Genomic DNA, 144,179 nt, shown 5'->3' with positions numbered 1-144,179 from the left:
ATGAAGAAACGACGCAGAAAAAAAGAGAATCATTTCAAAGTCATTTCATTTATATATAATTTTTTTATTAGAATTATTTGAGATTTTATTTATTTATTTGCGAACTCTTATCTTCATCTTCACAGTTGTTGTTTCATTACGTTTCGGCCAACTCGCCCTCTGGCCTCCTTCAGGTGATTAGCGCGCGACGGGATAGTAATGCTTAGTCTTGTAATTGTATCTCCAGTAATTACCACCTTCCATAGTTGTTGTTGTCTCACCACGTTTTGGCCAACTAATCCTCTGGCTTGCTTTGGGTAGGATTGAAACCGCTACTTTCAGACAATGCTCACCTGGAACCGTAGAGATTCAACACTTCTATCCACTGCACCATCAGCTCGTATTTAAATTTTAGCTGTTCATCAGTGATTCTTGTAGCTATTTTTCACGTTCTCAGTGAAATTTGTTTCCCTATTTCTTTTTCGCGTTTGAAGATTTATTAATGACCGATTTTTGCCCGAGATTTCTACCTGCAGACATTGCCTTATATCTTTAATAATTTCACTTTTAGCAATTTTAATATTTTTAAAATTTTATTTCTTTACTTTGCAGCGTGTATTTTTTGTGTTCCATCTGACCAAAAACACTTTTTTATTTCATATGGATAATCTTTTACAAATGCTAAATGTTTTTTACGTCTTATTTATAAAAACTTAGAGCCTCAACTTAAATTACCTACCTTGAAATTAACGAGTATAGTAGTTTAAGAAAGAACTTTGAGTATTTATCCCTTTTTCAATAAATCACTATTGTGTATATATGGTAAATAGAACAATAAAATTACAAATGAATAACACTAAATGCTAATTTACCATAACTGTAAAAATAGTTATACACATTTTTGGGGTCGTTACTCTCTGCTATATATACAGCATTTCAAAAATATGTTGCATGTTTAGATGACAGTAAAGCTTTTCGATGTATGATGACAAAATAATGAAAAGAATATTTTCTTGTCATAGCCCTAATGAGGATTAATGAAAATAAATTTTACAATTATGTTGTTGTGAAGATAATTAAAAGAATGCTTATAATTTGTAGCAAATGTTCAACATATTTGCCCCTTTGTTCTAGATAATATCCGGATTTCATTTAATTGGAAGGACATTGGAAAACTCGGCAATATTCACTTTATAAGTTGGCAAGATGGCGTCCACAAATGGATAGAAAAGGTGGAAGGGAACGCAAATTTTAGCGAAACGAAATTAGCGAGTCAACTGTGCAGTCTAGCAAAAATAACCAACAACAACAACAACAACAACAACAACAACAACAACTCGACTGCTGATAACAAAATACCATTTTGATAACCAAAAAAATACCGTAAAAATTTTATTTGATCATCCATTCTCCGCATAACAAAACTTAAAAAATTAAATGAAAAAAGCAAAACAAATGTAAAGACTAAGAAATTTCGTTTTTCTTCTTTTTTTTTTCAAAATCGGAATGTAGTTTCACATAATAATCTCATAAACAAAAGATACAGTGAAATTCTTATGCTAAACTATAGTCCTATTTTGAAAAAAAAAGAAGAAAAACGAAATTTCTTAGTCTTTACATTTGTTTTGCTTCGGTAATTATGTCGAGAAAGGAAGATGAAATTCAATTTTTACGGTATCCTTTGTTTATTAAAATATTATGTGAAACTACAGTCTTGTTGAAACAAAAAAAGTAATTCTTACTTGTTAGTTGTTGTTATTAGCAGTCGAGTGTTTTTTATTGCTAGGCTGTACAATCGACTCGCTGATTTCGTTTCGTTAAAATTCGACTTTTTACATCCGTACGCGGACGCCATCTTGCCGACTAATAAAATTCAAAATTGCCGAAAAGTCAATTACGCAAGCCTAACGTACCTTTTTATATATTTTATAAAAAAAAGGTCAGCACAGACTTTTTTGTTAAAAAGAGATGAGTATAAAACGAAGCCGTGTTTTTTATGCTTAACGTGAAGATTAAATATAAAGTTTTCATTTTATAACTTCTTGCTTCATGTGTACTTCGCTAAAACACTGTTGCCATTAACTGTGACAAATACAGATGTGATCAGTCAGGACCGGCCGGGTAAGTAAGATAGGGATATATTTTTATTGTGCTATCAACAGCTACGTTCATCAATCACAAGGGTCTAAGTGTTTTGGCTGCTGAGCGAGCCGGTGCGACGATGGCGTCGACGCCGTCCGTGAGGGTGATCAGGCATAACCCGTCACGACTCTTCCCTCGCGTCGCAGAAAAGAAAGAAAGATACATGCGGAGAACGGGGGTCTCGTGTTACCGGCAAAAATCAGCATTGGTCAGAAAGGCTCCAAATGGAGAAAAAGAAGGCGAAAGAATGGGGGTCGGTAATGTTTGACGTGTTGCAGGGCGGAGGGGTCACGGAGTAATGCGTCCAGGGTGAGCGGTTTGCCGCGCCGAGTGGTGAGGGACGGCGAAAGGTATGTTACAGCGCTGATGAAACACGCAGGACGACACGACAACACACACACACACACACACACACACACACACACACACACACACACACACATATATATATATATGTGTGTATGTGATTTGACACGTAAGTTTTCAAAACAACATATAGGAAATACTTAGCGCGTTTTTCTTACTTGGGTGACGCCATGTCTTCGCGCTCTCTTGAACTGTGATCACGATCGACCGGGCTCCAGTTACAAGTGCACGAAACAGGAGAAACACCAATAGTCGCAGTTCAATGAAACCATGCGAGCTATATATGGGCCAAAGGGTACGGTACTCAAGTTAAACAAACAAGAGAAGAGTGAAAATACACGTTCCTAGTACTGAAAATTACGGTGCTTATGTAGAACTAAACCTATTTAAAAAATAATAAATTGTATGAAAATCTTTATCTTGCACATACCCGTCACGAAACGAAGATGGCGTATTCCGAAAATCACGTAACTTGATCACGTAGATATTTTTTAATATAGAAAATCATATTTTTTTTTGCAATTTTTAGCAGTTTTAATAGTAGGAAATTGTAGTCATTGCAAGGTTGATTTGGATCTTCATTGTTCGAATTGAGTTTTCTTTGTTTTATTTATAAAACATGGCGGATCAAAACATAACGTATCGTCTTCTCATAAAATTTGGTTTTCGTAGTTAAAAAACCCCACTTGATCAATTTATATGGTTTTTGGAATATGGCATCTCCTTTCCATCGCGGGTATGTACATCATAAAGTTTTAAAACATTTGTATGTATTTTTGTTTTGAAAATTCGTTTCGTTCTAAATAAGTACGAACATTGCAATAATCAGTATGTTTGTTCCGAATTTAGGAAAACTCGACCCGGGAAAACTCGTCTCGGGAAAACTCGTCCCCGGAAAACTCGACCCTAGAAAACTCGTCTCCTTTCGCTAGGTAGGAAAACTGGCCCCTTATTGAATAAATATCGATTGAACACACATTTTATGATCGTTCTTGAAGGAGATATTGTTTTTTAAAATAGACTATCCCCCCCCCCCCCATAATATTTTTAAAAAATATTTTTACTTGTTTAATTTTTTTTTTTTTTTTTTTTTTTTTTTTTTTTTTAAATAAAATCGACTTTCTAAGTGTCCGTTTTCTACCTAACTGGCTAAGTTCTTAGTGGTGACCATTTGGGAAGACGAGGCGCTACCCCATCTAGTGATGGCCTCACGATAAAAAAATACGCGTGATCGCTCTGGCGAAGCATCAAGTATTCAGCTACCGACAAGTTTTGAATTGCACTACAAACTCGTGTTGCGAGTTCAATCACGGCTGTGGTCGCGCTGGATGGATGGGATTACAAGCATACGCATATACGACATGCAAACTGGCCAAGATCAAAGTGTAGTATCTGTTCTTTAGATGCTGCACTTCAATTTTTGTTCTCTCTCAGTAGAGGAGAACTTCTTCACAACTGAGATAATTTTAGTTTTTGTTCCTTTTTCTCAACGTTAAAAAATGACCCTGGTGTCTAACTCTGTCCCGTGGGTAGGCATTTTAAATAAGACCTCTGAGATACAACTCTTTTGTCGCAGTAAATATTTGGGATGCGATGGTCTTGTTTCACTTCATTTCTTTTTAGATAATCTTAGATACATAAATAAGGGAGGTTAAATCCGGCGTGTGTGAAGCTCATTCAGTATCACACTTCTCGCTGTTGAGACAATCATGAAAATGTCCCCGCATATAACCGAATGGCAATAAAACTTACGCTACTCGAAATTTATCACTGTTATTTGATGAAAAAGTCAGGCATGGTTGAATTGCTAAAAAAAAAAAAAAAATGTGGAAAGAATTTCAAGAATGCCATGTTGGGGGGGGTATTATGGATTTTTGTCACTTTTATATACATTACAAGAATATAAAAGTAAATACGCAATGTATGTGTTAATACCGGTTCTCGTTATATGACCAAATTTAAGCGAAGTAGCGCCAGTACTCTACCAAAGTGGTTGCCGTATATGTTAAAAAAAGTGAAATTATTTGCAAAAATAAAGCCGTGAATATGACTTTCTCAAACTCTTTTGCATATATTAATAACCTATAAATCTCGTATTATTTGGATTCTTAAAAACCACTGTTCTCATCTTGAGTGTGATTTTCACGACGTTTCGGTCGATGTAATCTCCGACCTTCTTCAGGTGTATCTTGTCGAACTCGGGAATGTTTCTATCGAACTCGGAAATTTGGACGGAATTTCGAGCGGGACCCTTTATTTACTTCACGGGTGTAGCATGTTCTCGTTCTGTCAGACATGACTGGATAGAGGTCGTAAGTATTTCTCAATTGTATTTTTCGGTCGCCCACACTGAGGATTGAACCTTTAACCATTAGGGGCATACCACTTTTACAATTGATCGTCATCTCATAAGATGCATAGCAATAATATACTGAATTTTCAAGAGTTTACAGTAATTTTAAACGCCCGTCAACAAAAGACAGGAACGCAGCTCGTATAGAAATATTTGATGTCCCATGCAACTGCGGATGCTTATATCTTATTTATTTAATTAAAAATAATTTTTCCTATAAACTTTTATGAAAGAACATTTTTAAATGTTTTAAACAAATAAACATTGCGTCAAACACTAGCGGGGGGGGATCCAGCCTTGCCTGGTAATCGTATTATTATTACATAGGTAACTCTCTCTATATATATTGTATGTGTGTATATATATATATATATATATATATATATATATATATATATATATATATATATATATATATATATGTATATATATATATATATATATATATATAGTAATAATTTCAAAAGTTAATTAAAAAAATGACCTAATTTGAAAAGTCAATAAAAAATGACTAGAATCGAAATCAAAACATTTAGCGCCCCAGCCGCATTCCCTACCGTTTAAGCTATCGATAAATAGATAACAAAGATTTAAAAGTAAACCACGTGAAGCTATTAATGAAGTCGCGCATGTGCAAAAGTAATAGAAATATTTCGACAAGTTGAAATGACCAGTTTGCATTTCAGCTTGCTGACATATTTCTGCGCGCGTTTTCATCCATCAAAACAAAGATTTCACTTGTTATAAAACACCCTTTGTGTATGATTACAATTTTTCTGTTAATTTCCATGTGTTCTGGGTAGTAGTTTAAGAGTATATTGGTTAAATATTTTCACAGAGACACACATATACATATTTCTCCTGTTTTATTTATATAAATAGCAACAAATAATAGTTACTAATGTCCTTTTTCAAATCCAATAAGCAAATACCAGAAGGCCTATTCGAGTGTTCTGTTGGTTTGGCAGGCCGAGAGCAGGAGATTCCATGAATAGTTGCTTATGGTGAGACATTCATAAAGCCAAGTTAATTACGATGAGTTCCGGTATTTTACGTCATTAGAAAGTATAAAAATAAGTTCTTTGAGAAACTACTCCCTTTTTTTTTACAACTCGTCTCTTTCTTTTCAATCTTGTATTTATTTTTCTTTTCTTTTCAATCTTGTATTTATAATATCAGAGAATTTTTGACAAAAAAAACAAACTAAAATAAAACAGTAAATATTAATCTGGCCAATAATTACGTTGTCATTTATTTAAATAATGATATTCTTATCTCGTGTGAGAGTTTTATTGCAACTTCCAGAACTCATCCGCGTGTACTATTTTCCATACGACGAATAAAAGTTCTTTGAAACTTGTATGCGACGCGCATGCGTCACAAGAACGAATCGAACGACGTAAACAAAACGATAAAAAGATATATATATATATATATATATATATATATATATATATATATATATATATATATATATATATATAAATGAAAATTGCGGAAGAGGCGACCATTCATATTGCGCCTCGCATTATATCGAATTCTTAAATAAGCTCACCTCTCAGACGGGAAAGAAATGATAGAGAATTAAAGAAAGAAAACAAAACGACAAATAAACCAACATAAATTTGAAAAAAGAAAATAAATAAAAATTTATACCGATGTGAAAACTTTTACGATTTCATCGATATCTTTTTGCGCACATTTTATTGTGGAGTTATATGCATGTTACGTGACATTTTGGGTTCGCTTTACAAATAAGGAATACTTGTCAAAACACACTCCGATCTTATCACATAACGTAAGTGAAGATTAAAAATAAAAAACAAAAGAAAACAAAAAAAAACGAAAATATATGAAAAAAAAAACGCACATTTTAAAGAAAATGTAGGAGAATTAAGATTTTGGTAATGGTCGTATTTCCTTGCGAAAGAAGCCTGATTCGCTATCGGGAAAGCAAGATATAAAACCAAGCATACAAACGACACCACACTTCTTAATAAGAAGAAAGCACCTAAGTGTTTTATTTAAAATTCACATCAGTTTTTAATTATTGACAAAAAAAAAAAATCAGGTATTTTCCAACCTGCTCGTTCAAGACTTAAACGTGGCAGATGATAAAAATGCTGTGCACTTCTGCATGACAGTTACATATTAGCAACAGAGACGAGTTATCGACCCCTGTTCTTCGAAAGAGAAATGACATCTAGCGGCCATTATGTGAACCTCAAATACAAACAAGTGTTTACGATAACGTAAAAATATATAACAACAAAATAACACAAAAAATATATGAAAATCGAAACATTTATTATATAAAAAATGTATGAAAATATAACTTTAATGTATTAGTATATATATTTTTTTCAATCAGTGATTTAATGTATCGAAATATAATTTCAGTTTGTCAATGTAACAAGATAGAATTTTAAAAACATGAAACATAGAAATTTAAGAATTTTTTTACAGAAAAAATTGTTTTTTTTTTTTTTTTTCGCAGTAACATTGCATAAACATATAAACAAAATCTAAAAACACGAAATATTTATAGAGGTTTAAGAATATTTTTTTTCAACAAAATAATTTTGTCCCCAGTAAGATTGTATAAACAGATATCAAAATACAATTCTTGTTTGTCAATGTAGCAAAATATAATTTTAATATAGAAGATTTTATTTATTTATTTTTAAAAAATTATAGAATTTTTTTAATAATATTATTTTTATTTTATTTTTTTCAATGAGTGATTTTCATTGAAACCGTTTTGGAATATAATGTTTTTGCACAGTTACAAAAGATAGAATGCCCTAATTTGTTCAAAACACCCCTCCAAAGCGATTGCCTTTGCACGAACTTTTAGAAAGTTCGGCTGACACACGCCCTCTATCATCCGTTCTTGATACTAAAAGACACACGTTCGACTCATGTAACTGTTATCCCGAAGTGCCAAATGCTGTATTTATTTTTTCTTAATTGTTTCATCACGTTTTGGCCAACTCATCCTTTGGCCTTTTCAAAATGAATACACAAATGTCGGTTATATTTATCAATGAATTAATGTAACTAAATATATAATACTTCAATACGTATTATAAATAAATGCCTTATTTACCCACACAACCACTAAGTCCAAAACGTACTGTATCAGCTGAGTTAGTCAATTTATAAAGAGTAGCTGGCAGCACGGCGCTTGCTGCAGTGTTAATTGCTTCCTATAAGTCTGTTTTATACGAAAATTGACGTATGTTTTGTGATAGACCAACCGTTTTCCATTGTATTTTAATATGGCAAAAATTGAAACCAGATCATCAACGTTGTACCATTAACGGCCAAAGGCGATAAGAATGCTTGAGCGCTATGTTAGAGTGAGAAGGAGCATTGTCGTCCATAAAAACAAAGCAAGATTTACGCCATCTAGGCAATGTACCAGAGATTATCTCAAGAGATTGCAATAGGCAGCAGACGTAATTTGAATTTGGGTATACCTGTAAGACCAACAAGTCTATCTCCAATGATGCCCCCCCCCCATGTAATGACTTCTTCGCCATTTTTGTTTGTATCAAACGAAGGTGACTCATCTTTAGAATAAACTCATTGGTCCCTCGGGCCTCATCAGCGAAAAGGAGCTTACTTATACCGATATTTGTATTTTGGGATATTCCATTCTCAAATTTTTGTGTCATTTTTTTTAAATAAAAAGGTTATCACATATCAAGGCCCGGAGGCCTCTCGAGGATAAGTGTTAACGTGTGTATTGTATTCATTGAGACAGTAGTTTGTGGTGGAAATTTTTATTTACGAAGATAATTCAAAAATATCTTGTTTACGTTGGAATTGGAGACGACAATATTGCAGTCAGCTGGAAACCAGGCCAGCGGAACAGAGTTCCACAATCACAAACGGGCAGTTCTAGGAGAGAAGCTTTGTTGATGGAATCCACGTTTAGGTTTAGGCACTGATAGAGAGTGAGGGAATTTATTGATAGTGATTTTGGCTAGATGAGTGTTTTTCTTTGTTTGTTTTTGTAAAAGATTTGGAAGGGGAAGGACCATCGTGTAAGAAGGGGCTTTTAACTGAACATTTCACAGAAGCCATTGTTTGAAGAGTTGACGATTAATATTCCTCAAATCTCTGTTGGTGATAGTCTTGGATATTTCAGTATCTGATCGTTCCTTCCGAAATCTTTTTATAATATCCACTTGATGACATTTTTGTGTTCGGAAAATTACACCAGTGGATATCCTTTTAGCGGGTTTCTTTATTATAATTTGTTTTTTTCTTGCTCAGCTTGTGATTTTAAACGTCCCGTGATTTTAAAGAAGTAAACAAGCTACTATTTCTGATCATCCTGAAATTTGAAAAACAAAACTGTTAATTAATTTATTTATAGTAATTAGTATTATTTATTAATTTATTTATTGCGGACTATTATCCTCATCTTTATAGTCGTTGTTTCACGACGTTTCGGTCGACTATTCCTCTGGTCTTCGTCAGGTATGAAAGTGGTGAACTATGGAAGGCAGTCATTGCTAAGAATGCAGTTAGGAGATTCGGAGTTCCTATCCTGTCACGGTTATCACCTGACGAAGACCAGAGAAATAGTTGGCTGAAACGTTGTGAAAAAACAACTAAGAAAGATGAGGATAATAGTCCGCAATAAATAAATCAATAAATAATATTCATCTCAATAATGAATTCCAATTAAAATAATACATATACCATTCGGTACGGACCCGACCATGGAAGATCAGATAATGAATAAACGTGGATTTATGAGACCTAAAAATTCAACATTGATCGCCTTTCGGGGCCTGCTGCGCAGTGGATAAGGACATTGAATCTCTACGGTTCCAGGTGAGAATTGTCTGAAGATAGCGGTTTCAATCCTACCCAAAGCCGGCAAGAGGCTTTCTTGGCTAAAACGTGGTGAGACGACAACAACTACGGATGGTAGTAATTGCTGAGAATGCAGTTAGGAGAGCCTATCCCGTCGCGGTAACCACCTGACAAAGGCCAGAGGAATAATTGATCGAAACGTCGTGAATCAACAACTAAGAGAAGATGAGGATAATAGTCTGCAATAATAAAATTAATAAATAATACTCATCTCAATAATGAATTCCAATTAAATAATATAAAAGGGTCACCTGAACCTTTACTCCTGATATGAAATAGAACACGTACATCAAATCTGTTGCGCAGATCGCTGGGGAAATAATGGAATCCTTCTATCGATTGAGTAAATATCTCACTGCTGATGCAATTCTCTACCTATATAAGAGCCAGGTATTTCCAAGGATGGAGTGCTGTTGCCACATCTGGGCAGGAACTGCTAGAAAGATCTTATCCTACCTTGACAGAGTTCAAAACAGACTTCGTAGCCTAGTGGAGCTTTTCTCTTTCATGGAACGTCTTTTTCAGAGAAGAGACGTTGCGAGCCTGTCTCTGTTTTATCATATTTTCATGGCAAGTGCTCGTCTGAGCTCCAGTCTCTGGTCCCCCTTCGCCAAAATTTCACGAGAAACACTCGTCTAGCTGAAAACACTATCAATAATTTCTCCCAATCTGTAACCGTGCCTAAACTTAATCGTAGATTCCATGAACAAAGTTTCTTTCTTAGAACTACATACCTGTGGAACTCTCTTCCTCTTGCCTGCTTTCCAGCTGACTATAATATGGTCGTCTTCAAGTCCAATGTAAACAAGTTCTTGATGAGCCGTTCCCCCTTAAGTAATCCAATTTACCAAATTTCCACTACTAACAAGTATTACGAAATTGTCCCATTGACCACTGTACGCTTATTAACCCTTATCCTCGAGTGGCCTCCGGGCCTTGATAAGTGGTAACTCCTTTGTAAAAAAAAACAAACAAACTATATCCAACACATTGCCAAAGCTACTGCGAAGGTAGGCTCTTTCTACCGTGCTAGAACGTTTCTTACGCCTGAGCGTACCATAATACCACACATCATGAATACTTCTTCTGTTAATTGGTTATCCAAATTTTTCTACAGAATTGACCTCCAATATTCCTCAAACTCCTGTTGGTGACAGTGTTGAATATTCCAAAATCAACGCTTACTATAGAAAAAGCTGTAAATAAATGAAATAAAGAGGAATGACGGTCATATGAAAAAAAAAATCTCTTCATAACAATCCGGATACTCACCCGAAGCATGTATACGCATCATCAAACAAGTAAACCAAAAGTAAACGAAAGAGCAAAACAAATGAGTGTGCGCATACTCGGTAGTTAACATTGATTCGCCTATGCAGGGAGTATTGTTGCCCTATTTGGGTTGGCGCATCTACTACCAGTCTCTCATTCTTAGACAAGGTTAAACAAAGAGTCGCGAACTTAATAGGTTGGTTGGTTGGTTGGTTGGTTTTGTTTTACGGCATATCAACCCTTTTCGGGTTATTTAATGCCGAATCCAAAGATTTTGAAGAAAATTTTTTTAATAGAATATATTTGTTGTTTTCAAGTCGGTTTCTATTTCACCCATAGTTGGAACCCTAACAGGTACTACCACTCCGGGTCAGAGTGAACCTGGGAGCAATGGTAATTAAAGGATGGCTCCACACTCCCCAAAGCCCGCAAGCTGGGGCCTCACCACTGGAGATAGTTGAAGGTCATATCCAGGACCCGAACTTAATAGGACCCGCACGGTCAACAAAATTCGAACCCCTGTCCCATCGACGAAATATTGCATCTCTGTGTCTGCTATACAAGTATTTTAATTTTATTTTAAATTAATTTTGAGAGTGCACCGAAAAACTCCAATCCCCTATGTCCCTTCGATATAAATATCCCCGACACACCCGACACACCCGACACACCCGAGAAGCAGTAAAATCCCACCCTTTCACTGCAGAGATCTTTAGATGCCGGAAAGACTTCTACTCAAATAGCTTCTTCTCTCAAACTGCTAAACTTTGTAGTTCCCTCCCGGGTCCCTGTTTCCCTTACTGCAGTGACATGCAGAAGTTCAAGCATAATGTGAACATACATCTCGCTGCTCAATTTCCTACATGGTATCTCTGCAAATTTTATCCCAAATAATAGCCCTCGTCCAAGTCGTGATGTGTCTTTTTTTTCAGAGTGAAAAAACAATAAAAAAAAATCTATTCACAACAATATGCAAAGCATTCAAATAATGTTAACATTATGTGTTAACGTTTTCCACAAAATAACTGTTGAAAGCGAGAAATCAATGGTGAGAGGCTGTGGCGATAACGCAAATTTATTTGCAAATGCTATCGGAGGAGGTGTAGAGTGCTGGACATTTGGGGAGATTTGTTTTCACTCAACTTCTAGATAACACCACAGGTTTTTCAATCAGACCTTTGATGATTTGTGTGAAAGCTCCATATGATCCCTTAATAAGGTCAATATATTACCCATTATTGGATGATTTTGTTTTTTTTTGTAAACAAATAGTCTGTAAACGATAGCTTCTATTTAACCCAAAGATCATCTCCTTCCGAAAGAACCGAAATTGGGATACACTGCTGGATCAAATTTTGTATCCTATTCAGGACGGTTGAATATATATTGACGTATTGATATAGTATGATTAACCCCCTCTCGCAGCGAGAAGATGTGATACAAGGTCGGGAAAGTGAAATTTGAAAAAAACAAAAAACAAAAAAAAAACAGCGCCTCATAGGGAGGGCATTTTGGTTTGCAACAAATGCCTGGGCAGATTTGTCTGTATTTCTCAGTATGGGCACATCAGGCGCTGAGCTATAAACAACGTATACCCAACGAGTGGACGATAATCACTCGGGAGATCGGGTTTCGAATTTTGATCGAGATTTTTTTTTTACACGGTGGTCACCACTTATCAAGGCCCGGAAGCCACTCAGGGATAAGGGTTATTACAAGTACAGTACGTTAGTGTGGAAATTTAATGAAGTGTTTACATAAGAGGGCGGTTCTTTAGGAATTTGTTAAGGTTGGACTTGAAGACATCCAAGTTGTAGTCAGGTGGGAAGCAGGCAGACGGAACAGAGTTCCACAGGCGTGCAGTTCTAAGAAAGAAGCTTTGTTCATGGAATCCACGTTTTGATTTAGGCATAGATAAAGAGTAGGGGAAATTTTTCACAGTGGATTCAGCTAGATGGGTGTTTTTCGTGAAAGATTGGCGAGGGGGGACCAGAGATTGTAGTTCAGACGAGCACTTGCCATGGAAATAACGATAAAACAAGATACCAAATACTTAAGAATGTCACTTCTTGTTAAACACTTAGCATTATAAGGGAGAAATCAAGGGTAAGTGGAGTAATCTCGGAAATGGAGTTGCATCCTCTCCTACACTTCGGTGAAGCAGCGAATGAAAAAGGGAGCGCTCAGGTCGCCCTCAGCTATAATCGACCACTTAGCTTAGATTTTTGGTCCTCCGACAAAAGGAGGGTGAACCTGTAAACTCACCATCGTCCGTTGGTCCGTTCGTCCGTCCGCACTTTTCTCAATAACTACGCCTTGGAATTTTATTGAGTTTTTGCACAAACATTAAACAAGATATAAGTAAAAAATAACAGAACGGATTTTCCGGGAAAACTTCGGTTGCCTCTTTAGGGGTACCTTTCGGGTTAAAATGGCTAAAACTGAAACTTTTGTGCTTATTAAAAAAATATGATGACTTGGATTTTTATAAAACTTTCTGAAAAGTTGTAACTAACTGATTTCTATATAATTTTGTTTGTCTATACTTCACGATAACTATAGGGTGTGCCCCAGGAGATTCTTTAAGGCGAATAAAAACACTCAATTTTGGGGACTATTTTACTATATCTGTTCAAAATTTTCTGTGTATGTCTATTTAGCAGTTTTGCATGGTGCTGATATGAAATTAAAATATGTTAAGGCCTTTGCGACTTTGGGGGCTAAAAGCGGGGGGAGGCAAATGATGGACTTGGTCATTTCTTTTTTTGCATGGTGCAAAACTCAAATTTACATATGTTAAGGCCTAAAACTAAACCGCTTGTTTATTTTCACCTGGATTTTAAGTCCTCTGGGGATTTGGGGGGCTAAATGGGGGGGGGTGCTGAACTTTTTTATGCCTCGTTCGCTGTGTAATCACGGGGGACCATGCATACATGCTTAATTTATATTTCTTTCTCATCATTCCGCGATGCGTTCCACAGCGTCGTTTTTTTTCTGAATAATCATAGAGTTAATCCTAAACCAAACCTTATCTTAATTCTTAATCTAACCTAAACTATATCCTTATCCAAACTTTACCCTACCCCGACACTAACCTGAAACATGTCTACACATAATCAGACATGAAAAGCAAAAGAGTGTGCGCGCACTGCGCATAACGTGTGGGCCGATTTCTTCTGCAATTATCATTAATGACGGGGTTCTTTTACAAAAGACTAGTATATTCGTACCTTCCCCAATAAATTACTGCAACGGACCCTTACAGAATTTGAACCCGACCTAGCTGATTCCAGAATGTCAAATGCGTAAGCCCTTGATGACCCAACGAATAGATAAATTGAAGCTTTTTGTTTTGTTTTTTTCCCGTTCTTTGACATATTGAAGACAAGTTTAAAACGAATTTATAGATTGATTTATCCCCAAGAATCTGGGACACATTTTGGCAACCAACCAGCAAAAATAGCCAATAAACGTGATGGATGGTCGTCAGAATTCAATTTTGAGTCGACCAGAAAATTAGCTTCTATAATTAGGTCCATAAAGAATTGAACCGTAGTCGTGTATATATACGTTGCTCTTCCCCCTCCGACGCCATTTTCCGTAGCCGCCATTTTGTTTTTTTACTTTTCACTATGTTTGCTCGTAGGTAACATAACGTCTGCTGCCTCCATTACAATTTTGTTTCCTAAAAATAAAATTTACCATAAATGAATAACAAAAAATGTATAAAACGAAGCGATTTAATTAAAAATGAATAAATATAAAAAAAAGACCTTATTCCCGCTGTCAAATGTTATTATTCAAATAGCATACTTTTTTTTCTATTTTTATACAGTCGATTGACGGATGTTAACATCTCTTCAATTCAAAATTTTTATTATTCTTCTTGTTTTCTTTTCTATTTCTGTTTTTTTTGTTAATTATTTGTTTTCGTTGAATGAATGTCAATCTACTTTGAATAATTTGCGTTCTCAAACGTCAAGCCATTTTTCAGATGGTTATTGAAATAATGTGCTATTTATATATGATAGACTTTAAATCATTAAGTTCTTTAATAATTATTATATTTACTCGTTTACGATGAGAAAAAAATGTCATTTCAGTTTTATGAAAACATATTCTAGCTCATGGGAAATTCAGGACAAGACTATCTCTTTCTGGTGGGTCTTTCACAGACTTCTAACGTTATTCGACAGGGTTTCCATCTCTGCATAGCTAGGTGTGTCAGAAACTGACCTTACGAATGCGTGAAAAAATATTTAATAATTCGATCCCCTGTATTTCCAAGCTTATAACTACTCGCAAAATGTAATTCAAACCATAATTTTTTCTCAATTAAAGGAGCAGGGATCAAGATTTAATAAAAAAAAAACACAAAAAAAAGCACAAAAACAACGTGGTTTAAAATAAAAGGGTTTTAAACTTTGGACTTTACAGGTAAATTTCTAAAAAACACTTTTTTTTTTGTTCTAAATTTGAATATATTATTTATCGATCTTTTATCTCCAATTTGTGATATATAAAACTTTGGTGAGTAAATTAATTATTTACTTTTTAATAGACATTTCAAAATGAGGAGCGTGAATTCGAAAAAGAAACGTTTGTCTAAAATATTATATTCAGTTTATTGGAAAGAGCATAAAATTTCACATTGACCCTGAAAATATCCTAAAAATTTAATCAATAGAAAAATTTTGATAGATTTTTAAAGTTTAAAAATTGAAAAATATTTAACTCGTAAAATTCAATTGATTTCATTACGTAAAAAATGCTTTTTAAAAAAATAGAAAAACATAATATTTCTATTACTTTTTATACAACTTTAATAGTATATTTTGGAAGTATAATCCACAAAGAAAATAAACAACCCGCTTTTAAAAGAGAAATTATGGGGTTTTTATATTTTATTCGCAGTTTCGTGTTAGGGGTGTCAAATATTCCCCCCCCAAATTCTGATATACCTAATGCATAACTCTGCTCTTCAGGTGCGTTTCTGTTTTGATCTGATGGTCTAAATAGACTTTATTTTATTTTGTAAAAACTCACTTCGACATTTAATGCAGTACTGCTACAAAAAAAAAACAAAAAAAAAAAACAAGAAAAAATATGACCAGTCCAGATATTTTCAAATGTGATTTGATAAAGAGACATTTCCTTCAAAACAGGATCAATCATATATTATTTAATTAATTACAATGCTTGTTCAGATGAGTATTATTTATCATTTATGTATTGCAGACTATTATTCTCACCTTTTTAGTTGTTGTTTTACGCCGCGAGGGGATAGAAGCTTCTAATTTCCTTACTGCATCCTCAGCAATCACTGCCTTCCATAGTTGTTGTCGTCTCACCACGTTTTGGTCAACTTAACCCCTGGTCGGCTTCGGGTAGGATTGAAACCGCTATCTTCAGACAATACTCACCTGGTACGATAGAAATTCAACGTCTCTATCCATTGCGTCACGGGCCCTATGGAAGGCAGTAATTTCTGAGAGTACAATTAGGATATTCGGAGTTCCTATCACGTCGTGGTGTGAAGCACAACTAGAAGAATGAGGATAATAGTCCGCAATGAACGAGGGTCAATCATATTGGATCTCCGTGTAAAAGTTGTGAATAAAAAAAGTATGATCTACTATAAAAATTGAACGTCATTTTATTATTGTACTTCCTTTCAACACCGACTCATTTTCATTTTCGGAATTGAGATAACCTTCTGTGACCCACCTACATTATACATATTACATGCAATGCTTCAAACAAAATACGAAGGTCGTCAGAAAAAATGAAGTCATTAATAATTTTTCTTAATCAAAAAAGTGGAAGAGCTACGAAGACGGGAGTGATATTGTAAAAACTAGCGAACTTTTGTGCTCCAAAATATGTTTTTTCTACATTGTCACCGCTATTCTCAATCTCTTTTTGTAAGCGATGAACGACGGCTATGCATAGGCATACGGAGCGAGTGTCGTTCCAAAAGTAAAGCCTCATATTTTCCGGACTCCAAAAGTTAAAGAGCTACAGAAATGGGAGTGGTACTATAAAAACGAGCGACCTTTTGTGCTTCAGCATTTATTTCTCTACATAGTCTCCACTATTCTCAATGCATTTTTGACAGGAATCCAATGATGCATTCCCGCTTCTGACGCACGTTCATGACAGGCGTTTCGCGGGAGCCAACTTTTTAGAATGCGATAGAGTCACATCTCCAGGAAGAAAAACTAGATTAAGCTTCAGAGATTACTCTACTGCAAGCCTTGCTAACATTTCTGGAAGATTGTCTGGAAATCTCAGAATAATATTGATGATACTAAATAATAGTTACGATGGACATTGCTAGATGCACAAATCGATTAAAATGACGAATTTGAAACTGATGACGAGGAACGAAAGTGTCAATCCCTCCCCATCTACAAAACAAAGAGAATCAATAACATAATGAGCAGCATGATCATGAGACATATTAAAAATAGGATCCCAGGAAACTTCCCATAGGACACTACAAAGCCCAATCTAATCAAATTTCCTTTAGTTATGACTAGCAGATGTACCCGGCGTTGCCAGTATTACACTTAATGTTAAATTACTTAAAAGAAAAAAAACTGAATAAATAAATAAATAAATAAACTAAGACATGCGCGTGCCATTATTATGTTTTTTTTTCTAAACAGTTAAATTCTTGTAAGAAAAAATATATACTCGAACAGAGATCGAAACCAACACCTAAAGATAATTGTCAAGTACGATAGCCATTAGACCAGCGTGACCCGTCTTGAAAACATGTTTTTAAACTACTTATACTTAACACTAGTAACCTGTAATCTGAACAATGCATTTATAAGCAATGCATTTATAAGCTCCGTGGAAGATTAAATTGAGTTATAGAGGGCAAAGTTCGTTATTTTAATAAATAAAATTTTTCAAAAGGTCAGCTTCTTTTTTGAAAAGGTGATATTTTAAATCGACAAACACTAATTCTTCAACTTATTCTTGCTATGCATTGTATTGATTGTTCCATTTAGAAGTTGATTATTTCTCATTTTGAGGTTGTTTCCCAATTTGAAATTGATTAATCCATTTTGAAGTTGATTCTTCCATTTAGGAGTTGGTTGTTCCATTTAGAAGTTGGTTGTTCCATTTGGAGGTTGATTGTTCCATTTGTTCCATTTAGAATTTTATTGTTCCATTTTGAAGTTGACTGTTCCATTTAGAAGTTGATTCTTCAATTTTGAGGTTGATTTATCCATTTTGAAGTTTATTTATCAATTACGTACGAATTTGAATATTTCTCATTTTGAAGTGGATTAATTTTTTCACTTGAAAATAAGTCCATTTTGAAGTCAATTATTATCATCTTGAACTTTAAATTGTATAGTCTTTTTTGGGGGCGGGTAGTCTAAAAACGTTCTCCCGGCGCCTCATTGATTTCATGCGCCAGTTTCACATCAACCCTTTAAAGTAATCTTTTTGTTTTCTTAAGCTTTTTTTTACAATTTCATTTTTATTCTTTTACCTAATGATGGTTCCACGAACAATCGAAAACGATCGTGACACAGATGGGACATATATTATTGCATTGAATTCAACTCAAGAAAGATCATAAGAAAAATCGAAAAAGTAAAAAGGTATAATTCACTGGCGCTTTCTGTTATTTCTAACAATGTTTGCTTAAATGGAAAATGATACCTAAATACACACACGCACAATATATATATATATATATATATATATATATATTATTTGTTTTACATAAGCATTAATATGTCGCTATACAGTCATGAGCCTGTTTCGATCAGCCAATTATAAGTAATAAGAGACGTTTTCAATCAATACTGCTTTTATAAAATTCCTATATGAATGGAGTCATTACATTTGTATAAGCAATGGTCTTTAGTTGCTTGTAACTAACCGACTGAAACATATGTATAAATGCCTATGTAAAATCAATAACAGGTATATCTTGCTCTATTTCAGTATTGAGTAGTCTAGTAATAACCCGGTCAAAAATTCATTAGTTATTTTACCTCTGGACAATATTAACCTGGAATAAGCATATATACATATGCCGCTCCTCATTTGGGGGTACCAAATTGGTAAAAGGGAAATTATTCCAAATTCGCAGTTAGGTAAGAATGCACTTTCGTATAAATAAGTGAATTCGTTCAAAACGGATCGCAAAAACAAAAACAAATAATTAACATCTATGTAAATCCCGATATATCTAAATCCATTTTGAAGTTGATTGTTCCATTTTGTGCGAGATGGTCTAGTGATAGGAGTTTAGACTTTTTACCATGGGGTCCCGATTTCGAATCTCGCTAGATTCAGCCATTTTGATGAGTTATAAACGACGAAACACGTGTCAGTGGATAATTATATTTTAAAAACTAGGTACGTGCAAAATGAATGCCGATGTTCAACATGTATAAACGTTTTGATCCCTCCTTTTACTTAAAAATTCAACAAAAATCAGGAAATTAACCAATTTTAATGAAATTTTCAATATTTATCAAATAATGATCACGGAATATAATTAGCGCATATTTTAAATTTTAAATTTTCATGGAAATGTATTATTTTGTTTAAACAAAAAATATCTTTACTGGTTATGGTTTTCTGTAGTATAAAATTCAATGAATTTATTTTTTGCTTTTTTATGAAAATAAAGCATCGTAAATTATAACTATTAAAAAAATCTAATTTTTACAGGAACATTACGAAAAATGTCCCCAAATTATTAATGAATTCGATATAATTCGAAGAAAAATTAATTTCTCGAACTACCGATATTATCATTGAATTAAGCATAGTTTATTTAATATTTTCACACAAAATATTATAATAGCAAAAAATACTTCTAATTTTTTAAAAATTACAGGTTTCACCTAATTTTTAATATTTTCCTTGCTTGCATGAATGTAAAACTTTAGGCGTAACATAAGTTTTATATAATCTTGAACAATAATTAAAAAAAATAATAATTTGATAACAGGAACACAGCAAAATAATTAAATTATAAAATGGTAAAAATGATACAAACGGTCAGGATAGGAATGTACGGATGTACACCCGAAGAAAAAAAAGAAGAAAACTAGTACCCCCTTCCTCCCTTTTAATTATATGACGTCTTTTTCACAGTCATTCAACTGGCTGAAATTTTGGGCTTCCGTATATTTCGTGTTTACAAAACTTCCGTTTTTTGCGATTTTGGGGGCTAATCAAGCTATTTTTTGTATAAAGGTGTTTTTTTTTTTTTAATTTAATTCAATATCTTAGGAATTTACTAATTATCTTTGACATAGACCCAGAAAACTAATATTTATCTTTTAAAGGATTTTTTTAGTGAATTTAACTTCCAAATTTAGCTGAATTGGTTAGCTCGCCGTGAAAACATTTTTCATAACTTTTTTTTTCCCGTGTACAAATAATTTTTCCGGGTTTGTATTACTGTACACATAGATTCGAAAAAGTTGTCAAAAAACAAATATAGAACAAATAAATGTTATCAGAGGCAAGATAAGTTACTTTTCTACCGCACTGGATATATTTTTTTGTGTTTTTATTCAGTGCAACATGTTTATTCAGCTCGAAAAACATGCAGTGTTTACCGATGTATTAGAAAATTCAAAATGGCACCCGACCGTCTCTTTAACACTGTAAGTTTGGGAAAAGATGTTATAAATAATAAACTAGACAAAATACTATTAAAAAAACAACCGAATATATGTCAATTTATGTCACGGTAACATATATTGAGCGAATTTCTAACAGTATTTTGTCTAGTTTATTATTTATAATACCCTTTCCCAAACTTACCCTCTCTCTCTTTGAATTTTCCAATACATCGGTAAACACTGCATGTTTTTCGAGCTGAATAAACATGTTACATTGAATAAAAACACGAAAAATGTATTCAGTTAGGTAGAAAAGTAACTTATCTTGCCTTTGATAACATTTATTTGTTCTATATTTGTTTTTTTGACAACTTTTTCGAATCTATGTTTACAGTAATAAAAAGCCCATTTTTCCTTTGGGAAATTAACTTTAGTCCTTAATCTTTCAAATACAATGAAAAAGTAGTTGGAAACCTACAAAAGATTATGATAAATCGGCTTTCGAATCTATTTCTCCCGATTTTTATTCGGCCATTTTTGCCCGTACCTATTAAAAACAATGTATATATATATATATATATATATATATATATATATATATATATATATATATATATATATATATATATATATATATATATATATATTATTTTCGATCTTCTCGTCTGTGTGTAGATTCGTTTTTATTTGTTTAACGTCCGACGGGAGCCCAACGTTTGTTTTATACAAGGGTCTTGGGTTTCTGTCGGAAATCTATTATGTATAGCGAATCAAGTTTAGACATCTGAACAAGTCTCGTCTACGCGGCTTCGAGTCGCACTTGACTGGCTTGACTGGAAGCATACATCATTGGACTTTTCGAATAGGGTTACAAATGACCTATGTCGGCAGCCGAGCTGGGAAAATACAAACAAATAAACGAAAACTTGCGAACCGTGTGACGGGTAATAAAGACGTCAAACGCGGTGAGGGGGAGGGGGCTCATGGGTAGGACTGGGTTCGAAAAAAAAAAGCCCCCGCTCAAAATAACCGAATTAAAAAAAGGCCAAAAAAGCTCCTTAACTATTTCGTCTCAATTGTCATATTACAAAGGAGCGTCTCTCGACTGGTAGTTTAGTATTTGCTAGGTCTAGTTTAAGGATAGTAACATCCCAGGCATGTCCTTCTTCTTTGGAAAATCGTTGATTTATTGCTGATCGCCTGAGGCGGCCCAATCACGGTATACTGCAGGTGTAATCAGGGATATTTTAGAACATTCTAGACTGCCACTTCCTGTCTGAAGAGCTACGAAGTGGCTTCAATAAGTTTCCAGTCTTTTTTTCATATGGGCACCTTTATTGATAGTACACACATAAAACTCTAGTCCTCTTCAAAGTAATCTCCTCTGGTTGCAATGCACTTGATGTGCCGTTCCAACAACTTCTGGAAGACCCCATAGGAGTTCTTTTGTGTGAGCATGTCAATGCCCCTCGTCACAACCCCTTTTATCTCAAGTGTGTCATATCGACAGCCTCTCATGTTTTCCTTGAGCTTAGGCAATAACCAAAAGTCAAAGAGAGCAAGGAACATCTTGCTCAAATAGTCTGTGACAAGGATGTCATGACAACGTTTTTTTCTGCTCTTCTCTGAACCCCTTGGAACAAACTTTGTGCAAATCTTCCCCATCTTCAGTTCCTCGCGGATAATTGCGTGTAGTTCCCACACTGACACCAAACTGTGTACTTACTGTCCCTATAGTTTTTATCCATGAAATTCTCTATTTGGCCAATCAACTCTGGTGTTCTGACTTCCTTACTCCTCCCTCACAGTCTCCCTGCCTCCTTGAATCTTTTATGCCACTCAAAAAACTGATGCTGAGTTCATGTAAGATGGTTCAAAAGCTGTCTAAAGCATTCCATAGTTTGTGATATTTTTCCAAGTTTAAAACAGAATTTTATTGCATATCGTTCTTCTTAGATGTTCCCACCCCCAGATTGCATTTTTGGAATTCACTAGCTCTGGCAATTAGGCTTTTAGTACGGTGTATTCCTGCTGTAGCTGTTCATTTGAACCTGAAATCATAAGAATTATTCAGTCATCTCATAAGATGTATATAAATGACATACTGGATTTTCAAGAGCCAACGATAATTTTAAAGGCTTTTACAAAAATGTCTGGAAACTTATTGAAGGCACCTCGTAGATTATCTCAGCGCGTAACGGTGTAAATTGCTGTAGTGAGGAGACGATACAAGAATCTGTCTATACTCCCAGGCATTATCTATTTTAAATAGGAGAGGGATGCTTTAATTGATGTCGACAAAATTGATTGTACTCATTAGAGGAGTGTTGTCTATATTATCCGAAATGGTTCGTGTAGGAAGTTGATTTTCGTTTCACCGACCCTGTGTTGTGCAACTACTTCCTTATGTAGTACCAAGGATATATAACTGCTGACGTTAGCAGTTCCTGCTCTCTATGCGCAAGCACAAATTGCGAAAGTTAGGCCCATTTCTCGCATTAACGAAAAAGAAATCTCGTTCTATTTCAAGTTTAGACAACTTCATGCAATAGACGCAACACTCTTTTATATACTGTGATATGCGATATCAGTCGTAAACTCAAATAATTTGCATATTGATTATGAAAAAGGACTCTTTAATAATTAACTATTATCTGTTTTTTTTTGTTGCTGTTAATAATTCAATGATTGTTTTAGTTTTAATGTAACACAGTTTAGTTTCGCATTTTTTTTTACTAGTAGGATCCTTAGAAATTCAACGGCATGAGAAATATATTTAATTAACAAATACTTTTACATGGACAATAAAACCAATAACACGCAGCGACTATCAGTTTATTAATATTTCGATAAAAATAGTGTCCATCGTATTTTAAATATTGAACTGACCTCAATTAAATAAATTAATAAATACCAAGAACGATAGATTGTGCTATAGTTCAATAGAAAATATATAATATAATCACATTGTAAAAGACAATATTTAATTTACTACTTCAAGCCAGCACTTCTTGGCAGGCAATGTTCTTTCGAATATTCCCTTTTTACGTAACGTTTTACTGACTTGTTTTGTTGGTTAAGAACCGCTGAACGTCGCAATTAATACTGTTACATAGAGTTATCATTGAAGTTATCACTAGGATTATCATAGAGGGGCACCAAATTGACGTTTGGTGTATAACATAAAAGGGGAGAACCATAATTGTATTTGTTGTCATGGAATGATTATTATTAGAATGAAAGGAGATTATGCGTATCATAAAAGAATTCCGTGTGCGTATGATCGTCTAGTTTCATATGCGGTTGTGTGTGTTCATATCTAATTGTTCATATGCTTTTGTGTGTGTGTGTTACATGCATTTTCTTCGACATACCTTACTTCATGTGTCGTCGATGTTGATCCATCTGGAATTCATCTTCTCTTGGAGGGAGACTGGTACCTGTTAGACGAAGATTTATCACTCCAAGACGATGAATTGGTTTTATAGTTTTTGATTTACCTTCCAGATGTCGACACAGAATATGGAAGTGAATCTTGCTTGCTTTGAACACGTCAGCGTCCCCCACCCCCAGTGAAGGGGAGGGAACAGCTATTAAGCCGTCCGTCTTCTTCAAAGCCCAAATCCAGTCTCACAGATCTAGCCAACCTGACCACGTCACTCATACGTAATCTGGTCAGCTGACCCTCGGTTCTGGTAAACGTGTCTACACTCCACGTTTACTCACCTCTCTCTCTCTCTCTCTCTCTCTCTCTCTCTCTCTCAATCCATTCTGTAACAATACGAATTCCTTCTTCACACAAATGCAACAATAATCATATATTATTACTAGCAATGGGTGCCCGGCGTTGTCCGAGTGTTTTGAGGGGTGCCTGGAAAACTCGTCCCGGGAAAACTCGTCTCGGGAAAACCCGTCTCGGGAAAAATATTTTAAAAAATATTATGGGGGGGGCTATAGTCTATTTAAAAAAAAAACAATATCTCCTTCAAGAACGATTATAAAATGTGTTTTCAATCGATATTTATTCAATAAGGGACCAGTTTTCCTACCGAGCGAAAAGGGACGAGTTTTCCGAGGTAGAGTTTTCCGGAGACGAGTTTTCCCGAGACGAGTTTTCCTAAATTCGTTTGGAGGTGTATGCTGAGCAAAAACAACCAAACAAAAAACAAGAAAAAACGGTATTTATTTTTAAAATTTGACCCCCATTATGACTCCTTAATATTAATTGTTTTGGGCTCAAATCAAGTTATTAAGTTGGATTCATGTCCAAGGAACCTATATCTAAAATTTCAAGTGTTTAGACCCAAAATTCTCGGAGGAGTTTGGTAGAGTTTTCAAAGGTCAAATAGTTAAACTTTGACCCCTTAACAGCCAAATTTCCGACCGAAACCCAATCACATCGATTTTCCCAAATCTCAGTACCTTGTATATCAAATTTCGAATCTGTAGACTAAAAATTGACAGAGTTACTGCGTTGGGAAATGTACACAGGCACACACAGACACACACACGGACAGACACTTTAACTTTTATAGATATACTAGCATGGGTGCCTGGCGTTGCCCGGTATTTGGACGTGTATGTTGAGCAAAAAAAAAAAAAAAGAAAAAGCGGTCAATGTTTTTAAATTGGACCCCTATTATGACCCCTTAAAATTTATTGTTTTGGGCTCAAATCAAGTTATTAAGTTAGATCCATGTCCAACGAACCTATATCTAAACTTTCAAGTGTGTAGACCCAAAATTGTCGGAAGATTTTGGTAGAGTTCTCAAAGGTCAAATCGTTGAACCTTGATCCTTTAATCGCCAAATTTCTGGCCAAAAATGGATCACATCGATTTTCCCAAATCTCAGTACCCTGTATATAAAATTTCGAGTCTGTAGACTAAAAATTGACAGAGTTGTTGCGTAGGGAAATTTACACACACACACACACAGATACACACACAGACAGACACTTTCACTTTTATAGATATATAGTTAATGATATTCGAAATTGAGGCTACATAAAAGGGAGGTTGATTTCGTATAATTGTCTAATGTTGCCATATTGGCATTTTTAAAGCCAAACTTTGCGAATTTGGTCTTTTTGGTGCAGTTTTGCCTTTCACCCTGGATGAATCCAGAAACAGACGTCATTAATCAGCACACATAACTGATGCAGATTACGCAGACGATATTGCTTTGTTCGCGAATAAGATGCGCAAACGCTGTTACGCAAGTTAGAAATGTCTGCAAATGATATTGGTCTCCACATAAATGCGGATGAGACAAAATTTATTATTTTCAATGTGAAAGCAGGGATCAAGGTTCTGGTTGGATCAACACTGAAATAAGTCGCTGAGTTTACGTATCTGGATAGCAAAATAGTTTCTACAGAAAGAGATATCGAAATTCGCATCTCAAAAGCATGCGCCGCATTGGATGGTCCTGCGTTCAGTATGAACTTCGGGGTTAGCTAACAAATTGAAAAGGCAGTTTTTCAGGGTAGTGGTAGAGCCTGTCCTTGTGTACGGTGCTACAAAAGATTGGAAAGAAACCTAGACGGCACAAACACCCGTATGCTACGAACACTATTAAATATATCTTGGCAAAATCAACACACGAAGCAGCAACTTTATGGCAACCTACCTGCCATATCTAATACCGCCAACGATTTGCCGATCACTGTCTGACGAACAAGCATGAATTGGTGAGTGATGTATTACTATAGACTCCACGACACAGACACGCAAGCAAAGGACGACCTAGATCAACGTACATCCAGAAAATAGCACGCGGCGCCAACTGTGAACCTAAAGATCTGGGACAGCCGATGGAAGACAGCAAACTCTGGAGAGTTAGAGTTGCATTGATCCGGGCAAGGAGCCCGTCAGGATGATGATGATGATGATAATCATGATGATGATGATGATGATGATGATTTGCCTGCAAAATTGTATTTGGCTTAAGGTAAAAATTATCTGAGGAAGAAGCAACACGCATGAGAAGAAGACCGAATATACTTTCGAGAAATTGTGATACGAATGTGAGAAAAACCAAACTGTATTTATCTGTTTTTTTTTTTTTGTTTTTTTTTTGTGTTTTTTTCCGGTTCCTTGAACTTCAAAACAGTTTCAGTTCAGGATACAGGTTGTGCAACCCATGCTTCACCATATACTCAGCGTTCAAGCAGCTTTACCGAGGCTATCCATTGTTTCTCATGACTGAAAGGAGTCCACCTTCGTCAAAGGGAGTGTGGTGTAATTTGACACTGAAAAGAGTTTATTGCGGGCTGGCTACCACGCACGTACACGTGGACAAGGACGTCGCCAAGAAATAAACAAACATAAAAAAAATTAAAAAACAAACAAAAGTTTTCCAGTCACCCCGAACCAGTTGTATGGACGAGTCAGACGAGTTGGACCCTTACCTCGGAGAGGAAGAGAGTACAAGAAAGGGGTAGAGGCCAGGAGTCAAGAATATCTGATTATTTATCTGTCTGCGTATCGGTTTGTCTGTATATCATTTCTGACTGCAATTATTACTCCGCTCCTTTTGTTTATTTCCCACAACATACTCTTTTGTTTTTATCATTTCGATGTTTTCTCATTTTTAAAATTGTTCATGCTCATGTTTTTCTATCTATCTTATATACTAGCAGTTCAGCCCGGCTTTGCCCGGGACCCATGTACTCTTCATAACTTTATGTGCATATGTACATATATATATTAACAAGTTTGACACATGCCCAGGTAACCTACGTCTAAAATCTCAAGTGTTTAGACCCAAAATTTGCGGAGGAGTTTGGTAGAGTTTTCAAAGGTTAAATCGTTGAACTTTGACCCCCTGCTAGTATAGATATATAGATGCTGATCATTGGAACTACTGTTCCTTTCTTGAGTGTTATTCTCACAACGTTCCGAGAGATGTAACTTCCGACATTCTTCAGGTGTATCTTGTTAAACTCTTGAATATTTTTTTTCAAAATCTGGAATTTGTACGAAATTTCGAACGGAATTCTTTATTTTATTCACGAGGGTAACATGCTCTCGTCCCCCCAGCCATGACCGAGCAGAATCTTAAGTAATTCGCAATTGTAGTCTTAATATCACCGGCACTGAGGATTGAACCTTCAACTTCCGGAAGAGTGTCGCTTTGAGCTGAATTTTACTTAGTCCTTTATCCGTCACGAAACGGGTCATGGCTGACAGAACGAGAGCATGCTACCCCTGAAATTCCGTACAGATTTCCATGAAAGAACAGAAAGATTCCAAAGTCCGACAAGATACATCAGAAGGTCGGGGGTTACATCGGCTGAAACATTTCAAAATGAGAACAGTAGTCCGAATAGTCCAAATAATAAAAGATTGAAGTTTCAATCGACGAATTGTCTGTATTGTGTATTAGTAAAACCTTGATGTGTATCCAAACTGTACTACAGTGTAATCCAGGTATAAGAGACATCTTCTCCGGGCACCGCACTCTCTTATATCAGGGGTTCCCTTATATCGGGGGTTCCTATATCCGGTTAAACTGTAGCTTAACAGGCTCTAATTTACGATCAGAGAAAATCTTTCTTATATCCGTTTTTCTTATAATCGAATCTCTTATATCAGGGCTACACTGTATTAACATCAGAGTTTTCTTTGTATTCGATGTATCTTTATTTGAATGTATATACGTTTAAGGGTCATCATTTAAGCAGTACTTGTTTTAAGTGACCTTGACTCTCCTTTTTTTTCGGGATGAGTAATGGTATCCCTTTTTTTCGTGGCATGTATAAATCACACCCAGTTTCGTTATTGAAACTTGACAGGTACGTTCAGTTCATTAATTGTTTCATCTTAAGACGAGTAAAAAAATGACAGCTTTTAAAAATAACAGTTGCTTGACACATAGCGAGCAAGCAAATGAAGAGAGCAGGTGAGTCTGAAATTAGATGAGAAATGATTAGTGTGTGAGTACAGTATTTCAATGAGTAAAAGTTTGTAAAAATATCAATTCTTGGATTTAAAAAAAAAACCTAAACAAATGAAGCATGCATAGTCTCCCGTAAACGATACATAAAAAATGACTAAGTTCAGCATCCCCCCATTTAGTCCCAAAAGTCCCCAGGGAACGTCAGTTCCTGGTGAAAATGAATAAAGGGTGTAGTTTTAGGCCTTAACATATGCAAATTTGAGTTCTGCACCATGCAAAAAAGAGAAATGTCCATCATTCCCCCCCCATTTAGCCCCAAAAGTCTCCAAGGCCTTAACATATTTAAATTTGAGTTCAGCACCATACAAAACTGCTGAATAGACATACACAGAAAATTGTGGACAAATATGGTAAAATAGTCCCCAAAATGAAGTGTTTTTATTAGCCCTAAAAGAGCCCTTGGGGCACACCTTAGAGTTATCACGAAGTATAGACAAACAAAATTATATAGAAATAAGTTAGTTACAACTTTTCAGAACATTTTATGAAATCTAAGGCATTAATTTTTTTTAATGAGCACAAAATTGTCAATTTAAGCCATTTTAACCTGAAAGGCACAGCTAGGGGTGGGGCAACCGGAGTTTTCCTGGAAAATCCGTTCTGTTATTTATTTTTACTCATATCTTGTTTAATGTTTGTGCCAAATTTCAAAAAATTCTAAGGCGTAGTTATTGAGAAAAGTGCGGACAGACGGACGGACAAGGTCCACCCTCCTTTTGTCGGGGACCAAAAATAATTGTCTTCTGATAATCAGAAGCACAGAAAATGCACCTCTGCATAATCTTAATGAAGAAAAAAAAAAGAAACGTTACAATATTTCGCGCTAGTATGGAAAGCTGAACAAATCCCTTTAAAAGTTAATTGTAATTCCAGCATCAGTCTATCAATTTCTCTCAAATCATCCACAAAGTAGGCATAGTCACAAATGCTACCCTAATCGACGTCCGACGGAACACGCGGCAAGAAACTCGTATATACTTGTTATATAAATACGGGGTTCTACTCGAATACTGTCAGTTATAATATGAAGGTCGTTGGAATATAACCATTATGTAATATAGGTCAAATGTGCGCGTGGAAAAATAACAGCAACAGCCAAGGATTGCTGGTTTGCGAAGAAGTAACAACAGCGGTAATCGAAAAATGTGCATATGCAAATTAGGAAGTGTGCGCGAGAAGAAAAGGAAAAAGGAGAAAAATAAACCACGTGGCCGAGAAAAATAAAGTCGACGTAGAAGAAAATTGACGTGCAAAGTCGAGGACGAGAATGGGCCGACTGTGGCTGGCATGCGGTCGGAGGAAGAAGAAAGTGTACATCGGGCGAGATGGACGCTGGAGATAGACTTTTAAGTGGTGTCCAGACAGGAAAGTAATAGTAATAAAAGCTTTTGTTAAAAAAGAAGAAATGTCGACCCGGATCTTTATTTGTTTGTTTGTTCCCTTTGTTTGTTTGTCACTGCAACGTTACATATATACACAGAATATGGGCAGTTATAATACAATGATCGTTGGAATAATCTACGTATTTAAGGAATATATTCCATGTATAATAAAGATATTCTAACGTTTTTTATACTACTAGCTTGGAGGGGGCTCCGGCGTTGCTCGGGCGAAAAATACGCTTAAATATGATATTTTAATTTTCCCAGATTTCGTATATATTATTATAGAGAAGTGATTTCAAAATGACAAAAGAAGTATTTGGATGCCATCAGCTAGAATCGAAATCGAAATTAAAAATTAAAAATAAACTAAGATGAATGTACAAAAGGAATAACGATTTTTTTAAATTTTGACCGATTTATAACCCCTTAAAAATATTTTAAGCGGCTAAAGACCCATAAAAGAACGGTCCGTAAAAAATCCAATCATTTGAGGCCCCTAGCGCGGCTTTGCGACTTTTTGTTTCGGAGGAGATAGAGTTTGAAAATATGTAGAAAGACATATACCCTTTTTTATATTAGATAATCAAGAATATTCTCCGTAATGTATGGGATATCGTCTCTCACGGAGCCCTTTGGAATATTCCAGTTATTTCAGCTAGAAAAAATAATTTGATTAGATATTGTATTTCTTATTCAGATATTTTTTTTTTTAAATAGAAGCGAAAAATACTGTAAATCTGGAGATTTACCGCCATTCAGATTCCAAAGAAAACTACCATTTTTTTTTTTAATCAGTGAAAGAGTACTAAAAACGATTCATTTGAGAAGAGTTAGTAAATAAAAAAATGCTAACAACTCGCTGTGCATCATATTTGGAATAGAACGGTTGATGTAACAATTTTTACAAATATGTCAGTATTGGGAAATATTTTTTTGTTTTTTCATTACTTTTTTTCGTATGCGTTACTCGCGAACTTCATTTACTTGAGCTATTTTTTTTCTTTTAATTGAACATAAAAAGCAGAGCGAATCAAATTACAGGCAACAATATTTATGGGATACAAAAGAAAAAAAAAGCCAAATATATATAGAATAAAAAGTACACGAAATATTGTTTTATTTGTTTAAGTATATTTTTTTGTCAAATTTAAAATTATTATAGTCGTTCCAAAGTAAAGCTTTCTATTTTTAACTCAAAAAGCCGAGTAGCTACGAAGGGGGGAGTAGTACCATTAAAACGAGCAACCTTCTGTATTTCAGAGTTTATTTTGTTACATGGTTAGCACCATTCTTCATGCACACTCGCCAGGAATCCAAAGACGCATCTCTGGTTCTGATGCACGTCCATGACAGGGGTTGCTTTCTTCAAATCTCACATCGGCAACATCTGCAAAAGAGAGATAAAATGCAGTTCAGTCATCATAACAATGCAATCAAATCTGATCCATTTGGGCGAAATAAAAATAGGACTCACAAACACACATCGTTTTATATATTAGTAGAAAGAACATTTTTAATTGACAATGGAAATTATTTTCAGTGACAACAGAAGAGTCGTGTCCTCCTTAATAGTATTAGCCGTTGAAGACGTTTACATTTCAGAAGATATATCACAATAATATAATTTATATATCCCCAAAACGTTTGGCCTTGATGGAAGGGAGACTAAAACTTGTTGCTATGGTGCCAAATAGTCTGAAATAACACCAGGGGAGACTTTTTAAATATCCTCATATGTTATTAGGTTCGTGCAAAAAAAAAAAAAAAAAAAGTATATTGACTTGAAATTGAACGTGAAAAATGACATAATTTTTGCACCGACCTAATATCTCCCCTCTCTGGTTTTCATACGGTGTACAAGTATTATTTGATACTGTAGATATTCATAATCATACCTGTTTCCAAAAGAGGGGGTATATAACATATGGGAAACAAATTCTGACAACAAATCCTGAGGATTTTGTAACAAATGCTTATTTTCTACTTTGGAATGCTGAAAAACATCACGCTAAACTTTCGATCCCAAGTTGAAAGTTATTGCTCAAAATGATAAGATACTACAATAAGGCTGACTGAGATGTCATCAGAGATCACATCAGAGATGCCCCATAGGAAAATATCTTCCTGCAGAACAATTCGCAAATGAGACCACTGAATGGTCCAAAGCGGCAATTGAAGCACATGTTCTCACACTGAACTTCACTCTCTCCAATGGTTTACTTCTACTTGCGCAGCTACCATCGCTCAGCGGCAGCATATATAACGCAGATTTATCCGACATAAGTCCAGTGCAAACAAACAAAAGTTTATAGAAGCTAGATGTAATTATAAGAAAGAAATAGCGACGACTAAGTAGAATATACCTAAACCACCAGAAAATACATTGAAGCGCAGAAAATCTAGAGCAGTGTAGTAATTATATAAATAATGGGCAATTAACTATCTATCAAACAAACATGAGGTTGTTTGCACAGCAACCGAAAAGCCTAACATGCTTACCCGTCGGTTTTCCTCAAACTCTACTTTAGACTCAGCAAACCACCCCCTCTTTGGTTTTACTTTGCGGACAGAAACCACACTAGATGATCTGAAAATACCCCCTTCTCAAATACATGATATCATAAAAAATCTAGACACCTCAAAGCAAGTGGACCTGATCTAATCCCGGCTGTTCTATTAAAAATGCTCCGCCGAGGTTGCTCCAGTTTTCTCCAAACTTTTTAACGAATGCCTTAACGAAATCTTGCTTCCCTTGCTGGAAAACTGCTTCTGTGGTACCAGTTTACAAGAATTCCGGCGAAAGAACAGACCCATTAAATTATCGCCACATTAGCCTCCTTCTTTTCACCAAAATATTTGAGTCCATAATTAATCAAGCTCTGTTCGACCAACAATGTGCCTTTAGGCAAGCCCGTCCTACAACAGATATTCCAACTGTAATCTCTGAACGTATATACCATGCACTGAATAGAGCAGGGTAGGGTAGGGCAGTAGCCTAGACACATCTAAGGCTTTAAACAGGGCATGACATGATGGTCTTCTCGTGAAAATCATATCATATGTTATTACTAGTCGAATATTTCACATTATTAAATTCCTCTTAAATAAGAGAAGAAGCCAAATTATCCTCAATAGGCATATGTTAAAACAATGTGATATAAATGTGGGTATTCCTCGTTGGACCTTTATTATTCTTGATATTCATAATTGACCCCCCCCCCGATAAAATTGTCTCTTAGATAAATATATTTACTGACGGCACCACGGTATATAATAGGCACGAGAGGAAAACGAAAAAACATATACCACAAGGCAATGGCGTAAACCCTAGAGGAAAACCTCCATTCTGTAGTGGAATGTAGGACAAAAATAGATAGTAACATCCAATGCTTCCAATACTAAATTCGTTTCGTTTAATAATTACAAGAAACCTTCTCAACGACGAATAGCTATGGCTAATGATACATTATTTGAAAGTACTTCGTTCAAACTCCTCGGCTTAACGTTAACAGGGAACATGTGTTGGAATAGATACATTGAGGGCATTGCCAAGGCTGACGCGAAGAAAGTGGGCTCCCTCTACTGTGCTAGAAAGTTACTTACGTCTGAAAGTATCCTGTACTTCTACAAGGACAATATTCGCCCATGTATGGAGTATTTTTGTCACATTTGGGCTGGTGCATCTGCTACTAGTCTCTCACTCCTGGACAGAGTTCAGAAGAGAGCTGCCAACCTAATGTGTTCCGAAATGTCAGCTTAGCTTCAACATCTGCCTCATTGAAGAAATGTTGCCTTCTTCTGCATATTCTACACGTATTTTAATGGCAGCCTTCTACATAAGTAGTTTTTTTTTTCTCCCAGAACTGTTAGACTTTGGAATTCCCTTTTGGGTTCCTGCTTCACCAACTGTACTGGCATGCAAAAGTTCAGTCGTAATATAAACAGACATCTTCCTGCTTGATAATTTGCGTCCCCCATATCAAAGTTGAACTGTGCTTTGTTTTGGGTGAAAATGCCCCCCCCAAAATGTCATATATCTATGTATGTGTAGAAGTGTTTGTATTAATAGAAGACATTCAAATGGATTGAATTCAAAAACAATATTCGTTCTGTTGTGTCTGCACAAATAATTAACAAAAACACGGAAAGTAAAGGTATACAATAATATATTAGGAAGAAAAGTTATATACATATTTACATGTCTTCAGATATACTTCAGTAGTAGATATTCCGGCAGGTGGCGTGTTGCATGTCTTACTGGAGACAGCATAGGCGTCTTGCCTATTTGGCGGTCATTGCCGAACTCTCCCGATATTGGTGATTGATACCGTTATATATCTCACTCACCCGCCAATGTTAATTAGTGGGCGTCTCCACAACACTTTCAAAAAGGTTCAATACAATCTACTTTCCATTGACTACCAAACAAATCTTTAATCTGAAAATAGAAATATTTTACGATTAAATTTCGTTCGTAATCATTAAAAACAATTGCGCAAGTTTCCTCTATTACTTATTAAGACCTCCTTAAACAGAAGCTTTTAATTGTAGAAATTTTCTATAATTTATACAAAAAACAAACAGGCAATGGAGTCTTATTAAAATGGACATATCAATTCTAGACCTAAGTCTGTATAAGGCTTAATCGTCGAGCGAATAGATGTGTTTCCTTTCTATTTCTGAGTACTCCATCCACATCCAGACAGGCTTTAGCCGCAATTAAGGGCGTCTCAAATGACCCGGCCACCTTTCGCATTATTTATCCTGAAAAATAGATGAACTATTAAACCCAGTAAACTCTTTCCCGCACCATTTTACTTCTCTGGTATTTTAAGACACAGACTTTGACGGCCTCTACCGCTTGCTTTGCTGTGTCAAGATACCATGGCGAAAGAAAGCGCCAGTTTTAATGAATAACGTAGCAACTCGTTTTTTTATTATTATTTTATAAGATTTAAACGCGCATCTTCGAAACAGGTCTAGAAGTCTCATGAAGACAATTCCAACAAGAATAAAAACGGTGTGCTGAGTTGACTTGATTTATTTTAGGTATATCAATCACTTATGGATTATTTAATGACAAAGGTGTCAAGCAGACTTCTATATGTAGGATCTTTTTTTAATATTCACAAAATATACCGCGCTCAGTAATATATTCCTTCTATAAAACAATCACCTAAAAAAATAATTCTGGGAATTGGTAAATTTTAGGTAGTGCAGAATGAATGCCGATGCTCAAAATGTATATATATTTGGATTCCTTCCTTTACCTAAAAATTCACGAAAAATCAGGAAATTAACCAATTTTAATCAAATTTTCAGTATTTATCTAATAATGATCGTGGAATATAATGTATCAACTAGTTTTATTTAAATCTTAGTTGAAATGTTTTATTTTGTTTAAACAAAAAAATACCTTTACTTAGTTATGGTTTTTCAGCAGTAAATATAAAAACGCAAGAATTTTTGCTTTTTTATATAAAAAAAAGCATCGTAATTTGTAACAATAAAAAAATAATTTTTACAGGAACATTACGAGAAAAAGGCCCCTAAAGTCCGTATTAACGAAATCGATATCAATCGAAGAAAAATTAATTTCTCGAACTACCAATATTATCATTGAATTAAGCATTGTTTATTTAATATTTTCACACAAAAAAAATATGATTGCAAAAATTATTTCTACTTTTTTTTACGCTCACATTTTTAACGTAATCGTTACATGTAAGATTCTAATATTTCCATTGCACGCATGAACGTATAATCATCAACGTAAAATAATGTTTATATAATCTTGGAAAATAAAGTAAGAAAAAAATTAAATTGAAAAACAGGAACGTAGATAAATAATTTAATTAAAAAATGGTAAAAATTATAGGAACGTTCCACGTAGGTAAGTACGAATGCACAGACTTAAAAAGAAAACCAGTCTGTTTTGCCCACCCTCCTCCTCTCTTTCAACTACCCACCTGTTTGTGCTCATCGACTTTAAATTTTACGTAAACATTCTGATAAATTTTAACCTACGTTTGTATTTTTTTAGTGTGTAATTTTTTCAATAATTATAAATTGTTTTCTTAACCAATTGTAATTCTGCATTAATATTAATAAATTATGGTGCTAACTTTTTTTGTCAATGAATAAATTGTCAGTAGTATAATTAATGAATTAAATGAACTTTTATGCATTTTTAAATGAAGGAAGGGTGGGGGTCTGCGACTCCACAAAGAAAAAAAAAAAGAAAAAAGTCGCTCGGTATGCCGAAATAATGTTAAATAAAGAAATAAATTATGTCTAATTTGTCCTTCCATACATATTTGAATTTTGCCGCCAGAGTTTTTTTGATATGATAAACAAGTCTCGTTCCTATCAGTGTCATATTTTTGGATGTAGATTATAAATAAAATCTGTTCAGCCGTTTCGGAGTCTATAAGGAACGAACTCACACACACAGACAAAGTTGCATTTATATAATTGTAGAGATTATATGACCAGCTCGAATCGGCGTAAAGGCCGAAGGGGAAGAATGTCTCAGCCACTTGAATTCCAACATAAAGCATTAGGTGTTACTACTCACGGTCTAGAAGTAGTCTGGACTTCGATTTTGTTGTTGCTGTTTTGTTGCTGTTGTTGTTATTTTTTTATTTATTTTTTATTTTTTTTCTCTCTGCATTTGGATTGCAGTTAACGTATTCGTGTCTCACCCGACAGAGAAAACTGTGTCCATAAGAAAACGAAAACAAAAAAGAAACCAAACAAATAAACAGACCCAAATCAAACGAATTCAATCATAATCACTATTTTTTCTACATCGAACATATGCATTTCTAGCAGATTTACCCAGCTTGCTTTTGTTTAAACATGTATCTATGTACAAAACAATTATTAAACTATGTTCATCCAGCCGAGGATTTCCCGCCTGAGAGACTACGAGAAACCTCTGAAACAGGAGCGCTGGGTCAATGCTAATATCTGCAGACACATGCACGCTCGCTAGATACTAATGTTTTTGCATTCACACTCCGTATGTGAGAGGAGAACGCCGATTGTCCATCCTTTTCTGGTACAATGTCTCCTCCGATTTCAAAGAGGCCTTCCACATTGAAGTCTTCATTGGCATTAATTCCTGTGATGATATTGCCCCAGTTAGAAACGGTTTAACACTGTTTAGTCTTTCCACAACTTTTCCAAAATCTATCTCATCTTTTTCCTACCGAGAGGCAGACAACACGTTATGCAGTTCACTTGTGACGGAACTTCTTTCGGTAAGATATTGCATGGCGAGGTTGTAAAGGGATGACTCGGTGCATGCCATAGTCCAAACTGTTCTCTGGTGCTCGGATATCCTACTCCCTGGCGTCAACCCGCTTTGACCTTTGAGTTACCTCATTAGTATCTGGTCGCTCACAAGATCGATCCCCAAGACAAGCCAGTATTGGCTACTGCGTTGGATTACATAAAACCCAGAGTGGAACTTCTGATGTACTTCAGGATTGTCGTCTTAAAGGCATACGTCTTCTGGAGGTATAGACGAGCCGACTTTAGATGGCCAGCAATATATTGTCAGGCAGGCTGAGACAGTATTGAGATGCATTTCCTTAGACCACATTCGATCAGCTAAAACAAGTGTCCTAGCCATACTAAGCATGTGTTAATAGTTTATCCATCGTTTGCAAGTTTTGGAAGTCCTTGCCATTTCATCTTTTTTTTTTCAATTAAAAGAGTTATGAATTCTGTCTATGCAAGTTGATTCTAACAATGAATTTAAGCACACTCGTATGTTTTTTTGTTTTTTTTTTACATGGGGTCACCACTTATCAAGGCCCGAAGGCCACTCAGGGATAAGGATTATTGCTTGTACAGTAATCAATGAGATAGTATTGTAGTAATCATTAGTATTGGGGGTTTTGATAGAGTATCTTACTTAAGGGGGCGGTTTGTCAGGAGTTTGTTTATGTTGAACTTGAAGACGTCCAAGTTATAGTCAGGTGGGAAACAGGCAAGCAGCAGAGAGTTCCACTAGCGTGCAGTTCTAAGAAGCTTTGCTCATGGAATCTACGTTGGATTTAGGCACAGATAAAGAGTGGGGAAAATTATTGACAGTAGTTTCAGCCAGACGGGTGTTTCCCATCAACATCACACTCGTCAGTCTCCGTCAACATTTACCATCACTCAAGTTCCTCCACTTGGTCCTGAAAGATCATGTGTACAACAGCATTTTCATCATATACTGTCTAAATGATCTCTGAGTCCAGTGCCGTTCATCAACGTCTAAATGGCACCCAACACATTCATGGAGGTATGGAAGGTGCCAAGCAACAGCATCACACCCTAATTGGACTATCATCACTGACAACTTAATCGGCCTTCGGTGCCCGTGGCGCAGTGGATAGAGACATTGAATCCCTACGGTTCCAGATGAGAATTTTCTGAAGATAGCGGTTTCAATCCTACCCTAAGCCGGCCAGTCGCTTACTTGGCCATAACGTGGTAAGATGGCAACATGGATGGCATGAATTGCTGAGAATGTATTTAAGAGATTCGGAGTTCCTATCACGTTTATCTTATACTTGCATGGTTGAAGCTTTCAGCTCCTTTCTTTCAAACCATTACGATTTCTGCACTGTCCAAAGATCGTTCACGTAAAGTACAGGTTTCTGCGTTCATGTTCTATCCTTTAGATATATGTATACAGTGCATTAGTATATATTTGTATGGGAATCAGGTGGAGTGCAACACTACAGAGTTTGTCAAAAAAGCAGATCATTCTCTTCTTATCTTCAAGGGGACCAGGGTTTAATAGCCAATGCACATCATATAACGTAGGATGTATGCCGTAATTGCTACCTTTTTGGGCCCATTCTGTCAAAGTGGCTGCGTGAAAATGTAGAGATAGCATAAGGGGTGATCCAACATAACTGGCAACCATAACATGTGAAGAATTAACCCTGCAAAATGAGTAAAAATGACCGTTAGTGTTCTAAAACGTAAAGAAAAATGACATGGAAGTCGAAAATGTCCGATTTCGAAATTTGAAGCGTTCCCACACTCAAATCTTTTTCGACTTTTAGTATGATGTGGAGTAGACCAAAACTGATATACCCCCCCCCAATATTGTAGTTTTTGTGCTTGGGGTATATTAGCGTTATATTGACTAGTGTGTTATATTGAAATGTATGTTCCTGGATAACTATTTTATTATTTAAAATAAGGCTACTTCAGTTTTTGACAGACTATGGATACCCACGTAAGGGTGCCTACGCTTGAAATTATTGTGGCCGAAGGTGCGCAATCTCCAACCACGAACCTCCTGAATTGACATTGTAAAATACCAGTGGCAAGTGAAGTGTGTGTACAAGACGACTGGAAACAAATACCGAGATAAGCGTAGAGCACATACAGCGGCTAGAATTCCCAAATGGTCACCCATCTGGGACTAACCAGGCTCAACGTTGCTTAACTTCGGTGATCTGACGAGAACCGGTGTGTCAACGCGATTATGCCATGTGTGTGTGTGTGTGTGTGTGTGGTGTGCGTATATATATATATATATATATATATATATATATATATATATATATATATATATATATATATATATATATATATATATATATATATATATATATATATATATATATATATATATAGAGAGAGAGAGAGAGAGAGAGAGAGAGAGAGAGAGAGAGGGAGAGGGTGACCAAAAAAACTGGCCCCAACTCTTATTAGGCCCCGTTTCTTAGTGTTTTTCCGAATGAAATGAAACTTTGATCCTGACTAGTTTATTATATTCAAAACATCACATCAAAACACTACGGTCTTTGGCCTTTTCTTCTCCCTTGACTGTGAAATGCTCAGAAAAGCAATTGGATGCCCTCTGTTTTTTTGGGTCACCCTATATATATATATATATATATATATATATATATATATATATATATATATCACCTTATAGATGCTAAACTTCTGAACGACCAATAATATGGATTTAGGCAAGCCCGTTCCACGGCAGACACCCTAACTGTAATCTCTGAGCATATATACCATTTACTTGACAAAGAAGGGGAATGTAGAGGATATATCTAAGGCTTTTTGCAGAATATGGCATGAAGGTCTTCTCAGGAAAATCAGATCATGCGGTATCACTGGAAGAATACTTAACATAATTAAATCTTAGATAAAAGGTTGTCCTCGATGGTCGTACATCTAAACAATAAATGCGGGATTGCTCAAGGGCCTATCCTTGGACCTCTATTATTCCTAATATTCATAAATGACCTCCCTGACAAAATTGTCTGTAAGATGGGTATATATGCTGATGACACTACGCTCTATAACAGACATGGCAGAAAAACAAATGAACACATATCTAAAGAAATGCCAGAAACACTAGAGGGCAACCTCCTATCTGTAGTGGAATGGGGACGAAAATGAATGGTCACATTCAATGCTACGAAGACTAAACTTGTTTCCTTCAATAATAACAAGAAACCTTCTCTACCACCAATAGCAATGGCCAAAGACTCTTTATCTGAAAGCACATCTTTTAAACTCCTCGGCCTAACGTTCACAGGAAACAGGAGTTGGAACAATTACATTGAGAGCATTACTAGGACCGCTGCGAAAAAGCTAAGTTCTCTATACCGTGCTAGGAAAATACTAACGCCCAAAATTATCCTGTACCTCTATAAGACCACCATTCGCCCATGTATGGAGAATTGTTGTCATATATGGGCTGGTGCATCTGCTGCTAGTCTCTCACTCCTATACAAGGTTCAAAAGAGAGTCGCCAACCTAATAGGTCCTGAACTGTCATCTAAGCTTCAGCCTCTGTCCCATCGGTGAAATGTAGCATCCCTCTGCATGTTCTATAAGTACTTTATCGGTGAATGCTCCGACGAACTGCAAGCACTTGTACCCCCTCGAAATAAATACCCCCGACAAACCCGACAAGCAGCTAAATCCCACCCCTTCACAGTGAGATCCCTAGATGTAAGAGAGCTTTCTACTCCATTAGTTTCTTCTCCAGAACCGCTAGACGTTGGAATTCCCTTCCGGCTTCCGGCTTCCCTCATTGTACTGATATGCAGAAGTTCAAGTGTAACGTAAACCGACATATTGTTGCCTAACTCCCCACATATTACCCTTGTAGCTTATATCCCTTATACTAGCCCCTACATCAAAGTGGCAATGTGCCTTGTTTGGGGTGAAGTAGTAATAATATATATATATATATGTTTTTGTCAATGATACGTTTTTGAATGAATTCAATTATGTATACTAAAGAGCATTTTTACCTAAATGCGAGTTGGGAATAATTTTTCCTTTGACCAAATAGGGAGCGGCATATATATTATTTTTTAAATATAATTATCCACTGACACGTGTTTCGTCGTCTACGACTCATCAGAGTGGCTGAATATAAAGATTACCCAGAAAGAAAAACATGATAAAATAGACACATAAAAAATAATTAGTTCACAATAACCAATGTCCCAACATTTTTTCTCATCATTTATTAATTTCCACTTCTTTTACCCATTTTTTATCGTTTACCTAATGAGTATAAATCTATCGTATCGCCATGAATCAATTTTATTATAACTCTCCCATTTCGACTCTAAATCATCTTGGTCTTTCTTTCTCATCAAGTAAGGATAGGCCTTCAATAAATTTCCAGACTTTTTTCGCTTTTATTGATAGTACACACATGAAACTCTAGTCTCGTTCGAACTAATCTTCTCCGGCTCCATTTTTTGTACCGTTCCAACAATTCTTGGAGGCCCCACAGAACGTCTTCTAGTGTGAGCGTGTCAATGACTCTCGTCACAGCTTCCTTCATCTCCTAAATTGTTTCATAACTTCTAATGCTTTCATTGAGATTAGGGATTTTCTCTCTCTACCCTTCTTTGACCTGGAAGAGCCAGCATGCTTCTCTTAGTCTCTGGATCATAGCAATAGATGCAGCTTTCATTCCATATCACCAGACCATCAAGAACTGATGGACCATTTCACTGCTGTCATAACAACGCCTTTCTTTGTGATCTTCTGGAAACACTTTTGGAAGAAAATTTGCGCAAATCTTCCGCATCTTCAGTTCCTCGCGAATAATTGTGTTACCGTTCCCACACTGACATCAAACTATGCACTTAGTGTCTCTATAGACACACGACGCTTTTTATCCATTGAATTCTTTATTTGACCATTCAAGTCTCGTGTTCTAACTTCTTTACTCCTTATACATCTCTTATCATTTCTCCCTGACTCCGTGCCTTCCTTAAATCTCTTATGCCGCTCCAAACTTATCCTGGTCCAAAAGCAGTGTGAAGCATTCCATACGTTTCTGTAGAATTTTTACAAGTTTAAAACAGAATTTTATTGCATATCGTTCTTCTAAATTATCTAGATTTCATTTTCGAAATTCATCAGTTATGACAATCAATCAGGCTTTAGTAGGGTGCATTCCAATTCCTGCTGTATCTGTTTATTTGAATTTTAAATCTTAAAAAATGGTGTCATCTCGTAAGTTGCATAGCAATAATATACTGAATTTTCAAGAGCCTTCCACAATTCATCGATTTTTTAAATAAATAACTTTTTCAAGAATTCTTCATAAGTTTTGGTTTCGGTTTCGATTATAACTGACTAGCCTGGGTGTCCGGCGTTGCCCAGCAGTTTGGAGGTGTGTTGAGCAAAAAAATCATAATAATTATATTAATAATAATAATAAAGTGGTAGTAGGCAGGCAGGCTCGAACACGTACCGCGAAGGAGAAAAAGAACATGAAAAAAAAAAAGAAACGTGACGTCTTTGCCGTTGCATCCATCGCCGCACTGGAAGTGGCGAAGGTTATAGTTAAGGCTAGTCAATCGAAAAGAGAGGATGACTTTCAAAAATATCGACGAAAGAAGCGACCGTTATAGTAGAAAAGTGTCTTGTTGAGACGGAAGGAATTAATGTTTTTAGCTAATTTTTCGATATTTTTCGTCCGAAGAGCCATGCTTTCAAACGATACCGACCCCGTGAAAATCCGTCGCCTCCGTCAAAAGTTTTAGGCATACATACATATGTACATGCATACATACATACAGACAGACAGACAGATAGACAGACAGATGAGATTTATATCATAGATTGCACTTCAGTAATCTATTTTTTATAAATAATTTTATCAATAATTCTTCATGAGCTTTGGTGTCGGTTTCGATTATGGCTGAAGGAATTCAAGTTATATATATATATATATATATATATATATATATATATATGTATGTATATATATATATAAAGCTGAATGTATGTGTGTATGTGTCTGGTCACGAATAGGCTCCTATATGGTTGACTATTTTTAAAAACGGATTACATATGATGATAGAAGATATATCGAGACACAGGAATTGGTATGTTTAATCTGGCAGAACGGTGGCTCATTAAAATTGTGGTGTCTGCGTTCGCGCCTGGTCCACAAAGTATGGAAATACAAAATTTAAAAATTAAAAAAAAAAAACGTTTACAAGTGTTTTTTTTTATATAGATGTATATGAGAATACTTTGATAAGTATGTTTTAACTTAAATAGGGATGGTATAATAAAATTGTGGGATCTGCGTTCGCGCCTGGCTTCCATTGAATGGAAATAGGCACACAATTTAATAAAGACTTTTCATATCTATCTGCGTAAGTATACTTTGATAATTATGTTTCAGTTTGAAGAAATATGGTATGATAAAATTATGGGGTGTTCGTTCGCGCCTACCTCCATAGAATGGAAATCTGTCACAAAGTTTAACAAGGTTTTTTTAATATAGATCCACAGAATATTGTGATAAGTGTTTCAGTGTGAACAGGTATGGTATAATAAATTATGGGGTTTATCTATTTTATTTTTACTTTCATAATATTTTGCTTTGGTTTTGATATCCCCAAATTCAACCCAAATTTACAACCCTTCCTTTTCATAACCTATCATACTTTAATAAATCAGAGTCCATTTTCTGTAGGCTGCTTTTGAACCCAGTCAACGACGGGTAATTTTGCTAGTATGTATATATATATATATATATATATATATATATATATATATATATATATATATATATATATATATATAAGTTTTTATTTCGATTTCGATTCAAGCTAATGCACCCAAGTCATATGGATATATTTTTTTATTTTTGAATCGCAGCTTTATAATATATAAAAATCGATAGAACATTTACTCAATAATAATATATACAAAATATGCAAGAATTAAAATATCATATTTAAGCGTACTTTACGACCGGGCTTTTCCGGGCGTTCGTGCTATCTTAGATAAATACTTTTACAGTTTTGACAAAAATAAGCTACAATAAATATCAGAGCGTCTCCATTTACGCTGAACATCTACAGAATGCCAACATCAATATATTACAGATAAATGAGTCCCCTGTGGAATTTTCACACGTCCCGCTAGTATATATATATTTCTGTAAGCAAACAACTTCGCATCCCATATGAACCGTAGAGGCCAACAAACCGAAAGTCCATGACTCGAATTTCGCCCTTATTTGGGCTCATCAGTTAAATACATGCGAACTCGTGATTCGAAACTGAGTATCTGTGCCACACGCAAGAAAGTAGATTAGCTTACGTGGATCAAGCAAACTGCGGCAAAATCTGACTATGAAATATATTTACTTTGTCTCAACCAAGGCTGTTGTCATCTAACCATTGAGAACGTGAGTCCATGTGACACAAATAGGACTGTTACACTCGCTAAGTCGATGCCATTCAATTAATTGTGGAAATAACTATACCGTCTCACATTCTTAAAAATTTTTTTACATAGGACTCACCACTTATCAGGGCCCTGAGGCCACTTGAGGATAAGGGTTATTTAGTATACAGTAATCAATGGTATAATATCGTAGAAGTCGTTATTAATGGAAATTTGGTAGATAGAATTACTTAACGGGACGATTCATTAAGAATTTGTTTATTGTGGACTTGAAGACAACCAAGTTGTAGTCAGCTGGGAAGCAGTCAAACGGAAGAGAGTTCCACAGGCGCGCAGTTCTAAGAAAAAACATTGTTCATGGATTCTATGTTTTGATTTAGGCACAGCTAAAGAGTGGGGAAAGTTATTGACAGTGGTTTCAGCTAGACAGGTGTTTTTCGAGAAAGATTGGCGAGGGTGGGACCAGAGACTGGAGCTCAGACGAGCACTTTCCGTGGAAGTAACGATACAACAAAGACACGCTCGCGACGTCCCTTCTCTGGGAAAGAAGTTGCAGGAAAGTTAAAAAAACCTGCCCCACTAAGTTACGAAGTCTATTTTGTACTCTCAAAAAGCAGGATCAGCTGCTTTTAGCAGCTCCTGCCCAGATGTGGCAACAATACTCCATCCCTGGACGTACATGGCTTTTATGTAGATAGAGAATTGCATCAGCGGTAAGATATCTACCGGAACCATAGAAAGATCCCACCATTTTTCAAGTGACCTTGGCGACATATTTGATGTGCATGTTCCATTTCAGATAAATAGTAAAGGTAAAGCCCAGAAGCTCAATTTTAATTAATGGAGGATGGGGATTAGAGTGCTGATGATGTAACAATAGGAGCTTGGCTTTAGATGCATTAAAAGTAAAAAGCTAATATATATATATATATATATATATATATATATATATATATATATCAAGACCCCATGGAAAAAAAAACATCAACCTCTACCAGGATCCTGTGTGTGCGTTCTATCCCAACCATTATCAATGGACCAGAGGGCATCTCATCAGCATCAGACAAGACCAAACTATTTGCCAAGGACTTTGTAGCTAATTCTTCCTTATGCGACGAAGGCCATCAACTCCCTGTATTTCTTCCTATAACACAGAACACGCTAAGTAGCATACAATTATCTGTACATGAGGTCGCTTATGATTTAAGCATGTGTCTTGGGAGATCATTGATGTAGATCAGGAAGAGAGTTGGACCCAGGATGGACCCCTGAGGGACTCCAGCATTAATACTGTGGACCTCTGATTTCTGCCCATCAGCCACTACTCTTATGAGCCCATCGGAGAGAAATGATTTAATGATAGAGAAAACATTTCCAGTATTACCGTAGCTGGAAATCTTGTGAAGTAGGCCCTTATGCCATACCTTATCGAAGGCCTTCGATATGTCAAGAGCAATTGCCCTGGAGAGGAAACCTTTGTCAAGAGATTCACTTATCCTATGTGATATAACCGTTAGCACATATGCTGTAGATCTTGCAGAGCGGAAACCATATTGCGTGTCACTAAGAAGTTTGTTTCTGTTGAGGTGGTTGATTACTTCTTTATTTAATATGGATTCCAACAACTTACTCATGACACACAGGAGACTTATTGGTCTGTACTGAGAGGGAGATGACTTTTCACCTGAATTCTTAAATACAGGGCATACTGATGAGGTTTTCCAGGGTGTTGGAAAGCACTTGTCCTTAAGGCAACGCTTAAACAGTTTTGTAAGTATGGGGGCAAGTTGTGGTTGGAGCTTTTTCAGCACTATAACTGGAATGCCATCAGGGCCAGTTGCTTTACTGGAATAAAGGTTCTTGATTAGCTTGGCGACGTCACGCACAGCTATTTGTATGTTGCATAGCGTGTTGTCTGTTATAGGAGGAAATACAGGGAGTTGATGGTCATTGTCGCATAGGGTAGAATTAGCTGCAAAGTTCTTGGCAAATATTTTGGCCTTGTCTGATGCTGACGAGATGACCTCAGGTCCATTGATGATAGTTGGGATAGAATGCACACTTCTGTTCAAGATCCTGTTTGCTATTTGCCAGAATCGGTGGGAACCAAGCCGCTGCTCAGCTACTTTGGATTTAACAGACTGAGCATATAGCTCTCTTGCATTTTTTATTACTCTTTTACAGTGGTTGCTGGCAGTCCTGAAAGCAACTTTAGTCTCAATACATCTATTACATTGGTAGCTATGGAAAAAGTGAGAGTGATTTCTGTGCAGCAGCACATTCAGGGGAGAACCATGGCTAGCTGTTAGGTTTTTGTTGGAAGTTTTTGATGGTATAAATCGGTCTATGTCTATTAACCATTCGATCAGGTCTGATACTATAGAGGACACATCCTTTTTAAACATGGAATGCAGAGGTAGGTCAGATATGAATGTACGGAAGCTATCCCAGTCAGCCATAGAGTATCGATATACAGTACGGTGGAGAGGTACGTCTGAAGACTTATTGCATTTCATTTTTTTCTTAACTGCTACAACAGAGTGGTCAGAGGATCCCAGAGGAGATAGAACGGAACATGAACACAGCTCAGGGGAAGTTGTGAGGAAAAGGTCTAGAAGGCTTGCATATTGACCGCGTGTATCGGGCACACGGGTGGGTTCGTAAACAATCTGAGTGAGGTCATAGGCAATGGCAAAATCATGACAAAACCTCCCCTCGTTATCGGTTTTATTTGAGTGGGTCAGCCATTCCACATTATGGACATTGAAGTCACCGAAAATGTGAATGTTAGCCGAAGGATGAGCAGACAAGATGTGGTCGATTTTCTCAGATATGCTTTTAAAGATAGTAACTCCACTGTTGTGGGGGCGATAGAGGGCAAATATAAATGCAGTGGTGTAAGCTAGTGCAACCCTAAAGCACATATAAGGTAAATTATGGTCTTCTCTGGAAATATCCCTACCACACGGAAAGCCATCTTTGATGTAGGTACATATTCCATGCCCATGGCGATCTTGGGGGTCAGATTTAGATGTTAAGTTGGAGTAACCTTTAATTATGAATTCGTCTAGAGAAGTGGTTGGCCCTATGCCAGTTTCACTTAGAAAGAATATGTTCGGTTTCGTCTCTTGTAATTGTGTTTCAACCTCTGGAAGGTTGGAACGTAGACCCCTGATGTTGGAGAAGGAGACCTCGTAGTAGGGGTCTACGTTGGTGGATGGGGTTCTAGGTTTATTTGTGTTTCTATTTTGGAGATTTGTCATGATTGAGGTTTTGGGGTTTGTGGAGAAGTTCGGTAGACTTGGTTGGAGCAGGACAGAGAGGGAAAATAAGAGAGAAAAAGACAAGAATTTTTTTTTATAGATACTGATCTTGTGAAAATCATTCGCCTCAGTCGAAAGATTTAGGCAGACATGCAAACATACATACATACATACATACATTATATATTAGTAGCTCAAATTTTTTACCCAAACCGATTAAAAAGCTTGCCCTATCTCTGAATACCCTTTCTGTAAAATTTCTCATGTTTAGACAAGAAATTGTGTAGGTAATTTGGTAGAGATCGCAGAGGTCAATTTTTTTTTTTTTTAACTTTCACCCCGATTATGACCTCTTAACATTTATTGTTTTGGGTTCAAATCAAGTTATTTATATCCATGTCCAAGGAACCTATATCTAAAATTTCAAGTGTTTACACCCAAAATTGGCGGAGGAGTTTAGCAGGGTTCTCAAAGGTCAAATCGTTGACCGTTGACCCCTTAATAGCTTAATTTCTGCACGAAAAAGGATTACAAAGATTTTCCTAAATCTTAATACACTGTATATGAAATTTCGAGTCTGTAGACTGAACATTGATAGAAATATTGTGAAGGTAAATGTACACAGACAGCCTTTTGGCCAAGATCAAGGTGTAGTATCTGTTCTTCAGATGCTGCACTTCAATTTCTTGTTCTCTTTCAGTGGAGGAACAGTATTTCACGACTGAGACAATTTTTTATTTTTGTACCTTTTCTCCACGTTAAAAGACGACCTTGGTGTCTAACTCTGTCTCGTGGGGAGGCATTGTAAATAGGTACACAGACAGACAGACAGACAGACAGACAGACAAACAGACACTTTCACTTATATATATATATATACACATATATATATATATATATATATATATATATATATATATATATATATATATAGAGAGAGAGAGAGAGAGAGAGAGAGATTTATATCTAACTGTATAATACAATATGCGGGGCAGCCTGTATGTATATATTAATAGGGAAAGACACATTTAACTGTCTGAGTTCGGTTGGAGAGTATGAGCGTTTTCAGCCAGAAGAAGGAAACATGAAGGGTTTCAAGAGTAAAGAAAAGAAACTATAATGGAAGGTAACAAACAAAAACAAACAAAAAAAAAAACAAGCGAAAAATTAAAAAACACACAAAAATGGTCCATCAAGATATAAAATGAGTAGTGGAAAGAGGCAGGCACTGATGACCTTTGACCTTTTAGTAATTTTGGCGAACCCACCATAGACATGTGCCATCTCTCTCTGTCCCTTTAACTGCGTCTGTATCTTTCTTTTATTCACAGTGATCCCTCTCTCTATCCCTCTCTCTCTCTCTCACACACACACACTCTCTCTCTCTCCTCGTACCATAGACACGAGTAGGTGCGAAATGGTGGGTCTTTAATTTTTTAGTCTGGACGAATCCCTCTGTCATTAATTTCAGACCATTTCTTTTTTTGTTCCCTTGTCTATTTGCTTCTCCCTCTCCTTCAAACTTTCGGTTGCGAACTGGGCGTCGTAAATCCTCGCGTATTGACAGCAGTGTACCTCCTTCAAGGGTGTACTATTAAATCTAATGGCGACTGGACGCTGGGTGAGGAAATCTATGGACAGCTGTCTGTCTCGCCTCTCACCTATTTTGGAAAATGGATAGCAGACCTGTAATCATAAACGGGGTTCCTCATTTTGCCTATTGCCTATCTATCTCCCTATATATATATATATATATATATATATATATATATATATATATATATATATATATACATATATATATATAAATTAGTGTTCCTGTCTGTTTGATTGTTTGTTTGTTCACAATTTAATTAATACATACAAAAGGTCAATTACTTTACTATCTCATTTATTTGTTTATATAGTATGATTCTTGCAAAATATAAAATTAAGAGGTAACCTCATTTGCACAGTACATTAAGGAAAATCGATTTAACTAAATAGCTATATGTTAGTGACTGTTTCTAGCCAGAGAATTGTTTTAAGACTTCTATTTAAATTTGTTATTTAATCAACTTTAAATGAATATATTGATAATATATTTAATTTAATTTATTTTGAATTGGTTGGGACAAAAACAACATCGTTTTCTCACACATGTTACTTTTATATATGATTTCTGAATTAATTCATTGATATATATAGTCATGTTATATATCATTTTGAAGCGCGTTTTTCGCTCTATCAAATCGTGTTACCGTTCTCAATCCCTTCATTCATATTTTGCAGGCTTTTCGACAGCATCGACAAAATGCACATCCGCACGATTTTCTTGTTCTAGTTGAAACTAGGCCGAAAAGCTGGCGAAACAGTTCGTGATGCCAATGATGCATTTGGCCCAGAGACCACTAACGAACGTGTAGCACAACGGTCGTTCAAGAAATTTCGCAATGGTGACGAGAGCCTCGAAAATGAACACGGTCGTGGCCGACCGATTGCAGTTGATAATGAATATGAAAGCCATAATTGAAGCCGATACACGCAAAACAATACGAGAAATTGCCGTTGAACTCAAGGTCGACCACTCAAAAGTCGTTTGCCATTAAACACAAATAGGGAAGTCTAAAAAGTTGGATAAATAGTTGTCGCATAAATTAAACGATAATTAAAAAGTAGTCGTTTTAAGGTGTCTTCTACGCTCCCTCTGCACAACAAAAACGACCCATATCACGAGTGGATTGTAATGTGTGATGAGAAATCGATCCTCTACGATAAACGGCGACATTCGGCACAATTGTTGGATGCCGGAGAAGTCCTACAACACTTCCCGACGCCAAAATTGCACCAAAAAAAAAAAAGGTTGTGGTGACTGTTTGGTGGTTTGCGGCCGGCCTCATTCATCACCGCTTCTTGAATTTAGGGAAAACGATTACAGCGGAGACGTACTGCCGACAAATTTACGAAATGTACCAGAAGCTCCAACGTATGTATCCGAGATTTTTTAATATGAAGAGAGCAATTCTCTTCCATGACAACGTTGCCCGCATGTTGCTCAACTGATCCTGCAGTAGCTAAATGAATTGGGATACGAGATTCTGTCTCATCCGCCATACTCACCGGATCTCTTGGCCATCGATTATCACTTTTCCAAGCATTTCAACAACATTCAGCACAACAAATGCTACAAAAGCCGAGATGATGCCGAATCGGCCTTCACTGATTTCATCGCTTCCAGAAATCCGGATTTCTATGCTAATTGGATAAATAAACTTATTTCTCGTTGGCAAAATGTGTCGATTCTTATGGTTGTATTTCGATTAATAAAATTTATTATGAAAGGAGTTATGATCTTTTGAAGTTGAATGTAAAAAACGACATTCTTTTTGCACCAACCTAATCCGAAATCGATTTTTTTAGAAACGGGTCTAGAGTTATTTCCCCATGGAAACTTCAAAACGTACAAAAAACTTATTTACCAAAGAAAATAATTTGGTAATCTCAATAAGCTTCTAGCATGAAAATATAATTTCGTGTACACAGAAAAATGTTTTGGTTTTTTAAAAAAATATATTCAAATAAACAACAACAAAAAAAAAACACTCACGAATAAACTGAAAGAATTTAATTTTTTTGTTTTTATTACTCATGAAACTGCTATACATAATCTTAAACTTTTCCAGGTATTGAACCTTGAGTCATGCCTTTAAAAGCAAAAAAAGCCCCCCCCACCACGAAAAGAAATTCCTTTATTTACAAAAAAAAAAAAAAAAAAAAATCCAGCGAAGAAAGTCCAATTACCAAGAACCCCCTATAAAAAAAAACAATCAGTGAAAAGATTTCCATTTTCGCAAGTCATGCATGCGTTAATGTTTATAACCGTTATTTCTTCAGGGTCATAATGTCATAAGTCGTCGTAGCACAATTAGCAGGATCATTTAAAAATTGTCCGTTCTCTTTCGAGTTTCAGGTTCGAGCTTTCCTACGAGACTATTTTTTTCGGCCGCCCAGGCACTCGCTGCTATTTGTATTGCATCAAAACTTGTTTTGATTCATTTGTTTTTTATTTTATATTTTGGGGGTCAGAGGGAGTTTCTTTTTCCAGTGCGCGGGCAACAAAATGTGCTCAATATCCGGGGAAAAGTTTTTTCTGTTTGTGTCCTTCTGCCTATACATTTGGTGAAGAGGGTGTCACGTACTTCTTTTTTTGGGCGATTTACATTTACATATTTTATCCGTTCTTTTATTTTAAAAATTTTTCTGTGTTAAGATTTTTAGTATAGCAGATGTGTCTCAAACGGAACTTCATGTCAACTTAGGCAACGCCGGGTACCCATGCTAGTATATATATATATATATATATATATATATATATATATATATATAGTGACATAATCCTTAAGTTAAATTATGTTTTAAGAAAATTATTTCAAAATTTAATTTTATGCCGGAAAAATGTATCTTTTTTTGCTGTTTGATTGTCGCCAAGGTAAAAATAAAAAAGAAAGAGAGGCCAAACCTAGAGAGAGAGAGAGAGAGAAAGAGAGAGAGAGAGAGAGAGAGAATATAGGAGCAAGAGAGAAGTGAGAAAACTTTAAGCGGATGAGAGCGAGTTGACAGATCACTCGGTCAGCGTAGTTACTAAGCGAACAAAGAAAGAAAGAGAAGAATAGGAAAAGTTTGGAGAAAAGAGATGGAAAGAGGGAAAAGAGACATTTTTGTACACACACGCATCCGAACAGCCGAGTCAGGCGGATGTTGAAAATTTCCACCCGACAACGACACTGATTTGACACCGTCAAAGGAGATAATGCCGGGAAGAAACCTCATCCCAATAGCGAAAGAAAGAAGATAATGCCGACAATAAAATTACGAGAAAACGGCGAACTTTACAAATATATGTTTTACACCGACCGAAACGAAACGAAACGAAAGCGCCCGAAACGGAAGAAAAAAGAAAAATAAAGACTGTAAGTCCCTTCTCTTTGCATACCTCTCACTCTCTCGTGTGTTAAGTTACCGAGTTCATTTTGCTATTGTTTTGCTCGTATTGATGTATATTTTTGTATCGATATATTTCTTGTCGGCATTTTTAGATAGTAGATACTCCTTCAACCTCCTCGTAGTTTTTCTTTACTCCTACTATAGTTTATTTTTTTGTAATAAAATTAACTGTGAAACGTGACTACTTGTGTCTGTGTCTTTGTTACTTTCATATGTTCGTTCGTCTATTGTATTGTACTGTTTCCGGGGTTTGAAAGAGTCTCCCCATTCGTTCTGTTTCAGCAAGATGTACCAAACCCAGGGCTCATGTTTTTCACTGTTCATCTGTATTCCATAAATGTCTTTTTATATTGTTTTTTGTTCGCATTCGTAATAATAATAATAATAATAATAATAATAATAATAATAATAATAATAATAATAAATAGGAAAGACGGCGGGAAAGGACTGATCTGTATAGAAGACTGTGTTAAGGACACGAAAAAAGAACTAGAAAAATACATAATTCAAAACACTGAAAAGATAATTATGGCAGCGAGAGACACTGAAAAAAAACAACAAAACAGACAACAGAGAAAAAAATTACAACACGAGAAAAGAGAAATGGGAAGAGAAACAACTCCACGGAAGATTCATAAGAATGACAAAATATGAGAATAACGAAAGCATCTGGACATGGATGCGAAAAGGACATATAAACGGAGAAACTGAATCTATAATAACTGCAGCACAAGATAATTCGATAATACCCGACCATATCAAAGCAAGAATCGATAAAACACAAGAAAATAGCAAATAACGATTCTGTGGACAAAGCGACGAAACGATAAACCATATAGTAAGTGAATGCAGCAAACTGACCCAAAAGGAATACAAAAACAGGCATGACCAAGTGGGGAGGGCGGTGCACTGGGAATTGTGCAAACGACTGCATTTTGAGCATACAGACAAATGGTACAAGCATAAACCCGCAACAGCACTCGAAAACGAGAATCACAAAATCCTATGGGACATGGACATACAGACGGACAAACCCATTCAAGCAAGAATACCAGATGTCGTAATAATTAACAAGAAAGAAAAATCCTGTAAAATCATAGACTTTACTGTCCTAGCTGACCACAGGGTGAGTATGAAAGAAAAAGAGAAACGAAGCAAATAAACAGAGCTAGCCAGTGATTTGGATGATGAAGAAAATAAAAATAATACCGATAATAGTAGGAGCATTAGGAGCAATTCTGAAACAATTTGAAAAAAAAATGTCAGAAATTGGAATCAGAGGAATAACTGCAAAAGTACAACGACTAACGATGATGAAAACGACTGAAATATTAAGGAAAACCCTTGAATCCGGAGAATAATACAAAAAGACAATATAACGAATAAGCGTTACAGGGAATGAAGAACACCGAAGCTGCATATCTCCAAGTTCTACACTCCCATCATGCATCCCCCCATAGTTTCACCACCGCTCCTCCCAATAAAAAAGTGACACCAAAGAGCTGAGAAGGGTCAAGGAAGACTGAAAGACCGAGGAGAGATCGCCAGCCAGACCTCGGTTGGTCAAGCGCAAAGAGAACTGGGACTTTGGGAAGGCTTAGTGCCACTCAAATTCCAGTACAAACCAATGGCCACTGCCGGCGAGAAATCAATGGTAAGAGGCTGTTGCGATAATGCAAATTCATTTGCAAATGCTATCGAAGGAGGTAGAGAGAACTGGACCTCTGGGGAGACTTGTTGTCACTCAGCCTCCAGAGAACACCACAGGTTTCCAATCAGATCATTTGTTGACTTGTGTGAAAGCTCCATGTAAGCCAATAATAATAATATTTCCCTTAGCATTTCTCTATCGATTAACACATGTTTTTAATAAATATAAAAATATACTAATATTTTTATTATGTGTGTGTGTGTGTGTGTGTGTGTAGTAGTATGTATATTTATTTATGCAAATGTCAACGTATGTGTATGTGTATAAATGTTTCTACTGCACTTCCTCTGAAGAAGTAGCGTCTTCAGACCACATTTTAAAATTACAGTGATGGTACAACAATATATATATATATATATATATATATATATATATATATATATATATATATATATATATATATATATATATATATATATACGAGCAAAAGTACCCGTCGTTGACTGGGTTCAAAAACAGCCTACAGAAAATGGACTCTGATTTATTAAAGTATGATAGGTTATGAAAAGGAAGAGTTGTAAAGAGATAGCTTCGAATTTGGGGGTATCAAAACCAAAGCAAAATATGAAAGTAAAAATAAAATAGATAACTTATTATACCATACCTGTTCACACTGAAACACTTATCACAATATTCTGTGGATCTATATTAAAAAACCTTGTTAAACTTTGTGACATATTTCTATTCTCTGGAGGTCAGGCGCGAACGAACGCCCCATAATTTTATTATACCATATTTCTTCAAACTGAAGCATAATAATCAAAGTATACTTACGCAGATAGATATTAAAAGTCTTTATTAAAGTTTGTGCCTATTTTCCATTTTATGGCGGCCAGGCGCGAACGCAGACCCCACAATTTTATTATACCATCCCTATTTAAGTTAAAACATACTTATCAAAGTATTATATATATATATATATATATATATATATATATATATATATATATATATATATATATATATATCAGAAACACTTGTAAACGTTTTTTTTAATTTTTAAATTTTTTATTTCCATACTTTGTGGACCAGGCGCGTACGCAGACCCCACAATTTTAATGGATCATCATTATGCCAGATCAAACATACCCATTCATGTGTCTCGATACATCTTCTATCATTATATGTGATCAGTTTTCTATAATAGTAAACCATATAGGAGCCTATTCGTGACCAGACACACACAGATGTTCAGCTTTATATTATATATATATATATACATATATATACATATGTATATATATGATTATTATTATTTTATGTACATACATACAATTTATGTAAACATTTTTAGTATTTACTTCGACAGTGATTGATGCGTAAGTAGAGCTAGGAAGTAAGTGTTAAAAATAATTAAGTAGGTACGTGCAAAATAAATTCCGATGCTCAAAATATATGAACATTACAACCCCTTCCTTTATTTAAAAATTCACCAAAAATCAGGAAATTAACCAACTTTAATGAAATTGTGAGTATTTTACAAATAATGATCCTGTAATACAATGAACCCATTGGTTTTATGTGAAACTTAGAGGAAATGTATTATTTTTTTAAACAAGTAAACACATTTGGCTTTCGATTGTAATGTTATGACCCTTTGAGCTGTGACTATAGCGTTGTATCTGTGTCAACTGTGGCAAGCGGGGCCAAGGATCAAAACAGTATTATTATTATTATTATTATTATTATTATTATTATTATTATTATTATTATTATTATTAATAATAATAATAATAATAATAATTGATTGATTGATTGATTGATTCGAGCGACTGTGGGTCGCTAGATCGATTATTATGATTAGAAAAATAAACAATTCGATGGGGAAAAAGTGATTGACAGTTGAAATAATAATATTCATACAAAAGGAATGTAGAAATAAAAAAATAGATGTAAACAAATAACTAGATTGAGGTTGCATCAGCTGTTTATTCTGAAACACATAAAGATGTAGATTTGGGGAGATTCAGAAAACTACTATTTATCTTTCAATGGATTTCACAATGAATTTATTTAAATTTACCTGAAATTGTTAGTTTCCGAATGGCGCAGTGAAAACATTTTTCATTATAACTGTTTTATTCAAGTGTACAGATAGTTTTCCTTTTTAAAATTAACATTAGGCTTATATCTTTCAAATACGATCAAAAGTAGTCAGAAACCCACAAAAAATAATGAGAGATCGACTTTCAAATTTATGTCTCCCTACCTTTTGTCCGCCATTATTGCTTGTACTTACAATTAACTACACTAAATTTTCCAAGTTTTATCCTCTTGAGAATTCGTCAGGCTATTACATGGAATTAATGTTTCTTCATGTTTTATGTATCGCCATGGTACTGGATTTGCTAATCAGCCAATCAAATACTTAGTTTTTCACATACCCATTTATTGGGGATACCACATTGGTAAAAGGGAAAATTATTCCCAACTCGCATTTAAGTAAAAAAGCACTTTCGGAAATGATTGATTCATTCAAACGTATCGCAAACACAGAAACAAATAAACAACATCTACGCAAATCGCGATATATCATAACAGTCTTACGAGATGGTCCAGTGGTAGGAGTTTAGGCTACTTACTATAGGGTCCTGATTTCGAATCTCGCTAGAGTCAGCTACTCTGGTGAGGCGTAGACAACGAAACACGCGTAAGTGGATAATTATATTTAAATAAAAACAATACACATGCGGCTCCTCATTTGGGAGTACCACATTGGTAAAAGGGAAAATTATTCTTAACTCGCATTTAGGTAAAAATGCATTTACATATAAATAATTGAATTCATTCAAAAAGTATCGCAAAAAAATAAACAACACCTATATATATATATATATATATATATATATATATATATATATATATATATATATATATATATTCTCTCTAATTTTCTATTCTCATTCTCCCATTCATAATCGGGAAGTTGTCTAAATTGGCCTCAAAGTTTCTACTTCACCGTCCGTATATAATATATATATATATATATTTATGATGGATTCTTCCATCGCTTTCGATGCATAAGTGTCTAAGATTAAAATTAATTTGAAAGCTATCGTGAGATTTCAGTCCAGTATATGATCAACAGGTGTGGAAAAAAATTTGGATTGATCAAACGACCATTTGTCTTTGATTTTGCCTTATCTAATTTTTTAAATAATATTTACTTCAGTATTCTGGATTTTGTTCCGAATGGTGGCGCTCCATTTGTTCCTCTATTCTGCCAAGGCCCCAAAACTTCCAAATAATGATTTAAACTGCGGAAAGATTGTACACTTGAAGTATTCCCTTTTTTCCATATTTTAGTTAACAATATAAGAATTTTTTGTATTGTCCTATCATTTAATCTTACAAGAATAGTCCATCTTTGTTGTGTTTTTTGTGTACCTTCTATCTTACATTCTGCGAGAAGATCGCCACATGGAGTGGATGCTGCATTTATGGGAAATGTCGTGTTGATTAAGTTATTGATATATATATATATATATATATATATATATATATATATATATATATATAACTACACATACATAAACTGGCATACCTTTTAAACACGCATATTTATAATCTATCGTAAATTCATTTGATATAACAGTTGCTTTTAAAATATCTGCATTTTCGCATTACATTTATGTATTTATTCATGCTAAATGTTGTCATCCGATATTTCATCAACACACAGCAATCTGTTCTCTTATTATATTAACAGCTACTTTTTATTTCTAATTTGAAATTTAGAGTTTTGTTATCATCCGTATAAGCTTGTACTGATTTTAACGGAGATTCCCACTACCAGGTCCCCTCCTCCAATATCAAGGATCTACGTTCTAACCTTCCAAAGGTTGAAATCCAATTAAAGGTTATTGTTTCTATGCGAAACTTCGATGAATTTGCAATTAAATGATACTCTAACTTTACATTGAAATCTGACTCCCACGAACCAATATGAAAATTTGCAAGTTTTTGGCGTTTTTTTTTTGTTTACTTGCCTCCCCACGAGGGCAGAGTTAGATATGAGGTTAATTTTTAATGTGGGGGAAACAGCTCCCTCAAAAAGGCGACACTCTAATAAGTAACAAAAATAAAAAAATGCCTCAGTCATGAAGGATTTCTCCTCCATTAACCGAGATCAAAAAAGGTAGTACAGCATCTTAGGAACAGATACTACACTTTGATCCTGGCCCGAAGCTTTTTGAGGATTACAGTATCATTCTATGGTTAAAATTTTATGATAATTGGTAAAAAAAACAAAAATAAAAACTATATTTTCAAACAAATATAATATGCCCAAATTTGCCTACATTTGTATAAATAGTGTTCTGGCAAGCTAGCTTCAGCTTTTGCTTCTTTGGGATACGTTTTGATTAGTTTTTTTTTTGGGGGGGGGCTTAATTGTCTCCCTTGAGCCCTTGCCAAGTTAATACGTGTGTGTGTATCTCATATTTTATTATTATCCTGATTATAATTAAAAATTATCATAATTATTATTTTGATTATTATTAAATTCCTTGTAGTATGTACGAATATGGTAACCTTTAAAGAACAAAAACAGAAAAATAGGAAGAAGCTGTACGTTTGAGTTTTTATAGTATGTGTTGGAAGTCGAAATCTGTGATTGGTTGAAAAAACTGCTGATTAGTAATTTTGTCCAATCGATAAGTATGTAATAACCATATTCATTACCGAAGTTGCTACTAATAAAGTTCTCACAAAGGACAAACAAGTAGTTTTATTTGAGTTTCAGGCTGTGATCTTGCGCATTCTCTTTCTAACGTTCATACACCCTCTATCTTTCTGGGAGAAGAATTGTGTCTTTACTTTCGTTTTAGCTCTTAATTATGTCTTAATCCAGACCGTTATTTTGGGGGAATTATATTTCCGCCACATTAAACCGATGTAGAGATATATCCAGCCCGCGTGGAAAGAGAGAGAGAGAGAGAGAGAGAGAGAGAGAGAGAGAGAGAGAGAGAGAGAGAGAGAGAGAATCGGTGGAGGGTATAAATAGCAACCCCTCCCTGTAGCTGTTCACCCAATCCACCGATCGTATGATGGATGACTGTGCCCGAAATAAACAAACTTTATCCGATCGCAACTTAGAACGCGGCCACTTCCAAGAGCAGGCCCAGAAAAGGGATATGCAGCGCGATAGATTGAGAGATAGAAAATAGAAATAGAAACAGATAGAGAGAGAGGGGGAAGAAGGGAGAGAGAGAAAGAGATTGAGGGGAGAAAAAGGAAGACACACACACACACCTATATATATATATATATATATATATATATATATATATATATATATATATATATAATAGAGAGGGGGATAGAAGTATAGAAAAACGACTCGTCCACTTCGTCATTCATCATGTGACCCTCGAGATACCTTCGACTTCATTTCAGCAAACGTCCTTGCCAAAGAAGTGTCCTTGACAAACATAGTTATGTCAGCAGCGTGACACCCACCCATACATCATTACTCTTTCTCGTGTAGGTGTTGTTACGGGTGGCAGGTGACAGGTACACCGCAACTCTATTTACACTTTATTATTAACGATATACGGCAATTAAAATGTCTGACGTGATGCCAAGAAACATTTATTTGGCTCCATAATTTACATAATTAGTTTTCTCGTTCTTTATTACGACAGTGGCGCGTCCTAAAATTACAAAATTATCTTTCTCTTCAGTTTGCCAGTGCAAATGAACAAGAATAGTAAAATATTGCCTTTAAACTTTAATTTAAGAAATCCGTTACTTTCTATTCTACTTAAAGGCTTCAAAATTACTTTCAAATGTCGGAGGAAATGTGGGAAATAAACTTCCTTCATGGAAATTCAGCATGAAACTACACATACGACAAAATAAAGGAATTAGGTAAAAACTAGAGGTAGGCAAATTAAGCATGCATGGTCCCCCGTGAGTGCACAGTGAACAAGGCATACGAAAATGACTAAGTTCATCATTTGCCCCCCCCCATTTAGCCCCAAAAGTCCCCAAAGAACGTCAAATCCTGGTGAAAATGAACAAACAGTGCAGTTTTAGGCCTTAACATATGTAAATTTGAGTTCGGCATCATGCAAAAAATAAAAAAAATAAAAAATAAAAAAAATGACTGAGTCCATTGAGCCCCAAAAGTCCCCAAGGCCTTAACATATTTAAATTTGAGTCCAACACCATGCAAAACTGCTAAATAAACATACACAGAAAATTTTGGACAAATATGGTAAAATAGTTCCGTAAATGGAGTGTTTTGATTAGCCCTAAAAGAGCCCGTGGGGTACACCCAAAAGTTATCGCGAAATATAGACAAACAAAATTATGTAGACACCAATTTGTTCCAACTCTTTGGAAAGTTTTGTAAAACTCCAATTTTTTTTAATAAACACAAAAGTGTGAATTTTAGCCATTTTATACCTAAAGGCACCCCTAAGGGGGTGCAACCGGAGTTTTCCCGGAAAATTGGTTATGTTACTTTTTTACTCATATCACGTTTAATGTTTGTGCAAAATTTCAAAAAATTCTAATGCGTAGTTATTGAGAAAAGTGTGGATAGACGAACGGACAAAGGTTGAATTTACAGGTTCACTCTCCTTTTGTCGGGGGACCAAAAACGGGCAAATGTTGACTTAGAATGGGTGCTGTATGCTTAGTTTATGGTTGAATATGATTAAATTTGTACATATTTTTGCATTAAATAATGATCTCTATCAACCCATAACTGTACTTTGAACAGTTCCTGTAATACAATGTTCGCTGCACCTTATTATAACAAAGATTCACACAACATCGTAGCCAGATCGGCTCAGTAATTTCTCAAGTAAATGTTTAGACTAAACTAAATCTACCTATAAACTCGTTTGTTTTGTGGATCTATATTAACGGTGTAGGAGTTTTCATAGCAAATTTAAAGTCTCTTTTATCTCTATTTCTATAAACGTATGTGTTTATAGATTTATTCGTATGAGATCAACTTGTAAGCTAATTAACCGACCATTATTAATTTTGGAACATAGCTGCTAGGCATAAGGGCTGACGATATTTTAATTGCATTTTACGCAAAGGTGGCAAAGAAGAAGCATAAGCCATTCCATAAAATTACCCCCCCCCCCAAAGATCTAATCTAATAGGCATCACATTGTCCAAGTTCCAACCCCTGTCCCAATTCCGCAGTGTTCCACCCGATTAAAAGTATTTTCATTGAATGTGCTTTTTTTTGGGGGGGGGGTACAGAGAAATCACCACTTATCAAGGCCCGAAGGCCGCTCAAGGATAAGGGTTAGTGGGTATACATTAGTCAATGTGATTATAGGGTAGTAAACATAAGTAGTGGTGATTTTGTAAATTGGATGACTTAGGGGGACGGTTCGTCAAAAATTTGTTTACGTTGGACTTGAAGACAATCAGATTGTAGTCAGCTGGAAAACAGGCAACCGGAAGAGTATTCCACAGGAGTGCGGTTCTAAGAAAGAAGCTTTGTTCGTGGAATCTACATTTAGGTCTAGGCACAGACAAGGAGTGTGGGACATTATTGATAGTAGTTTCGGCCAGACGAGTGTTTATCGTGAAAGTTTGGCGAGGAGGGACCATAGATTGAAGCTCAGACGATCACTCGCCATGAAAATAACGATATAACGGAATCAGGCTTGCAACGTCTCTTTTGTTGGAAAGAGGTTGCAAGGAAGAGAAAAGGTAATTCCCCACTAAGCTACGAAGTCTATTTTGAACTCTATCAAGGCAGCATAAACTGCTTCTAGCAGCTCTTGCCCATATGTGGCAAGTGTACTCGATCATCAGCCGTACCTGGCTTTTATATAGGTAGAGAATCGTGTCACGAGCGGGATATCTACCGGAGCGGTAGAACGATCCCACAATTTTTCCAGCGAGCTTGGCAATAGATTTGATATACGTGTTCCATTTCAGGTCAGGAATAAAGGTCAAGCCAAGTAGTTTGTCAAAACATGAAGCCTCCCCTAGACGAGAGCCATTCATTTCAATTGATGCCAGATTGGCATCAGAGCATAGATGATGTAAAGATAGAAGCTTGGTTTGAGATGCATTAAAAGTAACCAGCCACCTCTTTCCCCATTGTACCACATGATCAAGATCAGAGGAGAGAGAATCAGAAAGAACTTGGTCGTTTATGGTCTTTGACGTGGTACCATAGATTGTAGTGTCGTCAGCATAAATGTCTACGAATGATGTTAGGATATGATTTGGAAGATCAGTAATCTAGATCAGGAAGAGAGTTCGACCCATGATGGACCTCTGAGGGACTCCAGCATTAATACTGAGAGCTCCGATGAATCTCTGCACTTGTGTCGCCCTTCTCAATACCTCCCCTCCGAAAAAAATAATAAATTTCTATTTTTCCGGCAATTACGCAATCTTAAAATCAGAATCAGAATCGGAATCAGTATTTTTTTATCGGGATCGAGAATTTAAAACAGAATCGGTAAAAAAATATTAGCATCGTCTTATCACTAGTAGAACTCTTAAGTAATTCATTATTGTATTTTTCCTATAGCCCGTGTCATATACTTTATCCATCACGCCACAGGATCGTGCTAACAGAACTAGGATATGCTACCTCCATAAATTAAATAAAAAGTTCCGTTCGGAATTCAATATCGATTTCCGAATTCGACAGAAAGATTCTCGAGTTTGACCAGATTCACTTGTAGAAGGTCGATGTCTATATCGACCGAAAATTTGCATGGAAATCATGAAAATGTTAACATTTATATACGCAAATGAGGAAGATTTTTCTTCGTGTTTACAACAAATTTATGAATGCAACATTTGGTATTTTAATTTAATCCGTCAAATATTTCAAGCAGCAAAGTTTGGAAATCCTCAGATCCAGAGAAATTTAATTGAATATGTTTTTCAACGTGTAGTAAGTTACTAAACAAATATAGAATTTGTATTATTTAGAATATGCAGCTCATATCTCCAAATTTTGAAATATGATGTAGACATTGTTTTAAAGTTCTGCGTAACACTACGATTGTTCGGAATTATAATAGTAGAGCCCCGGGATACGGTGGCCCTACGATACTGTTTTCTTCAGATTATGATGTGGAATACGATGTTTTTCCGGCCACTGAGCACAGTATTTTCCCCTCCCTACGGTGTTATTTCTAATGTCATTTAATTATATACATGCGTATTTATATACTGTACTGTATTTTGTTACTAATCTTTAATATGTACTGCATAAAATTTTGCTTAGGCCCCGCCATTCGTCGATTTCCTACCCCCCCCGGAACGAATTAATGCCGTATTCCGGGGTCCTACTGTACCTACAAAAAATAAGGATTAAAGATTTAATCTTACTTATCGTGTAGCGTGTTTTTTATTTTTCTAATGTTTATTATATTGAATTTTGAAATTCTTAGGCAGCGTGAAATGGAATAAATACAAAGAGGATGCTGTCAAGTCGCTGTAAAGAAAATCAGCTCTTTCTACGAGATAGAAATTTCTCACACCAGTTAATATTCGATATATAGTCGGCATTCATTTGTGATACTGTGGTCGAGCCGCGGCCGTTAAGTGTTAGTAAGTGGGAAAACACCAGACAAAGGATGGGTAATAATAGAAATGCAGAATGGGGTTTCTTAGTAGACAATAGACAGTAAGGTAGATTAAAAAAAAAAAAAAAAACGACATGGGATTGTCTGTTATGGTGTGGCGAATGGCTGTAATAAAATGATCGAACAATGGACCTGTAGATAGTTTTGGATTTGGGTTCCGGATATTTAGGATTAACGATGAGTTATATGCTTTCATGAGTGGCTATGGGTTTGCGACAATCAATGAGTATTTTAACAACATCAGAAACGATTGACGAGCAATTAAGTCGGATATTTACGACAGTCGTTAGTAGGACATTTTAACGACCATCCAGTTGATGACGGTTCGCTCTACGAAAGTAAGAATTGGGTTGGATGCTTGGCTTGAAAGAGATGGGGGAAATTAACTGGCGGCAACAGAAGAACCAAGCCTCGACATGACATAGATGTGGGTTTTAGCAGGCAAAAGACTGATGATGACACAACAAACACCCATCTTACAGATATATGTGTAAAAATCGGAATCTGTGTTTTCTTTTGTTTCGATTAATTTTATTTTTACACTTATGGACCCCTGTGCTTAGCTCGATAGCCGCCGGTGTAAGAAACGATGATGATGCGTCCAGAACTCGAACGCGGAGAGATAGACATTCATATGGGTCAGAACGGTAATTTTTTCTTTTAACAAAACAGAATTTACAGAGAGCAACAGTCGTAGCATGTAACACCAAGATGGCATATTATGAAAGTACACAGGCCACGATATTTACCTCTCTCCCATCTCAAGAGGATGTGACACAAGATCGGAAGCTAGGTCAATTGGCCTGCACCCCAAGAAGAGGAGCCCTGCAAAAATAAGTCTGTGTAGCCCCGTCGACATTCAACGGTGAAGAGGTCACGGGCAACAAGCTATAAACTTGCTCCTACCCAAAGTCGGGAGGGTGACTCTTCAAGAGCTACATAGAACATTTGTATTAGTCTGACATCAAAAAGCCCATCGAAGTGACTCAGTTTCTGTCGGACGGGTTTTCGAAATCAGAACCGCAATTTCCGTGTACAACGAAATTACAAATACCACAACGAGAGTTAGTACATAGCGGTCTATTTATACAATTCTTTTGCATGGGTGAGTCCCCCCCCATATATATATATATATATATATATATATATATATATATATATATATATATATATATATATATATATATATATATAAAATATATTTTAGTCATCGACATACAGACCTGTTTCGTTGTATCACAACTCATCAGTGCCGCTAGACTAACACCTCTCCCAAGCCGAGGATCGAACCTAGAACCGTCGTGATGACAGTCGGCAGTCCTACCCCCTTGACTACGGAATCGGTGGCCGAAATTAACCTGTCCGAACGATTATTTAAATAAACATTCGTCCGCTACTCGTAGAGGGCTCAAACGTTTGTTTGTAAACAAATCGCGAGCTTCGCATTATTTCAGCTAAATTAAGTAGCGAGTAAGATAATTTACGAGAGTGCTCTACCAAAGAGGGGAGCTTTATAAAATATATTTTAGTCATCGACATACAGACCTGTTTCGTTGTATCACAACTCATCAGTGCCGCTAGACTAACACCTCTCCCAAGCCGAGGATCGAACCTAGAACCGTCGTGATGACAGTCGGCAGTCCTACCCCCTTGACTACGGAATCGGTGGCCGAAATTAACCTGTCCGAACGATTATTTAAATAAACATTCGTCCGCTACTCGTAGAGGGCTCAAACGTTTGTTTGTAAACAAATCGCGAGCTTCGCATTATTTCAGCTAAATTAAGTAGCGAGTAAGATAATTTACGAGAGTGCTCTACCAAAGAGGGGAGCTTTATAAAATATATTTTAGTCATCGACATACAGACCTGTTTCGTTGTATCACAACTCATCAGTGCCGCTAGACTAACACCTCTCCCAAGCCGAGGATCGAACCTAGAACCGTCGTGATGACAGTCGGCAGTCCTACCCCCTTGACTACGGAATCGGTGGCCGAAATTAACCTGTCTGAACGATTATTTAAATAAACATTCGTCCGCTACTCGTAGAGGGCTCAAACGTTTGTTTGTAAACAAATGTTTATATTTATTTAGGTTTATATTTTTATTTTTAATGAACGGATCATTATCAATTTTGAAATATATATTCTGGGCAACTCGGTGAATATATAGGCACATTATGTGTTTGTAAACGTTAACCATTAGTGGGTGCATCTCCCACTCCCTAAAAATCTATTTTAAATGAGTTACATACGAAAATATAACAAGCGATAGTAGTAATTAATAATTCATGAAAATTTGAGTTATAATAAATAATACATTTCTAAAAGAGAGGCGCACGCGCGTAAGCCTATGTATTTGGTCTCCTAAACTATAGAACTTATCATTATAAATTGTAGAATATGTATTATAAGTCAACAGGTTCTATAATGTGGGCACGTTATTTTTTTTTTATATATTTGAAAGAGTGCCACTGAAATTGCACACAAAGCAAGAAATAAACATCAAAATTTTCAATTAATATTGTATTCATTCTTTAAACCTGTTTGGGATGGGTATTGCACTAAACTATTATGAGAATAAGACATTTCTTATCACGTAAAATATTTATTTTCCTCGGCTGTTGAATAGCACAATTATTTAAAATTTATGTCATTTGTTTTTACTACAAATGAGGCATATTGCCACTGAAGTGTAATGGGGTACTGTGATAGGGATCAGATTTATTGGAGCAATCTGAGTGAGGAGTTGGGCAACAAGATGTGTCTTAATATTGCATTTATATTTTCTTACGTTGGTACGGTTGAAGAAACGGGGAGCAAGGAGGGGAGGTGTGTATGTGTGTGTACGTGTATATTTAATATAAAATAAATACATCTCTATGTGTTTCTATTCTACTGAACGCGACAGACAAAAAAATAAAAATAAAAATAAAATGATGTTCCTCCAATTGAAGTCTAACCTCGTTCTCGCTCTGCAGACAGATCGTCTCCAATTGTTAAATGTTTCAATCAATATTCCATTTGGCTTCGCCGAAAGGGACGAACCGACATTTCGTGGGCCGAGCAACGGGTTGGTTGGTTGGCTTTTTCCCGGTCCTGCATCTCCCGTAAGACGTTCACAATATTAAACAAGACCTCGCATCCCACTTATTTACCCCTTCCCCCACTTTACTCCCTCTTTCCCCTTGTGCAAGATCTCGGTGTAGTTTATTTTAAATTCTGTGTGAAGAAAGTGGATTAGGAAGACGAGGATTTTGTGATTGGGGAGACGCAGTCCGGATGAAGACGATATCTCTCTGGAGATGATTTAAATAATGTCTACGTTGATGCTCGCCCACCCCAATCACTACAAGTGCGCTCGCAACATACACACACCTTACCCTGAGTCCTCGCAGACACCGACAGCGAGAGCGAAACATAAATAAGAAGGCTGCACAACAAATATAAGTAAGGTTTTCTTTTTATTAACATTAGCTTTACGACAGTTTCATTCGCCGGCTGAAATCTTTCATTTCTGCCATAATTGTTATTTAATCGCTTTATTCGAGAAACTAGGAATACGTTATCGTGCTACTAGCCGAATTACCGGTTTACACAGGGTGATAGGATGGCCGTTTTATAAATACGTCGGATTTATTTAAAAGTAAAAGAAAAAGAAAAAAATACCCAGAAATTAATGTAGTTTGATTGAAGCGTTGTCTAGTGTATATATAATGGAAATTATAGAAAGCAACGAATCGACACTAACTGAAGCAAATGTAAGCATACAACGAAGTTATAAGCTATGTAGATTCACCTTCTATTAATCTATATATCTATCACAATAGAAAAATGCGAGTATGGAAAGTAATATGGTTAAGCTTAAACATGGAAAAGTAAAAGACTAGTTGTTAAAACTGGAAAAGAAAAGGACAAGATATTCTAGTAAAAAATATAGTAAATTTATCACTTAAAATATTGCAGCATTAAGAATTGATTATATAATGTTATAAATTGGATTAAAAAAAACTCTTAATGCCGCAATATTTTAGGTTATAAATTTATTCTATTTTTTACTATCTTGTCCTTTTCTTTTCCAGTTTTAGCAACAAGCTCTTTACTTTTCCATGTTTAAGCTTAACCATATTACTTTTCATGCTTGTATTATTCTATTGCAATCCATGATTTTTCCAGGCTTCCAGTAAATTCACCTGTTCTTTGTTTAATTTCAGTCTTATTTTTTGGCCCTCATAAACACATATGTAATAACAATGTACGGCACTCGTTTGCTTTCAATAATATCCCGCCAATTATCTCCCTTTCATACTTTCATTCTCTCCGTTTCACTTGTTACTTCTCTTTTCGAATAAGTAACAACGATAGTCGCTGAAGCGATGTGGTTGCCAGTCATTAATAGCGTCACTCACCTCCTTACATATTTTTACAATTTTGAACTCCATTAAAATCATCATAACTTTTGTTTTACTGAAAGAAAATTGAAAATTCTTTTCACAATATAATTGAGAGGGTGATCGCTAAACTGTAATAATTGTTTGAAATTCGGTCGAAAATGAGTGAGCGGTGAAGCTTTAAAGCAGTTCTAAATGACTAAAACTGACACTTAACCATATATTCAAACACGGTAGTGTTTGTATGATAAAAGTGAGACTGTGTGTATGAGGACACTTCTCAACCTATATACTCAATGGATTCTTAATCTACTGACTTGAAATTTGGTATCTAGGATATTCAGACATGAGGAAAACTTTTTGATCGGTTTTCATCCAGAAAAAAAAAAAACGACTAAATGGGACAAAATTGAAATACTGGTACGTAGGGGTCGTCGGAGTATTAACTGTTTGCCAACTGTTTCACGAATGCGCACGCGTGAATGGTTCACATGACAAATTCATTGTGTTAAAAATAAGTAGGTTTAAAAAACACTTTTTGAAAAAATATTTCAAGCCAGTCTAATTATCATCGTACTTGATTTGTTATCTTTAGGTTTTGGTTTCGATCACAGCTCGAGTATTTTCTATTTTTTTTTTTACTTACAAGAAGTGAACTGTTTAGAAAAAACATGACACTCACATGCATATGTCTCAGTTTCTGCATGATTTAAAATAGAATATTCATGCGTATTGTACGACCAGGCAACGCCGAATGGCCGCTAGTATAGTATATATGCATTTTTTAAATATATTTTTAATATTACATTGTGTTCTTAATAATTGTCTGTATTTTTTAGATGAGGTGTTTTCATTGATTGAGATTATCGGACTGACTTCCTCATCTTGGTTGTTATCGTCACAACGTTTCGGCCGTTTTGCCCTCCGGCCTTCATCAGGTGTTTTGTATCGAACTGGGGAACCGTTTGTTAGGAGTCTAGAACCCAACCCTTTATTATTGTTAGGAGTCTCGAACCAACCCTATATTACGGGGTACCGTGTTCGGACTCCAGCTAGGCTCTGGGACATAATTGCTGATTCTCTGTTTTGAATGTTACTTTTTCACTGCCTTCGTTCAGGATTGAACTCAGCACCTTTGGGGAACTGTAAACTTTGATACAACGTCTAGGACCACTCGGTCATATGTCACTAGGACGTAATAATAATAAAGGGTTGGGTTCGAGACTCCTAACAAACGGTTCCTCAGTTCGATACAAAACACCTGATGAAGGCCGGAGGGCAAAACGGCCGAAACGTTGTGACGATAACAACCAAGATGAGGAAGTCAGTCCGACAATCTCAATCAATTGTGTTCTTACTTGTGTTATTTAGGTTTGATGGAAATTTCGTAACGCATGACATTACGGGAAACACGGCATTCTTCAGATAGGTGGTCGACTTTAATTCGAACGTGTATTTTAGGGTTGTATATGAAAAGCATTTCTAAATGGCAAAAAAAAAAAACTATTGCTGTAATTAATATGGGAGCAAATATTTTGAAATAAATTATGTATTTATGCATTTTTTTTTTTTTTTATGAAAATCGTTCTAGACAAGGAATCAAGCTACTTGATGTAAGGGATTCACAAGGAAGAAATCACTCAGCATGAATAAGATTCCATAAGTCTGCAGTTCTTGGAAATATGCTGTTGGAATAGGAAGCTGATTTCGAAGGAGTAATCAAAATAGCGAAATGATGGAGACCACTAGACCACCGAGTCAAGCGAGATGGAACAATGGAAGTAGAGTATGGTTGCATACAATTCTGAAGAGCATATATCATAAGAGTATTTATAAAAATAGACTGAGACTATCAGCATCACGTTTGTCGTGTGTGTATGCGTGTGCTAGTGAGAGATATATAGATAGAGAGAGAGAGAGAGAGGGAGAGAGAGAAAGAAAGAAAGAAAGAAAGAAAGAAAGAGGGCGCATGGCTTCAATTCATTCTATATCTTCTTGAGTATGTCAAAAACGTCAGCTAACCCAAAAGTACGTCACGGGCCAACCATATAGAAGCCTATTCGTGACCAGACACACGCACACACGTTCAGCTATATATATATATATATATATATATATATATATATATATATATATATATATATATATATATATAATGTCAATTTCCATTTTCTATCTCTCTGAGTGTTTCGGGCTTACAAAGATTGACAGACCCATGTAAATACATCCTTTGCTGTTTAAATAGGAAACACTTCGAACTTTGAAATCCGAAATCCTCTTGAAAGAAGAGCTTCTGAAAATCTCCAAATACATTTCCAACTAAAAGACACCTTGTTTACTTTTCCCGGCCTACATAGCTACAAACACCCAGTTCTTCTAATTGTATTTGTTTTCTTTTCAACTCGGACCTTGATTACAATTCGCCAGGTCATCGTCGGAGGTCAGACCATCCCCGCCGTTGGCTGCGTGACGGACAACGATCTGCATTTAACAAAAACAACAAAACAGTAACAGGCAAACAGAAACAAAACAAAAGAAAACAAGACAACACACACACACACACACACACACACACACACACACACACACACACACGCCCGCACACACTGGCGGTTATTCTCCAGGAGATGCGTCTATCCAATCTGCGCGTTTTGCTATTTCTAACTGACGCTTTACAGACCAATTACAAAATTAAGCGTGGAAGACTAACAAACATGTTAATTTAAAACTTTAAGAAGATAGACATATCGATATATGGAGCCTCTTACAATGGACTTGAAGTAAGAAATGTTGAGAATTTCTGGACGAAAATTCATTATATACGTTGCACACACAAACATATATATATATATATATATATATATATATATATATATATATATATATATATATATATATATATATGCTGGACTCTCCCGTCGATTATCAACGTATGAGCTTCCGTCACAACAACTAAGTTGCTCGGAAATTCACACAGATGATTTGTTTATAATGTGTAGAACCAATCACTCTTGTTGGTATTACTGCTAACATTTGTTGGTGCAGATGACTGTCAGAGGATAATAGATCACATGGTTTTTACATCAGAGTTTCCTTGAGACTAAATGGCGAATCTCTCTCAGTGAATACATGAGCCCCTCTGATACCAACCTAGAAAATTTCTACGATTCGGCGCGGTACATACAGCGCCTAGTCTTTTCAAATAATCAACGATCTGGTATCGGCCAGACTCACCGTTGCTTAACTTCGGTGATCTGGCAGGAATCGGTGTGATTGTGCCATATATATATATATATATATATATATATATATATATATATATATATATATATATATATATATATATGTTGTTTGTTTTGGTTTTAGCGATATGTTTTGAATGAATTCAATTATTTACAAAAGTGCATTTTTACCTAAATGCGAGTTGGGAATAATTTTTCCTTTAACCAACTTAGTACCCCCACATGGGGAGCGGTATATATATTGTTTTTAAAATATAATTATCCACTGACACTTGTTTCGTCGTCTACGACTCATCAAAGTAGTTGAATCTAGCGAGAGAAAAAATATATGTGTATATATGCGTATAGATATGTGTATATATATGCGTATATATATGTATCTGTATATATATGTGTGTGCATATATATATATATATATATATATGTGTGTGTGTGTGTGTGTGTGTGTGTGTGTGTGTGTGTGTGTACATTACTACCGTCTTGAAATAGTAATGGAAAAAACACTCAAAATAAAAAGGATTATCCTATCACTTGTTATGTTCCCAAAAAAGAATCACCTGGTCTCTTATTCTTGATATTTGCTTGTGTTTATTCAAGGCTAGCGAACAAATAATAAACAATTGTCTCTCGGTCTTGTTTGGTTTTCATAATATATCCTTTACAAACGAAACCTTGAGATTTTGCTATTCTTAGTATAATGGACATTTCGTGTCTGTGTGTTTGAAACCAAACTACTGGGAATATTTATCCAAAAGAACCGGGCGTAACACTTCAATAAAATGGGCTGCCTTATTTAGTACACCAGTTCTTTTGCCAAAACCGTCCGTAACAAAAATGAATCTACTAAATCCCCATCATGTGAATGCATGTACGGATGCATGAATACATCCTGATTTGTCCTTGTTTTTTTTTTTCTGTTTTACCGTATACCACGTCTTTAGAGCAGCCAGACATTACTAATATTTTCAGACTGAAGATTGATATATATATAAATACCTTAATCAGATCACATTTCAGTCCAGCAAAAACATACTAAAATGCCTGTGGTAACATCCCTCGCCTCTACCTGACCCAGCCCTGATCACAGAACATCTCTCCCACACTGAGCACTCAAAGTTGTTTTCTTACTTCTGTTTATCGTAAACCAACTTTTACGGGTCTCTATACGCGTTGGGACTCTTTTTGCTCTATAAACCAAAAATATAATTTAATCAAAACTTTAGCACATAGGGCCTCGGTGATTTGTTCTGAAGTTAATTTGGATGACGAACTCAAATTTATCACTAAGACCCTTTGTAATAATGGTTACCCCTTGGATATTGTTGAAACTACTATCAATAAGAAAGTTTCCAATTTTCATAAACCCAAAGAAATTATAGCTAATAGATGTCCTGTGTACCTAGGCCCACCTTGGCTAGGTAACATCAGTGACCGATTTGCTAAGCAAATTTCTTTGTGCAACGGTGTTATTTTGGATCGAACCCGCGTGTTGTTTTTTCAACTAAGCCTATGTTGCCGTATATTCGCAAAGATGTTCTTCTCCCTCCACCATAATAATTCTATTATTTATTTATTTAAATGTAGTTGCAGTGCGCACTATGTTGGGCGAACATCGCAAAGATTAGATTTTCGTTTGAAACAGCATGTGCCTTCAAAGATTCGTTATGCAAATTTTTCACTCTCGGATGTTCTGAGTAATACGTATAGTTCTGCGATTTGCGACCATCTAATAAATAACCATGCGTGTGTCACGAATTTAAGTGCTGACATAATTTCGATCCTTAGTAAGTCGCACTCGCACTCTCCCTATTATTTGAAAATTTTAGAGACTCTTTTTTTTTTAAGTCTTTGAGACCTCTTTGCAAGCAAAAAGAAAATATTCTTGGACTTAATTTAGTCTCCATGTAATTTTTTCCCCGTTTATTTCTGTTTTTTTTTTCCTACCCCCGCCAGATTCATGATTTTTTTTTTGTTTGTTTTAATCATATTTTCCTCGATTTAGCTTTGATAAGTGGGGAACAAAACCTGGTTAGCTAACCTTTATTTTCATTTTTTATTTTTTTAAATTCATGATGTTTTTTTTGGTCTGTATTTAGCCGTTATATATATATATATATATATATATATATATATATATATATATATATATATATACATATATATATATATATGCTAGCAAGGAGACCCGACGTAGATTAGGAGTATTTTGAGGATCCACGAATATTCCACATTTCCAATACTTTTATTGTCACTGGAATCGATGTAATCGCCCATTTTTCAATCTAATTGATTCAATACCTGCTTTAGTCAGGCGCCCAGCTCGGTGCACCATGAGAAAGCTTAATCTGTTTCCCACAGTGATCTAGTCCACAACACTATGTAGTCTAGATAGCATTGATAAGAACTTGCTGTTGATTTTATAAATTATTTTTATATAATGAGCATAAATTAAAGTCTAAAATGCAAAATTCAAGCATCATGGTCAATTGTGCTCTAAACAGAAACATCTATTTCAAACACACCCTTGTCTTGTCAAAGAAACTACTAATGATTTTTTCACGGGGCCCTTTTTCTTGTCGGGGGAGAAAACTTCTTAAATGTACTTATGATATTAGGCCGTGTAAGAATGTTAATTTCGGTCAAAATCGAACTCTTTCTTCTTTAATTGGATATTTTCGATTATTGATTTCCGAAACTTTTATGGAAAGCATTTCTATACACTATCTATCTAGGAACACTCTCAGACACATATAGTATATTTGTCTGAAATTGCAAAATAACTGCCCAGCCATTTCGGAGTCTATAGGGAACTCTCACTCTCTCTCTCTCTCTCACACACACACACACACACACACACACACACATATCAGTGCGCTCTAGAAGGATCCGACACATTTGTTGGCCAGAAAAAAAATTAACTAATAAAAAAAGAAAATATTTTTTCATGTACGTAGAATGCCATTAATTTCGCACAGTTTAAAATATTAAATTGGCCAAATGTTCCCCACCATTGCTAACACACGATTGTAGACGTTCATTAATTTCTCGAACTACCGATGTTATCATTGATTTGGTTGCTTGTTTTTGTTTTACGGCATATCAACCCATTTCAGGTTATTTAATGCCGAATCCAAAGATTTTGAAGAAATTTTTTTTAATAGAATATATTTGTTGTTTTCAAAACGGTTTCTATTCAACCCATAGTTGGGACCCTAACAGATACTACCACTCCGGTCCAGAGTGAACCTGGGAGCAATGGCAATTAAAGGGTGGCTTCATACTCTCCAAAGCCCGCAAGGTGGGGCCTCACCACTGGATATAGTTTAAGGCCATATCCAGGACCATATTATCATTGAATTAAGCATTGTTTATTTAATATTTTCACACTAAAAAATTATAATTGCAAAAAATATCTCTACCTTTTTTTTATTTAAAGGTTTTGCATAATTTTTATATATAAGATTTTAATATTTGCCATGCTTTCATGAATGTGAAACTTTCGGCGTAACATAAGTTTTATGTGATATTGAACAATAATTAAAAAAATAATTAAATAAACAATGCTGAATTCAATGATAATATCGGTAGTTCGAGAAATTAATTTTTCTTCGAGTTATTCATTAATACGGATTTTAGGGGCATTTTTGATAATGTTCCTGTAAAAATAAAAATAAAAATTTAACTGGTATAATTTCCGATGCTTAATTTTCGTAAAAAATTTCATTAAAATTGGTTAATTTCCTGATGTTTGGTGAATTTTTAAGTAAAGGGAAGAGTCAAAATGTTTATATATTTTGAGCATCGGCATTCATTTTTCCCGTACCTATATAATATGTAAGTATTAGTAATAGACATATGCATATGTGTGTGTACGTACGTGTATGTGCCGTTTAATGGCTTATTTTATTCGCGTAATTATGAATGAATTCAACTATTATATTAGTAAAACATTTTGACTAAATGGTAAAAGGGAATATTGGTTCCCTTCAGCAAATGTGATTTCCTCATACAGGAAACTACATATAACTTTTTAAATAAAATTATCTACGGACAAATCCATGGTTATGTGGTCCTATCTATCTATCTATCTATCTATCTATCTATGAGAATTGCCTGGTCTTAAACGATTGACAGGCACATTCATAAATCTCGTGTTGTTTGAATAGAGAGCCCTTTCTTTTGAGGAAATAAAGGAGAAAATCCAACCAAATAAATAAGACTTGGATTTTCCTATCATTTGTTAAAGAAAGAAACTAAATCCCCTGAACCCTAAAATCCTTTATATTTGCTTGTGTTTATTCAGGGCTACGGAATGAATAATATCCCGCCCTCTGTGTTTCCCTTGTTTTTGGATTGTTTTGTTTTCAAAATGGACCCTGTAAAAAGAAAGTTTCGTTTTCACCGTGGGAAATGGCTACAGGACACTTCAATATTTGTAAACAAGACACCGAAGAAATATAATTAATCAATAAGAATTAATTAATTGCAATTAATTAATTTATTCTAATTAATAATTCAATTTAATATAGTCGCTAAACAATTCATTTAATCCCATTATGCTCTGCATCTTATATAAATGTCTAGTACATTTCTGTCAAATAATTTTAGAGCCTAGAAGTATTTATTATCATAAGTCTTCCACTACAAACTTTCACATGAGCTATAGAAAGTAAGAACCACAGGTTGTGCCCTCTGGAGACGGATTGGCAATATAAATCTTCATAGAATTTACGCAGTTTTTTCTTCTTTCGATGCATGTTGCAAATTAGTTTGCGTTATTGCAAAAAAAGTGGTTTACAATTGTTATTTCTCAGGTAAAGATTCCATTCTTTTTTCTCATGGGAATCATCGAGCCATAACATTTGAAAGTTAGGCTCTCTCTTCTCTGCACAATTACCAAATACCCCCTCTCTCTCTTTCTCTCTCTCTCTCTCTCTCTCTCTCTTTGTAGTATATTCTTTTTTCTGTTTTCTGTTTTTCACAAGGCTAGATTGAATTGTTATTTAATTGTTAAATATTGATCTATACTTTATAACGCTGATCGATTAACAGCCTTATTTTACGTGCTAACGCACGTGGCATTAAAGTATTAGACGCATGTGACGTCAGAACACTGGGTGTTATGTCAGACCACTATGAATTTAAAGATTAGGAGTCGAGCATTTATAAGTAAAGTATGTTGATAATGTGTATGAAAATAGCGTTAATATTAGTAGTTACATATGGGCAGCCATATGTAAAGACTAACGTTAACGCTATTTTTTATATTACATGGATTATAGAAAATAATCACAATAACATATCGGTTTCCATTAGATCATTAGGGACTGCCAAAATTCACCACAGAATTACCCCACCCTATATGTAACACGATGTAACTTTATTATAAATTAATATTATCAGTATAACTTTTGTACCACTTAACAGAAGGGAAAAATAAACCAGTAATAATTAAAAAAATTTTTTTTCATAGAACGAAAATAATGAAATTGCGAGACGAAAACCGTGTTTACATAATTGGCGCCTTAAAATAACGTTCCCATGTAGTAGACATTCCGAACGTGAAAACATACTCGTGTTTAATAAATCTAGCAAAAATCAACTAATGGTCAGATTTTCGTGAAATTTTCGATACTTATCCATTTTTGAATGAAATTACATATAAAATGCAGTTTCCGTAAAATATATGAGGGGAAATATTTTTTTAGTGCGTGTTACCCCCCCCCCCCCTTCATATTTATTTTTTCCAAATTCGATTAAAATATATTTAAATCTATCGAAATTTCTATTCATTATGAAACATAAGAGTTCAAATAAGTAAAAAATATTTATTTTTTAAAAAGTTTAAATACACGCATTGAACAAAAATTTACCTTGAAGTTGCAATTAAAAAAATGATATAAATTTATTATTATTATGTTTTTTATAATAGCGGTTTTCGAATTACTATATACTATAATTAGTTGAATTGCTAAGAAAGAGAAACTTAGTAAACATTAATTAATTTTTAAAAGATTAACACGATTAAAATTCCATTATTTCTAAATGTTCCGTTACAACATAGATTTTTAATTAATTGTGTTTAATTTTTTTTTTAAATATTAAGTTTTTACATAAATATGGCTCTTGTCAGCTATTTTATCGCCAGATTAAAACAGATTTGAAAATGTTATTGTACAAATATTAAGCATTTTGTAGGCTCCCCCACCTCATATTTTGTTCGTCTCTTTTTACCGAACAAAATATGGAAGCCCGTAGGTAATCAAAAGAACATTCAGTAAAACGGTATTTCATATACAAATGTTTATAATATTATTAATCGTTAAACTGTGTAAATCTTAAAACCTGACAAAATTATAACAAATATTAATTATTTAATTGCAGTTTGAAGAAGATAAAAAAAGGTTTTAAAAAATCATTAAGTCGGTTCTGCTTTTTCATAGTTCGTATAGTTAACACAAGTCTGACTTCATGGGAACATGCGCTCCGTTTTTCACATTGTTTTGGGGATACCTATAGATCATCGCAGTTAAGCAACGTTCAGCCTAGTCATTACTAAAATCGGTGACCATTTTTGAATTTCAGATGCTGTATGTGTTCTCTGTTTATCTCGGCATTTTTTTTCCAATCGTCTAGAACTTCTCCTTGCCACTAGACGCAAGCAGTGCTGATTTAGGAGATGTGATTAGTGATTGCGCAAACCTTGCCTCAACATTCCAAGTGCAGGGGGTATCCATTGTCTCTTGAGACTGAACGGGGGCATCGATGTTCATGTAAGTCGGCATGACAAAACTCTGTTTATGGGTTTGATTCTGTTATTGACATACATTCAGAAGAGACCAGGTGAAGGTTGCTAACATCGTTAAATGAAAGTGGTTCTTTGGAACTGACTAGATTCTAACTTAAAATACACACCTAGACTGTCAGCTTCTGTTGTTATCCATGTAAAAATATTCACTTCTAAAATATACGTTTTTTTTTTGGTGTGGGGGAGTTGGGGCTCAATATATTTTTTTTTTTTATAAATGGAAAAAAATCAATATAATGTGATTGTCTAAATTTTCAATATATATATATATATATATATATATATATATATATATATATATATATATATGCAATAAAACTCCTTTAATTTGGACTTCCTCTCATTTGGACTTCTCTAAACTTGAACTCTCTCGTCATTGAAATTGTATTAGCATATTTGATGCGAAGTTGCAGTAAAACTGTTTACATGGCTTAGTCAGATATTGCGCAGAAATGTTAATATTGGTACTATGTAATCAATGTATGTTAGCTATTGATAATTAATTTACACTAACTGTAATTTTTTTCCAGATTGCTATATTTAAAATAGTGTAAAACAACCCATCACAATGGCTTGCAACTCTAAAAGAAGACAAGTGACACTGACTTTACTCGAAAAACGCCAAATTATAGAAAAATTAGATACTGGAGTTGAAAATAGCGTTATATTGAGGTTTATAAGACTGGTAGAAGTACACTATTTTACATCAAAAAGAAAAAGGAGGAAATATTGAAGGCTGCTCCTTTCTCTCCAAATAAAAAAACATGTCAAAAGAAGGACTCTTCGCAGACCAAATCAAGTTGAATTCGATCGAATATTGCCTGGGTGATTTGTAGCAAAACGGAATGAAGGTGTAGCAATATCTGGGCCCATGTTAATTGCTAAAGCAAAATCTCTTAAGAAAGAGTTGAATATCGCAGAAGATATGAAATTCAGTGAAGGCTGGCTTAGGAGCTTTAAGAGTAAACATGGTATAAGACAATTAACAATGTCAGGCGAACAACTGTCTGCTGATACACACGCAACATCAAATTATTGTGACAAATTCAAGACAATAATTGCCGATTATGGTTTAACACCAGAGGATGTTTACAACGCTGATTAAAGTGGCGTACATTGGAAGTGCTTACCTAAAAAACATTAGCTAGATCCGAGGGTCAGAAAATAAAAGGATTCAAATTAAATAACGAAAGACTAACAGTGATGGTATGCGCTAATGCTTCTGAAACTCATAAACTTAAGCTTCTTCTCATCAGCAAATCAAAGTGTCCCCGAGCATTGAAAGGGGTTTCACCTTTGCCAGTATCCTATTATTCTTCACGAAATGGATAGATGAATCAACAGTTGTTTAAAGAATGTTTTTTGCAAGAATTTGTGCCAGTTGTCCAGAGGTGTTTTCTTGAATTAGGTAAACCTGATTCAAAGTGCTTGTTTCTGTTGGACAATTGTAGAGCACATCTTCCTGAGTTAAAACTAGTGTCATCTTACGGGAATATTTTTGTGTGCTACTTACCACCTAATGTGACTTCTCTCATCCAACCTATGGATAAAGGGATTATTTGGAACTTAAACTGTTTCTACAGAAATGATTTCATGATTAATATGATAAATAGTGCCGTGAGTATAAGCGATTTTCATCGCCATTTTACTAGGAAAGAATGGAATCAAGCTCAAGCAAGCACATTAACAAAAGCATGGGTTAAATTATGCCCAGCGCCAAAGGCTTCTGAACTGAAAGAATCAGAGAATACATCTGGTCTAGAAAAAATTCTTGAAACCTAACGGTTACCCACCAACCACACTGTTTTTAAATCACTTAATGCAAATGATGTTGAAATGTGGGCGCACAAGATGAGGAAACTACTGATCATTATTCTGAAGGCAGTAATGATGATGAAAATAGCGACAGCTCCCCTTCTCTTGCCCCTAATGTAAATAACCAAGAACACTCTGATGAAGCAATATAATGGGATGATGCAGAAAAGTCTATGGAGACGGTTATAAAATTCCTAGAAAAAAGTCCTTATTTTAGTGACAACTATGTTTTGCAAGCAATGTCACTCCGAAGAGATATAATCATAAAGAAGCTACAGAACCAAGACATTGTAGATTTTCAGATTTTCAGCGCCCGAGAGCTCAATCGATGAAAATAGAAACTGTAATGAGACTCATTCAATGAATAAATAAATAAAAATGTATTTTACATAGATGTATGATTTCTGTAGATGATAACTTAGGTAATAAATACCTAACAAGTAAGAGTAGATTTAATTTATTTTCAATTTTTTTGTTCCTGGTAATAATATTTAACAATTCTTACTTGCAATATATCGTAAACTCAACTTAATATATACTTGAAGTATCACATAGCAATGAATTTCATTTACTATTTTTTTTATTCTTAGAAAATTAAAGTTAACTGCAGCATATTTTTTATCACGAAACTTGAACAGCATCCTCTAATTTGAACGAAGCAGATATTCTAATTATAGGAGTTATACTATATATATATATATATATATATATATATATATATATATATATATATATATATATACTAGCAATTCAGCCCGGCTTTGCTTGGACCCTATTACTGTTCATAACTTCATGTGCATATGTATATTAAAAAGTTTGACTCATGTCCAGGTAACCTACATCTAAAATTACAAGTGTTTAGACCCAAAATTGGCGGAGGAGTTTGGTAGAGTCTGCAAAGGTCAACTCTCTCAACTTTGATCTCTTGGCAGACAATTCTTTTGCCTCCAAACCGATTAGAAAGCTTGCTGCATGTTTGAATACCCTTTATGTAAAATGTCAAACGTTTAGACCCAAAATTTGCTAAATAGTTAGCTAGAGACTGCAAAGGTAAAATCTTTTGAACTTTGACCCCTTGGCAGCCAAATTTGGTAGAGCTTTCAAAGGTCAAATTGTTGAACTTTGAACCTATTGACAGCCAAATTTCTGGTCGAAAACAAATCAAAAATATTTTCCCGAATCTCAATACGTCTTATGTCAAATCTGTAGAGTGAAAATTGACTGGGTAGTTTGGTAGGCAAATGTACACACACAGAACATACACACAGACAATTTCACTTTTATAGATACATAGATATATAGATATTGCATCTTCAAGTTAATTTCTATTGCGCTAAATCACATGCAAAAAAGGCTGAGAATTTACATAGATTCACATGGTGGTGTTGGGGATATGATATTTCATTCTGTACGACGAAGATCCTCTATCTAGTTCGTGATGTGATGAACATTTGCAGCCATTATAAACATGGCGCTCCTCGTGTCCCGTTTCTTTGGAAGCGATATCAACACTTTCTATCAGTCGCACGTGGGCGCCGAGGAACTTGCAGGCCTCGGGCGATAATCTTAATTTTCTTAATCAAGAATATGCCATTCTATTTTCTGGTTGTTATTGTTCTTGTTATTATTATTTTGAAAATGTGTTTTAATTATACACAACTTTTGTATTATTCTCCATCTTTGTTTCCCACTGCGGCATATAAATCGTGATTCAATTCTGAAACGGCAATATTAATTTGAATAATTATTGCGAGAGTTTGCGAATATTTAATATCGAATTAAAATGTTTTAAACAATGGAACACGAGGACGTAGGTGTTTATTTGTTTGTTTATGTGTAGAAAAAGGAGGCAGACACTTTTAACAATTAAAATTACAGACTTACAAGCCGCAGAGACAATGGATCTTCGCATGTAATGTTGGCTTAGCCGGGTGTCATGAAGCAAGGTTTCGTAATCTCGACCAAAAACCTCGTAAACCAACCAATGGCAAGAAAAAGTCCAAGAGAGCTATATTTATTCACCGACAGTGTTTCGTCGTACCACGATCATTATTCAGTATAGCTAGTCGCTTTAATGTATCCGCGCCGAGATTCGAAAATCAATGCCAAGTTCCTTCCAAAAATGATAAATGGCGTCTGGTGTTTTACGTTCGAGCTAAACTATTAGATAAACAAACGTGGGTGCGTGCAAACAACTTTAGAAGATATCCATTATTTCTCTTTATAGCTTAAAGGTAAAAATAAAGATGTATTCTTTTTTAAGTAGTAGGTATTTTAGTGGGGGGGTCACTTGCCACGTTGATGTAGAGGGGTTACTATTAGGGACATAAGTTGCAGGGATACTATGTAGGGATATATATATATTGATAGATATAGAAATATATATATACACAACTTGAGTACATATATATATATATATATATATATATATATATATATATATATATATATATGTGTGTGTGTGTATACATATATATATATACAACTTGAGTTCCTTCAGCTATAATCTTAACCGAAACTAAAATTATGAAACATTCTTGGTAAAATTATTTACAAAAAAAAATAAATTACTTGAGTGCCATCAGCTGTAATCGAAACCGAAACCAAAACTTATGAAAAATTCTTAGTAAAATTATTTATTACAAGAAATAGAAGGTCATAACAATTAAACGATAGTCACTCGGGTGTAAGCGTGACACAAACAATAAATAAATAACACACACGATATGTTATTAATATGTAGATAATAAAATAAATAAATACGTCCAACAAAAAAATAAGGGCCAACTCATTCATATATATATATATATATATATATATATATATATATATATATATATATATATATATATATATATATATATATATATATATATATGTGTGTGTGTGTGTGTGTGTGTGTGTGTGTGTAATTAAATACAATAGACGTTATTTATCTATTAAATATATTATTATTAAATGTTAAATAAAATAATTAACCAATGAGAAAAAAAAAACTTTAGAGATTGTTCAAAAACAGTTAGATTAATTTATCCCTGACGATGAATCCTGAAGGATTGGAAAGCACTAGGACTTATGATAAATATGGTGATTACATCAGCTAGTTTCCGCTAAAAGTAAAGACTGTTATTCGGAAGTAGGAAAGGATCGAAAACAGAATTAACAGACAAAAAACGCCTATTTTATATAATGAAATATACCATAGAGAAAACATGCTGCCTATATATATATATATATATATATATATATATATATATATATATATATATATATATATATATATATATATATAGTGTTTTATATTGCATGTCAGATCATTTCTCACTATCATCAACTGTCTTAGTAGACATAATAATATCTGACCATATTTAGTTATTGTCTTGCTCTATATTTATAATTGCAGCGCTCACTTTTCAAAACATGATTTCAAAGTGCAAAGCTCTTATATTAAACAAAAGAAGCCTTTAATAAACGCTAAACAAAACGACCTTTATGTCACTAACCGGAATACGATGAATGAATGAGAACTCTTGTATACTCCTGATTCAGACATTGAACGGTCGTTACCGATGTATAAAGGCGAAGTAAATTTAACGTCAGCTTTGATGACGTCACCTTAAAACGATCAAATTCGCCATGTTTGTTTATTGATATCCACATAAGCTAATGTAAAATTATTTACCTCCTCTTGCAAACAAAAGTAACAATGACTTTGTTTATTTCGAAATTATAGTGACTCCTTTTGAACCAGATTGATGTAATCTCCCCTGAATAATTAATATCAGGAAATCAAAATACCAATCGACATGGATAATATAAAATCGAATATCCTGATTTTTCTAGCTCGGACGTTTAAGAAAAAGACTCGTCTCAAGTCGCATGCGTATCTCTCTCTCTCTCTCTCTCTCTCTCTCTCTCTCTCTCTTTTCTTTTTTTACATGGGGTCATCACTTATCAAGGCCCGGACGCCACTCAGGATAAGGGTTATTGCTTGTACAGTAATCAATGAGATAGTATTGTAGTAATCATTAGTATTGGAGATTTGATAGAGTGTCTTACTTAAGGGGGCGGTTTGTCAGGAATTTGTTTATGTTGGACTTGAAGACATCCAAGTTGTAGTCAGGTGGGAAACAGGCAAACAGAAGACAGTTCTACAGTCGTGCACTTCTGAGAATGAAGCTTTGTTCATGGAATCTACGTTTGGATTTAGGCACAGATAAAGAATGGGGAAAATTATTGACAATAGTTTCAGCCAGACGGGTGTTTCTCGTGAAAGATTGGCGAGGGGGGGCGAGGGATTAGAGCTCAGACTAGCACATGCCATGGAAATAACGATAAAACAAAGACAGGCTCGCAACATCTCTTCTGTGGGAGAGAGGCTGCAGGGAGGAGAAAAGGGCATCCCCCACTAAACCACGAAGTCTATTTTGTACTCTGTCAAGGCAGGATAGGGTGTTTTTAGCAGCTCCTGCCCAGATGTGGCAGCAGTACTCCATCCTTGGACGTACTTGGTTTTTATACAGATAGAGAATTGCATCAGTAGTGAGATATCTTATGGAGCAGTAGAAGGATGCCACTATTTTCTCAGCATCCTTGGCAACAGACCTGATGTACGTGTTCCATTTCAGATCAGGAGTAAGGGTCAAACCCAGAAGATTGTCAAAACATGGAGCCTCCTCAAGACGAGAGCCATCCATTTCAATTGATGCCAGATGGGGTTCAGAGCGTTGATAATGTAAAGATAGAAGCTTGGTTTTGGATGCATTAAAAGTGACCAGCCACCTCTTCCCCCACTGTACCATGCGCCCAAGATCAGAGGAGAGAGAATCAGAGAGAAATTTGTCATTTACGGTCTTTGATGTGTTGCCATAGATGGTCGTGTCATCAGCATAGATGTCAACGAATGATTTAAGTATGTGTTTTGGGAGATCATTGGTGTAGCTCAGGAAGAGAGTTGGGCCCAGGATGGACCTCTGAGGGACTCCAGCATTTATACTGTGGGCCTCTGATTTCTGCCCATCAACCACTACTCTTATGAACCTGTCGGAGAGAAATGATCTATTCGGTCGTCTTAGCAGCATATGTATTTCAATTGTAATGGAATAATATCTTTAATAATTATGAGTGTAGTTTTCACACGTCTGTCGATGAGATATACGTTTGACTTTGGCAAACTGCGTTTATAAAAATAATAGTACATCTATTTTCTATTATATGAAAGGAACTTTGTGTATGTGTGCGTCTGTATGTGTCTGTGTTCGTTCCTTATCGACTCCAAAATGGCTGAACCGATTTTTATGAAATTTCACATGAACGTATTTTATATGCCTAGCAGTGTTCATAGGTAGGGGTTGTCTCGGAATGTTTACGATAAGCCTGGATAATCGGTAATCGAAAAAATCCGATAAAAGACGGAACAGGCGATTTGAACCAAAGTTAACACCTCTATCGAAAGTGCATTTGAGAAGTTTTATAACCACACAAGCCGAAATGCTCGACACATAAAATCAGCACTAGGCTTTTTCATATGACAGAGGCGCGTTCGAAGTGGTTGTTTCTGTTTAAACCACAATTGAATCATGATACTTGACTTCTACAATTAAAAGTTCAGTTTAAGTCATTATCACTACACAAGCAGTAAGAAATGCTATTGAAAAATTAAGCGTGACAGATAAAAAAAAAATCCATTTGAAACTTAGACTAACAAACCAAAGAAAATTATATTTCATAATTTAACGTGGTGGAACAAAAAAATAGTGTGTACAGAAAATTTTATTTCGGTTATGCTTGAAAAATCTACGAAAATTGTATTTCAAAACTTAAGCGTAGTAGATAAAAGAAAATCCTATTTTTAAACTTAAGCACGAAGCATAAAAAAATGGTTTTTAAACTTAAGTGTGATTGATAAAAAGAACTCTGTTCATAACATAAGTGTAAGGAACTAAAGAAAATATTACTTTAAACTAAATGCATGTGCAATGGTTTTTATATCTACGGGATATGTGATATACTGCAGCTCTGAAGTAATTATGGTTTCTGATTTAAAGGTTTTTGAACTGAGTCAGTTCTTAAATAGAACCTATTAAGTGTTGTGCAGTGATCAGGCTTTTGTATTTGAAAAGACGCAGGAGATTTGTGATGAAATTAAAGAAACGCATGACAATGATACCCTATAAACACTGGTATTGTGAATTCCAACTTGCCGGTAAATCTGTAAAAACAACTTCCAGTGCTGATGTGGCGCCTGTCAATCAAGTTGAAACTGTCATTTTAAAGATTACCCTTTGTATAAGCACAAGGTATCCGCCAGGCGGGTTCGCAGGTTTTTGACACATTTCTAGAAGCGAGAATGTGTCGAGTGCTCGAGAGTGAATTTGAAAATGTGCTAAAAATATGGGTTAAAGTTTAAAAAAAAACTGATTATGCAGGATAAAACTTGAGTCTATCACTGTCGGGAGTACCAGGCGTTGCCCGGGTATGGAGAGTTTTTATGGTAAGTGTATTGATCAACGGAATCAAACAAACATGTTTCAAACAAAAAAGCATTAGCCAACCCATAAGAAAAATATAAATAGCAGTGAGTACCCGTGTGAGCGCAAAAAAGTAGTAGGCAGGCAGGCAGGCAGACAGGCAGGCTCGAACATGTAACGCTAAGAGGAAAAAGAAATGAAAAAAAAAGTAAACGGTTTAGTCGCCGCGCTGACTGTGACATACAACGTCGCTACCGTTCAAATTAAGCTTAGTCATTGCAAGGAATATGATGACTTTGCAAAAATGTCGACGAAAAATAAACTTACCCCTGCTTGTAAAAAACAGCCCAGTTGACGGCGAAACAATTAAAACCAAAGCCCAGTCAATGCAGTGGAAGAACTTGGAATCAACACCTTCAAAGAAGGCAAGTGTACGGCCCTCAATTTATTAAGACTCATGGCACTATTGTATAGCGGTAATAATAGATATCCTGACAAAGAGTCGCACAATTACGGAAGTTTATAATATTTCACTTCTGAGGAAATCAAAAGAAGCTACCAGAATCAAGAGATGGTGCAAAATTAGCAAACATATCCTCCTCCTGCAAAAACCAAAAACCAAAAACAAACAAAAAACAAAACAAATCAAAACAAACAAAAAAACAAACAAAAAAAATCCTCCATTTCACAACGTACATGTCTCTAGATTAGAAACACGGACGTGTGACTATTAAATCCGCCTCCAAATCACCTACTCTACAAATCTTGCAACCCTCTGACCTTCACCACTTCTCGGCCATGACGTTGTTTTTGAAAGGAAAGCGTTTCCTAGATGATATAGCCTTGATTTCCGAAGTCACATTCTGATTGGGAGATTAAGCCTGGGTGTCCTACAAAAACAACCCCTAGAGTTGCATTAAACGAGGGGAGATATGTGTAACTTTGGGTGGTTCCTATGTAAAGAAATACAAATAACTGTGCCAAGTATCCTCGCTCTACTCCTATGTCACTAAGTAGGTCACGAGCATTACGAACACTCCCTGTAGAGATGTATGTTTAGCATCAACCTTTATTTCATGCATATATTATTTTAATGCACTTTTGCAAACGGGCAAGCGGGAGAATATATGCATTTTACGGAGACATCACATGAACTTAATAAACTATTTCTTCTATTATATAAATCAAACCTGTCTGTTTAAGTGCATGTATGTATGTATGTATGTATGTATGTATGTATGTATGTATGCCTAAAACTTTCGACAGAGGCGACGGATTTTCACGAGATCGGTATCGATTTTAAAGCTCGACCCTTCGGACGACAAATATCGAAAAATTAGCTAAAACATTAACGCCTTCACCCTCAACTGGACACTTTTCTACAAGGAGGGGTCGCTTTTTTTCGCCGATATTTTCGAAAGTTATTCCTTCTTTTCGATTGACTAGCTTTAATTTAAACCTTCGCCACTTCCAGTTTGGCGAAACGGCAAAGACGTCACTTTTTTTATCACGTTCTTTTCTTCCTTCCCGGTAGTCGTTCGATTCTAGCTGCCTGCCTGCAACACTTTTTTTTTTGCTCAACACCCACCTCCAAACACCCTGGCAACGCCGAGCATCCCGGCTAGTTATTTATATTTCATAAGTGTACAGTGAGTTATCGTTCACACACACGGGCCGGTATAGAGCCAAGCATCCACAAACGCATTATACTAAGCACACACGCAACAAAACACAGAAAACTCACTTCCTCATCAGCAATTACACACAAACAATCGCATACATACATATACATGTGTGTGGTTGTAATATATATATGTAAGTGGTTGTCGAACAAATTAAAATTTTAAAATTCCGATGTTACATTCTTTTGCTTTTTTGTTTTTGTTATTTTTCGTAAACAACATAAAAAAAAAAAAACAATGGTAAAACTTCCCATGTCCCTTTCCAGCCGGTGTTATCTACTAAGATGAAGTTTCCGTTTGTCGTTATCTGAAGGCCACGTCCGATACATGCTTTCGTTTGAACCAATCCACGTCTCAGAAATGGCGATGGCTTCGTCAGTGCCACTCCAGCCATCATTCGGAAAAGTTTAATCTGAAGGATGCAGAATTTCGGACATTTTTTTTTAATCCTCTGACAAATAAATGTGATCGAAAGATTAGTAAGCAACGGACATGAACACACACAAGAGCGTCTATCTATCTATCTATCTATCTATCTATCTATCTATCTATCTATCTATCTATCGCTCTTTCTCTGTTTACACACACACACACACACACACACATATATATATATATATCTATATATATATATATACACACACACACCCCTCCCTCCATATATATATATATATATATATATATATATATATATATATATATATATATATATATATATAGCCGGACTGATGAGCTGTGAAACAGCGAAACAGTACTGTATGTGGAATACTATAATGCTCCCTATCTTAGGTTGAGCATATTGGGAAGTGATATACAAACTGCCATTATCGTATTAAGCGATGCTCTTTGTGTAAACAAATCGAGCGGAAGCATTTGGACGATGTCAAAACATTGTTAATTCATTACCAACACAGCAGCAGCCGTATAGCGTAATGGTGAGAAGCCTTGACTGTCATTTGGGCGGTCGGGGTTCAATCCTGGCTTGAGGCAGCTGCCGCTCTAGCCGCACTGATGAGCTGTTGACCAGTGAAACAGTACTGTATGTGAATGAGTATATATATATATATATATTTATATATATCTGTAGAAATATATATATATATATATATATATATATATCTGTAGAAATATATGTATATATGTACAAATATATTTATTATATATACCAATCATTATTTAAGAAGGTCCATGTAATTACAGAGTAATATAGTAAATAAATGATAAAAAAACTATATTCCAAAATTCATGATGTTGACCATCTTATAATTTATTCCTTTAATTCAGTTGACATTTACAATTCTTGACAATATCTGTGTTGTAGCGCAAAGAGCAGAATAGATTCACTGATTGATAGAATAATTAAGTGATTGTTTTTGCGCTACGAAACATGGTGTCAAGAACTTTAAAGGTCAACTGAATTAAAGGAATAAATTATAAGATGGTCAACATCATAAATCATGAACTGACTTTCTAACTCGTTTTATGATTACATTAGCACGTGTAACTTATTTTATTGCTGTTCCCGAATTGATATTCATCTGACACACTCTTTTTCGTTATTTTCTCTTTCAGCTTCTCTTTCTAACCCCATAATATTTTCCCTTTCTTTTCTTTTCTTCTTAACAAACAACCGCCTTTTTTTTTAACTCATATTAACTTTAATTTCTTTGTCTATAGTCCTTAATCGTTAACTATAATTCCTAACTATATATAATCTGTATTTCTCTTCCACCCTTCTTCCTCTCTTCTCCTTTCCTTTTTCCCTCCCCCTCCTCCCCCTCTCCTCTCTATCCAGCACTTCATATCTTGGCTTTAGATACTCATTTGTAATTTTTAAGAATCTTTTTTTTTGGGACTTGAATTATCTGAGGAGATCGGCAGGATGATATTAGTGTCCTGTCAATTGGTAATGATTTAAGAAAAAAAAATCCCCCAAAACCGAGGTTTAAATAATAAAAAAAAAACATCTTTAGCTCTACTAAATATTAAGCACTTTTTCCCTGTTTTTTCTTACCAAGTATAACTTCTAATATATATATATATATATATATATATATATATATATATATATATATATATATATATATATATATATATATATATATATATACATATAACTAAGAGACAGTCTACTAACGTTTATGCAATGATCACAATTTCCTGTCGTTCGAAAACTATAGATTGTTTAATATCCGCGTCCGAATTGAACGTATATTAGTTCATAGTTCCCTTCATTCTCGTGGCGATTGTTAGGTCCAGATGTAGGCCTGGGTTGGTGATGAGAAGACCTTGCTTTGACCAGTTACCAGACGTAGCAGACAAAAACCGACAAAAGACCAAACCAATAAGGTTAGAGCAAGCACAGCTGCAGGAGTTATCGAAAAGATGTTTCAGTGCGCCACCATCTGTTTATCAGAAATGCAAACCAGATTTTTGTCAGGGTTTACTCCCTTAGCCATTATCTTTGTAAGGCATCCAAAAGTCATCCACAATGTAGTAAAACTATTTACTGATGGTTGGTGGTTGTTTAATGAGAATCATGATCATCATCATGAGCCAAATGAGTATATAATGAGGCACTATAATAATGCAATATAATGATGCAATATAATAATACAATATAATGATGCAATATAATAATGCAATATAATAACATAAATAACAAAAAACATAAACAATCCATGGTGAATATTTGTATCCTTGCACACACGCACGTATGCACACACGCACAAATACACACATACGCAAATGCGCGAGCGTGTGGGGACACATTCAGAATGTTGTTTTCGTATGAAAAAAATCCATAAACAATGTATCAGATGTTTTCAACGATCAATTAAGTGTCTTACATGCAAAACTGCTCGAGAATTTGCTTCTGAATTAGTATACGACGATTTTCAACAACTTGAGAGAGATTAAAACGACAAAAATATGATATGTGGATTCCTCACAAATCGATTTTCGACAATCATAAAAAAACAGTCATAAAGTGACATTTTCCCTTAATTTACGCAACAAGAACGACCCGTTTCTTTACCGGATTGTGACTTGCGATGAAAAGTGGGTTCTTTACAATAACATGCGACGTTCAGCTCAGTGGTTAGACGCCGACGGAACTCCCCGACACTTCCCGACGCTAGAGTTACAACAAAAGGATATCATGCTGACTGTTTAGTGGTCTACGATTGGTACCACTGATTACAATTTTTGAATGCAAGCGAAACCATTACGGTGAAGAATTACTGCCAATAAATAGATGAAATGCAAACTTCGACAACAACACCAAACATTAGTCAACAGAAAAGGCCAAATTCTTCTCCACGACAATGCCTGATCGCACGTTGCTAAGTCAACCATGTAGAAGTTAAACGAATTGGGCTACGAAACAAGGCCTCATCCGTCGTATTCTCTAAACCTCTCACTGACTACAACTTTTTCAAGCCTCTCGAAACTTTCTGCGTGAGAACCCATGTGAAACTTTATATTTAGCCGGGGAAAATCGGTGCAAAAGTGTGAAGATTAAAGAAATGGAATTTGCCAGATGAAGATCGAACGACGCCAATACGAATATGCATGCGTAATGTAATAGCTATTGGTTAATGTTTCCTTTTTTGGCCTTGCAGCAAACATGCCTTCAGAGCTCAGACATAAACGTCAACGTGAAAAGTAAATCGTAAGGTAAACGTTTTGGTTTCAATTCTCGATGGTGGCGCACGAGTCATATTTTTAAAACTTTTTAAATCCTCCCTATATATTGGGTCCAATATAATAATAAATACGAAATTTGCATTAATCAAAATATCATATTTAAGCGTATTTTACGACCGGGGAATGCCGGATGCTCTGCTAGTATATATATATATATATATATATATATATATATATATATATGTATGTGTGTGTGTGTGTGTGTGTGTGTAAAATGTACAATGTAAAAATAATGATTTTATATTGTAAAACGGTTACTTTCAGAATCGATTATTGAAGAAAATTGATTAAATTCCAGTTAATAATATTAACTCTTAAAGTGTTCTGTAAAAAGAAAATGCAATAGATATCTAAAATTACGTATCACAATTATATCTACAGTAATTTGGCAATTTCTACATTATTTCGACAATGTTTGTATTAGCTTTCTGAAGTTTTTTCCAAAAGATTTTTGATATGCATCCGGGTTTTTAATCTGCACTGATTTTTTTTTTTACTCTTTAAATATGTGATCTATTAATTCTATATGACCATTGATGAATCTAAAAACAAAAAATGCCTTATTCTGTTTACTCATGATTATTTTAGTTCGATGTCATGATGTTTTCATCTGCAAATTCTATCTGTAAATAGGAGTGTTAATATAATGAGATTTTGTTTGAGAATCTTCTCCAGAGAAATTGACATGTTTTTACATATATTGCACACACACACACACACACACACACACACACACACACACACACACACACACACACACACACATATATATATATATATATATAAAGAAAAGGCTACCGTAAAAACAACAAACTGACTTCTACTGATTCTATGCCCCAACAACATGGCAAAAAAAGAAAGACATACTGATGATGAAATGTATCTTCGAAATATATTTATAAATTTCAATATAAATTTCAATATAAATTTCAATATAAATTTCAATATAAATTTCAAGCAAAATAAATATCTGTTTATTTTGTAATAATGTGTTGTTTTGGCTTCAAACGTATCTAATACGTATCTATTTTATTCAAACTTAACCAGCGCTTCTATCAAGGAACACAACCCCTAACGTGTGTATATATATATATATATATATATATATATATATATATATATATATATATATATATATATATATTTGTAATATATATATATATATATATATATATATATATATATATATATATCGGAATCTATATATATCAGAATATATATATATTTGTAATATATATATATATATATATATATATATATATATATATATATATATATATATATATATATATATATCAGAATCCTGAGGCGAATAGGAAGACAGATTAATGGATCCTTACAAAATACTTTTAGGGTTTCATATGATATAAGACAATTCCATCCAAGAAGCGAATAGCTCAATGTACTTGATAGAGGAAATGGAATTCATATTTTTATTTTTTATTCAAACTTCATTCAGAAAAATGTAATTTTTCAAAATGAAAAGGTATTATCTGGACGAAGAATACAATTCAGATTTTTTTCCTTAACTCGTGGATTTTCGATAACTTTATCTCTGAGGAGATGAGCCTTCATCTAAAATCTATTATATTTTTCTGAATGAAATTAAAAGAAGAAAACTACATTATCTTGACAGAACTCTCTAGCAAGGGGTTATCTTACTTAAGATTGCCAAAGAAAGTCTTTTTTTTATTAATAATTTTAATGAATAAATAAAATCTTTTTTAAATTTATATATATGATTCTGGCTTGAGGTAGTTGCCTGTCTAGCCCACTGATGAGCTGTGAAACAGCGAAACAGTACTGTATCTGGATGACTATAATACTCCTTATCTTGAGTTGAGCATATTGATAAGTGATACAAAAATTACCATTAGCGTATTAAGTGATGCTCTTTGCGTAAACAAATCGAACTTAGGTATTTTGAACGATATCAAAACATCGTTAATTCACTACTCGCACAGTAGCCGCCGATTAGCGTAATGGTTAGAAGCCTTAGCGTTCGGGTTTCGATCCTAGCTTGAGATAGTTGCCTGTCTAGCCGCACTGATGAGTTATGATACAGCGAAGCAGTAATGTATGTGGATAACTATATATATATATATATATATATATATATATATATATATATATATATATATATATATATATATTACAGAAGATCGGTATAACATCGGTTTCTCCGGATAAAATCCAAAGGGGAATTATATTGGTCTCCTTAACCGGACTCTTTTTAATCTTTGTTTATGTTGCCTTCCTGGAATATTAAACTGGAAGATTAAACTGGAATATTAAACTGGAATATTAAGCTCTTACTTTTGAAGTTTCTTAAGAAACACAGGGAGACCGTCGTTGCCTGGGATTGAATAATGATCAACGAATGTTTCACACCCCCATATATTTATTGCCATTAAAGTAGGTGAAATCGCCTATTTTTCAATCAAATCGATTACTTTCCTGTTCTGGTTTGGGACGCATCGCAGTGCACCAAGAGGAAACTTCATACACTCTCACGCAGTGACTTGTTTGATCACGTTCAGTTTTAAAGTATAATTTTCAGTAAGCTGTCGCATGAAAGTTTTAAGTACCATATTTTTGGTCCGCAACGCTTAAATTTTAAATAATATTATTTATATTGCTTTTTCGCTCCGAACAACGCACAGTGTCATCTGGATATAGCGAGCTACTATTTGAGGCAATTTACAGGCACATAATGTAGGGAGTTGAGCAGCACGATATCTTTACATAGTACAATTGAACTTCTGCATCTCAGTATGGTTTTGGAAGAAGGAAACCGGAAGTACTAGCATTTTGAGAGAAAAAAAAAAAACTATTGGAGTAAAAGGTTTTCTGGCATCTGGGGATCTCTGCTATGTAGGGGTGGGATTTTGCTGTTTATCGAGTTTGTTACGTTAAAAGAGGATAAGAACTTGGAGTTTGTCAGAGCATTTTTCCATAAATATACTTGTAAAATAGGCACAGGATACAATATTTCTTCGATGGGACACAAGGGTCGGAGTTTGGTTGGCAGAGCGGGGCCCATCAGATTATCAATTCTATTTCGGGCCTTGTTTAGGAGAAAATAGCTGGCGGCAGATGCCCCGGCGCGAATATAGCAAAAATTCTCCAAACATAGGCGGATTGTGGCCTTCTCTCAGGCGTAAGTAACTCTCTAGCACGGTGAAGAGAGTCCATCTTCTTCGCAGCAGCCTTGGCAATGCCCTCAATTTGTCTTTTCCGATTCATGTTACCCGTGAGGGTAAAGCCAAGGAGGTGTGACGAAGAGCTTTTAGGTGGTGTATCATTAGTAGGGCTATGACTCTCGGGTATATATCCGACACAGTTAAGCACAGTTAATCAATCGAAAACCATATCCATCTATATAAAAACGTATAAGATATTAACTGATATATATTTAAGAGTCAAAACAATGAAAATAATATGCTGTTGTCACAGCCCTAATCATCATCAATAGCTATCAGTGATTGATATTGTTTTAGTGTGTCATACTTAAATTTGAAATAGAATTTCTGCCGCTTATGGCGTGGCATGTGTTCATATCTCTTAAGAATCGCCATTTTTTTTTTAAATTTATTCATTTTTGACTAAGAAGAATAGAATGCTGGATTTAGAAATTGGTATTTAAATAAACAACTAAAAAATATTGAAGCATTTTAGGTTCGAAATAAATAATGGCACGGAATTGCATAAGATTTTAGTGAGAAACGAATGAAAAGTGGGAGTAGGAGGGATATAATTCAAAACCAACGGAAAGAGGACAAAAAGAAAGAAAGAAGAAAAAATAGTGGATAAAGGAGCTTAAAATAATATGGAAGGAGGAGGAGAGTAGGAATCGGATGTACAAAGAAAGGAGGAGGGACGAGAGGTAAAATAAGAAAATAGATACGGTGAGTTTGAGAGGAAGGGAGGAAAGACAAAAGATACCCCCTGTAATTTCAGCTGCGCGTGTAATTGTATAGCAAGTGTAGCGCAATCACCAGCCACACCTCTCCTGAGTCGGCACTGCTTGAGTCCTGTGGCAAGGAGAAGTCCAGGATGCTTGGAAACAATGTTGAGATAAGCGGAGAGCACATACAGCACCTGGTACTGACTTGTATACGACATAATCACGTTTGACACCCCGGTTCCCGTCAAATCAAGTTAAAATGTTAAAGAGATATGGAAGAACGAGAAAGGAGATTATAAAAGAGAAAAAGAAGGTTGTAAAAAAAAGGAGAATACGTGAAATGAAATTAAACAAGCGAATTAAAAAATATGGCGGGAAGAAGTAAAGGAGATGATAAGAAATACAATAATTAGGAGAGATGACGCAAGACACGAAGAAAAGAAACGGTGGATAAGGATACACAATAAGAAGTAACATAGGAAGATGGAGAGTGATTGCAAAAATAAAGATAATAATGATAAATATTAATAACAACATAATAATAATAAAAATAAAATAATAACATTAAAACTATAACGAAAAATAATAACAATAATAAAATCAATAATAATGATAACAATAATAACAACAAGAATAACAATAATAATAATAATAATAATAATAATAATAATAATAATAATAATAATAATAACAACAACAACAATAATGATAATAACTATCATAATAATACCAACAATATTAATAATAAAAATAACAATAATAATCTAACAATAATAATAATATAACGATAATAATAACAACGATATTAACAACAACAATAATAACAATAATAATAATAAATAAAAATAACAATATTAACAACAACAATATTAACAAGAACAAGAACAACAATAATAATAACAATATTAACAACAACAAAACCACAATGACAACAATAATAATAACAAAACAATATTATCAACAGCAATAATAAGAATTATGATGATAACAATATTAACAAAACAACAACAACAACAACAACAACAACAACAACAACTACAATAACAATATTAGCAACAACAGCAATAATAATAATAATAATAATAATAATAATAAGTCCTGGATATGACCTTAAACTATATCCAGTGGTGAGGCCCTAGCTTGCGGGCTTTGGGTAGTGTGGAGCCACCTTTTAATTGCCATTGCTCCCAGGTCCACTCTGACCCGAAGTGGTAGTACCTGTTAGGATCCCAACTATGGGTTAAATAGGAACCGACTTGAAAACAACAAATATACTCTATTAAAATGTTTTCTTCAAAATAACTGGATTCGGCATTAAATAACCAGAAAACGGTTGATATGCCGTAAAACAAAAACAACCAACCAACCAACCAAATAATAATAATAATAATAATAATAATAATAATAATAATAATAATAATAATAGCTGTTGAATGTAGAGACTAATACACATAATCCACAGGCGCTAGTCGGACATATAGAGAATGTCACAAAGATCAAACACAAAGAAACACCACATGGAATCATAAAAACTGACCCTGTAGAATTGTAAGTTAAACCGACTCCGTGCCCTTGCCTTCCACCTCTTCCTTTTTTGATTTTGAGTTTCACTATAAACTGGTAGCACACCAAATAAGTAAGGGGTTCAAGGAAGACGGAGAGACGAAGAGAGGAAACACTAAACACGGAATGAGTGCGAAGAGGACTGGGGCCATGGGGAGGCTTTTTGCCATCCAAATACCAGTGAAAACCAATGATTGCTACTAACGAGAAACCAATGCTAAATGGCCATTTCTATAACACAAACTCATTTGCAAAGTGTAAGAAAAGAGATGGAGAGTACTTTAGGGACTACCATTTTTATGTGAACTTTTCCAAAATGTACACATGATCTGATAACGTCATCAATTGATGTGCTTGATGCGAGCCACGGCGAACGATGTTTTTAAAAAACTATTATTTACTACTGTAATTTAATTTAATAGGAATTTATTTTACATTCAAACAGTTTACTTAAAGATTAAATTATCGTTATGTAAAAAGAAAAAGATTCATCATTATCGTTAGAAATAATTGAGTAAAATCTGTTTTTTTTTTTTATTACAGTGGAGTAGAAAACATAACACAAAAATAAAATGTTACGGGAGTTTTTTGACATCTACGGAAGAACAAAAGCGACAATAAAATACTTTAAGTTCACTACACTTGTTATGTGTTTATTTAAGTTTTCGATACTTTGGAACGATTTACATTATTTATACTGAAGAGCATTCCCCCCCCCCCGAATGCTACTTGGGAATAATTTTTCCTTTTACCAGTTAGGTAGAAATGTAACTTTTGAGAACATTTATTTCTTATAAATTTGTTTTTATTATTTTTGGAGGGGAACAACTTATCCTGTCTATGTGTAAAGTAAAACAAACCCAATTAAATTATTAAATACAAATAAACATGAATTACATTATTAAATACAACAGGAATTCATTCTTGCTTATTTTTTTTCAATAAAGAACCTGACCACTTCATTACTACTAAAATTAAAAACAAACGTTAACGAAATAAGTTGAGTTTTTAAAGTATCTAAAATTGGGGGAAAAAGTGTGATAAACTTTAAAATTAGACGTAAAACAAGAAAAAATTTATAAAAATAATTTAACAACTTACTTTTAATAGATAATTTGGTCACTATTTAGTAAATACTAACAGAATAATGGCTGCGAAGTTTTGGAACGGCGAACGCAACGGCGGAAGTGAATGTTTTCAACCAGTTTATTTAGATCCGTGCCAGATTCCGTATTTTATTTCATAAAACAAAGCAGGCAACAATATCGCAGTCCATGTACTGGATTTTAACGCAATATTAATTTTGAATCGGTTTTAATTTGGCCATAAAATAGCTGGCAATAGCCATGTAAATTTTATAACTTTATATTTAAAAAAAAATTTTTACAAATTAATTAAAAAATCTATGTTGTAGCGGAGATTTTGAAATAATGGAATGTTAATCGTTTTAATCTTTTAAAAATCAGTTAATTTTTAAGAGGTTACTTTTTCTTGGCAATTCAACTGATTATAGTATATATTAATGAGAAAAAACGCTGTTAAAAAAACATAATAATATTAAATTTATATCAATTTTTTAATTGCAACTTCAAGGTACGTTTTTTTTCTATATGTATATTTAAACTTAAAAAATATGTTTTTACTTTTTGAACTCTTGCGTTTCGTAATAAATAGAAATTTTGATAGATTTAAATATATTTTCTTCGAATTTCGAAAAAATAAATATGTGGGGGGGACCACGCACTAGAAACTGTTTCCCATCATATATTTTACAGAAACTGCATTTTATGTGTAGTTTCATTCTAAAATGGATAAGTATCGAAAATTTAATGAAAATCTAACCATTAGTTGATTTTTGCTAGATTTATAAAATACGGGTATGTTTTCACATTTGAAATGCTTAAAAAAAAATTCCCCTCATATTTTACGGAAACTGCATTTTGTATGTAATTTCAGTCTAAAATGGATAAGTATCGAAAATTTAAAAAATGTGACCATTAGTTGATTTTTGCTAGAATTATTAAACACGGGTATGTTTTCACGTTCGAAATGCTTACTACATGGGAACATTATTTTAAAGCGCCAATTATGTAAACAGAATTTTCGTCTCGCAATTTCATTACTTTCGTACGATGAATTTTTTTTTTTAATTAATTATTACTGGTTTATTTTGCCCTTCTTCTTTTAAATGGTACAAAAGTTATATTGATAATATTAACTTATAATAAAGTTACATCGTTTTACATATAGAGGGGGGTAATTCTGTGGTGACTTTTGGCAGTCCCTAGAGTACTTGTAATCTGGTAGACTTATTGTCACTCAGCCTCCAGGGAACGCCTCAAAGAAAATTATTATATGATGGCTTGTGTGAAAACTGCTCATAACTACTACTACTACTACTACTACTACTACTACTACTACTACTACTACTAATAATAATAATAATAATAACAATAATAATAATAATAATCTCTTATATAATATTTTGACAGCAGAAATTCCTCTCTCGGCCAAAGTATCGTAGGTTTGCAACAAAAGATGCCACATGCAATATCAATACATCTAGGCTAACAGCTAATAACTTTCGAACACCATTTTATACACATTCAGCTGTGAAATAAAAATACTATATGTTATACTACGAGCAACACCATCACTATCGCAACATCTTTAAAAGAAGAAGCCGCTATTTTTGTCTCTAAATATTTTGTCCTATCACTACTGCTAGTGGTCACCGGAACAAATTCTACACTTTCCACAGATTATGTGTCTTTCACTGCCCATAACTGGCTAAAAATTACATAGATCTTACATATTCTACACAGTTTCCGATTCAGAAATAATAAAGGCTCTCCTGGTAAACTCCGTCTATTCTGATTTGGTTGCCCTCTTATACTTCTCATAATCCGGAATCCAATCGAAAGAACTCACCTATTAAATTATCGCCCAATTAGCCTCCTCCCTCTATTCGCCAAAATATTTGAGTCCTTAATTAATCAAGCTTTCGTCCACCACCTTACAGCTGCTAAACTTCTGTCGGACCACCAATATGGATTTAGGCAAGCCCGTTCTATTGCAGATATTATAACTGTAATCTTTAACCGTTTATACCAAACACTGGATAAGGCAGAGGAGGGGAGGGCAGTAGCCCTAGATATCTATAAGGCTTTTGACGGGGTATGGCACGATGGTCTTCTCATGAAAATAAAATCTTATGGTATTACTGGACGAATGCTTAGCATAATTAGATCCTTCTTAAATGGGAGACGAATCCAGGTTGTCCTCGATGGGCGTATGTCCAAAAATTTTTATATAAATGCGGATGTACCTCAGGAATCGAGCCGTCGATCTTTATTATTTCTAATATTCATAAATGACTTACCTGATAAAATTATCTCTAAGATGGGTATATTTGCTGACGACACCATGCTCTATAGCAGGTACGTGGGGAAAACTAATGAGCACATATCTAAGGTAATGGCCGAAAACCTAGAGGAAGACCTTCAGTCTGTAGTGGAATGGGGGTATAAATGGATGGTAACATTCAACACTGCCAAGACAAAGCTCGTTTCCTTTAATAATTACATGAAACCTTACCAACCACCAATAGATATGGGTAGAGATATTTTACCTGAGAGCACTTCGTTCAAGCTCCTTGGCTTAACGTTCACAGGAACCATGAGTTGGAATAGATACATTGCTAAGGCTGCTGTAAGGAAGGTGGGCTCTCTCTATCGTGCCAGAAAGTTACTTACGCATGAAAGTATCATGTCCCTTTACAAAGCAACCGTTCACCCATGTATGGAGTACTGCTGTCACATTTGGGCTGGTGCATCTGCTACTAGTCTCTCTCGCCCCTGGACAGGGTACAAAAGAGAGTCGCCAACCTAATAGGTCTTGAACTGTCATTTAAATTTCAGCCCATGTCCCACTGACGAAATGTTGCATCCCTCTGCAAGTATTTTAATGGTGGATGCTCCAACGAACTACATGCACTTGTACCTCCTCGACGTAAATACCACCGACAAACTCGACACGCAGCAAATTCCACCCCTACACAGTTGAGATCCCTAGATGTAAGAAAGCCTTTTACTCTGATAGTTTCTTCCCCAGAACTGCAGGACTTTGGAATTATCTTCCAGTTTCTTGCTTCCCCAACTGTACTGACATGCAGAAGTACAAGTGTAATGTGAACAGGCATCTTGCTGCTAAACTCCCTGCATAATACCCCTGTTACTTAGGTCCCTGATAGTTGTCCTTTACATCAAAGTGGCAATATGCCTTGTTTGGGGTGAAAATGTAATTTTAAAAAATTCTACACTTCATAAATGAACGGTTACTAAAATTACAATATGGCGTCACTAAGAAACATACACCATCGCACAGCGTGTAATTAGTTTCGTGCTTAGATCTTTACTGTATTATGTGTTTGTGTGTGTTTGTATTGCACTACACAATTTGCTGGGCGTTTGCTATAAACCTTAACAAATCTTAAATTATTTTGTGTCCACAACTATTGAGAACATAAATTTAAAAAAAACCTGCGTCGGTAACGATTTTTATTATAGTCCGTGCATGCGTGTGTTTGTGTGCTTGTGTTAAAAAACAACTTCTGTTGTTAAAAAAATGGTAAAAAATATTTAGTGTATATAAACATTACAGAATGCAACTATTATGAAATAAACACACACAATAATAACACCAATAATGACAACAAAAAATAACAACAACAAAATAATAATTACAGCAAAAACAATAACACCAATAATTGCAATAACAGCAATTATGATAACATTATCGCCAACAACACCTATTCGTCATAACCATGATGCGCCTTAATAACATACAAAGAAAGTGCTAAGCCGGATACAAATTTGCTAATACAGATGAAAGATTGAACCAAGTAATATACTTGGACGACCTGAAACTGTTTGCAAATCTATGAATGGAAAAGAGATTCTTCTAAACACAACCAGAATCTTCATCTACGATATTCGGACGGAATTCGGCACGGAAAAGTGCGCACTGCTGATCATGAGAAGGGGAAAACCGGAGGCAACGGAAGGCATGGAACTAGCAAACCAAATGGAGATGAGGGCACTAGATGAACATGACAGCTATAAATATGTGGAAGTCTTTGAAGCATACACCGTTAAAGTAACATAAATTAAAGAGAAAGTTGGAAAGGAATATCTTAGAAGGAGAGGAAAACTAATCGAAACCAAACTATATCGTAAAAACGTAATAAAAAGTATAAACACATGAACAGTGTCACTAGTAAAAAAAGTTCGGACCGTTTATAGGCTAGATCAAAGAAGAACTTAAGCAACTTGAGCAGAAGACCAGGAAACTCATGACTATGTCAATGCACTACACCCAAACGACCATACTAACCGACTCTACGAGAAAGGGAAAGACAGAGGGAGAGGATCGCTTTGTATAGATAACTGTTAAATGACACAAAAAATAGAAAAACACATACTGAAGAACATATACCGCAAGAATGGATATATATGCTGATGGCACTACACTCTATAACAGGCACGACAGGAAGACGAATGAACACATTTCTAAAGAAATGGCAAAAACATTAGAGGAAGACCTCCAATCTGTAGTGGAATGGGGACAAAAATGGATGGTGACGTTCAATATCGCCAAGACTAAACTAGTTTCATTCAATAATTATAAGAAACCCTCTCTACCACCTATAGCAATGGCCAACGACTCTTTATCTGAGAGTACATCTTTCAAACTCCTTGGCCTAACGTTCAGAGGAAACATGAGTTGGAACAATTACATCGAAAGCATTGCCAGGACCGCTGCAAGAAAGGTGGGCTCTCTCTACCGTGCTAGACAACTACTAACACCCGAAAGTATCCTGTACCTCTATAAGGCCACCATTCGCCCATGTATGAAGTATTGCTGTCACATTTGGGCTGGTGCATCTGCTACTAGTCTCTCGCTCCTTGACAGGGTTCAAAAGAGAGTCGCAAACCTGATAGGCCTTGAACTGGCATCTAAGCTTCAGCCTCTGTCCCATCGACGAAATGTTGCATCCCTCTGCCTGTAACTAAACTACTTGTAGAAGTATTTTAGTGGTGAATGCTCTGATGAACTGCAAGCACTTGTGCCTCCACGACCTGAGCACCCTCGACAAACCCGACAGGCTGCTAAATCCCACCCCACACTGTAGAGATCCCTAGATGTAAAAGATCTTTCTACTCCAATAGTTTCTTCCCCAGAATCACCAGACTTTGGAATTCCATTCCTGGACCCTGCTTCCCCAACAGTACTGATGTGCAGAAGTTCAAGTGTAACGTGAGCCAACATCTTGCTGCCCAAATCCCTACATAGTACCTCGGTAGTCGTTGCCCCTGATAGTATCCCCCTACACCAAAGTGGCAATTGGCAATTTTCCTTGTTTGGGGTGAAAATGTAAAAAAAAAAAAAAAAAAAAAAAAAAAAAGAATACCGCAGCAAGAGACATTGAAAGATGAACAAAATAGAAAAAGAAGAGAAAAGAGATAATATAAGAAAAACAACTGGAAGAGAAACAGCTACATGGACGATTCATAAGGATGACGAAAAACAAAACTAACGAAAACAATTGGACATGACTACAGAAAGGAAACCTAAACTGAGAAACTAAATCCTTCACAACAGTCGCACAAGATAACGCTATCAGAACAAACCACATCAAATCGAGAATCAACAGGACCCCCAAAAAACAGCAAATAAGACTCTGTGGACAAAAAGATGAAACAATAAACCACATAATAAGCGAATGTAGCAAACAAGAATAGACACGATCAAATTGAAAATTGAAACAAGAATAGACATGATCATCTTGAAATCGATGACAAATGGTACAAACACCAGCAGCAGTGCTTGAAGACGAAAGTAAAAAATTCTATTGGACATGGATATACAAGCAGATAAACCCATACAAGCAAAAAGACCGGATGCCATAATAGTTTACAAGAAGGAAAAGTCCTGCCAGATTGTAGATCGTAGATAATGAAAACGGCTGAAATATTAAGGAAAACCCTTGTGTAGAGCCTGACCCGCGGCACTGACCGGGTATACAGTAACTACTACAGAGATAAAATACAAAGAAGCACAACATAGGATCATGAAAACTGAAATTGTATAATTGCAAAATACTAAGTTAACCCCACCACCACCATCACCACCATCGCCCTCTATTGTTTGTCACCATAAACTGGTGCCGCACTAAATAAATAAGGAGGGTCAAGGAGAATGGAAACACCGAGGAGAGCAATCACTAACCAGACCTCCGCTGGATGAGTACGAGGAGTGAAGACCAATGGTCACTACCAATGGGAAATCAATGTTAGACGGCCATTGCGATAACGAAAATGAATTTGCAAAGGTTGAGAGTATTGGAAATCTGGTGAAAATTGTTGTCGCTCATCCTCCAGGGAACATAATAAGCTGTTTTCAAAGAAAGTACTTAGATGATGGCCCGTGTGAAAACTCCTAGTGAGTATTAATATTAATAGGGAGAAAAAGAATAAGAAGAATAAGGTAAATGAGAACAGAAAGTGAAAGGAAAGAAGAAAAGAGACGAAGAATGGGAAGAAGAGGAAGAGAAAGAGCTGATATTGGTAACGGATGGAGAATGAGAAAAAGAAAACAAAACGAAAAGATGATGAAAACAGGTCAACAGCTGATGACGTTTCTCTATTCGCGCAAAAAATGCAGTTTCTAAAATAATAGAATTGAAATATCACTTAATTTGAAATGAAATATTTTATGCGGATAGGAGGAGAAAGCAGTAACAGAAAAAAAAAAAGAGGAGAAAAATGAGTGCAGGAAAAACGAGAAAGAGATGAAAAAAAAGAATAACGAGGAAGAAGGCGAAGAAAAGATGGAAGAAAAGAAGAACAATGAAAAGATAATGAAGAGGAAGACAAAACTGGAGAAAGAATCTAATGGGAAAGAAAAGCTTCGGGAAGATAAGGTGGAAGAAGAAGAGGAAGAAGAAGAAGAAGAAGAAGAAGAAGAAGAACAACAACAACAACAACCACAACAACAATGACGACAATGGAAAGCGGAAAAAGAAAAAGAAGAATTTGAAAACATAATAATAATTGAATGAAGGTTAAGAAAATAAATGCAATCAAAGATGAAAACAAAAAAAAAACTAGAAGAATAACACGCCGAAAAAGAGAAAAAGAAAGGAATAAAGAAAAACAATGAAAAAAGATGAAAAACTAATAAACGTAAAGGAAGAACGAGAAAGATATAGTGTGACATAAATAGAGATAGACATTATAGAAGACTAGAGAAAGAGAGATAGAGGTTGAGAGCGAACGAGCTGAGAGAGAGAGAGAAAGAGAGAGAGAGAGAGAGAGAGAGACCGGCAGACAGACAGATGGGAGAGAATGAGAATTAAAGAATGAGTGCCAGGTATGCGCATGCAAAGATGGAGGCGCCGATTTCTGACTTTTAATTCTATTATGTCAAATCTCCTCATCTTGCCAATTGAAAGGACACAAATCACAGGCCGCCATAATTTTCCTATGAAAACGCCAAAGCCCGGACTTTGATTCTTTATATGTGCTCTGTCGCTCCCCCCCTCTCTCTCTCTCTCTCTTTCTACCTCTTTTCTCTCTCTCTATCTCTCCCCCTCTCTTTCTGTAACTCACCTCCTCCTCTCTTTCTGTAACTCACCTCCTTCTCTCTCTTCCTCTCTTTATCTTTTTTTCATAACCTTTCTCTCGGGACGGAAAACAGAAATACAATTTATTTAAAAAAGAACTAACCCGAATCACTGACCGCCATTACTTCTCTATAAAAGCGCCAAATTATTTATTTGTCTGTCCTTTCCCTGTCTATTTTTTTTTTTCCTTTTCTTTGTCTATCTCTATTATACCTCGTTATCTCCTCTTTCTCTTTCTTGATAAATAACAAATATAAAAAGTAAGTTAGGACAAATCGAATGTCGCTATAACTTTCTTTCTTTCGCGCTCTATACCTGTCTACATCTTTCTATCCACTCTTTCTATTTGTGCATGTTATTCTACTCTCTCTCCCTCTCCACCCTCTCTCCTTCTCACACGCACTAATCCCCTCTCTCTCTCTCCCCGACTCTCTTTACGAAATACAGAAATGTAAAATAAATAAAACATAACTCACAATTCGTCGTTACTTTCTTTTCAAACCGTTAAGCAACTAGCTATCTACCTTTCACTTCCCTCTCTCCCTATTCCCCTCCTACTTCTTTCTTTTCTGCTTCTCTCTCGCTCTCCCATCTCTCTTATTCAACAGAGTCCCCCCTCTCTCTCTCTCTCTATCTCTTTCCGACTCTCTTTACGAAATGCAGAAATATAAAATAAATAAGGCATAGCATATAATTCGTCGTTACTTTCTTTTCAAACTGTTAAGCCACTAGCTATCTACCTTTTATTTCTCCCTCCCTATCCCTATCCCTATCCCCGCCACTTTTTGCTTCTTCTTCTCTCTCGCTCTCCCATCTCTCTTATTCAACAGAGTGCGGAAATACAAATAAATAAATATAAAAAAAGGACCGCTTAATTCAGCTTGCAGTTTTAAATAATGTATTTGATGTAAAAGACTTAGATACGTCAATCATTTTCAAATTGAATTGATTTTCTTTTTATTTTTCCCGTTTTATTTCAAATTTATTTATTTCCTAGCCCTTTTTTTTGTTTTTGTTTTCTTTTAATATATTTTTTTGTTGTTGTTCATCGCGCTTTTTCATTATTTCTACTGCCATTATTTTCTTATATTTTTTCATTTTTCGTTTTTGTATTTTATTTATTTATTTATTTATTTTCAATTCTCTCGTCTTTTGACAGAAGCTAATCTCTGTACTTGGATCCGGTCCGATCGTGCGCTTTTCATTTTTTTTTTTTTTGGCTCGCATAATAAAAAAAAAAAAAAAATTAGAAAGAAATAATAGAAAAAGCAAAATCGAACCCGAAATGTCCTTGAACTGAAACATCGAAACTGTTTATTTTCGGCTATTCTGACAATTCTTTTTTATTAAAAAAATATTTCTTTTTTTTAATTTTATTTTTATTTTTAATTCATATTTTTTTTTTTTTACTCGGAGTCTTTGTTGTCCGTTTCCAGCGAGATCGAGAGTTCAAAAAGGAAAGATTGGACAACAAAATTGCATGATCCGCCATTTTGTTTATTTGACTGCATTGTTTTCCATACATTTTATTATTTACTCACCAGGAGTTTTCACACGAGTCAAAATCAGTGCTGTCCCTTGAAGCTTCAGTGACAACAAGTCTCTCCAAATTTCCAGTACTCCCGACTTTACAAATGGTGGGATCTTTCTATCGATCCGGTAAATATCTCACTGCTGATGCTATTCTCTATCTATATAAAAGCCAGGTACGTCCAAGGATGGAATACCGTTGCCACATCTGGGCAGGAGCTGCTAGAAAGGACTTGTCCTGCCTTGATAGAGTTCAAAATAGACTTCGTAGCCTCGTAGGAGATATCCTTTTCTCCTCCTTGCAACCTCTATCTCACAGAAGAGATGTTGCGAGTTTGTCTCTGATGTATCGTTATTTTCATGGCAAGTGCTCGACTGAGCTTCAATCTATGGTCCCCCCTCGCCAAACTTTCACAAGAAACACTCGTCTAGCTGTAAACACTATCAATAATTCCCCCCACTCTTTATCTGTGCCTAAACCTAAACGTAGATTCCATGAACAAAGCTTCTTTCCTAGAACTGCACGCCTGTGGAATTGTCTTCCGTTTTCCTGCTTTCCGGCTGACTACAATATGGTTGTCTTCAAGTCTAACGTAAATAAGTTCTTGATGAGCCGTTCCATATAAGTTATGAAATTTACCAAATTTTCATTACTAATGATTACTATATTGTCCAATTTCTACTGTACACTCTTTAACCCTTATCCTTGAGTGGCCTCTTGACCTTGATAATGTGGTGATGCCTATGTAAAAAAAAAAATAAATCATTTTTCACTGATTTTGCATGTTTTTTTTTTTAACTTGGGGTCAACGGCTATGAAAACCCAGAGGTCACTCTCCATGATAAAAATTAATGAGAATAAAATAGTAGGTGAGACAGGACAATGATGATCACTAATTGTTAAACATGGGTAGGGTTTGATCATTTAAGAGCACCGCTCAACAGGATTTTATTTACATTAGACTTGAAAACAACCATGTTATAGTTAGATCGGAAGCAGCTTGATGGTATTGTGTTCCACAGACGGGAAGTTTTAGGAAATTAACTTTGCTCATGGAATTTTCGTTTAGTTTTAGGCACAGATAGAGAGTAAGGCAAAGTGGGCCACAACTATGGCAGCTAAATGAGTACTTATAGCGAATGTTTTAGAGGGAAGGACTAGAGAATGAAGCTCAGTCGAGCACCTGGAATGAAAACGCACTCTTCTGTGAGAAAGATTTAGTGGTCACTTTCAATTCTCTTCCTCCTCGATCTTTCCGCCTTCTTTGAGCATTCACAATCATTTGACAAATGAGCAGATTACAAATATTATGCCAGTTTTTTCCCCCTTAAATTTCTATTTCATTTATTTTTATTTCATTTTCTATTTAAACTTCCTTGTGGTTTGTCGGCATTGCTTAGTTATTTGGGTCGGCTTAAATGCTCAAGGATATACCCTAATAGTACTTTTATTTTTATAAGTGTTTGTTCTGTTTGGTGTCAGTCGTACTGTTGATTCCAATTTTCTCATATTATTAAATTGTTTATTAGTAGACCGTGCAGCATTGAGGGTGGTAAAATACGCTTGAATATGATATATCGATTTATGCACATTTCGTATATATTATTATAGAATTAATTATCTATTGATCATTATATTATGCACCATATACATAATAATGATTTCGAAAGTAAAAAAAACGAAAATAAAATAACTTTAATGCATCAGCTGGAATCGAAACCCAAAAAATCAGCGGTCCAGTCATAGTCGTAATTTAGCTATTAAACTTGCGCCGTTACCGTCTGGGCTTAGTTTAGTTAGATAAAACAAAATGTCCAAATATCCTATATATCAAGTTTCAGGTCTGTAGACCAAATATTCAGAGAGGAGTTTTGTAGAAAGGTTTCGAAAACGCAGACTATATATATATATATATATATATATATATATATATATATATATATGTGTGTGTGTGTGTGTGTGTGTGTTTCTGTGTATTCAAGCAATTGCTTTATGATTCATTTTTTTTTAAATTCTTTCGATTTTCCGTATAATGTGTTTACATTAAAATCGAAAATATTGGTGAAAGTTCCATATTTGTCACGAGGGCTTTCGATTCGTCCGTGAATCATCTTCAGGTGTTGAGGAGGTGAAAGTGAGTTGGAGCGAAAGATGGAAATTAAAAAGTGAAAAGTAAAATATACATTAGGTTTATCAAGTGATGGAAAGTCAACAAAATATGCATAAAATTCGATGAGAAATCGATTAAAATTTTGGTCGATTAAAAATTAGGTCGATTAAAAATTAGAGTATTAAAATCAGCAAGTTCGTGGGCCAATATTGGCAAACCCCGTTGTTTACGCGTTACGCCAAACATTTTAACACATTGTTGCTCCTTTCGAATGCAATATTATTTAGAGTAAGATGCTGAGTTATAATATAGCATGCTTCAAGATTTTTTAACTTTTTAAAATTATTTCCACGTTGTACAATTTTTGTGTTATCGACGAATTTTTTTTTTCGAAAATTGAAGGGGAAAGCGCTATGTTATTTTATTAAATGTTGGTATATGGCGCCGGTATTGTTTGAATACATGGGGATTCGGCGGGACGAAGTTGTCGTTATATTTCTAATGTATGTATTGTTCTTATGTGTATTATCGGAGTTAGGTTCTCTTAGAAACCATATTGGTTTGGTCTAACGTTTTTATAGCTTATATATATATATATATATATATATATATATATATATATATATATATATATATATATATATAGTGATAACCCTCGACGTACGAGCTACCCGAGTTACGAGAAATTCGAGATATAAGATATATTCAGAGCAAAAATCCCCCTACGAAAGTCCAAGTTACGAGTTTCAAGATGCAGCTGCTAGGTGGTCGAGTGTGTCGTGATTCAATACGTCTTCTTAATGGTGCCATTTTAATTCGAGATACGAGCTTCCTCCCGGAACGAATTAATCTTGTATGTCGGGGGTCATCTTTGTATATATATATATATATATATATATATATATATATATATATATATATATATATATATATATATATATAAAAAGATTTATATGTATTATATTTCTATATTTATATACTAGCATGGGTACCCAGCGTTGCCTGGGTTGACATGAAGTTCCGATTGAAACACTATTTTTATCATGGGCAACATGGATACCCCAACAACAAAAATAAAAGAACGGATGAAAACATGTAAATGTAATCGCCCCCCCCAAAAAAAAAGAAGTATATTATATCCTCTCCACTAGATATTTCGGTAGAAGGGCTACTAAGAGAAGAAACCATTCTCCGGATATTGAGCACTGACCCCCCCCCCCCAAAAAAAAAATTAGAAATAAATCATTAATACTTTTGTTTCAATAAAAATAGCAGCGAATGCCCGTGCAATCGCAAAAAAAATAAATAAATAGATCTATCAAAAATTAACTCCAAAAACAATTAAATGAAATTTTTAATTCGAGATACGAGCTTCCTCACGGAACGATTTAATCTCGTATGTCGGGGGTCATCTGTGTGTGTGTATATATATATATATATATATATATATATATATATATATATATATATATATATTTATATATATAGATTTATATGTATTATATTTCTATATTTATATACTAGCATGGGTACCCAGCGTTGCCTGGGTTGACATGAAGTTCCGTTTGAAACACTATTTTTATCATGGGCAACATGGATACCCCAACAACAAAAATAAAAGAACGGATGAAAACATGTAAATGTAATCGCCCCCCCCAAAAAAGAAGCAAATAAAAATAGCAGCGAATGCCCGTGCAATCGCAAAAAAAAAGAAATAAATAGATCTATCAAAAATTAACTCCAAAAACAATTAAATGAAATTTTTCGTCATTTTATATTTCTAATGTAACCCCCCTCCAAAAAAAATGAATTTGTCATATTTTGGATTTCGTTCTGTTTATAAAATTGTTAGGTGAAAGTACAGAATGATCTCATAAAAGTTAATTAAGTTATTTTATGTTTCAAATGTAATTCCCGCGCTCCCACCACAAAATAATTTATATAGAAAAGTTATCCCAACAGTAATTTTTTTTTCAAAATTTCTTCTTTCATATAAAAACTGCTTAAACGTATTAGGCTCCTAAAAAGCATGTCTTTAATTTTTTTTTTTTTTTGGGGGGGTCACGTCGTGGGGGGGGGGGTCACGACGTGACGCTGGGTCATGTCGTAAAAATTGACCATTTTAACTGTAAGATATTTAATAAATCATAAAGAAAATCTGTTTTTCAGGCAATTAAACACACTTGCTATGGTATAATTATAATAAATCCTGGGCAACACCGTTTAAATTTTATAAACAGCAACAACAAAAAAAACGGATGATAGATTTTGCTCACATGAAAAATTGGCCCTGTGTCTGACTAACTCTCGTGGGGATGCAAGTAAATGAGGACATTAGTTTTAATTATTTTTCTCGGTAAACATGAAGAATCAATCCACCCTCACAAATTCCTTAAAAAAAACTTTCATTGGTTTTCGGGGGCGCTAACCACGAAAATAACGTTTAAAATTACTGCAAATGAGTGGGTGCATTTATTCATATTCTATAAAGTACTTGTTTCCTGGAATTTTTTTTTTAAGTCAGTGGTAATTTCAAAAGATTTTCCGAAGTTGGAAAGAAAGCCCTCCCACCAAATGGTAGACACAAAAAGGTTCTCATTTTACGTTAAATTATTATAGAAAAGTGACCCCAGTTTTTGAAACTAACATTCTTTTTTCATATCTTGGAAACTACTCGTTTGCCGTAATTTAAACGCTATTTTCGTTTTCAGCACCCCCGAAAACCTTTAAAAATGGAATTTTTACCTTTTTCTCTAACATATAAAAAAGGTTACTTAAACATTAAGAACAAGCGAAAAAAAAATCCTCCGAATTAAAAATAAAAATAATAATTCAGCTTAGAAGAATATTTCGAAATGAAAACAAATCTATTACGGAAAATATTTAATAACGTGCTCCGTTTGGAACAATTTTCCAATTAAACTATCACAGGTATTTCCCCTTTGGTTTTCTGGTTTGAAAATTAAACGATTTCAGATAAAATAAGTTAAATCAAATATAAATTAAAATTTAAATAAACTAAATAATTAAAAAATGGTTTAATTAGCACAGTTAAAACAAAGCTATTATATCGAATAAGTAATAGCATCGAGCTAATTATTTAAATAGATTTAATTAAATGTGATATGCTAATGACCGTAACTCAATCAATGTAGATGTGGTTTGAAGAATGTTATATATAGAAATTACGTATGAAATGTAATATCTCCGTTGACATAAGTATCCTATCAAGAACTTTAACAACTAAAGTAAGTTCGTTTGGGGTCAAAGCTCCACGTTTTTGTGTGAATTCCATCGACTGAAGGTGGCATGAAATTGTCGTATCATCACATTTTATCTTTTTACAGAATTCTCTACATCTTCCTTCAAAGGAACCTAGTTGGTCTTCGTCTATCTTGATTGGTCTACCGGAACTAGGAGCGTCATTGAGGTCAAAATTACCGTTTTTGAATCTGGTAAACTAATCTCGAACAATTCTTTCAGCATTTTACTCATATACGGCACACATATCCTCGGTCACTTCGCTCGCATTTTGACCTCGATTAAAGGCGAAAAGAAGGAGGTGTCGAAAATGTGATTTTTTTTAAAAATCTACTTGACAATTCATTTAATAGTTTTGAAAAACGAGAAAAATTATATGAGCAAGAAACGATGACCATTAAATTGTAGGACAGAAAACGTGTTTTCTAATGATATATAACACTTTGCCAGATATCGAAACATGTTTTAAAACAAAATTTTTATGAAACGGCCATAACCTACTGGGGTAAATAATCTATCCAATTTACGGTAACACGAGTTACTCTTAAAACTCGGACATAATATATATGTCATGTTTATGTGATATACGAAGTGCAGGGTGGTCGCTAGAAAAGCGGGAAATTTGTCAAGCAACGATTTATTTTTAAAAAGAATAATTTTTATAAAGTTTTTCAAAGACAAATGTTATATTATACTCATGCATACTCAAAATGTTGTCCGTGCACTTCACTACAGCGTCAAACAACAATTTAATTTTACAACACTCACACGAACCGATCAAAAATAGCAATCAAGCATTTTACTCATGATCCAAGTTGACCTTAATAATTTCCCGCTTTTCTACTGACCACATTATATTTTAAATATGTATGATAATATATTTTAAATATGTATGTATGTATGTATGCTGAACGTCTGTGTGTGTCTGGTCACGAATAGGCTCATATATGGTTGACTATTATAGAAAACTGATCACATATAATGATAGAAAGTGTATCGAGACACAGGAATGGGTATGTTTGATCTGGCATAATGATGATTCATTAAAAGTATGGACAGAAAAATTTTAAATAAAAAAAAAAACGCTCACAAGTGTTTTTGGTATAGATGTACATAATAATACTTTGATAAGTATGTTTTAACTTAAATAGGGATGGTATAATAAAATTGTGGTGTCTGCGTTCGCGCCTGGCCTCCATAGAATCGAAATATGCACAAACTTTAATAAAGACTTTTCATATCTATTTGCGTAAGTATACTTTGATAATTATGTTTCAGTTTGAAGAAATATGGTATAATAAAATTATGGGGTGTTCGTTCGCGCCTGACCTCCATAGAATGGAAATCTGTCACAAAGTTTAACAAGGTTTTTTAATATAGATCAACAGAATATTGTGATAAGTATTTCAGTGTGAACAGGTATGGTATAATAAATTATGGGGTTTATCTATTTTATTTTTACTTTCCTCTTATTTTGCTTTGGTTTTGATACCTCCAAATTCGAAGTTGTCTCTTTACAACTCTTCTTTTCATAACCTATCATACTTTCATAAATCAGAGTCCATTTTCTGTAGGCTGTTTTTGAACCCAGTCAACGACGGGTACTTTTGCTAGTATATATATATATATATATATATATATATATATATATATATATATATATATATATGTGTGTGTGTGTGTGTGTGTGCATGTGTATGCATATATATGTATTATATGTATAAATTTATATATATATGTATATATATATGCATATATGTGTATATATATGTAGAAATTCATATATATGCATATACACACGCATATATATATATATATATATATATATATATATATATATATAATTATAAAACTCAAATGACCTTGTAACGAGTGATGTAACCCGCTTTCCGGTTTACGACATCCGGTTGCGCATGAGCGCATAAACATTAACCCATAACAACATAAAAATAAACACAAATCGCTTCTTTTGCAGATTTGACCTGCGCACTGAAATATTAACGTTATTATTTCGAAATTATTATTTAACATTGAAAGAGTGGGGGTGTTTTGCAACTATTCTTTATTACAACTATACTGTCGCTATTTTCTTACAACTAAACAACTTTAACCTGTTGACAAACATAAGAACAATTGTAGTAAAGCCAAGACTACTACTACTACTACTACTACTACTACTACTACTCTCTATCTGCCCCTTTTCCTTCCTTCCTTCCTTCTTTTTATTTTTTGTTTACATTTCTAGATACAAAATAGTTGTGTGAGAACGGTGAATTTGTTGACGCATTTACTAATCTGTTTCCATATTAGTTTTATTTTATTTTATTTATTTAGGTTTTATTTTTTTGCTTCAGGTTTTATTAATTATTATTTTTTTTTAGATTTTAAGTTTCTATAACTTGGTTGAAGGGTTCCAATATAGGTTTTTCATTCTTATATTTCTCATCGGTAGGTTCATGTGCGTTTTTGCTGCTAAATGACTTTCGACGGGGTTCGATTCGTAGGAAAATCCTGTTTAATTTTCGATTTTTGAGCGATTATTCGGAAAAATAGGTAACTTTACACGAATAGGGAGGATTTTTTTCATGTTTGTGTGATCCGTCCGTGATTTTTCATTTTAATATACTTTCATAAAAATGTTTCTGTTATGTCAAAAAAAAAAAAAATTTCTTTACGTCGCAAGTGTCACAAGTGTCACGCTCATACATGAATTCCATAGCTAATATAATATACTGACCCAACGGGTCACGGGTAGTCTAGTATCACATACATATTAGAAGCTGAAATAGTAAAAGAAAGTTTCTGAGAGCGGAAACCATCCGCATAGCCAAATCACCTCGTCTCTGAAGTTGAAATAGAAAAATAACACAAGCTTATAACACAAATTAAATTGAATTGCAACTGTTCCGAAAAATCTTATAATCAAATCTACACCCTCAAAATGTGAGCAACTGTCTCTCCACCACACAATATGATCGTGAAGAGTCAAGGAGAATTGAAATACCAAGGAGGATGAGCACTATTCAGAACTTAGTGGAAAGGCGCAAGGAGTACTTGAATCCTTTTGTAACCTGTTGCTAATTCAAACTCAAGAGGGGGATCAAAAGTCGTTATGAGGGAAACGTCAAGATTATGCGACTGTTTAGATGAGATGAAATACTTTGCAATGTTATCGAATAGTGTTGAAAATATGCGGAGATTGTTGTCACTCAGACTCCAGGAAACACCAATCATTGGTGTGAAAACCCATTGTGAATAAATCATATAAGAGTAATAATAATTGGGAAATGAAAATGACCCAGTGGAAAAAAAAGTCAATTGCGAAGAGTAAACATTTTCTCACAAGGTTTTGGTTTATAGGTTAAGTGTTTCTAAGTGGAATGCACTTCAGCAAATTTGAGAAACAAAATAAAACATCAACAAAAACAAAAATAACAGCAAACAAAAACAACGGCAATATTTAACCGAGCCACAAAAAAAAAAAAAAAAAATGGCGTTTCTGTTTTTATAAAAGATTCTAAATTTGTATTATTCAAAGCAACTCGTGTACAAAAAAAAATTAATAAAAAGAAAAAATCTGGAAAAAAAAACAAGAAAACATCGTTTTGTTTTAGTTTTTAATTTATATTTCGTTGATTTCTTCCGACATATATGTTTCCCTCATCTCCATAACATAGACACAAGGTCAGGTGAGGTTTTAGAAAAGCAAACGCACTAGGAAACATGTATTCTGATCTACGAAAAATAACCAAGCAGCGACATTCCCAGGTAGGGGCGCCTCAGGCGTTTTGCATCCAACTAAACCCTGCTAAAGCCTGGGAAGGTGGTGCACCTCTTGAACTGAACAGAATCATAACCTAACCAGAGAACTGAACATCTGGTTGTGCCAAAGTCGAATCCAGTTGGTTCCAGAGAAACACTTTCACCAAACTCTCACCTGACTTGACCCTGTGCACATAATACTGGAGAGCAGGCAAATAAAATAACTCAGCCCAACAACAACAAATCCACAGATAGTCGAGGACGTGTACTACATTCTCATGAGATGATCGGACATGCGGCAAACCTATCCTGTCAGGGAGTCATCTTTGAAATATTCTGCCCACTCAGAAACTTCCTTGCCGGTCCTGTGACAATTCTAGGATCTCAAACCTCCCAGGCTTTGCTGCTTTCTTTGGGAAAGGCGTTAGTTTATTGCTAATTGCCCGAGGCGTTTTAACCAAGGAATACTAACAGAAATGCCCAAGCATTAGTATTTTTCACCGCAGAGTGCTCTTCCACTAAGGCGCTTGGCTGTTCAATCTCACTTTTTGACCTAAAGTGGCACATATTCCCGCCATGAGAAGGAAATAAATATCTACTTGTTTTGTGGTTAATACCATTTGTCTGGAATTCGGTATGGTCTAGTTCGGTCCTAGAAAACTAATCAAGGCTGAAAGATTTGTTTGTTCCTCGTTGAAAGTGACACACCTACCAGGTAAGGTATTTGCTTCCCTCGAATGTGGGAAAGGCCTGACACAAACCCAGAAGGTAGAGATAATAGTCCCGTAAACCAGAGATAGCGAATTTGGGCCTCGCTAAAAAACAAACAAACAAAAAAAATCATGCCCCTTAACGTCGGCATTTCTTGAAAAAAGCGTCTCTGGCGTTTGACTGTAAACTAAGCCTTTTCTAGAGAAAGTAAAGCCTAGAACGGCAGCCCTCCAGGGACCACTCAGAACAAATAGATAAGCCCAGCAGAGCAAACTGTGAGACTGATCTAAAACAGAAAGTTGACCAGTCCTTTCTTGGCTATTTTCATTCTCTTTTAGTATGCCTCGGCATAATCAGGTTTGCACATTCTCGTTAGATTACCGTAGTTCAGCGTATCATATGTTGGAGAATAGCGATCCCTGTAAAATACTGCAAAACCCCAACGTCGTCATGACCGTGATGTGTATGTGACGGAAAACCGCTTGTTAGTTTAATATTACATAAAAACGTCCTTATCCTCGCCAAAAAACTGTATGATCTTGATACATGATTTTGTATGCGATTTTATCATCGGATCGACAGACATGACAATTTAGTAACACACACACACACACACACACACACACACACACACACACACACACACACACACACACACATATATATATATATATATATATATATATATATATATATATATATATAACTCAACATCCGGTTTACGATTTCCGGTTGCGGATACGTACATAAACAAATAATCAACGCGACAAAACGTATTGTTTTACTGTGTACGTTTTCAGCGTCCCAATTGTTTGTTTTTTTCGCGTTTAAATTATCCAAATAAACAATTGTTAATACTTTCTGCATGTTTTTTTTCCATCGTTCATTTCCGTATTACGTTTAAGTTATTTTCACGCAGTTTTCTTACAAATAAATCTACTTTAACCCGTTGACAACCATAAGAGCATTTTACAACGGCGATTTATCATCGCCTTTTTTTAAAAATGTATTCTCCATTTTTTAATACACCTTTCTCGAAATACATTCATACATTTTCATTGACACAACCAACATAATTAAATAATCCCGAAAATATGTTTTTTTTTTAATTTACGTTACAAATGAATAATCAACGCGACAATAAAACGTATTGCTTTACTGTGTACGTTTTCAGCCTCCCAATTGTTTTTTTTTCGCGTTTAAATTAAAAGATATATCAAAATCGGAACAAAATTGTGCCTATTTTCCGATGACAAAATCGATGTCCTTATTCATCTTTTTAAAATCAAAATCTTCCACAGCTTGCAGTCAATAGACAGTAATGATTATTCATCGAGAAGAATTTAAAATTGTCCTATCACTAATATATATATATATATAATTTTTATAATATGTACAGACACTAGTGTTTCATCCTTTCGATAATCATCATCAGTGCATGGTGACACGATTACTACCGGTCTAGAGATTCGAACCCGACCACGAAGCCATATCTGACTCAATTAGCAAGGAACAAACCTCACGGCCAATCTAAACCGCAAGAAATATCGTTGAAATTTTAGCATTTATTTTTTTAATGTCGTAACATCCGGCCATAGTAATTATAACGTCATGATCTATGCATACAAGCTTAGGTGACCGACTTTTATTTCAACTTTAAAGTGCTTTACAATAAGAACGAATTTCTTAAAATGGCTTACATTATATATATATATATATATATATATATATATATATATAAGTTTGGTGGCTAAATTTTAAATTCTGAAAAAACAACATATAGAGACATATATTCGATTTAAGAATTTATTGTTTGACAAAAGGAATATATAGAAGGGGTTATTTTAATTTCCTTAATCCATGGATTTTCAACAATGGCTCATATCATCAGAGAAAATAAAATGCGGTTAGCAAAATGTTCAGCTTCGAATGGACGCTAATTTTGCTTTTCAATACAATTATTGAAAATAGTTTTTTGAGTGGTTGTGGATAATTATATGGAATAAATTATACGAAAAGAGAAGTTGATACAACCTGGGTAATCCATTATCGGAAGGAGTCCAATGTCGTTCGCGGTTATAAATCCAGGTGGGCATAAAATAGGCCCAGGGGAGAAAGTACTATTTCCATATAGCGAAAGCGTATTACTCCTTATTGATTTTTCGAAAAGTATACGGGACAGCCTTATTCGTTGTTGCGTTGAGTGTGTGTTGGTTGATGCAGTCCAAATGCTTTCTCGGTGTTGACAAAGTATATTCGATATTGGGTGGATATATCATTCCATTGTAATTATTCCCGTGAGTAATAGAATTGACGTTCGGGTGATGTTTTTGAACTTGCTTTTGCTGTTCCACGGTTCGTATTTGACATTCCGCTAATTGTTTTTGCAATTCCTTTTGCTGTTCTTCGAATCGTATTTGACGCTCAGTCCAATGTTTTTCGGATTGCATCGATATGCAACTTGGTCAAAGATTCCAACGCTACTTTCAATTCGTCCATTTTGCTTTGTCAGCATTAGCAATTGCAAAACGTTCGCTGAATTTTACAAAACCTTTTATTCTTTCTCATTTCTTCCTCCAGACAATAAAACGAACAGAAAAAAACATAAAAAGTTCATTGTCTGAAGAAAAATAAAATCAAGTGTATATTTTTCTCCAGAGAAACAAAAAATAACGCCCGATTTTAGCAGCGAAAACAACAAGTGACGAATTCTTTTCCAAAAGTATAAAAATTTGCCTTTCTAAGTCGTGATGAACCTTTTTCTTTTTGCATAAGTACAGCGCTGTCTTTGAAAGTCGTGACGAACTTTTTTCTTTGCAACTCTTTTTCCCCCGTAATGATCTGCGTTTTTGTTTTAGTTACTGTGAACCTTTCAGTTGCAAGTGTTATGTTAGACACTTCCTTAGGCTTGATAAAATTTGAGTACGACGTCGTTAGTATTTATAGAATACTATTTCAACGCGAGTATTTTTTTTTTCAATGTCTTTACTGGTTTCGATTTTAGTATGCTCCTTGAATCCAATGTCGTCAGTGTTTAGTTTTTTAGAACACTGGTTTTAAACGTGAGTACCCTCTCCGAATCCAATGTCGCCAGTGTTATCGCTTGCAATAGGCTACAAAGAAAACAGAACAATGGAATAGAGTTTAAACAATGTATTACTGGAACAACAACGTAAAAAGGTTATAACTGAAAAGAGTAGTTATCGTTACCGGGATCAAAAGGTCTATGGTTTATATAATGGATAGAACAGTTCATTTGGAGGGTGATTCCCCCACAACAATGCATTGTTTTGGATATGCACGTTAAACGGCGGATTAGTCATCTACATACTGTATTGTTTCGCAGCTCATCAGTGCGGTTAGACAATCAACTACCTCAAGCCAGGAAAGAAACTCGACTGCCCAAACGGCAGTCGGAGGTTCTAACGACAGTCTGAGGTGCGCTATTCGGCTGCTATGCAGGGAGTGAATTAACAATATTTTGACATTGTCCAAATACCTAAGCCCAATTTGTTTACACGAAAAGCATCGCTTAACACGCTAATGGCAATTTTTATCTCACTTCCCAATATGCCCAACCCAATATAGGGAGCATTATTGTCATCCACATACAGTACTGTTTCGCTGTTTCACAGCTCATTAGTGTGGCTAGACAAGAAACTATTTCAAGCCAAGATATTCCAGGTAGAAAAATATCCAAAAATTAAGAATAATTGAATTTCAACAATATATATATATATATATATATATATATATATATATATATGTATATGTATATATATATATGTATATATATATATATATATATATATATATACTCCTTTTTAATTTTTGCATTTTTAAATCTTTTTGCCTGATGAGATGAATAATGATTGAAATGGTCTGCACATCGTAGCAAGATGTGACTGTATATGCATAAAGAATAATAAAAAAGAATTTATATATATATATATATATATATATATATATATATATATATATATATATATATATATAACATGGTCTATTTGGTGTACCGTGTTCTATTAGCAATCTGCCTATGGCCATCTTTGTATGTAAAGCGACTTATATTTGTAGACCGACTCTTCAGCATCAGTGAGAAGGCTAGGGTTTTTCAATAAAGTATTTTATATTCGTTTTGTAGAATCTATAACCAAGTATTGTTTCTTTTTTAATTAATTTATGGTAATTCTCTTTTTCTCTCTTTTTTGTTCCCCTTTCTCCCCCCCTCTCTCTCTCTCTCTCTCTCTCTCTCTCTCTCTCTATATATATATATATATATATATATATATATATATATGTGTGTGTGTGTGTGATAAAAGACGAGTAAACAAATTTAATTCCATAAACGAGTATAAGGCGATAAAAATGCAATCGCGAAGGAGAAAAAAATCAGATCAACTTTCCCCGAAGAGATTTAACGTTTTTAACAATTGCTTCTGCCGGCACAAAAAAGGTTTTCTAATCGCGGTTTAGATCTAAAAAAAAATTAATGAATTTTGGAATCCGTTATATGAAATACCTCAAACCACTCTATTTTATACTTAATAGTAGAATAAGAATTCTCAACCAAATGCTGGTCAATAGTAGAGTCTAAAGTTGAAGAGGAAGGGAGATTTACAGATCATACCTTACTCTTTCTAATCTTGGATGAAATGTGCAGGTCTGCATATGAAATGTACGGGTCTGCAAATGCAAAGAAGTCGGCTCCAAATAACCAGTTTCACACTGGCATTTCTATTGATAACTGATTTGTTCACCTTGTAAATTAGACTCCGAACTGGAATAGATTAGGGAAATTTTCATTATTAACTGTTATCCTGAAGATTTTATTAATGATTATGTTAACAAAAATGTTGCAGATTTCCAATGTCCTAACACATTTGTTTATTTAAAATTACCATGGACAGGGAATAATGGTGCAAAATTAACTGAACAGATTGTTAGAAGTACAGCGTAACCCGGATATAAGATACCCGAATATAAGAAAAATGGATATAAGAGAGATTTTCTCTGATTCCAAATTAGAGCCTGTGTAATCATGATAAAAGGACCCCGAATATAAATGTAACCCGGATATAAGATAGCTGCAAGACGACCCCAACCAGAGAAAAAGTGTCTTATATCCGGGTTACACTATTATTAGTTGCTTCTAATCTGTTTCCTTGCGTTTCGTATATACTACTAGAATTTCCTTCTTTTTTTCAAGGATAGTTTGTCTTACATCCAAAATAGTAGGCCCTGTCGGCGGGGCATTAGAATACGCCGACTGTACCCCCCCCCCCCCTGCAGAGAGTAAAAGTCCCTCAATGGGGGTCCTGGATATGACCTTAAACTATATCCAGTGGTGAGGCCCCACCTTGTGGGCTTTGGGGGAGTGTGGAACCACCCTTTAATTACCATTGCTCCCAGGTTCACTCTGACCCGGAATGGTAGTACCTGTTAGGGTCCCAACTATGGGTTAAATAGAAACCGACGTGAAAACAACAAATATATTCTATTAAAAAAAATTTTCTTCAAAATCTTTGGATTCGGCATTAAATAACCTGAAAAGGGTTGATATGCCGTAAAACAAAAACAACCAACCAACCAACCAACCAACCAACCAACCAACCAAAATAGTAATATTATTTATCAATTTAAAGTATTCAAACTATAATCCTGTCCCTTACCGTAACCTAACCTCACCATAAACTCTCAATCTAACAATACGCAGGTCAAGAGCGTGTGTGCGGACTGCGCAACTTGGCGGGACTAATTTCAATTAGAGGCGAGGCTCTTCGATTAAAGCTCCGGATAATTTCTCACTAAACTTGTATGCATATGATATGTGATAGGAAGTGGGAGCTAGACCCTCGTAGCGCTCGGAAAAGTGATTTGCTGCCAGAAAGTGGTATTGGTCGAAATCAGAGGAGCAATTTGGCATATACGCTTCACTATTCAGTTTATAGTATTCAGAAATTAGTGTTTCAGAAGATTGGATGATAAACCTGTTAGCAATGAGGGAACGTGTCTCATAGACGCCAGTCAGCTATCCAAGTACAAACTCGGCCTACTTAAACAATTTTCGAGAATGACATTTTGAAGTATGGATATAAACGCATCCAACCACATATAACAAGTGACGTAATTGACATACAGCGGCCATGAGAACGGATATTCATAACATCCGTCCATTCAACTTGAGCGTTTAGCGATGAGAATGCGTAATTGTGACAGACAAGGTATATTTTTTCTGGGGATTGAAATTTACACACTCAGTGCGGGTGAAACTTAAACTACGATTACAAATTACTTAGGAATTCTACCAAGTAATGGCTGACAGAACAAGAACATGTCCTCCCTTCTCGTGGATTAAATAAAAGTTTTTTTTTCGAAAATTCGTACAAATTTCCGAGTTCGAGATAAAGATTCCCGAGTTCGACACCTGACGAAGGTTGGAGGTGTTTCAACCGAAATTTGTGAAAATAATACTAAAGATAAAAATAGTGGCCCGAAGAATCAAAATAATACGGACCAATGAAAAGGTTATTTTAAGGAGGGCGATGATATCTAAAACTTAGGCGTGACAGACCAACAAAATATAATTTTAAACTTAAGATTGACTGAAAAACAGAAACCCTGATTTAAACTTCAGCTTGCTGGATGAACGAATGTCTTATTTTAAAATGAAGCATTCTAAACAGTCGAAAATTTTGTTAAAAACATAAACGTGACAGACAAACGAACACATTAGTTAAAACCAAAATGTGACAAAAGAATGATATTTTTTTACGGACGTACCGGTCAAAGGAATAAAGACCATTCTGGCCTTACCTTTATATATATATATATATATATATATATATATATATATATATATATATAAGAACAAACCGAGTTATGTGTTCCTAAAGGTTTCGTCTTTATATCGAAACTTCTTCTGATATGTAAAGACGAAACGTTGATGAACGCATAACTCGGTTTGTTCCTTTTTATTTCTCTATACTAGTTCTATTATTCTCATCACACACACACACACACACACACACACACACACACACACACACACACACACACACACACATATATATATATACATATAAGGTTAAAATTAAAGATTATGATAATTTACAAGAATTTATTGTTCGACAGGATACTAAAAAATAAATATTAAGATTTCGTTAATCCGCGGAGTTTCACGCTATGCGTGCTTTTTCATTAGAGAAAAGGTATTAGCAAACGATTATTATAGCTAATATAGCGATAATTTGCTGGTACTGGCGTAAATTGAAACTGTATTATATGAAAACTAGTCATACGAGGCTTTTCTAAAAAGTATCCGACCTTTATTTTTTCCATGCAAAATAGAGACGATAGAGCGACACCACTCTACACAGTGGAGGAACCAATCTTCAATCGCCTGCGTAAAGTTTTGGGTGAACTTCCAGCGCGTCAGTCGCTGCCTATCGGTCGCTGAGTGAGGTGCTACACAACGTGTTCATCAGATTACCAATTCTCTTAAGATGACTGAACGTGTTCAGCAACGGTACTGCATCAAATTTTGTCAAAAGCTTTGTGATTCTCAAAGCGAAACAATTCGTAAGAGTCTACGAGTGTTTGAAGAAAATGCGATAGGTGTAACACAAATAAGGAGTGCTTCAAATTCATTCGCGGAGAGTGACAAGCGTTCTGGCAGGCCCAAAACTGCTAGGAGTGCAGCTGTTGTTGAAAGGGTGTGAAATTTGGTGATGGCAAATTGTCGTAGGACCGTGTGGGAGTTTGCTGAAGAGGTTGGAGTGAGTAAAGATTCCCGACATGCAATTTTGCATGATGAATTGGGCATGCACAGAGTGGAAGCAAAATTGGGGCCCAGGTTGTTGTCGCCAGAACAAAGGGACCTTTGTGTCGAAGTTGCACAGGACCTTTCAGACACCGCAAACACTGATCCTGCATCTCTGAACACCGTGATAACTGGAGATGAGCCATGAATGTACGGGTATGACCCAGAAACAAAAAGACAGTCGTCGCAATGGAAGCATCCAGAGTCTCCAAGACCGAAAAAAAGCGCAACAAGAGCGAAGCAAAATCAAGGTGACACTGACTGTCTTTTTTTTTTATATCCCTGGAATTGTGCATCATGAATACGCGTCGGAAGAACAAACAATGAAAAGGGAGTACTATCAAGATATTCTCCGGTATCTCCGTGATGCAGTTCATTGCAAAAGAGGAGACATGTTGACTGCGAAAAATTGGCAACTGCACCACGACAACGCCCCCGCACACTCAAATTAACTCTCAATCTATATTAATAGCGTAAAGAAAGAGTGATGGGGGCCCTTTATATATATATATATATATATATATATATATATATATATATATATATATATATATATATATATATGATCTTAAGCCGATGGGAAAACTATTCTAAACTAAAGGTTTGATCCAATATTTCTTGGCCAAACATGGAATTCCAGTCTTTCGCCAACCTTCCTACTCTCCAGACATGGCTCTTTGCGACTTCTGGTTGTTTCTAAAATTGAAGACGCCACTGAAAGGATAACGTTTTGAGAGTAAAGAAGAGATACTACGGAACGCATCTAGGGAGATGAACACCATTCCAAAAGAAGACTTTCTATGGTGTTTCAAGCAGTGGAAGGATGGGTGGGCTTAAATGTGTGCAAGCACAAGGGGCCTACTTTGAAGAGGATCAGAGTTCAAACCCCGTCAGGTATGTGACATATTTTTTCTAGCCCAAGGTCAGATACTTTTTAGACAGGCCTCGTATATGGCAGTACCAGCAAATTCATAGCTTCGCTATAATAACCATTTAATAATATCTTTCCTCCGAGGAAATGAGCGCATTCTTTGAAACTCTCTGGATTAAGGAAATCTTGATATTGTTTTGAGAATCCGATGTAAAAATACATTTTTGTAAATTATAATTTAGTCTTTAATTACGTTACGTCAAAAATAGGTGTGTCCGTGTTGTCTGAGCGCTTTGCGATGGGAAAACTATTCTCTGTCACAGAGAGCACGCCCAGCAAACGGAGCTGCTAATAGGCATACGTAGTCGGATCTTAAATAATATTACGAATAAAAAAAAATGACACATAGGAAAAACTCTATAGAAAAAAAGCTTGACAGGTTAATTCTTGAATGGGGCGTAAGTAGGTAGGAAGAACACTTAAATATATCAAATGTCCATTAACTAAATGACATTGTAGTAACGCTACAACCATTTATATATGAAAGTCGCTGTTTTATAGTTATTCTTGAAGCAAATGGCATATGTGCCTCCGTTTCTCCTAAACGCTATTTCAGTCGAAAATACTAATAATATGAGGAGGCTACTAAACTTTTAACTGCAGACTGGGTCTCAGTGCGACCGGATACCAGCTCACATATTTCGATGTCCCCGCATATCTATCTATCTATCTATCTATCTATCTATCTATCTATCTATCTCTATACAGATATATTTGCACAAAAATACGCACATACACACACGTATATATATATATATATATATATATATATATATATATATATACTAGCAGTTCCGCCCGGTTTTGCTCGGGGCCCTATGTACTATGTGCATATGTATATATTAAAAAATGTGAATATGTAAAGTAATGCATTTCTGTATAATAGTCTTCCTTAACTGCCATAGAGAAAAGACAGGCATTTTCACTTTTATAGATAGATAGATAGATTGGATGCAATATATAGTAATGATTTCAAAAGTATTAAAAATAGACTCATGCGCCACCACCGAGAATCGAAACCAAAACCTTCAGCTCACGACATATTTTGCCTCTGCCGTCAATGACTGGAGTATGAAAACATGTTTACTATAAGGCTAAAAATTAAAGCATGAAACAATAGCTACTACGTTATGCATTCGTAATGCCGGCGTTCGACCTTCACCGGGCAAATTTCATTTTTCTTAATTTCACACTTTTGCACCGATTTTTCCGGGCTAAAACCCAAATAAACACGTAAATTTTCAAGTCTTATAAAATTCTTAGAAGTTAATGAACAGAAAATAAAGAAATTTACGTGCGGAGTTTAAACCTACAGACCACGCCTTAAAAATACAACAAAGAAAAAAAACACGCTATCAACTTACCCACAGTAGAATTTTCACGCCTTTTTGTTCTATCATTGTTGCTAAGTGACGACATAGAAATATGGTTTTGCTAATGATCAATAAATTAAAATAACGGTATCGATTATCGGTAATTATCGAGAGTATTCTGAGATAAAACATAACTACGATCATTCCCAGCCTTATACACCAAAGTTCTGTATATTTTATAGAAAATCTGTTCAATCGTTTCAGAGTCTATAAGGAACTAACTCACACATACAACCAAAGTTTCATATATATATATATATATATATATATATATATATATATATTTAAATATTATTTATTAATTATTAATTAATTATTATTACGTGGATAAAAGTAATTCATCTATATACGTGCATGTTTCAGAGTTTACTTTTCATCAGGATAGCTAGACTTTATTGACAAAGATTGAACCTACAACGGCTCGATAAGTAGTCTCGTGTTTTACCACGGGACTACCGGGCTCTTGACAATTTTATGCACGATTTTTATCGCTTATAAATGTAAGATTGTTAATTTTTATTTATTTATTTTATTAGCGATTAATTTCTTTCTTTTATTTCTGCTCCCTGAGCATTTAAAAAATTCATAAAAATTCAACAATCTTACATTTATAAGCGATAAAAAAAAATTGTGCATAAGATTAGCACAGTCCGGTGGTCCCGTGGTAAAACACTAGACTACTTATCGAGCCGTTGTAGGTTCGATTCTTGTAAATAAAGTCTAGCTATACTGATGAAGAGTAAGCTCTGAAACATGCATGTATATAGATGACTTGTTTTTATGCACGTATTAATTAGTAATTAATAAATAATATTTAAATAAAATAAAAAAGTAAATACGTGGGCGAAGAAAAATGGAAACAAAGGGCAAATAACTCCTTTCTAATAATAAAAATACTCCACATGTAGCCGATACGATATTTATGTTATAATCACAGTTGGTGAATCCCTTTAGATATTTTATGTCTATGGCTGTTAACCCAAGGTTATCTCCAAACTTTATTTGACCATTTCCACGTCAGACTGATTATAAAGAGGTCATCTATAAAAAGGTCCTCCACAGCTAATTATACACGTGTAAAATATAAATGAGATGAAGCCATTCAAACTGAGCATGTTCTCGAAAAACTTAGCATGATAGCTCAATGCAAATTCTATTGAAATATCGATTGAGGCAGATCAGAGAAAGACTTGTCCTACCTTGACAGAGTTCAAAATAGACTTCGTAGCCTAATAGGAGATGCCCTTTTCTCTTCCCTGCAACCTCTTTCTCGCAGAAGAGACGTTACGGCCCTGTTTCTGTTTCATTATTTTCATGGCAAGTGCTCGTCTGAGCTCCTATCTATGGCCCACCCTCGCCAAACATTGAGGAGAAACACTCGTCTGGCTGTAAATACTATCAATAATTTCCCAAACTCTTTATCAGTGCCTAAACGTAGATTCCATGAACAAAACTTCTTTCTTAGAACTGCACACCCATGGAACTGACTTCTGTTAGCCTGCTTTCCAGCTGACAACAATATGGTTGTCTTCAAGTCCAATGTAAACAAGTTCTTGATTTGCCGTTATCCTTAATGATCCAATTTACCTAATTTACACTTCTAACGATTACTATGATATTGTCCTTTTGACAACTGTACAGTCTTTAATCCTTATCTTCGAGTTGCTTCTAGGCCTTGATAAGTGGTGATTCCTTTGAAAATAAACAAAAGATCCCCGAACATTGAATTAACGTGTACAACGATATGAATGCTATTTTAAATACAAACTGGTCACTTTATAAAGATCCCGGTCATAGAAAACCACGATAAATATGTGTTTAGGCATTAAATGTACTTTTATAATGTTATGCTCGTTATATATTACTAAATGAGTGATCATGTTTATGAAGAATGCAGTTAGTAGAATGCATCTAAAATTGAGAAAATTACACTTGCAAAACCTCAACATAAAGTGAATAAGCCAAAAGAAAACAAAATGGCGATCAAATTTTACCTTATTTCGTATTTATCTAATAACAAAACTGAGAGAAACTACTTTTATAAATTTTAGATGCATAATACTAACTGTATTTTAAATGGAAGTGATTCCTCCTCTAGCCTGGGTGCTCGGCGTCGCCCGGGTGTATGGAGGTGTGTGTTGAGCAAAAAAAAAGTGGTAGTAGCCAGGCATGTAAGCTCGAACCTGTACGGCGAAGGAGGAAAAGAATGTGATAAAAAAACAAAAACAAACAAAAAACCTGACGTCTTTGCCGTTGCGTCCATCGCCAAACCAAAAATGGCGAAGGTTTAAATTAAGTCACTCGAAAAGAGAGAATGACTTTCGAAAATATCGGCGAAAAAAGCAACCCATCCCTGCAGAGAAGTGCCCAGGGGAGGGCGAAGGAATTCAAACATACATAATACATACATACATACATACATACATTTAAATAGACAGGTGAGATTTACAGATAATGAAGAACAGAAAACTATTTTAATGTCGAAAGAGATTTTTACCCCCCCCCTCCTTCCATTACCGTGATTTTTTATAAATTACCTCAAGCGTGACAAACTGACAAGCGGGAATATTTTTGTTATATAACTTAACCATGACAGACTGGTTAAAAGTCTATTTTAAACTTACGCGTGACAGCACAACAGAGATGGCGTCTTAAAGATATGCATGGACGCACCAAAAACACATCCATCCATTCAACAAGCGCCTTTCAAACTTTAGCGCAACAGCTTAAGCACGTCAACATTGCAGGCAAATGAAAATTCTATTTCAGATTTTATTATGACGGATCAAAGAAACTACTATTTAAATCTTTAGTGTGATAGACGGACAAACGATATTTAAAACATAATCATGAGGGACGAGGATTATAATTCGAGGTCTTTGAAAGAAGATGCATCTACTTACTGTGCACATTTAGCGATAGACATATTACTCATTCAGCGTGACCGACAAACATTCTATATCGAACCTAAATGTTATAAAATATACGTAAATTTTACTCAAATTTAACCGTGGCGGATGAAGAAACATGCTATTTTTAGAATTCACTGTGACAGGCAGCTCGATTGAGCTCATCTTATAAAATGCTAAGATGTACAAAAATAGAGTTATATCAATATGAGTATGACAGACCAGAAAATTTGTTTTCAAACATACATACATACATACATGCATACATGTCAGGTCATGTGATGTGCTACTGGTACCATGTAACCCAGTACTAACTGCCTCATGGTCGGGTCACCGGCGACTAAACTGGTTCCCCCACCAGACTTGTTTGGTGAGGAGGGCGGCTTGCCTCCCTGAAGGATTAAAAACAAGACCTTCCAAAGGGCGAATGAACTCTTTTCTGGGTCAACGGCCAACTAGCACCGCGTATATTTGTGTGTGTGTAAATGTGTATTGGGGTGGAGAGGGCTCCCGTAAGCCGTGGTGAAGGCAACATTTCTAGAAGAAGCACATCTCTGATTTAAAAAACCATAAAGCGGAAGACCATTACCCGCATTAAGCTGGTCTGCAGTTTAATTTGTTGCTGGCTATCTTGCTCTTGCTTGTTGCTGGATCTCAACATTTTGAACCGAGAGAGAGAGAGAGAGAGAGAGAGAGAGAGAGAGAGAGAGACTTAGCTGTCGTACAAAGCTAAGACTCTGTAACATCATATTTGTATAGATACTCCTTCAGGCATTTGGGCTCATGGATTTTAAATGTCTGAGGGAGTAGCACTCGTCTGACAAGACGTTGCAATCATCATCATGTATGCATGTATGTATGTATGTCTGCCTAAAACTTTCGACAGAGGCGACGGATTTTCACGAAATAGGTATCCCTTTGAAGCTCGCCCCGTCGGACGATAAATATCGAAAAAATGGCTAAAAACATTAATTCCTTCACCCTCAACTGGGAACTTTTCTACAAGGAAGGGGGGTCACTTTTTTCGCCGATATTTTCGAAACTCATCCCCTCTTTTAGATTGACTAGCCTTAATTTAAACCGTCGCACTTCCGGGTTGGCGATGGCCGCAACAGCAAAGACGTCACGTTTTTTTCACGCTCTCTTCCTTCTTCACGACACCTGTTCAAAGCTGCCTGCCTACTACCACTTTTTTTTTTTTTGCTTAACACACACCTCCAAACACCCGGGCAACGCCGGCACCCCGGCTTGTTTAAATATAAGAGCGACAGAAAATATCTATTTTAAACACAGACATACAGACAACGAAAATTCTATTAAAACATCCGGTGACAGACCACCGAAAATTATATTTTATAAATAACCGCGACAGACAACCGAGAATTCTACTATCAACTTAAGCGTGACAGGCCATTGAAAAATCATATTTCAAAAATGAGCATTAAGACCATCGATAATTCTATTTTAAACAGAAAAGCGAAAATAATATTTCAAATAAGAGTGTGAAGGAAAATTATATGTATGTATATGTGTGTATATTATATGTATGTATATGTGTGATAGACTAATGAATATCTTATTTCAAACGAAGTCGTGACAGATAACCAACAATTTTATTTTAACATAAGAATGGCGGGCAAGAGAAAAAATCTATTACAAACATGAGCCAGATAGAAACCGAGAAAATGTGATTCTAAAAATAACCATTATCGACAGACGGAATTATATTTTAAACATAAGCGTATCTGATTACTGACAATTCTAATTCCAACTTAAGAGTTATAAGCCATCAAAATATCATATTTCAAAAAATAAACGTGACAAACCACCGAAAATTTGAAACATTAGTGTGAACCGACAAGCGACAATTATATTTCAAATAAAGGCGTTATAGAGTATATCACGCTTTTATTTGAAACTAGCAGGGTGACCTAACGTTGTCCGGTGTTGAATCATGATCAATGAATATTTCACACTCCACTATTTATATAATCGGTGATATCGCATATTTTTTTATCAAACCGATTTATTGCCTGCTCTATCTGGGAACCCATCACGATACACCGGAAGAAAGTTCACATGCCCCTCGCAGTGACTTAGTTAACAATACAGTATTGTAGTCTACATTGCACTGTAGAGAACCTAGTGCTGATGTTATAAAATTATTTTTCTATATTATTGCTTAAATTAAAGTTAAAAATGCAAAAGTCAAGTATCATGCTTCCATTGTACTCTAAAATGAAACATTCATTTCGAACGCGGCCCTATCATATCAAAGAAGCTACTGTTGCTTTTATATGTCGAGTATTTTAGCTTGTGCTATAATAAAATTTCTCAGATACACTTGTGATGTTAGGCTGTGTAAGGTGTTAACTTTGGTCAAAATCGTCTATTCCTTCTTTTATCAGATTATTTCGATTATCGATACTTATCGAAGACATTCCGATACAAAACTTGTCTAAGAACACTGTCAGACACATAAAGTACTTTCGTGTAAAATGACATAAGAATCGGCTCAGCCATATTCGAGTATGTAAGGAGCGGACTTACGGACAAATAGACACACAGACAAAGTTCCTTTTATGCAATAGTAGAGATAAAGATATCATTTTCGCATGCCTGTATTTCAAACATAAGCCTGACAGCCTACCAAAATTTTTACTTCAAATAAAGCGTTATGGACGAACGGAAATTATATTTCAAACTGAATTGTAACATAAAACGCGAATTCTATTCAAAATTAAGCGTGCCAGACAAACGAAAGATCCATTTTTTAAAAACTTAGTTCCAAATTTAACGATTACAGATCGACTAGCAGTCCAAACTTTTTATATAGATGCTTGCACACAATAAAGTGCGACAGACAGATCTACGGACGGACAGAGCATTTTATAGAGGTGCGAAGACGCAGCTATTAACAAACAAACAAACAAACTAAAAAATGGCGACACAAATTTTCAGCTTCTCCACCAGAAATTTATAATTGAAACTGTTGAATTGCTTTCAGTTTTTTTTTCGTTTGTTTTGCTCTCATATTTTACGAGGAACGTTCTCTTCCTCTTCTTTTTTGTTTTTGCCAAAAGAAATGATTTAAACACTGATTATTCGATAAGCCTGCTTATGATTCGAATAAATAAAAAATGGTTACGATTTCAAATGTGATTGAACTAATATGGTCACAACCATAAAAAAATACAAACAACAGCAAATAATAATAATAATAATAATAATAATAATAATAATAATAACAACAACAATAATAATAATAAACTTGAACGGAACAGAGAAAGATAACGTAATGTCGTCAAACGATTGGAGCCAAACGACAAGATGGGGGCAAATGAATCATGCATCGAAGCGGAAATATCGAGAAGTGACTCAGTAAAATGGCGGGAAAGACAAAATGTCGTTCATATTTCACACCGTTTTCAGATGTTTATTGCATGCACAGTAAACATGCCGAACTTGCTGTTTCATGTGTTCTGTTGGGATAGAATAACGCCGAACACAGTCCCGTATATTTTGATATTTTAAATTCAGTCAAATAACAAACAGAATACGATTGACTGTCGTTGCAACGAGAATAAAAATCTATGCCTATTCTATAATAAAGACAGATAGACGAACATATACATATGAATAAATAAATAAATCACAGAAAAATATATTTATTGTACAAACATGCGATTTATTTCATAGACTAATTTTCCTCATTTATAATTTAATTAAATGTAAATTAGGGCATATGGCTTCAGCGGCTCGAGCGTATATATCGTAATCTAGAGGTCCAATTTTCACAAAATCTACACTTGAAATTTGGCTGTTAATTCTAGCAATAATGCGTCAAATGTTGAATTCTACGTAGGCTATTGTGTCTGGTTTATGAGACTCACCAAAGAAAACAATCCAATAGCATTAAATCGCACAAGCGATATGGCTAGTTGACAGGCCGATTTCGTGAAATTATTCGCATATGTAATGTTTTCCTTAGTAAATTAATCGTATCACGCGTTGTATGACATGTTTCTCCGTTCTGCTAAAAACACATGACGCATTGAACTTTAATAACCGATTGTTTCCAAATATGCAATTAAATAAAGTAGAATTGTCAATTTAAATTTCGTCACCAATAAAAAACACTGTCTCTCTCTCTTTCTCTCTCTCTCTCTCTCTCACTCACGTGCATGTCTGAATATCCTTTATGTAAAATTTCAAATGTTTAAACCCAAAATTGGCCGAATAGTTTTCTAGAGGCAGCAAAGGTCAAATCTTTTTAATTTTGACCCCTTGGCTGCAAACTTTTCGGACAAAAAAGATGCGGAATAATTTGTTTAGACAAAAAAGATGCTGAGTAATTTGGTCGAGTTTTCAAAGATCAAATCGATGAACTTTGACTGCTTGACAGTCAAATTTCTGATCGAAAATCGATTAAAAAGATTTTTCACAAATCTCAATACCCCTTATGTCAAATCTCGAATTTGTCGACTGAAAATTGACAAAGTTATTTGGTAGGGAAATGTACACACACAGATAATTTCACTTTCATAGATATATAGATTATGCTCATTTTACTATTTTCTGGTATATATATTAAATTCATAAACTACGTTTACCATCCCAACGAATACGTACGACTTTTAGAAGGCGAACAATTAAAAGATACATCTGCCTTACTAAAAAATGCTAGGTTCATTTTTTTGTCTTTAGAAAAAAACCCACCCAATATTTTTACCGATGAAGAGACTTTGTTTCAAAAAACTATACGATAAAAGTATTCTCCAAGACAAGTCTATCTCAATAAAAACATTGTTTCCGAAACGATCGTACAATTTATTGATTTTGTTTGTTCTTACTTGTGAAACCGATTTTCAATTTTTAATTTTAATGATAAATTATCAATAATCTTACTCTCTCTCTCTCTCTCTCTCTCTCTTTCTGTATATATATACATATATATATATATATATATACATATATATATACATAGAAACATATATATATATATATATATATATATATATATATATATATATGTATATATATATAATTAATGGGACAATTTTACAATTTCTTTTTATGAGTCAATTAATGATTCCGTTCTAAATTCCCAATTCCAATACAATCTTTAGAAATTCTAAATATTTAATTAGCGATTGATGGCATTAAAAAAATGTTTACATGACTGTACACCTCCATGTAATGCCCGCATATATTTTGCAAAACATAAAAAATACACTGAAGAGTTGGGCGTATATAACAAGAATAGACGTTTCTAAATAATTTTCTCAAATGCTATCCTTGTAATTGTTTGAACATTATGAGATATTTTTTCCCCTTAAAAACAACGCCAAATTGCATTTTTGCGTCGCTAATTCTCTTTGAAATTTTCATAGACAATTAAAAAGATTCTACGATTTCTATGCAAAATAAGAAAACATGAAAGGTGGAGAATAGTAAACAATGTCCGTCCCATATCAATAATTAGTTTCTACATAATAATGTTGCTATTAAAAACTTTTCTTAACATAGGCAAGGAGGGGGGAGGGCTCTTCTGCTTTCTCTTCATGAAAGGATGTTTATATTTTTTTTTTACAAATATAAAAAAGTTGGTCGGTTATTAGATTAGTTTCTAAAAGAAAACAAGATACAGATAATAATAATAATAATAATAATAATAATAATAATAATAATAATAATAATAATAATAATAATACTTGTGGGGGCTTATTGCCACTCAAATTTCAGTGAGGACCAATAGCCGCTGCCAACAAGAAATCAATGGCAAGCAGCTGTTGCGTTAATGCAAATTTATTTGCAAATGTTATCGAAAGAGGTGGAGAGTACTGGAAACCTGGAGAGACTTGTCACTCAACTTCCAGGGAACACCATAGGCTGTTTTTAAAGAGAGATCTTTGATGACCTGTGTGAAAGCTCCTTGTGAGCCAATAATATTAATGACGGTAAATGTGTGGATGAACACATTTAGCTAAATCACTTCACCAAAATCAATTCCTTCCTATTATTTCGTGATTGAGAGGAAACCAATTCTTTTAGAATTTCGAGTACGAAATCAGTTTAAATTATAAATTTTACGTAAAATGCCGATTTTAAAAAACTTTTTATGGATATTCATATTTTTGTCATTAATATTATTAGATGATCGCTCAAAAACTGAAAATTAAACAAAATGCTGGTAGAATATTCCATTCAAATAACTTCTGACATTTAATTAATGTGTTTCTGCCAGCATTTTATTTAATTTTCCATTTTCACAGGTGATCATAGGTTTGCGTGCATGACTTACGCATAGCCATTTTTTATTCGAACTTAACAGAAATTTATTTTGAATTAAAAACGCTTTAAAATAGGTTTAATCTTAAATAATTTAATATGAGTGATTAATTTATCTTACATTATTTAAAATTATAATCAGCAGATTTGCCATATGTTTGCAAAAGAAGTCTAAGTTTTTCGTTAGATGGCCTGAAAGAAGGATTACAGCACTTCCGATGCATTTTCGGCGTGGGACAAATAGTTCAACTCTGAGGAGGGTGCAGCCCGTAGAGTAAAAATTAGGGATTGAAAGTGCTTTTCTATGCGACGAGTACTCCAATAGGATTATTGTGTTCGAGGTCCTTTTTATATTCGAAAATGGGGGATTTTATATTTCTGGCTGTTAAAACATTGGATCCGAGGCAACGAAACGGTCAGAAATATGAAACCATGCAAATACGAACATACTGATCACAATAATGCGCTAGGTACACAGAGAAACACTGGTTTTCTTTTTTTATAATTATAAATTACAGGTTATAGCATGAAAATGAAAAAAAGTTGCAATAAACATTATTTGTGTACGACTGAGTAGAATAATTGCTAAATAAGACGACAGAAAGGCGAGCCTAAATACAGACCGAGTCTAAGTATCATCATGGTCTGCAGAAAGCAAACATTTCATAATTTCAGTATTCAGACACATGAAGCAAGAAATCGAAATAAGACTTTAACGCCTATTTTTATAAAGACAAGTATGTATAAATAATCACATATGTGCATACGTTTATATATTTGCATTCATTTTTTTACATAGGCATCACCACTTATCAAGGCCAAAAGGCCACTCGAGGATAAGGGTTAAAGAGTGTACAGTAGAAATTGGACAATATAGTAACCGTTAGTATTGGAGATTCGGTAAATTTGTTAACTTATATGGAACGGCTCATCAAAAACTTGTTTACGTTAGACTTGAACACAACCATATTGTAGTCAGCTGGAAAGCAGAAAAACGGAAGACAATTCCATAGGCGTGCAGTTCCAAGAAAGAAGCTTTGCTCATGGAATATACGCTTAGGTTTAGGCACAGATAAAGAGTGGGGGATTTACTCCTAAAATAATTAACCGATTATTATGAAATTTCTAACACAATTCGAGAGAGAAAGTATACGTAACATACACTATATTTTGTTTAATTCAGTTTCATGCAAATGAGGTCACAGAGAGGTGGACCTCGTATGTTAAAATTCCAAATAAATTAGATTTTTCAAAAATTCTATCAATTAATAAATATTCATGAAATTTGTTTCCTTGATTGTTCAAAATATTTTAGGTGGCCTAATGTGGTAGCAACCGCCATTTAAAATTTCAAATATTTCAAATTTTCTATAAATGCTCTCCATTATCATTTAATCCCGGTTGGTTCCCTAAATTTAATTATTTGCTGTAGACTTAAACTTTAGATATTTTCTCGAATAAAAAAAATAATTTTCTAGATGAAAAATCATAGTAGGAGTTTTTTTCGGTGATTCCAGACAACAGTTTTAATAGAATTATATATTTCTGTAAGAGAAAATTAAATTAGTGTGACTCACTTCTCTCCGACCGATTACCCGCTTTCTCTTTGTGACGATTTATATATATATATATATATATATATATATATATATATATATATATATATATATATATATATATATATATATAAAGATTCATTCTCTATTGGATTATTTAATATTTACTATTGTGTATTGTTTTAATTCTTTGACCGATATCCTCTCACATATTTCTGGGTCAAATTATGAAATCTGTTAGACAATGATGAAATTTTGGGCATTGTTCAAATAGAGTTCATTTGCGTGTGTGCAATCCACCGAATGTTTCTCTTTCTGGGGTCGCCTAAAAATATCTTACAGTTTTTTTTCATATCTGCAAAGAACTTAGCTTAAATGAAGTTACAGATATAATTTGTTTGTTGAAAAGTTGCTGCAGACATGTTAGATTTATATTGATATGTTTATCTTGATGTAGTTTTTTAAAAAAAAAATTATTTGTCTCCATATACAGACGTACAGACGGATGCCCTTCTTTTTTTTTTTTACTAAAATATAGATACATAGATAAGAAAAGGTACCCCGAATAAGATGAAGAGGATTGAACGAACTACCTCGTGTTTCAAAAGTTTATCTCGATGAATAAATGCTGAAAACAAGCATGTTTAACAAAAAACTACTCTATTTTATTGCAGGGATATCATAGCTTTGATTTGTGTTTATTTTCTTCGAAAAAAAAAGAAGCAAAAATTCAACATAAATCTCCATTTCAAATGGACGTCAAAACGTGACGGTTTGAAACCGTCTTGCGGGATTTAACATTTTGACCTTTACTTCGTGGCCGTTTGGATAGCGAGAAACAATCCGTAGCATATAATAACATGCATCGGTAAGTTCTAATATCAATTTTTTTGTAAGAAAAAAAAATGACATTTATATTTCAGTTTTGTTATACGTATGTTGTAAATGGAAACCCCGCGCTAAAATGACCTCTGCGTCGTAAATTATACAAGATGGAGTTCTTTACTGCCCAGAGGAGGGAAATATAGAAACGAAGAAAGGGTTTTATTTTTCTCTTACAATCAGACGGTTGGTAAAAAAGACCGTTTTAATTCATTATAAAAAAACAAAAACAAAAAAAAAAAACCCGTAGATTTCTTATTCCCATAGTTGGCAAGATGGAGAGGAGTGGACGAAATTTCGTACATAACTTATGTTTTAAACCATGTGAACTTTGATCTTGCATGGATGCGTCACTGCTGGAAAGGAACTGGGGTACAGTGTTGGACGACCAGCAAGATGCGGGTACAGCAGTACCCTCGGGCATATTTTCTCTATAACAAGACTGATATAGGAAATGTTGGCCACTAACAAAATATCCGTTAACTACTGTTTGCCAAGTGTGTTTTTTGTAAAGTTGCAGATTGTCAATTGTGTGGTGACGAACCATAATTCCTCACATTTTGAATACTCTATATTTTGTGTCGTCTATTTCTCTCTCTCTCTCTCACTCTCTCTCTCTCTCTCTCTCTGTATATATATATATATATATATATATAATTATTTATAATAATAATTATTAAATACCCACAGATACTAGTGTCTCATCCTTTCGAGAAGCATCGGTGTGTCACGATTAACACCAGCCAATTAATTCGAACCCAGCGACAGAAGCCATCCATGGCTTCATTAGCAAAGACCTAATCCATTCCGCTACCGTTAACCGCGAGAATTGCAGTTGAATTTTAAACATTTATTTTCTTAAATGCTTTTTAACGTCTGTCAAAGTGATGATCTGCGCATAAGAGCTAAATTGAGAGACTTTAATGATAAGAAACGAGTTTCTGACATAAATATTTACTATAATAATTATTAAATACCTACAGACACTAGTCTTTCATCCTTTCGGGAATCATCAGTGCAGAGTGTCACGATTAACACCAGTCGATAGATTCGAACCTGGCGACAGACACCATCACTAGCTTTATTAGTAAGTACTTAATCCATTCGGCTCCCGTTAACCGCGAGTATTGCCGTTGAACATTTTTTAAAATGCTTTTAACGTCTGTCAGAATGATCTAATCATTATATAATGATCTGCGCAGAAGAGCTAAATTGACCGACTTTCATTTAATGGAAAGTGCTCGAGTTTCTTAAAGGGGCTGACATAATATATATATATATATATATATATATATATATATATATATATATATATATATATATATATATATATAGCAATCGATAAGAAAGAAAATGACGATATCAAACTATATACTGATATACATAAATTTATTCATTTATTCTATAAGTGTATACATCAATTAGGGGTGATTAAGTGAGAACCCTTTATTCCATGATATTTCGAAGCCTAATTCTTTTCATCAGAATATGGGAGAACATGTTAGGTTACATAATAGGGATTCGACGTCTAGCGATAGTTACATTAGGTACGAAATAAAATATTGAGGCTGAATGGGTGAATTATATTGATCTCTGTGATATAGGAGGAGTATAGCTTTTATTATATAATGCAGGTTGGTGTGTAGCATATCTGCCATCGTGGGTTTAATATATGTGGACAATATGTGTGATTAAACTCTCCGAGAGAATATATGATAAACTAATTAAATAAAGATGCTTATTTAATCATATGTATTAATGGGTTATAACTATGAAAGGGGTTTACATGAAATAGGGGATTTATGCTAGTAATATAAAGCGTACTAAAAATGTAAATTAATAATAATAATAATAATAATAATAATAATAATAATAATAATAACAACAATAATAATAATAATAATAATAATAATCGTTACAGGGAATAAAGAACACCGAAACTGCATATCTACAAGTTCTACGCGCCCATCATGCATCTCCCCCCTATTGTTTCATCACCGATCCCCCCAATAAAAAAAGTGATACTCAAGGGCCGAGAGAGGTCAATAAGGACTGAAAGACCAAGGAGCGAGCGCCAACCAGACCTCGGCTGGACAAGCGCAAAGAGAACTGGGACCTTGGGGAGGCTGAGTGCCACTCAAATTTCAGTATAAACCAATGGCCACTAACAGTGAGAAATCAATGGTAAGCGGCTGTTGCGATGATGCAAATTCATTTGCAAATGCTATCGAAGGAGGTGGAGAGAGCTGGACGTCTGGGGAGACTTGTTGTCACTCAGCTTCCAGAGAACACCACAGGTTTCCAATCAGATCGTTTGTTGACTTGTGTGAAAGCTCCATGCGAGCTAATAATAATAATAGGTGAATAGGACTCCTTCAGTCTTTTACAGATTTGGGTTACCCAAGAAGGGGTGCCTACGTGTGAAAGTCTTATTGGCAGGAGGTGCGCAATCTCCAACCACACCTCTCCTGAGTCGACAATGTTAAATACCAGTCACAAGTGAAGTGTACAAGGCGACAAGAAACAAATTCCGAGATAAGCGGAGAGCACACACAGAGCCTAGAATTCCCAAATGGTCACAAATATGGTACTAAATAGGCTCGCCGTTGCTTAAGTTCTGACGAGCACCGGTGTGTTAACGCGATTATGCCGATAAATGGATGGTAGAGTAAGGGAGTATGGGATGAATAAATATAAAATTATAATAATTATAGAGTATAATAGAGAATTATAGAGTATAATAGAGAATTATAGATAATAAAAGTTATGAGAAATACAAAGTGATTAAATATAGAAGAATAAAAATAGGGGAATAAAATGGATATAAAAAGTAATAATTACAAAATTATAAGGATATACAGAGCCAAGTGTCAAAAAAAAAAAAAAATAAAAAAAATAAAAACACAACAGAGAAAATATACAGCAGGAGAAAGTTTGCGAAATGTTTTGCAAAGATTTTTTTAGGTCTTGTTGAGTGCAAAGCAGTATCGAAATATTTAAAAACAAAACAAATAAATAGAAGCTCCTCCGTAAGAAATCCAATCTCCGCCCAGATGATCAAATGAAAAGTGTTGCGGTTCGTGCTAGAAATTTTTGCAATATTGTAGGATATTAAAGCTTGGTCGACAATATATTAAATGGATATTACCTCTCTTTTTTGGGAGAAAAAGGTTTGAAGCGAAAAATTTTTTCAGGATATAATTTTTGGTTCCAAGTTTCTCATAATAGATGTATACCTTTATTGAATGAATTAATAAATCTGTATATGTTAGTATATAGTTTTATATATATTTTTTTTTATTCAATTTTCACCCCAAACAAGGCACAGTGCCACTTTGAAGCAGGGGGCTACTATTAGGGAATTAATTAGCGGGGTCATTATGAAGGGAGAAGAGTAGAAAGATGTTTGTTAACATTACACTTGAACTTCTGCATATCATTGCAGTTGGGAAAGCAGAATCCCGGAAGGGAGTTCCAAAGACCCGCAGTTCTGGGGAAGAAACTATTGGAGTAAAAGGCTTTCTTGCACCTAGGGATCTCCACTGTAAAGGGATGAGACTTAGTTGCTTGTCGGGTTTGTCGGGGGTAGTTACGTCGGGGAGGTACAAGTGTTTGCAGTTCGTCAGAGCATTCACCATTAAAGTATTTGTAGAACAGGCAGAGGGATGCAACATCTCGTCGATGGGACAGAGGTTGAAGCCTAGATGACAGTTCAGGACCTATCAGGTTGGCGACTCTTTTTTGAACCCTGTCCAGGAGCGAGAGACAAGCAGCAGATGCACCAGCCCAGATGTGACAACAGTACTCCATACATGGGCGAATGGTTGCCTTATAGAGGTATAGGATACTGGCAGGCGTAAGTAGTTTTCTAGCACGGTAGAGGGAGCCAACCTTCCTTGCAGCAGCCTTGGCAATGCTCTCAATGTATCTATTCCAGTTCATATTCCCTGTAAACGTTAGGCCGAGGAGTTTAAAAGAAGTACTCTCAGGCAATGTGTTCTTGGCCATTGCTATTGGTGGTAGAGAAGGTTTCTTGTAGTTATTGAAGGAAACAAGCTTAGTCTTAGCAGCATTGAATGAGACCAACCATTTTTGTCCCCATTTCACTACGGATTGGAGGTCATCCTCTAGTGTTTCTGCCATTTTCTTGGATATGTGTTCATTTGTTTTCCCCTCATATCTGTTATAGAGAGTGGTGTCATCGGCAAATATACCCATCTCCGAAACAATATTATCAGGGAGGTCGTTTATGAATATCAGGAACAATAGAGGTCCAAGGATAGACCCCTGAGGCACTCCCGCATTTATGTCATATTGTTTGGATGTACGTCCGTCGAGGACAACTTTGATTTTTCTATTACTTAAGAAGGATTTAATTACGTTATTTTCTTTCTTTATTGACTTGTATATAAGCTCCAGTATAATCTGTTCAGCTTTGCAATATCTCGATAAGTCTCTTCTTAAAGAATTGATCTTATTCTATTTGTTTAACTCCACCACATATATAGGATGATGTCTTAAATTATATAAGATGGAATTCT

The 144,179-nt window shown here is 34.9% G+C and overlaps 1 long non-coding RNA gene and 1 pseudogene across 3 annotated transcripts; both read right to left on the bottom strand.

The window, feature by feature from the left end:
- Positions 1-31,058: 31,058 nt before the first annotated feature.
- Positions 31,059-87,554, bottom strand: LOC145241583 (uncharacterized). 3 transcript variants are annotated; one of them, XR_013862588.1, is made up of 3 exons: positions 87,281-87,554; positions 34,164-34,403; positions 31,059-31,352 (listed from the first exon to the last, which is right to left on the bottom strand). It is a non-coding gene; the product is annotated as an uncharacterized LOC145241583 (long non-coding RNA). The 3 variants fall into 3 exon arrangements; XR_013862587.1 differs by lacking the exon at positions 34,164-34,403; XR_013862586.1 differs by lacking the exons at positions 34,164-34,403; positions 87,281-87,554 and adding an exon at positions 38,813-38,908.
- LOC145242038 (5S ribosomal RNA) lies at positions 39,359-39,475 on the bottom strand (annotated as a pseudogene).
- Positions 87,555-144,179: the final 56,625 nt, after the last annotated feature.

The sequence above is a fragment of the Euprymna scolopes genome, chromosome 2 (assembly GCF_053919585.1).
Source record: "Euprymna scolopes isolate OS-2025 chromosome 2, ASM5391958v1, whole genome shotgun sequence".
NCBI classification, from domain to species: domain Eukaryota; kingdom Metazoa; phylum Mollusca; class Cephalopoda; order Sepiida; family Sepiolidae; genus Euprymna; species Euprymna scolopes.
This window is presented reverse-complemented; position numbering and strand designations above follow the sequence as displayed.